Here is a 144,179-nt window from a genome sequence, read left to right on the forward strand (position 1 = left end):
ACTGCAATTGCCCAGAATGAGTGGGACAGTGCACAAATGGTTTAATTCATGTTTAACTGGAACAATCCAGGAGGTTGAAATTAACAGTACAGATGGCCTGCAAAAATCAGTAGAGTCGTCTAATTGGGGAGGTATCTAGAATGGTGTCGCACAGGGTGCAGTCTTAGATCCCTTATTGTTATTAATACATATTAGAGACTTACCTCTTGAAATTCATGAAGACTGAAAGCTTCTTATTTTTTCTGATGATACAAGTATAGAAATCATACCCAGAAAACAAGAAGTAGTTGAAGAAATTGCAAACCACGTATTTCAGAAAATTATTAAATCGTTCTCTTCAAATGGACTCTCACAAAATTTTGGAAAACACGGTATATACAGTAGTGTACAGTAAATGGGGTAACCCCATGAGAAATATAGACTCTGAACAGAAGTCTGTTGTTAAGGCAGAGTATTCAAAATGTCTGGATGTGTACTTTGATGAAATTGAATTGAAAGAAACACATTGATGGCGTGCTGAAACGTTTAGGATCAGCGACTTAACCTATTAGGGTCATTGCAAATTTTGTTGACAAACATATACGTAAATTAGTCTACTATGCCTATTTTCATTCACTGCTTTCGTGTGGCATATTTTGGGGTAATTCATCATTAAGAGAAAACGTATTCATTGCACAAAAGCTTTTAATCAGAACAAAAGCCAGAGCCCACCCAAGACCACCTGTCAGACATTTATTGAAGGAACTCGGGATATTCGCAGTACCTTCGCAATTATTGTATTCATTCATGAAATTTGTTATTAATAACGAATCCCAACTCAAAAATAATAGCAAAGTGCATAGCTACAAAATTATAAGAAAGAATGATCTTCACTATTCGGGGCTATATCTGACTTTGCCACAAAAAGGGGTGAATTATGCTGCCACAGAAATCTTTGGTCTATTACCAAATAGCATTAAAAGTCTGATAGATAGCCAATCAGAATTTAAAAATAAATTAAAAGAATTTCTGGATGACAACTCCGTCTGCCCAGTAGATCAATTTTCAGATATGAACTACCAATGGTAAAAAAAAAGAAATAAAAAAGAGGGATTATATCTTGTAAATAAAACTTATGTTAAACGGAAACGTTCCACATTATTAAGAAATGTCATATTCACGATCTATGGAACAAGGATCAATGTAAAGTAACAATACGTTTAGTCTAAAGTGGCCACTGTACGCAAAGGACAGCACCGAGACAGCAAAGCAAAACTTGATAGTATACCAGGTTACCTTCCTACTAATTAACCAGGAAAGCCTTAGGACAAGTTAAGGATCATGTGATGGGAGACACGTCTGCTTTTAACACAATCTTATTTACTCTAAAGTCGAACAAAGGTAAATCAAAGGTTTCTTTGCATTTAACATAAAATCACTTACCCTTAACCGAAGCAAAGATTAATCAAAAGCGAGCAGGAAAACAAAATTAATTTAAGCTCGAATTACGTTAACAAACAGTGAGAAAAGCACTGTGGAGGAGCACTATGGAAGGAAGACTGCTTGATGACTGTAGGTTCGAGAGCTCTGTATCTGTGCAGCTCGCTGATGCAAGACTAAAAAACACAAACTCGTAATACATGTTGTCACTTATGAAATTTGTTATTAATAAACAAAAATAATAGCAAAGTGCATAGCTACAGCACTAGAAGGAACGATGATCTTCACTTTTCTGTGTTACATCTGACTTTGGTTCAGATATGAGTAAATTATGCTGCCACAAAAATTTTTGGTCATTTGCTAAGTAGCGTTAAAAGTCTGACAGATTGCCAACCAGAATTTAAAAGAATTTCAGAATGACAACTCCTTCTACTCAATAGATGAATGTTTAGATATGAAGTAGTGACGGTAAAAAGAAAAGGATAGGGTTGTATCGTATAAATAAAACGTATGCTACACTGACACGTTCCACACCATTACGAAATGTATTTATGATCTGTGGAACAAGTATTAATGTACTGCAATGTAGTGTAATCTTCTTCAAATCAATCGCGATCAACTGTGCCCCGGTGACATGGAGCACTGTCATCCATAAACATTCCTTCGTTGATTGGGAACATGAATTCCATTAATGGATGCATATGGTTTCCAGGCAGCCGAATCTAACCATTTTCCGACAACGATTGGTTCATTTGGACCAGAGGACCCAGTCCGTTCCATGTGGACACAATCCATACCATTATGGAGCCATCACCATTTTGCACACTGCCCTGTTGGCAACTGGGGTCCATTGCTTTGTGGGGTCTGCACCACAGTCGAATCCTACCATCAGCTCCTACCAACTGAAATCGTGACTCATCTGACGAGGTCACGGTTTTCCAGGCGTTTAGGGTACAACCGATATGGTCAGGAGCGCAAGAGAGACGCTGCAGGTGATCTCGTACTTTACCAAAGTCACTCGCGTCGGTCTCGTGCTGCCATAGCCCATTAACGCCAAATTTCGCTGCACTATCCTAACTGTTACGTTCATCGTACGTCTCACACTGATTCCTGCGGGTATTTCGCGCACTGTTGCCTATCTGTTAGCACTGACAACTCTCCGCAAACGCTGCTGCTCTCGGTCGTCAAGTGACAGCTGTCGGCCACTGCCTGGTGATCTCGGTGCACACGTGACACTGTGGATCTCGGAATACAAAATTCCCTAACTATTTTCCGAAATGGAATGTCCCATACTTCTGGCTCCAATTACCACTCTGCGTCCAAAGTCTGTTAATTCTGATAGTGCGGCCATAATCACGACGGGAAACTTTTCACATGATTTGCCTGACTGCAAATGACAGTTCCGCCAATGCAGTGCCCTTTTACATCTTGCGTACGCAATACTACCACTAATATACGCGCATATCCCTATCCCATGACTTATGTCACCACAGTGTAGCCCTACTGTTTTCTAAGTCTGTTCGATGACGTTCCTTGTTAACGGGAATCGCCTGCCTCTTCTTCCTTGTCACTAGGAACGCTTTGTTCCTTCAGTAACCTACGCTACACTGCTGCTACAAGAACAAGATTTTTTCACTGGCGTATTTCTGCATTTCGTCGTCGATAACAGATGGTCATGCAGTCGGTCCCACATAGGTTTGATTGGGTTGCTTCGGGATCAGATTATTGTACTTATATACTGTTTGGCTCATTTTGTCCTTCTCCGTCCTTTCTGAAAGTTTGCTTTTGTATAACGAAACAATTTTTATTCGACGATAACATTCAACTACGAGTGTCACTCCAAAAGAAATGCACACTATTTTTGTAAAAATACAGTTTTCATTATGCATTTGTGAAAGTTTTGTGTGTAGATACATCCTTCCAGCTTGTTTTCAAACTTAGTTCACCCTATTCCCGTGAGTGGCGCAGTCACAGCATGTCTTCAAGATGGCTACTACACTTGACGTTCATCAGAAGCAACGTGCTCTCATAGAATTCCTTTTCTGTGAAAACGATACAGTGGGAAACAACCACAAGAGGTTGAAAAAGGTGTGTGGAGATGCTGCTGTAGATCGCAATACAGTTAGTCGGTGGGCAAGCAGGTTACGTGATGAAAGCAGGAACGGAAATATTGAGGATTGTCCTCGCAGCGGCAGGCCTCATACTGCATACACTCCAAACAATGTGTAGAGAGTTAACTAATTGGTGACTGCTGACAGAAGCATTACAGTGAACCAATTGTCACGCTACGTTGGGATGGGGTAAGGAATACTGAAAGTGTTGGCGTTAAAAAAGGTTTGTGCCAGGTGGGTTTCCAGGATGTTGACAGTGGCTCACAAAGAAACAAGAAAAACGGTATGCGCCGCGCGAGATTAGCCGAGCGGTCTTAGGCGCTGCAGTCACAGACTGGCGGCCGGTCCCGGCGGAGGTTCGAGTCCTCACTCGGGCATGGGTGTGTGTGTTTGTCCTAAGGATAATTTAATTTAAGTAGTGTGTAACGTTAGGGACTGGTGACCTTAGCAGTTAAGTCCCATAAGATTTCACACACAAAAACGGTATGCAGCGTATTTTTGGAACAGTACGAGAAAGGCGGAGATGAATTTCTTGGAAGAATTGTGACAGGTGATGAAACATGGCTCCATCATTTTTCACCAGAGACAAAGAGGCAATCAATGAAGTGGCATCACGCAAATTCACCCAAGAAAAGAAATTCAAAACCACACTATCTGCTGGAAAAGTTATGGCTACGGTGTTTTCTGATTCCGAAGCACTCTTCCTTATGGACATCATGCCAAGTGGAACCACCACAAGTTCTGATGCATCTGTGACGACACTGAAGAAATTTCAAGCTCGACTGAGTCGTGTTCGACTACATCGGCAAAAGCAGGATATTCTGCTGTTGCACGACAATACACGGCCACATGTCAGTCACAAAACCATGGAATCGATCACAAAACTCGGATGGACAACACCGAAACACCCGCCTTACAGTCCTGACCTTGAGCCATGTGACTGTCATCTCAGGCACTGGTTCCAAGATGGCGTAAGGCAGTTGAGAGAGATGGAAATTATGTGGAGAAAGGAAAATATTTTTCCTGAAGTATGTATCTACACACTGTAAAACTTTTAAACATGTATAATAAAAGATGTGTTAAAAAAACAGTGTGCATTTCTTTTGGAGTGACCCTCGTCCTTTTCCATCTTCTTTTATAGCATACATAGAACGTATCGTAACGAAACGCAATGTTTCAGATTCTTCTCATTGGTGCAGACATCAGCGGCGGCTGCCATGTCGCTGGCGCTCAGTGACCTGCGGACGCTGCAGGGCTCCGGAGCGTCCATCCTGCGGCTGTTGGGCGTCTGGTGGTCGCAGGGCCGGCTGGGGCGCCTCCGCTCCGCCGCCTCCGCCATCGTCACGCTCTCTGCTTATGTCTGGCTGACCGTTTTCGCTGCCCTCAAGCTCATAATCGACCCCCCGGAACAGCTGGAGGACATCTCGCTCTGCTGCTTCGTTATTGTAATCTGTTTCGGCTACTTTATCAAGGCAAGTATTAAAAGTTCTTCACAGTGGACGTTGACAATACAGTTTCACTTCAGTTCTTCATAAAATTTATTTGCGAAAAGTAACACCTATGTTCCCCATGACACAATAACAGTTCTGAATATCTACATCCACATCTACATGGATACTCTGCAAATCACATCTATTTGCTTGGCAGAGGGTTCATCGAACCACCTTCACAATTCTCTATTATTCCAATCTCGTGTAGCACGCGAAAAGAATGAACACCTATATCTTTCCGTACGAGCTCTGATTTCCCTTATTTTATCTTGGTGATCGTTCCTCCCGATGTATGTCGGTGTCCACAAAATATTTTCGCATTCGGAGGAAAAAGTTTATGACTGGAATTTCGTGAGAAGATTCATTCGCAACGAAAAACGCCTTTCTTTTAATAATGTACAGCCCAAATCCTGTATCATTTCTGTGGCACTCTCTCCCATATTTCGCGATAATACAACAGGTGCTGCCTTTCTTTGGTCTTCTCCGATGTACTCCGTCAGTCCTATCTGGTAAGGATACCACACCGCGTAGCAGTATTGCAAAAGAGGAGGGACAATGGTAGTGTAGGCAGTCTCCTTAGTAGGTCTGTTCCATTTTCTAAGTGTTCTTTGGTTAGCCTCCCCCACAATATTTTCTGTTTGTTCCTACCAATGTAAGTTATTCGTTATTGTAATACCTACGTATTTAGTTGAATTTACGGCTTTTAGATTTGACTAATTTATCGTTTAACTGAAGTTTAACGAGTTCCTTTTACTACTCATGTGGATGACCTCACATTTTTCGCACCATTCAGATATATTTTCTAAATCGTTTTGCAGTTTTTTTTTTTTTTTTGTCTTCTGATGACTTTATTAGACGATAAACGACAGCGTCATCTGCAAACAACCGAAGACGGCTGTTCAGATTGTCTCCAAAACCCTTTATATAGATAAGGAACAGCAAAGGGCCAATAAAACTACCTTGGGGAACGGCAAAAATCACTTCTGTTTTACTCGATGACTTTCCGTCAGTTACTACCAACTGTGATCTCTCTGACAGGAAATTACAAATCCAGTCACATAACTGAGACGCTATTCCATAAGCACCCAATTGCACTACGAGCCGCTTGTGCGGTACAGGGTCAAAACCCTTCCGGAAATCCAGAAATACGGAATCGATCTGAAATCCCTTGTCAACAGCACTCAGCACTTCATATGAATAAAGAGCTAGTTGTGTTTCACAGGAACAAAGTTTTCTAAACCCACGCTAACTGTGTGTCAATAGACCGTTTCTTCGAGGTAATTCATTATGTTCGAACACAATATATGTTCTAAAATCCTGCTGCATATCGACGTTAACGATATGAGCCTGTAATTTAGTCGATTACTCCTACTACCATTCTTGAATATTGGTGTGACCTATGCAACTTTCCAGTTTTTGGGCACGTACCTTCGAAGAGCGAACGGTTGTATATGATTGTTAAGTATGGATATAATGCATCAGCATACTCCAAAAGTAATCTAACTGGTATACAGTCTGGACCAGAAGACTTGCTTTTGTTAAGTGATTTAAGTTGCTTCACTACTCCGAGGATATTTACTTCTACGTTACTCATGTTGGCAGCTGTTCTCAATTCGAATTCTGGAACATTTACTTCGTCTTCTTTTATGAAGGCATTTCGGAAGGCTGTGTTTAATAACTCTGCTTTGGCAACACTCTCTTCGACAGTATGTCCATTGCTATCGTGCAGAGAGAGAAGGCATTTATTGTTTCTTGCCTTTAACATACTTCACATACGACCAGAATCTTGTGGATTTACAGTGGCACGTAAAGTACGCTCCGCCACACACCGTTGGGTGGCTTGCGGAGTATGAATGTAAATGTAGATGTAGATGTAAAATCTCTTTAGATTTCCTGTCAGGTTTCGAGACGAAGTTTTGTTGTGGAAACTCTTATAGGCATCTCGCATTGAAGTCCGCGCTAAATTTCTAGCTTCTGTAGAAGATCGCCAATCTTGTGGATTTTGCGTCTGTTTAAATTTGGCATGTTTGTTTCGTTGTTTCTGCAACAGTGTTCTAACCCGTTTTGTGTACCAAGGAGGATCAGCTCCGTCGTTTGTTAATTTATTTGGTATACATCTCTCAATTGCTGCCGATACTATTTCTTTGAATTTAAGCCACATCTGATCTGCACTTATATTATTAATTTGGAATGAGTGGAGATTGTCACTCAGGAAGGTGTCAAGTGCATTTTTATCTGCTTTATTGAATAGGTATGTTTTCGCTTATTTTTCAAGGATTTGGTGATTACAGTATTCAGTCTCGCTACGACAAAGCTGTGTTCACTAATTTCTGAATCGGTTCTGATGCTCGTTATTAACTGAGGATGATTTGCTGCTGAGAGGTCAAGTGTGTTTTCACAACCTTTTACTATTCACGTGGGCTCATGAACTAACTGCTCGAAATAATTTTCAAAGGATGCGTTTAGCACAAGTTCGGATGATATTTTATGCGTACCTCCGGAATTGAACATGTACTTTCGCCAGCATATCGAGGGTAATTTAAAGTCACTCCCAACTATTATCGTATGATAATCAGACTCAAGTTTTCTTTGAACCTTTCAGTAACTGTATCATCTGAAATGGGAGGTCGGTAAAAGGACCCAATTATTATTTTATTCCGGTTGCTAACAATGACCTCTGCCCATACTAACTCACAGGAAGCATCTACTTCAATTTTGCGAAGAGTAAAACTACTTCTGACAGCAACAATCACGCCACCGCCATCGTGTTTAGCTTATCCTTTCGGAACACCGTTAGGTTCTTCGCAAAAATTTTGGCTGAGCTTATATCCGGCTTTAGCCAATGTTCAGTGACTATAACGATTTGAGCATCAGTGCTTTCTGTTAGCGCTTGGAGCTCTGGTACTTTCCCAACACAGCTACGACAATTTACAACTGTTATACCAGTGGTTCCTGTATCTACGTTTTTACTCTATCTACGTTTTTCCTGTGTTCAGCCTGCACCCTTTGTGACTGAAGCCCTTCTTGTGTTTTTCCGAGGCTCTCTAACCTAAAAAACCGCCCAGTCCACGCCACACAGCCCCTGCTACCCATGTAGCCGCCTCCTGCGTATAGTGGACACCTAACCTATTCAGCGGAGCCCGAAACACAACCACCCTACATCTACATCTACATCTACATGACTACTCTGCAATTCACATTTAAGTGCTTGGCAGAGGGTTCATCGAACCACAACCATATTATCTCTCTACTATTCCACTCCCGAACAGCGAGCAGGAAAAACGAACACCTAAACCTTTCTGTTCGAGCTCTGATTTCTCTTATTTTATTTTGATGATCATTCCTACCTATGTAGGTTGGGCTCAACAAAATATTTTCGCATTCGGAAGAGAAAGTTGGTGACTGAAATTTCGTAAAAACGTCTCGCCGCGACGAAAAACGTCTATGCTGTAATGACTTCCATTCCAACTCGTGTATCATATCTGCCACACTCTCTCCCCTATAATGTGATAATACAAAACGAGCTGCCCTTTTTTGCACCCTTTCGATGTCCTCCGTCAATCCCACTTGGTAAGGATCCCACACCGCGCAGCAATATTCTAACAGAGGACGAACGAGTGTAGTGTAAGCTGTCTCTTTAGTGGACTTGTTGCATCTTCTAAGTGTCCTGCCAATGAAACGCAACCTTTGGCTCGCCTTCCCGACAATATTATCTATGTAGTCCTTCCAACTGAAGTTGTTCGTAATTTTAACACCCAGGTACTTAGTTGAATTGACAGCCTTGAGAGTTGCACTATTTATCGAGTAATCAAATTCCAACGGATTTCTTTTGGAACTCATGTGGATCATCTCACACTTTTCGTTACTTAGCGTCAACTGCCACCTGACACACCATACAGCAATCTTTTCTAAATCGCTTTGCAACTGATACTGGTCTTCGGATGACCTTACTAGACGGTAAATTAAAGCATCATCTGCGAACAATCTAAGAGAACTGCTCAGATTGTCACCCAGATCATTTATATAGATCAGGAACAGCACAGGTCCCAGGATGCTTCCCTGGGGAACACCTGATATCACTTCAGTTTTACTCGATGATTTGCCGTCTATTACTACGAACTGCGACCTTCCTGACAGGAAATCACGAATCCAGTCGCACAACTGAGACGATACCCCATAGCTCCGCTGCTTGATTAGAAGTCGCTTGTGAGGAACGGTGTCAAAAGCTTTCCGGAAATCTAGAAATACGGAATCAACTTGAGATCCCCTGTCGATAGCGGCCATTACTTCCTTGCGAATAAAGAGCTAGCTGCGTTGCACAAGAGCGATGTTTTCTGAAGCCATGCTGATTACGTGTCAATAGATCGTTCCCTTCGAGGTGATTCATAATGTTTGAATACAGTATATGCTCCAAAACCCTACTGCAAACCGACGTCAATGATATAGGTCTGTAGTTAAATGGATTACTCCTACTACCCTTCTTGAACACTGGTGCGACCTGCGCAATTTTCCAATCTGTAGGTACAGATCTATCGGTGAGCGAGCGGTTGTATATGAGTGTTAAGTAGGGAGCTATAGTATCAGCGTAATCTGAAAGGAAACTAATCGGTATACAATCTGGACCTGAGGACTTGCCCGTCTCAAGCGATTTGAGTTGCTTCGCAGCCCCTAAGGTATCTACTTCTAAGAAACTCATGCTCGCGATGATCGTTTGCTCAGCCGCCACTTTCGTCATGCTTGGCCTCCCAGGAGCCCAGACCTCAGTCCGTGCTATTATTGGCTTTGGGGTTACCTGAAGTCGGAAGTGTATCGTGATCGACCGACAGCTCTAGGGATGCTGGAAGACAACATCCGACGCCAATGCCTCACCATTACTCCAGACATACTTTACAATGTGTTCACAACATTATTCCTCAACTACAGCTATTGTTGAGGAATGATGGTGGACATATTGAGCATTTCCTGTAAAGAACAACATCTTTGCTTTGTCCTACTTTGTTATGCTAATTATTGCTATTCTGAGCAGATGAAGCGCTATCTGTCGGACATTTTTTGAACGTTTGTATTTTTTTGGTTCTAATAAAACCCCATGTAATTCCAAGCATGTGTGTCAATTTGTACCTCTCTGTCTACATTATTCCGTGATTTATTCAGTTTTCAAATTTATACTGATTTTTTTTTCTTTTTGATCACCCGGTAAATTTAAGTATCCGGTATTCTGGGAGTAGTTGTCTGAAGTCTAGACGTATGCAGAAGTGAAACATGAACAATAAACAGTTAAGACAACAATACAATAGAAGCTTCTGATATGTGGTATTACAGCAGAATATTCAATAACAGACGAAGAAGAACTGAATCTAACTAAAAAATAGGAATTTATGGGACATCCTGAATAAAAGAGAGGATCGGTTGATAAGGCACATGGTGAAGCGTCAATAAATCCCCAGTCTGGTAAGGAAGGGAAGTGTTGGGAGTAAAAAATGCAGAGGTAGACCAAACTATGAAAACAGTAATCAGCTTCAGATGGACGTAGATTGCCAGTGGCTATACAAAGATGAAAATACCTGCACAGGGCAGACTAGCCTGTACAGCTGTGTCAAATAAGTCTTAGCAGTGGAAACAGCAATGGAAACAGCAACAGTGGGGGATGCTGAATTGAGGTCGAACGTTGACCAGCGTTTCGAGCGCTTGCGATCAAACAAGTCGGAGGAAATGATAACACACCTTCAGAATTTTTAAACTGTTGAGGGAATAACAACCAACCCACTATTCAAGGTTGTGTGTAAACTGTATGACAAAGCAGATGTATCATCGGACTTTCGAGAGATTGTAATTCACACAATACCACAAAAACGCAGAAAAATGCGAGAACAATCGCCCATCAGTCCGAGAGTTCATCCGCCAGTGTTACTGATCTGCTATATAAAGCTGAGCGTCTCTTACACGACTGTGCTTGGCTTTACAAAAAATTACCGCAGAGGCCTTTCTGGCATTGCGATTGGTAATACACAAGACTTTCATAGGATTTGTCGAACTATAATGACTGTAGATTTAAACTGATTCAAGATGTTTGATATTATCAGAAAATTTCGTATAAGCTGCAGCGAAAACGGGAAATGTAAAATCAGTACAAGAATCAAGACGTAAAAATAAGAACTGAAGGCCAATAAGAAGTGTTCGAATTAGGAAGAGCATAAAAGAAGCACGCAGTTCTTCTCCTGTAATGCTCAAAATAAAGGAATTTGGGGTGGAAAGATTTCAATGTTAATATTCGTTCGTGACATTGCTATCCTTAGCGAAAATGTGCCAGAAATACGGAAACTCTTGGATGGAATGGAGAGTCTAATGAGCACAAAATATAAGCTGAGAGTAAATCAACTAAGCAGAGAAGTAATGAGTAGAAGATGAAATGAGATTGGTGAGAAATATCAAAAGGAGCGACAATATAGTAGAGAAAGTAAAAAAGAAAAAAAAAACAAAATAACATATGACAGTCGGAGCAAGGATGAAATAAGAAGCATACTAGCACAATAAGCACATTACTCTGAAGAAAATGTTCTGAGACCGAACGTTTGGAGCACAGCCATGTATGGAAGAAAACCGGAAAACAAGATAATCAAAGCGTTTGAGATGCAGTGTCACTGAACGATGGTAAAAATTAAGTGAACTATAGGACAAGAAATGCAGCTGTTCTCCGTTGAATCCGTAAGAAAAGAAATACGAGGAAGACAACGTCTAGAAGAAGGGACATGATTAAATGACATGAACTGAGACCAGGTGAAAACTGTTGTGGATCTGAGTGGAGCCATAGAGGGCCAAAACTATATGAGATGTTGCAGATTGGAATATACGCAACAGGTAATGGACCACGTGTGGTGCAATTCCTACTCTGAGACGGAGACGCTGTACATACGAGAGCAATTAGTCAGGAGGCCGATGAGCAAACTAAAAAGAAAAAAAAGAGAAATAATAATTCCAAAAGTTTATGTTCTGTGATGTTTAGGGCCTTCGCGACACAGTAAATACTGTTAACGCTCCAACGGGTTCCATCGTGTGGTAAATAAAGACATGAGGTTTAGGCTATTATATGTTTTACACTGATGACCTGGATACTGAATGGATAAAGGACAGATTATACCTCAGGGTATAAGAACTGATACAAAGTCTCTAAATACGATGCTTCTTGCCGACGACCAGGCATTCGAAAAGGACAGTGAAGTCCAATTACAAATAGCGGTACACAGACTAATCAATAAAAGCCTAAATTATAGTCCGAAGGTGTCAATAAGAAAAACAAAAAAATGACATTTCTAGGAAAACACACAAATGTGGTATGTGACGTTACTTTGGAAGAAGAGAAAGACATGAACAAGAAACTTAATAGCTAGCAACATATACATTTAAGAGCCAAATAAATTGGCACACCTGTCTAATATCGTGTAGGGCCCCTGCGAGCACACACAAGTGCCGCAACACGACGTAGCATGGACTCGACTAATGTCTGAAGTAGTGAGTAGTGCTGGAGGGAACTGACACTGTGAATCCCGCAGGGCTGTTCTTAAACCCATTAGAGTACGAGAGGGTGGAGATCCCTTCTACAGCACGTTGCAAAGCATCTCAGGTACGCTCAATAATGTTCATGTATGGGGTGTTTGGTGGCCAGCGGAAGTGTTTAAACTCAGAAGAGTGTTCCTGGAGCCACTCTGTAGCAATTCTGGACGTGTTGGGGGTTGCATTTTCCTTTTGGAACTGCCCAAGTCCGTCTGAATGCACAATGGACATTAATGGATGCAGGTGATCAGACAGGATGGTTATAAAAATGTCTGACTCGTATGTAGACGCATCAGGGGTCCCATATCACTCCAACTGCTCACGCACTACACCATTAGCGGACTTCCACCACCTATGGACATGCAGGTTCCATTGCCTCCATAACCGTACACGTCCATTCGCTCGCTACAATTTGAAACGAGACTCGCTCGACCAAGCAACATGTTTCCAGTCATCAACAGTCCAATCTCGGTGTTGACGGGCCCAGGTGAGGAATATAGTTTTGTGTCGTGCAGTCATGGAGGATACACGAGTGGGCCTTCGGCTCCGAAAGCCCATATCGATGATGTTTCGCAGTTGATGGCCCAGCATTGAAATCGGCAGCAATTTGCGGAAGGGTTGCACTTCTGTCAAGTTGAACGACTCTCTTCAGCCGTCGCTGGTCACGTTCTTCCTGGATTTTTTTTCCAGCCGCAGCGATGTCGGAGGTTTGATTTCTCGGAATCCTGATTTCACAGTACACTCGTGAAATGGTCGTACGGGAAAATCCCCACTTCATCGCTAGCTCGGAGATGCTGTATCCCACCGCTCGTGCGCTGACTATAACACCACGTTCAAACTCATTTACATCTTGATAAACTGATATCGAAGCAGCAGTAACCGATCTAACAACTGCGCCAGACACTTGTTGTGTTATACAGGCGCTGACGACCGCAGCGCTGTATTCTGCCTGTTTACATATCTCTGTTTTTGAATACATATGCCTATACCAGTTTCTTTGGCACTTCAGTGTACGCGGCACGATGAGGACTCTATTAACGGATAAGATGTGTAGAAATTCGAAATGAAATTTTATAAAATCATGGCACTACTCGCAGTATTAAAAGGTGGAGAAAGTTGCATATTAAGATAAAAAGGCCTGAGACGAAACATCAGAAATGAATTTCCTTAGGTCAGTGAAAGTCTGCACAAGAGATGATAGAACAAGATATGAAGAAAGAAGGAAAGAACTTGGAGTACAGCCTTTATCTGAAAAAGTAATCCAACGAAATCGGGATTGGAAAGAGAATATGTTACGTATGTTGTCTTAGAGAATCCCTCGAGAACAGATTGAATACAAACCCGTAGGAAGAAGGTGTGTGGAGGGGCCGAGGAAGAGATGTCGAGGCCTGAACAGGCAATAAGATCTACCCCCTGATTGGCAGAAGAATAATAATAAGAAGAATCTATCTCAAGAGACAAATGTTAGATGAACCATGTCCTCTCAGCCGAAAATGAATTCAGCCATGTCTTACATCTTTGTCAATACTTCATGTATATGATACATACGAAATTGCATTGTAATTCAAATTTAGAGCGAAATCAAATGGTCGTCCTTTCTGACTAAGTTTATCCACAAGGTGGAAAAAAGCGAAGACGCAGAAAGACACAACAGCGTTTGAAACAACTTTCGCCCTCATGGCTCATTTACCATAAATGCTTACTGTAGCGTCGGTAACAACAAACAGGATATCTCGTTACCGGTTTCCTAAATCGCCTGTACTACCATCGCCACATAAGCTGTGTACGACTAGCCCATCTGTCTGTGCTTTAAAAAGCAGTGCTGTTGGACTTTTCGTATTACAGTCAGTTTGCATCTATTTGTTTCACAGGGGCAGACTTAAATGAGATGTGTTCAAACAAAATTTTCAAATGTGTACGAATCCCTAAGGGACCAAACTACTGAGGTCACCGGTCCCTAGACTTACACCCAATTTAAACTACTTTATTCTAAGCACAACACACACACCCGTGCCCGAGGGAGGACACGAACATCCGGCGGGAGGGGCCGGGCGAGACGTGTTTATGCTCCACACATGTTATCTAGTTGCAGTCCACTTCCCAATGTGACAGTTAAATTATGTGGTCAGTCTGATACTTCAGCAGCTATATACGTTAAAAATTACTAGAACAGGATTGAAGTGTCAAGGCACTGCCCGGCAAAAGCGCATCTGAGTTTGTTAACTGGTTCTGGATTTACTGGGGAGGTAGGCATTAGCGGTCCCACTCCGTATTGTGTTCTTTGACGCCGATGCACCATGCGGTCCTTTATTTTCATGTTTACAGTTCGCCTGAGAGCTCTTCACTGCCTTCATTCAAGATAGGTCTGTGTTGTCTTTACGCCGTGCATCTGCACACTGAAGTACGTATTGCTGACAAACGGTTTCAGACATTCTCCGAGCTTGGATCTAATCGGCCAGTTTTCTTACAGTTTCTGTTTTCGGTAACTTTGGCTTACATGGTGCACTTTCATAAAGAAGGATTCTACACATTATTGTAATTTGCGACTGTGGCTTTATTATTCGCAGGCAATTAACACCGGGTATGCTCCTGCAAAAGCAGAAAAATTTCTTTCACAGTTCCGTATGACAGGTTATATTCGTCATGTTTTTTCTTAACACCGTCTTCTGTGTTTTAAGAGAGAAGTCGTAGCTCACTTAACAGCATTCCTCATTGTAAGCCAGACACGTTTGTAATTATAGAATATCCTGTAAAACCCCGGGAATGAAGATCTGCTTCAAACGGATGTTTACAATGACTCAAGAAATGCTTACGGAAATCTTGGGTTCGACAGATCTGCCACCCAGTGCTGACAATGCGAACAAACGTCTTGCATGGGACCGACTGACGACTTCCGCACTAAAACTGCAAAAAGTATTAATTATCCTCTTTGCTATACCTTTACCTTTCTATAAACTCTCGGGTAACTCTTCTTTAGTAAACGACAGTTCTCGAAGAAACTGCTTCTTCAGAAACCTCTAGACAGGGAAAATAGTTCTTATGCATTAGCTCAATGTATAAACCAAAGTTGACCATATTCTATTACTTTTCTAAACACAGAAATTTGATGAAATCCAACATGTATAGGATCACCAACTCTCTGTTGTAGCACATCTTACTCTTTTAAACACATAGACTCTATACAAATGATGCACATGCATTTATTCTAACACATCTTAAGTACAATGTATGAACTTTCTATAAACTTTAATCACGTGGTAGCACAAATGAAGTGCACATGACGTGCACATTCATTCAAACATGCCACAAGAGCATAGCATAAATTTATGGTAACATTTTATCTTAAGGGAACACATGCATCAGATGTAGCTATAAAATGACAAACTGTTGAGTCTGGAGTTAATGGTTTGTGAAGTATTAAGATAACAGAAATTGCAAATTATTCTGATTTACTAAGACGCACACTGTATTGTCAAATTTAGACTGTAAGAGAAAATACTAGCTTTGATTTCTAATAACCGAATGTGAATGTATGAAAGAGGTGCTATTAGCAACTCTCAAGATTCTTCTTAACATATCTGAATTTAATCAGAGTTTTGCCGAGGTTTAACAAAGTTTCTCCTGCGAAACGGCTTTCTATTGTAATTGTATGAGACTAAACGTTATGGGCACTTTAAGTTTCAGTACCTTTCACTGTTAAATCTGACTTTAAGAGCATAGCCTATTATGTTTACATATTTCTTGTTGCAAATAAATTCCAAATTTCCAACAGTTTAATAGCAGCTCTTATTAACGTAACCAGAAACAGTGATTTTGAATGAATTGAGACGATTCGCTCTTCGTACGTGATGCATTTGCATAATTTTTCTTCTGTCACCGAAGCTGTGCTTATAATCATTTACCACATTGTTCACGTCAATGGTACTGCGGTGTGATCCCTACTCCTTTCGTAGTCGTTCCTCGTTGTTAACCTGAATAAGCGACCCTCGGGAATCATTTAAACAAATTTAACTGGAAGCTGAAACTTCCTGGCAGATTAAAACTTTGTACCGGACCGAGACTCGAACTCGGGACCTTTGCCTTTCGCGGGCAAGTGCTCTACCAACTGAGATACCCAAGCACGACTCACGTCCCGTCCTCACAGTTTTACTTCTGACAGTACATCGTCTCCTACATTCCTTTCTTTCAGGAGTGCTAGTCCTGCAACGTTCGCTAGGAGACGAGCATTTAAAAAACATTAAAAACATTTGGAATGTCAGCGCCTACCCAATAGATGAATTTTAAGATATGAAGTAGTAATTATATAAAAAATTGGATTATATCGTGTAAAGATAACTGACACTTTCCACGTCATTACGAGATGTCTTATTCATGATCTGTGGAATTAATGTAATGCTATGTTAGTATTACAAAAAGCCGGTCTGTAGTAACGATACTAAGCTTCTTGCAACGTTAACTGAAACTTTGTCAATATACAGAAGTTTACACTATCTTTAGCTACTGACTACTGCTGTTCGTCAGCGTACAGAAGTGGTTTTAACTTCATGCATTTTCTTTTTTCATAATGTATTGCCAATCAGGCCAGTGCCACAGCAGTTGTTGGAAGTGACATGATTAATGGTCTGTACGTCTGTTGAAAAGTCTGATTCAGATAATGTAAAACGCTTGAGGTGATGCACAAGCGAATATGAAATTGCTCGTTTATTGCTCTGTGGATGCTGGTAGCTTTCGATTACCATATCTGTGGCTACGTTTTTTCTCTGTAAATACTAAATACGTGTCTTTTTGTTCTAATGTCTGCACCAAGATCCAGGATGGTTGTAGAAGTGTCCCCCAGCTCCATTGTAAGCCGAATATATTTATGTTGCACCTTCAGATGTTGTAATAACGTATATATGTGTCTAGTGGTACTGGTTCACAATCAAAGCATGTCATCCAAATATCTGAACCAGTACATTGTTTTGCAGTCCGTGGGTCTTTCTCTAAGAAAATTTGTTCTAAATTTACCACGAAAATTTAAGGTAATATAGGACCATGAGGTGAAAGCATAGCTAGGCCACCAGACCGACAACAGTACTTGCCCTGAAACTGGAAGTAATTCTCTTTTACACACTTTTGAGTATCAACGATTACATCATGATATATGTATGTGTATATTGATCAATAAGAAACCATTCATATGATGTAGATTGTTAAGTTATACAACCTGTTAGGATAAATATCACCCCACTTTAATTAAACGGCAGATATATATATAAATTTCATCAAATGTATGTAAGGTGTAACCATTATGCAACGACACCACAGCTATTTTCAACGTGTGACACTATCATTGGAATTCAATTTCACTGTTTACTGTATCCTCAGGCACTTCGTTTAACATTTCTTTTTACAAGACAAGGTCTAAGCTACAGCTCCTCCGTATTTGCATGTTACCGAATGTCGCGAACACTAGTGTCCAACCATTGGAACTCATTCTCAACTGTTAGCCTCCTCTTTCGCTTCCAACACAGATTGCATTTAAACATAACTGGTCGGAGCACGTGTATCGATTTACGATACATTATTATATCTCACAAATTTTTGTAACAGGAACATTTTCACAAAAAACAATTGTACATAATGAAATACGTTTGTGGTATGTGGAAGAATTGAACATTTATTTTAACATAAAACACATCTATACAGAGTAGGTTGTAAGCGTGGAAGGCTGAACAATTAACTGTTAACACAGGCATGGAATTGTCTATATCACTCACGTCAAAGAGTGACTATAATAACAAACACTACCCATATGGAATGTTTATATACCACTGTACACTCGCGTTTGCGGGGACAGAATGCGATGCTACACGACTTCCCTCCTAGTGTTAACGATATCGGAGATTAAATTTCACACATCACCCTGCAGGCGTCACCGCTGCTTTCTTGAAACCTGGCATTGTGCCACTGGAGGCACTGATTCCAACAGGATGTGAGGTATCAGTCTTCGGCGTCGTTTTCTTCTCCGAAACGCCTGTCTTCGGTAGTGACTCGCGGTGGCTGTTGGTTACTGGGGCGTTTTCCGGTGCTATATTCGTATCTACTCGTTCACCTCCTGCAGTCCTCGCTGTATCCAGTGCTTCGAAAAATGCGGGCTTGAGTCGGTCTAGTGCGACGGTGATAGGCATACCATTTACTCTAATCTGGAATGTGTGGTCTCCTCTGCTAGTCACGGGATATGGTCCGTCGTACGATGGCTGCAACGGCTAGCGTCGTGCATCATTGCTTAAGAAAACGTGTGTGCAGTTCTCAAGATCTGAGAACATAAACGAGTGTTTCCCAGCCTGACCCCTGGGCGCCGTTCGTCTACGCCGGCGTATGTGCTCCCGTAATTTAGCAGCAAAGTCTGATGCATAGACTGTATCGTCTGCCATGATTTGTTGAAACAACCGAGACGACTGAAGTTACAACGTGTCGTGATGCCTGGAGCGAATGTTGAATTGTATTTCGACCTATCTGGAGTGAGAGCACGCCCATTTGTGCCGCAACACTTTCGAGCACAAACTGTTGAATTGGAACACAATCTGGCATATCCAGGAGTACAAGCCACTATTAGTTTTGTCTGGTCTTCATTGCACGCCTTCTGCAAAACATTTGTTAAGTAATGCATTGCAGGTCAGAGGAACAAGATTACACGGCATGTCAGAGCACCTCTAGGAGCATTTGCAACTCATTATCACGCCGCAGGGCCTGTACGAGGGCATCAAAATCAATGGTGGCCGTTACAGCTTCAACAAGTGAACATGTGACTGCTGTCGCGTTCACAGCCTCTGCACGTGATAGCGCATCTGCTGGTATGTTCAGCTTCCCTTGTGTATACACAGTGCAGGTGGAGAACTGTCTAATGGCGTAATTCCCTCGGCGAGGGTTTCTCTGTTTTACAGCAAAGGCGTACGTAAGCATGATATGATCTGTTTAAAAAGTGAACTGCCGGCACTCTAGTAAATGCCTGAATTTCTTGACTGCGGCGTAAGCTGCATACTGTTCGCGGTCATATGTTGCACAGCATTGCTGTGAAGGTGACAGCCCCTGACTGAAGAATTCTATGGGCTGCCAACAATGTTAGAGCTGTTGCTGCAGAGCAGCGCAACGGCTGTAGACGAGGCATCAACCATAACTGCCAGTGGAGCCTGTGCCACGGAATGTGCAGCTTCTGCAACTGATGTTTTTCAAAAATGGTTCAAATGGCTCTGAGCTCTATGGAACTTAACAGCTGTGGTCATCAGTCCCCTAGAACTTAGAACTACTTAAACCTAACTAACCTAAGGACATCACACAGCTGCATACTGTTCGCGGTCATATGTTGCCCAGCATTGCTGTGAAGGTGACAGCCCCTGACTGAAGAATTCTATGGGCTGCCAACAATGTTAGAGCTGTTGCTGCAGAGCAGCGCAACGGCAGTAGACGAGGCATCAACCATAACTGCCAGTGGAGCCTGTGCCACGGGATGTGCAGCTTCTGCAACTGATGTTTTTCAAAAATGGTTCAAATGGCTCTGAGCTCTATGGGACTTAACAGCTGTGGTCATCAGTCCCCTAGAACTTAGAACTACTTAAACCTAACTAACCTAAGGACATCACACACAACCATGCCCGAGGCAGGATTCGAACCTGCGACCGTAGCAGTCGCACGGTTAACTGCTGTTTTTACGGCTTGCAAAGCGTCATCTGCTTCGCTTGTCCAATGAAACTTGTCGTTTAGCTTTGGTGTGCCCTTATGAAATTCATTCAGGTGCGCCGTTATCGTTGCGTAATTGTATACAAATCTTTGGTAAAAATTTATGACCCTAAAACCAGGCGTAGCGCTCTGATTTTAATGGGGCGAGGGTATTTGTTTATGGCTTCCACTTTATCTTTCTGCGGTCGAATACCATGGACGTCGACTGTATAACCCATAAGCTGCACTTCCCTCGTTCCAAAAGTACACTTTGAAGGATTAATTACTAAGCTTTGTGACCGTACACACCAAAATATCACTAAAATATCTAAGCCACTAGTTATATCATCCATGATACGTTGAAACGTCTGTGCTGTGTTGCACAGACCAAAAGGCAAACTAGTGAACTCGAATAGACCGAAACGTGTTGTCACCGCTGTCTTGGGAATATCTTCTAAGGTAAGGGGATCTGATAATACTCCCGGACTAGATCAATAGTGGAAAATATAATCTTACCATGACCACAGGCAGAGAACTCTTCTACATGTGACACGGGGTACCGATCCGAGATGGTCCTCGCATTGAGCTGTCGCTAATCACCACATGGACGTCATTCGTTCTTCTTCTTTGGTACTACATGCATTGGGGCTGCCCAACTGTTGTTAGAAACTCTGGAAATGCCCATATATAGCATGGTGTGGAATTCCTGCTTCACCACTCGCAAATTCTCTGGCGTTAAACGTCTAGACCTAGCGTGAGATGACAGGCCTGGCGTGGTCAAAATGTGATGTACTGTTGTGTGTTATGTGTATAACCGGAGGAAGAGTAGGCGACTGCTGCACCATTTCGGGACATTCTTTTAGTAATCGTGTGTACGTTGTATCTCTTGCTACCGTACGTACCGACACCGGAGTGATGCAACACACCTTCTCTGGAGCACGCAGGTTTGTAGTGGAATCAATCAGCTGCTTCGGTCGGAGGTCAAATATCAGATCATAAGACGATAAAAAATGCACTCGTATGATAGTTTGCGATAATAGGCTACAGTGAAGCGCCACTCAAACATGCGGCGTAGTCCTAGGGTTAAGCAACAACGTGACCGTACCGTACGTTTTAATCTTAGAGCCGGCCGGGGTGACCGAGCGGTTCTGGACGCTACACTCTGGAACCGCGCGACCCCTACGGTCGCAGGTTCGAATCCTGCCTGGGGCATGGATGTGTGTGATGTCCTTCGGTTAATTAGGTTTAAGTAGTTCTAAGTTCTAGGAGACTGATGACCTGAGATGTTAAGTCCCATAGTGCTCAAAGCCATTTGAACCATCTTCTGTTAGGGCTGCGACTACATAGTTATACTTCGTTTCGTCTGCTGATATGTGTGCAAGGACGAACTGGCTTACAAGCCGGGCAAACCACAAAACCGGGTCATGTTGTCAGAACGGCGGGCGTTCAGTTGTAACTGTGCTAATTGTAGCTGGCTCTGTGGTGACCGGCGGATTGTCCATTTTCGAGCGAGAACGAGCACGGCGAGGCTGACGCGGAAGTAAGGAACGTTCACGTTACGATGCGTGGTGTAACGATGAAGCTGATGCGGTCTTGTTGTTGTGTTATCGTCGGAGTCAGAAAATATGTGATATCTGGTGCAACTGAACATTTATTTCCACATAAAACACATCTACGCAGAGTAGCTTGCAAGCATGGAAGGCTGTAAAGACAAACATGGAATCGTTTATATCTCTCACGCCAAAGAGTAATTCTAAAAGCAAACAGGAGCCACATGGAATGTTCGTAAACCGCTGTACACTCGCATTTGTGGGGACAGAATTCCATGCTATACATTGTTTCATAATTCACATCTGTATTAAACAAAAACAGGCCAAAAAGTACAAGAAAAATAAACGTTGCAAACGAATAATATACTTCCTATGTCAGAAAAGTTCCAGGACAGGTTTATTATTCCTGACTTTGGAATGCGCATTAAGCCCATAGTGAAATATGGGCATTGGTTGAGGAAGCATTTTCAGGCGAGGCACTTTCAAGAAGTTGTGTTTTCGAGTAGCATTAAAGCTTAGTCGTATTCTCAGGATTGGTTTTTAGTACATGACCTTGCCAGACCCCATACTGCTTTATCTGTTACTGAGTATATGGCCAGACGTCTTGGCACTGCAGCTGAAAATTTCCCTACTTGCTTCCAAGACCTCCGGAACCGTTGGCAGCTGTGTATAGAGAGCCAAGGGGACTACTTCGGTAGGAGCTAGGATCATCACTTGGTAAGTATAATTGCAATATATTGCAATATTCTCTTTAAAAAAACTGTGCTGGAACTTTTCTGACAAAGACAGTTCAAACAACAACTTCCTACTAGAAAAGATAATTGCATGTTAACAAAATTTTCAATTTGTCGCTCCAGTCTACATATATACATCATAGATGTTTGAGACTTGAAAATATCTGTGCAGCCATATAGTTTCATTTGAATGAAATTTCCGTGTATCTGCCTCCAACGTTTTCATAAAGTGAAAGAGTCTTAATGCAAAAAACAAAACCTGAAGTACTCAGAAGACATAGTTGGGTGTCATTGTTAGTTAGCTAGTTACTTTCAAGTTGCATGGATCGTTTGAGCTATAAACCATAATGAAGTGGCACGACTCATTTTACATTCATATTGCTAGCAGGTTGGGCGACACGATTTGCTGAGACTTCAGGAGAAATAAGGGGAAGGCGTAATTGATACCAAATCAATTTACTGGAAAAGTGGAAGCTATACATAGGGGGAGGCATGAAGGAAAACTTCAGTCTCTCGAAGAACTGTCCGTCCCGTGTCGAGGCCTGGAACAGAGCGAGTCAGGGGCCTCCCAGGCCCGCTATTGTTAAAAAAACATCCCACCTGGTTGGGGAAAGTGTACTGGTCACCTGCGAAGCGCATTATGATCAGCGCTGGAGGTAAAGCACGTGGGCCCCTACTTCCCCGCCACGCCCTTAGTGGAAGGATCGAGAATATCGAGGCTGTCTTAACAGTTGGTAATAGTTACAAACCGTACACTCCTCTCTCATTACAATGGTCGATATGAGTGGAGTATTTCTCTCAGATCTGGGGGCTTATAGCTAATGAAAGGTGGATTTCAGAAAAAAGAAACATTTGATGGTGTTTCATGCAACTGGTGAAGATAATGAAAACAACAATAACAACGGCATTTATGTGACTGGCCTTATGATGATCGGTGACACGGTGGAGGCAGCAGACACGACAGGCTTGCTTCTCGGCTGATACTGGAGTGTAAGTGAAGATGAGCAGAAAATTGAACAATTCGTACGAGTACTGTAACTGTGGAATTGCTACTTTGTTCCCACAGGTATGGCCTAAAGCTTTCTAGTTGTTAAAGTTAATTTGGAAGTTAATTGGAACTACTATAATTTCTACTTATTAGCTTTCATTATGACATAACAAATACTACTGCGTTAAGAATAAGAATGACAAAACCAAAATTAAACTCTGAAGAAAAACTTCAAAGAGCCAAGATCGCTAGTAAAATATTTATTTAGCTAACTGGTTTCGATACATAAGATTACTTCATCGTGTTCGGAACTGCAATGGATAGGACTAATCTGACAGGTATTAGACTTACAAGTCAGGTATAACAATGGACAAAATTAGTTTTCCATACGCTTGGAAAAGTGATGTACCTTACGCTCTAAAACTTCACATAATCTTTTCCATATGGCTATGTAACGTGACATATGGATGTGAAGATCATGAACTTCATTGGCTATCGGCATGTCAAATTTAAAACGAATAATTTGTATAAATATAAGGACAGAGTGCCAAATGCACGTGCTCAAGTTCGCTTAACAGCTGACTACAGACTGAGATGCACAGTAAGAACAACAATTAGTCCGTAAGCCAAATTTGGAAATTTGTGGTATGGGACCAAACTGCATAGGTCATCGGACCCTAAACTTACACACTACTTAAGCTAACTTAAACTAACTTACACTAAGGGCAACACACACACACACCCATGTCCGAGGGAGGAGTCGAACCTCCGACGGGAGGAACAGCACGAACAGTGACAAGACGCCCCCCCCCCCCCCAACCGCGCGGCACAGAAGTTAAACATGTGCCACTGTAGTAGTACAATTTGGAATCGTTCTGTGTAGAATGTATACTGCCAAGTAATTATTAATATGATAATTAAAAAAGGAGCTTTCAAAAAGGCATTATATATACGAAAATTAGAAACTATCAGTCCATTAACATGTAAAACTGGTTTATATAATGAATTTACGATGTAATCCAGTAAGTAATGAAGACAAATATTGTTTACACTCTATAAAATGCATCAATAAAACCGGCTTCAAACAGTCCAATTTTGTGTTTGGAACAACAAACTCAGAAACTAAATATGTTAAATATTCCGATTCTGTACCAAGAAATGGCAAAATGCACACTTATTGTGGTGTTTTACGTATTACATAACTATCTATAGAGTAAGAAGTCTAGATAATTCATAACGTTTCACTCAGTGTCTACGTGAATTTATGTTATAGTTTGACATTGAATGGTGGGTTGATCTTTTAAATTTACATTACACATACAGTGTATGTTCATAGGATGTGAATAAGTCCACGTCAGCAGAGAGCCAGTACCATACAAATTAATTGCATTACATGTAACATTTGTTGCTCGATGTCTAGATATAATTCGACAATTTGGAGCCTGTTTCATCCATGTATTTTATAATGAAGAATGTTTGACTGGATTACTTCATGCATTACGTCATAAATTGATTTCATAAACCAAATTTACATGTTAATAGAATGGAGTCTTTGAATTTCTCAAATCTCTTGTAAAAAATATTTTATTAACATCAGTACAGTTTCTGCTTTGAATTATGTTTTGTATATAAATAATGGTTTTTCGACAGCTGCTTTTCCAGTTAGCATATTAATGCATATATGCCCTTATTTTACACAGAACAATTTCAATTTTTACTAATGCCACATGGTGAGAGCATGGAATAGCTATTGTGTTTCACTCTACATCTCAGTCTGTGTGAGGCTGAGTATTTGAACTCGGCGCACTAGCTTTATGTTTGTACATATGGCTTATTTTGAATTTGACATCCCGACAGATCTCCACATGCATATTCCTGCTGTGACATAATGCGTTACACAGATGGTGGGAATTATCTGAATTTGTAGAGCATAAGGTATGTCAGTTTTCTAAGTGTATGGATAATTGATTTCGTATATTGTTGGACTTGTATACCTATTACCCCGTTAACTTTGTCCTATCCATTGCAGATCTAAAGATGGTAATATAGTATTACTGAAACCAGTTATCAAAGTAAATGCTTTACTGGCGGCCTTGGCTTTTGAAGATTTTTTTCTGAGCTTACCACACTGCATATGGTCCCCATTCTGCGCCGCCAGAAATATATAAAATGTAAATTATATACCTTTCTGGAATTGTGAAAAATGGCTTAAACTTAAATCAGTAACTTCACAATAATGTGACACATTAAGTCACTTAACTAGCCACATATTGCGAGAGTCCTACTGTGTTCTCAATAAATTAATTAGACTAAGAAATTAAGTAGGATCTAGACTGATCTCTTTTACATAACTAAGAACAGGTTCAGCACAGCATAAATCATTAGTATCTTTAAGGCTTATTTGATAAAATGGGAGGGAGGTCTCTTCCACAGATATAGTATTGGCTATAATATCCTCCTCTAGTTACTAATACTCACAAGACTCAATGATAGGGCAAAATGAGAAATGCATGGGTATGGTCCATTCTGCAGTGAGGTGTTGTACAGAAACATATGGATGCAGAAATAAAGTTTACAGTTAGAGACATGTCAATGTGAATATGAAACTAGTAGAATATTTCTTGGTAGCTACATATAAGCATTACAGTCACCAACATCCCAAAAGGCAAACATAAAACGCTAGGAAAAAGATAAATTCTGATTAGTAAGGTAGAACAGGTATAAGTAGGTAAGATAATGGTAACATCGACTTCTTGCATAACATGTACGTCGGTTTAAGTATACCAATCTCTAAAATAGGTAGGCCAGCAACGCGACAAAAGGTTTCGGGAAAGTATTCTGTTCCTTAACAGAAATGAAGAGACATGAGGAAATAAGATCCCTAAACAAAATATTCTGTAGGAAAGTACTTTTCGAGTATGGCATCTAACAATAGGGAACAAACTGAAATCTGGCTCCACAAATCTGTTGCTTACCTGAAATGGACACATATGACATGTATAATTATTTGGAAATATATAAAAATATACAATACTGGATTGCTGAAATACAGTTGAACAGCAGTATCTGCCCATCTTCCTTGTGTATGTTAATTAGGAAGGTCAGTATTAGGATAGGGGCTATATTTCTTTTTACTTTAGCCCTTTGTATGCAAACAATATCCAAAGTTTCCTATCATTAATAAAATTCCAATTGTAAATTATATAAACGGGTTTGAAGAATTTATTGCGTTATTGCAAGTCCAGGCTACAGGCAGCTGCCGTTTCCAACGAAATTTGCTCTTTTTCTTCATATAATAAATGATCCAAAGTAGTAATTAATCATTTGTAGAATTAGTCATTCCTGGCAACAAGTCGTCATATTTTAAACTGAAATGAAAGTGCAGACATGTATTAAGTATGGTTCCTGAGAAATCATTGTCAGAAGGGAAATAAAATATTCGTTAGAACACTTAACGTTTTCTTGTACAAGACACAGCAATTAACGGCTGCTACTCAAAAGAGTGAAGTAAACATCAGTTACAAATAATCTGGCGAATTTTATCCATACTGAATCGACAGGAAGACTGTTTCTGCACCAAAAATTCTAAGTATAACGCAATTCGTAAACACAAGCAGTGATTAAACACTTTTAAGAATATATATCAGTACTTATTACAATAATATCTCAAAATAACTAATTAGTGGCATGCTAACATGAGAAACTACGTATTCATTCAGGATCAGAGATTCGAAATTAAAATTCTCCAAGTGATAAGAAGAAGTTTTGAGAATCTTAGTATAGTCGGTTTATGAAAAGATCTGCGTTAGCAGCCTTGCACCTAAGCGATCATTTCTTCTGCTCTCCGTTACTAGTTAGTATTTTCCTGCGACAACAAAGGAAGAATGTTGTTAGGGTAGCTAAAGAAGGTTGAATGACAGAAAAGAAATACGAAAAGTGAAATACAAGTTGATGGCTGTTAGTGGTAGCAGAACAGAGCGTTTTGACGAGCGAAGGACTGAGGTGGGACGACGTGCAGTAGTGCGACGACGACACAAGACACTTGTGTGCACCGCGGGGGGCCTTCGCAGTTAGCTACGAATAGTTTGCGAGACCGCGCCGAGCGGGAAAGCTCGCATGCAGAAACGACATACATGCAGGAAATTCAGCTTTGAATATTCCAGTGAGAAACAGGTACCGCATATTATTAGAGATTTCAGCCATCTGATGCTCCTGTTTTTACTCTTCTGTGTAAAACAAGGAACTATACTGCACTACAAATATTAATAGTTATCGGTGAACATTTTAACCCTATTCACCTAGCTAGACAACATAAAATTATGATGTTTATTGCAAAACTCGTTCTAACTGTGAAACGATTTGGCTAACTGTTCATTAACAGCAACAATATCCGAAGCCAAAAGGTAACAAATTATAATCTATATCTAAATACGTCAGAAAGTTGCAAACAATTATTTGAACACATTATCTTGTTTCACAATGTCTACTACACTTTCTTTTTGGTTTGGCACAGTCATCTGGAGGTATGAATTGTTAATACACTCCTGGAAATGGAAAAAAGAACACATTGACACCGGTGTGTCAGACCCACCATACTTTCTCCGGACACTGCGAGAGGGCTGTACAAGCAATGATCACACGCACGGCACAGCGGACACACCAGGAACCGCGGTGTTGGCCGTCGAATGGCGCTAGCTGCGCAGCATTTGTGACCCGCCGCCGTCAGTGTCAGCCAGTTTGCCGTGGCATACGGAGCTCCATCGCAGTCTTTAACACTGGTAGCATGCCGCGACAGCGTGGACGTGAACCGTATGTGCAGTTGACGGACTTTGAGCGAGGGTGTATAGTGGGCATGCGGGAGGCCGGGTGGACGTACCGCCGAATTGCTCAACACGTGGGGCGTGAGGTCTCCACAGTACATCGATGTTGTCGCTAGTGGTCGGCGGAAGGTGCACGTGCCCGTCGACCTGGGACCGGACCGCAGCGACGCACGGATGCACGCCAAGACCGTAGGATCCTACGCAGTGCCGTAGGGGACCGCACCGCCACTTCCCAGCAAATTATGGACACTATTGCTCCTGGGGTATCGGCGAGGACCATTCGCAACCGTCTCCATGAAGCTGGGCTACGGTCCCGCACACCGTTAGGCCGTCTTCCGCTCACGCCCCAAACATCGAGCAGCCCGCCTCCAGTGGCGTCGCGACAGGCGTGAATGGAGGGACGAATGGAGACGTGTCGTCTTCAGCGATGAGAGTCGCTTCTTCCTTGGTGCCAATGATGGTCGTATGCATGTTTGGCGCCGTGCAGGTGAGCGCCACAATCAGGACTGCATACGACCGAGGCACACAGGGCCAACACCTGGCATCTTGGTGTGGGGAGCGATCTCCTACACTGGCCGTACACCTCTGGTGATCGTCGAGGGGACACTGAATAGTGCACGGTACATCCAAACCGTCATCGAACCCATCGTTTTACCATTCCTAGACCGGCAAGGGAACTTGCTGTTCCAACAGGACAATGCACGTCCGCATGTATCCCGTGCCACCCAACGTGCTCTAGAAGGTGTAAGTCAACTACCCTGGCCAGCAAGATCTCCGGATCTGTCCCCCATTGAGCATGTTTGGGACTGTATGAAGCGTCGTCTCACGCGGTCTGCACGTCCAGCACGAACGCTGGTCCAACTGAGGCGCCAGGTGGAAATGGCATTGCAAGCCGTTCCACAGGACTACAACCAGCATCTCTAGGATCGTCTCCATGGGAGAATAGCAGCCTGCATTGCTGCGAAAGGTGGATATACACTGTACTAGTGCTGACATTGTGCATGCTCTGTTGCCTGTGTCTATGTGCCTGTGGTTCTGTCAGTGTGAGCATGTGATGTATCTGACCCCAGGAATGTGTCAATAAAGTTTCCCCTTCCTGGGACAATGAATTCACGGTGTTCTTATTTCAATTTCCAGGAGTGTACATGATGCAGCAGTCTCTTTTTTATTTGTTCCATTGGTTCTTTGTATTTATATTAACAATAAAAATGCAGAAGAGTGTACTCATTGCGTATCAAATTTATTGAACTCTTCTAAATCATGTAATTCAAGCAAAACAATCACATTAACAGTGCAACATCTGCATCACGAAAGCACAATGTTTTACGTCTAGACCACAACCACCGACTTCTGATCAGGTGAAAAAGGTACTCTACAGAAACTAGCGATGCTCAACACACAATCCAAAGATATTTATAACTACATATCAATCTTTACAACCAAAGTTAAAACTTACGTGTCGGTAATACCTTATAAAAGTTACGTTACAAATGTTTTCAAATTAATCCACAACTTATGCAAATAATAATGATAGACATAATAATATCATAATTGTAATAATTTCAAATTTTTGCCCAATATTAAATCAAAATATATTCAACATAACTTTACCGGTTTCATTTCAGTTCTGAAATACTTATGAAAAACGAAGTATTTTAGTGACAGCAGCACACACAAGACTGAATTTATTACTTTTCTTGCATGCACATTTGTTAGAAAGTAATAATTTCCCGGACACCAATAATAATTCAGTCTCAAGCATTTACGAAATTCTCGAAACATAAAATATATGTTGTCCGTCATTAACATTCCCACTAACCTCAGCTCTTTTTTTTTCTTGATGGTGAATCTTCACTATGGAAGTACTTCCGTCCACGCTCCAATTTCTGTGACCTCTACCCTCGCTTCCTGTAGTATATCCACGGTCCTCGTTTACTCGTGAACTTTAACTAAACAGCACCTCGGAATAAAGTCAATCAAATAGTTCTAGAACGTCACCATTATGAACAGTGACCAAGAAACTTTTGAATACGCAACGGTACCTCTCGAAACCCAGTTCATCTTTTACTGTGTCGATAGGCACATCATGTAACACTCCTTTTTGCGAGACACATTCCAACTTCATGTTCCTTCACTTTTCCGCGTTACCGAATTTCATAAGACCGCGAGCACTGTAGTGTGTACACTGCAGGTCACTCTCAGCTGTCAAGAAGTCGTCATTTCTTCTTCCACTATCAACACAGGTTACTTTTTTCCCTAACTGGGCCTGGCACTAGAAGCGATTTACAATAAACTATTACACCGTAGTAATTTTTATAACAAGAATGTATTTACAAGCAGCTACTTTACATGTCAAAATACATTCATAGATATTTCACATCTTTAGAAGTAGGTCAAGAACCATGAAAACAACATACATTTGTAACAAAGAACAATTAATGAATCAGAAAATAACGCCTGGTCAGAATAGGCAATTACTTATTAATAAAATGTCTGTCTCATTATCTCATCCATTAATCACAGTACAAGGCAGCCATTATGTGACAGGAAAGATGCAGTCGTATTAGAGGTCCACAACAAAGACAACGGGCTCTCCTGATCAGGTAACTACGTGCTAGCGCCTTAGCGTCTAGGAAAGTAGAACGACGTTTCCCTGTAGACATAGTAAGTGACTGTATTCCAGTGTGATCTACACACAACATACCTTCTAGTAAGATGCATTGTTGAGTAATGTCCTATTTACATTCACTGGCATAGTTGTTCTACCATTTTTCGAGTCGTTATTGCACGCTTTGGTAAAAGTACTAGCAAAGTGTATTGTAACCTCACTATTAGCTAGCAGTATCGTTTTAGACTTTGTAGGCCTATATGAGTTACCCCTTCGTCGCTGAGACTGTAACCAAGTGTCACTGTGGCAAACGTTGCTACCTGTTTGTAGGTTGCGTTCTTCATCTACAAACGTGACGCCCTGCGAGAGCTGCTGCAGATTCTGTCCGACGTCAGGGGAAGTTATGGTAACGGCAAAAGCAGTCACAGGATCCGGAGCCGAAACCAAAAGCTGTCACGCCGCCTGTACATATTCATGCAGGTACTGAACAACACTCAGTGTAAATGTTATAGATATCCAAAAACAACGTTTAAAAATATGATTCGTGCGATAATGTTTACATTTTTAATGTGATGCGAAACAGAAAAGACTGCATGAGGGAGATCCGTTCATCAGCAAAACTTTTAGTTTTAGGATGTGGCGACAAGAAGGGCACTGGCTTTACGTAAAGACGCTATCTCAAGTTTACCTAATTTCTACCATTAAATCATCTGTGCTTTCATAAGTATCTACTGAGGTTTCATATAATAATATGGACACCCACCCAATATGTCGAACGAATAGCTTTGCTCCCCGAAACAGGCGTAACTTACCTGAGGATAACATGTGAATCCTGAATTGTGATCCCTGGGATTTTATATCAGTTCTTACAAAAAGGTGTTGAAATTCTTGAGAGATGCTTCAATATCCCAATACACCTTTAATTATTTTTCAGTAGACACTTTAGTGTCTCACTCATATCTAGATACGAACGTTTCGACCCTGGGGAGTACGAACAACATTCATCATCATTTACAGCGGAAAAATTACAACACAAATTGTATGGTGTTCTCCACATTTAAATACGAACTTGTCGTAGAAAAAGTGTGACCGTTGACTAGTTCGATCTCATTGTATATCTCCATTGGTCTAAAGTGAAGCTCAGCAGTCCGTTTCCTGGTAAAGATCTAATTATAAGTAATAAATACTTTAATATCCCTTGTGAGTCTGTCAGTAAGCTAAGCGCTGATTTAACTGTTCAGCTTTTCAGATGAATTGTCATTTGAGCTATGCGTATTTTCATTAAATTTGATACATAAGCACATAAGCTCTGGCGCGCCTAAGTAGTTACATATACACTCTAAGATACAAAAAAATATTAAAGAAAATGACGCAACACGAAAAAATTATTCGAATGGGACCAAAATCGGTGGGAGTTATGTATATGTGCAAACAAACAAATGATTATGATTTCAGAAAAAATTGATAATTTATTCTAGAGAAAGTGCTTCACAAATTGAGCAAGTCAGTAATGCGTTAGTGTCCCTGTCGCCACAGTGCAAACAGTTATTCAACTTGACATTGATTGTTGGAGTTGTTGAATATCCTCCTGATGGATATCGTACCAAATCTGTCCAGTTGGCACGTTAGATCGTCAAAGTGTGGAGCTGGTTGCAGGAACCTGCCCACAGTTCTACAGACGTTCTCAGTTGGGGAGGGATCTGGCGAACTTGCCGACGAAGACAGAATTTGGCAAGCACGAAGGCAAGCATTAGAAATACTCACCATTTGAGGACGTGCTTTATATTGCTGATATGTAAGCCCGAATGATTTGACATGAAGGGCAACCAAACGGGGCGGCGGATATCGTCGACTTACCGCTGAGCTGTAAGGGTACCGCAGATGACGACCCAAGGGATCCTGCTACGAGAGGAAATGGCACCGCAAACCATCACTCCAGGTTGTCGGACCATATGGCCGACAAAATACAGATTGATGTCTCAACATTGCCTTTGACGTCTCCAGACACATCTTCACTGGTTGTGGGGGCTCATTTCCAAGCGCGACTCATCGCTGAAGACAATTCTACTCCAGTCAATAAGATTTCAGACCGCCGAACTGTCGGGAGACTTCCCGGAGAGCGGTGGGATTTCAAACTGACTGTCACCCGCCATACGTCCCGACAACCAGGAGTGATGCTCTGGGATGCCATTTCATAGCATAGCAGAACCCCTTTGGTTGACCCTTACAACACAGCGGCACGACAGCGATATTCTACGACTCATTTCGTTGAACTTCGTAACAAACCATCCTGGGATTACGCTTGAACAAGATAATGCCCACCCGCACACTGCCAGAGTTTCTCATGCTTGTTTTCGTGCTTGCCAAACAATACCTTCGCCAGCAAGGTGGCCAGCCAGAGCACTTCTCAACAGAGAACAGTTGGAGCATTAGGATCAGAGCGATCTACCTCGCCAGTTGGACAGAATTTGGCACGATGTCCCTCAGGAGTACAGCCAGAAACTTTACTTATAAATTCGAAGCCGAATAACTTGTTGCATGAGGACCAGAGGTGGAAGAACCCGTTGTTGACTGGCTCAGTACGTGAAACTTCTTCTCTTGAATAAATCATCTGATTTTTTCTCAAACTGCAATCATTTGTTCGTCAGTACATATGCATAACATTTACCCATTTCTATCTGTCCCATTTGGATAACTTCTTCGTGGTGTTTTTTTGCCTCCTAGAGTGTAGTGGCCAATGAGGACTATCTATCTGCTAAATGTGGCATGACGTTATATGTACACAGAAACTCAAAGCTTACATATACATTTCGCCAGCCGGGTTGGCCGAGAGGTTCTAGGCGCTACAGTCTGGAACCGCGCGACCGCTACGGTCGTAGGTTCGAATCCTGCCTCGGGCATGGATATGTGTGATGTCCTTAGGTTGGTTAGGTTTAAGTAGTACTAAGTTCTAGGGTACTGATGACCTCAGAAGTTAAGTCCCATAGTGCTCAGAGCCATTTCAACCATTTACATATATATTTGCACTTGAGAGGACTTGCTGAAATATTAAAAGACAACACAGAATACGTAAATTATTTTACATGTAATTGAGAAACTGCTTCAGAAAATGAGACAGACGGATTTTGAAAAGAAACTTCGATTTCACAACACTATGTCTGCTACATGAATAGAGATAGAAAGTTTCGGTGCATTTCAATTTATTCATCGAATCAGGAAGTTCATTATATGATGAAAACTCCATTTCTCAACGAATCGTAGCATCACAGAACTGACAGCTGCACTACGAACATTTTGCCCACAATGAGCTGCCTCAAGGAATGATGCACCATTGGCCTCCAATTTCATCTCTCCTAGTCGTATGAAATTTTTCATTGTGGGTGTCTGTGAAATATTTCATTTACGAGTCTTCGCTTCCAACAACTTTGGGAAAACTACGACGCCTCATAATAACGGTAGTGAACTCAGTAACCACAGATGCGCTCGCTAAAAATATGTAACGAGTTTAACTGTTGTTCTCCAATGAGAGTGGCCGCATGTTCCAATACTGCGTGAATCATAGCTGTGTGCTGCGCGCCGGAACGCTAGAGATCGGCCAAATTTGTACGACCTTGTTGCGATGAGGGAAGACACCTCCCCTTTCGATTCACCTAGCTTGTGTTCTCTGGCGGCTTTCTTGAAACATTCCACAAGCCGCCTATGAATATCTGCGATGTTCTAGTTTCCCGCCAAAAGAAACACAATGACAGCTATTTGCTTGGAACGCACCTCCGCTCCAAAAAATAAATAAATAAATAAATAAAATAAAATAAAATAAAATAAAATAAAATAAAATAAAATAAAATAAAATAAAATAAAATAAAATAAAATAAAATAAAATAAAATAAAATAAAATAAAATAAAATAAAATAAAATAAAAATCTTTGGTAATCAGTCCCCTAGAACTTAGAACTACTTAAACCTAACTAACCCAAGGACATTACACACATCCATGCCCGAGGCAGGATTCGAACCTTCGAACCTGCGACCGTAGCGGTCACGCATCTCTCCTACCGAAACTGGTTGAGAAAACAATGTGTTGCATTATTTATAGAATGCCCCTCGTATGTGCGTAGATATGAAATATACAGAGTGGTCCATTATTAGTGACCGGGCCAAATATCTCACGAAATAAGCGTCAAACGAAAAACTACAAAGAACGAAATTTGTCTAGCTTGAAGGTGTAAACCAGATGGCGCTATGGTTGGTCCGCTAGATGGCGTTGCCATAGGTCATACGGATATCAACTGCGTTTTTTTAAATAGGAACCCCCATTTTTACGACATATTCGTGTAGTACGCAAAGAAATGTAACTGTTTTAGTTGGACCACTTTTTTCGCTTTGTGATAGATGGTGCTGCAATAGTCATAAACGTATAAGTACGTGGTATCACGTAACATTCCGCCAGTGCGGACGGTATTTGTTTCGTGATACATTACCCGTGTTAAAATCAACCGTTTACCAATTGTGGGAAAGGTCGATATCGTATTGATGTATGGCTATTGTTATCAAAATGCCCGACGGGCGTGTGCTATTTATGCTGCTCGATATCCTGGACGACATCATCCAAGTGTCCGGATCGTTCGCCCGATAGTTACGTTATTTAAGGAAACACGAAGTGTTCAGCCACATTTGAAACGTCAACCACGACCTTCAACAAATGATGATGCCCAAGCAGGTGTTTTAGCTGCTGTCGCGGCTGATCCGCACATCAGTAGCAGACAAATTACGCGAGATCCGGGAATCTCAAAAACTTCGGTGTTGAGAATGCTACATCAATATCGATTCCACCCGTACCACATTTCTATGCACCAGGAATTGCATGGCGACGACTTTGAACGTGGTGTAGAGTTGTGCCACTGGACACAATAGAAAATCCGGGACCCTGACATATTTTTTGCACGCGTTCTATTTAGCGACGAAGCGTCGTTCACTATTGGGCAACTGAAAATCCACGATGGGTACGACAAGTGAAACATCAGCGACTTTAATGTATGGTGCGGCACAATGGGATAAAGGATAATTGGCCCCCATTTTATCGATGGCAATCTAAATGGAGAAATGTATGGTGATTTCCTACGTAATGTTCTACCGATGTTACTACAAGATGTTTCACTGCATGACAGAATGGCCATGTAATTCCAACTTGATGGATGTCCGGCAGATAGATTGCGTGCGGTTGAAGCGGTATTGAATAGCATATTTCATGACAGGTGGATTGGTCGTCGACTCACCACACCATGGCCCGCACGTTCACCGAATCTGACGTCCCCGGTTTTCTTTCTGTGGGGAAAGTTGCAGGATATTTGCTTTCGTGATCCACCGACAACGTCTTACAACATGCGTCAGCGCATTGTCAATGCATGTGCGAACATTACGGAAGCCGAACTACTCGCTGTTGAGAGGAATGTCGTTACACGCATTGCCAAATGCATTGAGGTTGACTGACATCTATTTGAGCATTTATTGCATTAATATGGTATTTACACGTAATCACGCTGTAACAGCATGCGTTCTCAGATATGATAAGTTCACAAAGGCACATGTATCACATTTGAACAACCGAAATAAAATATGTTCTGTACTTTGATTTAAAAAACCTACTTGTTACCAACTGTTGGTCTAAAATTGTGAGCCATATGTTTGTGACTATACAGCGCCATCAATCACAAAGTGAAAAAAGTGGTCCAACTAAAACATTCATATTTCTTTACGTATAACACGAGTATGCAATTTGGGTTCGTATCTAAAAACCGCAGTTGATATCCGTTTGACCTTTGGCATCGCCATCTAAAGGGCCAACCATAGCGCCATCTGGTTTCCCCCTTCAAGCTAGATAAGTTTCGTTCTTTGTAGTTTTTTCGTTATTATTAGTTATTTCTTGAGATATTTCGCCCGGTCACGATCAATGGACTACCCTGTATACTCTTGTAAAATCGATTTCTTAGTCTGAAAAAAAAAGCTTTCTACGTCTAGGCTTATGATAAAATCCACCCTACACTTTAATCTTTGTTCGTCTAGAAGACCTAGTCTTGTGAAATCGGAAGAACGTTATGAATCACCCTGTATTTATTGCAGAACTTTGTTGTTACTGAGGCCAGGCTCCCAGTGTCTGGCTGCAACACAGCTCAGCCAGAGACGTACAAAGCTTGCTTCTTTCCGCAGGTGGCTCTCATCCAGGGTCTCGTCGCGTGGCTTTCCACTCCGCTGCTGGCTCGCGTTTTCCTCGCCTCGGACCAGGAGTCACCTGAATCTGCTCGCCAGTTCCCCGTACCCCTCTGGTTCCCTGAGTATATGTATCAGTCACCCTCGTATGAACTACTCTATGTTGTTCAAGCTTTCTGCCTGCTAGTAGGGACGCAGTCTGCTACTTGCGTGGACGCCTTCTTTATTCACATAATGCTGGTGGTGGCAGCTGAGCTAGAAGTTCTGAACGGAAACATTACAGCCATGCAGAAGGATCGCCTTACGGTTCAAGGAACGGAATATCAACAGAGGAGTCATCTGACTGTACCTAAACGCGACGGGTGGACCGTTGAAAGCAATGATTATCTTCAAAGTACTGAGCACGTGTCATTCGAGAGCATCGCAAACGATATGTATCTGCAACTGGTAAAGAACATTCACCATCATCATGAAATTCTCAGGTAAGCAAGATCACTTCCAGGGATACTGACACGCAACGTATTTTATAAACTTAATCAGATTAATTTACTGTTATTGTTGTTGCTTTAATGTTGTCGCAATTCATGGTATGGTTAGAAAAATCTTCATTTCTATTAATAACATTGAGTGTACGTTGAATACGACGAGCGTAATCTGATCTTGCTCATTTCACATACATGGTCCAGTAAGTACCTCGTTTCAGCTGCCATTATCAACTTTCGCGACGAGCTAAATTGTGACAATAAGAGCAGCAGTTGAATACCGTGGATTGCAGCAGCGGGTAAACAGGGCACAAAACAACTTTTAATGCTCATTGACAACAGCTCCGGAGTCCATCCATATAAATAATCCAGAACCATCTTCTAGAAAAGATTTAAGTGAATCCTTCCCCGCCGCCCCTTTCCCCACACATCATCACTGCTACACGCGTGTCTCCGTGTTCGAAGCTCTAGGACAAGGTACGTGTTGATACATCGTAACATGATGCTGTTCGTGTTGGCTCCCACGTTAGCTGATCGTGATTCTAATGAGTATGTTCCGGAAAACACTGAACGAGCGACGCAGCTGTGACCATCTCATACAGAGGATAGCAATGAGTAAGCGGCAGAGGGTAAGGCCGGATTACGGGAGATTTCAGTCGGCTCGATGACCGACAGAGGCGGATCTGTACCCGAAAGTTTGTCCCCGTCCGTATCCGCCCATTTTCATACAAAATATCCAATTCAGAGTCATATTATTCTGTAACCGTTTTCTTGGGTCCCATAGTACTTCCCGCAATTTTTCCTTCTGTCGACACATCTGTGCCGGCTGAACATCCACTTTGTCTGATTGCTGCAATAATTTCCTGAAGGATGGTCATTCTTGCAGTTTATGCATTGTTGGAGAGTGCTCAAGCAAGGGTGAGGTACAAGTTAATTGCCAAATACCATTCCGAAAGTTGCCCCCACGGTGACAGAATCCTGGATGGTTTTAATTAAACCTCGTCTCTCCACAGCTTGGAATTTACGCACATCTAGTTGCACATATTGTGCTTTGGCTTTCTTGAAACGATCGCTCTTGGTTAATGGTACAGATACAAAACTGCAAAAGCAGTGAAGGGTTCAGAATTCTACCGATAATATTCACCGATAAAGTCTCCAACGAAACGCAGCAACATCATAAAAAATAACATGAAGTCTAAGGCAGTATTTATAAATGTTATACATGCTTTCTTTACCTGTTTCTAACATGTTATTATTTTGTTCCTACACGCTTGTTTTAGCGGAATTTTGTGTCCATCCGCATAACCAAATTCCTGTTGTCCGATGATGACTTTTGTGATAACATGTGTTTGCATTTCACAAACTCAACACATCCAGGAATAATAGCACTGACTTTATTATTCACTACGTAAAAATTGTGCCAAACTTTGCTTTTTGCTCTTGGATTTGGTATTAACTCCCACTTCTTAATCTTTGTTTGTTAACGTGGCAGCATTTTATGTAAGTGAGGTCCAGTGGATCCCCATGATGTATTAATGTTGATGTATACATAGAATATTAATAACTAGGTTATTTAATACAAAATAATGTTGAAGAAACCTTGTAAATTATTAAATTGAATAAATTAATGCTTGTTTGGAGAATATCGTATTTCATTAGATTAGGAAACAGGTAATACTTGCAGTTACGTTCACACAATATAAACTAAACATTCAGTGATTCAACAGTTGCTACTGATGACTCTTTACTACTAACATTAATACACTGATCACACACAGTAAGGAAACGTTTCGTGCATATGGATGTAAATCCGGGTTTTACATCCTTATTTCTAGGGTAGATGATGCACCTCCTTTTCGCAGATGACATTTCTTGTCAGCACATGTTGATCCACTCATTTTTGCTGTCCTTTGGTGACTTTCTCTGAGTAAGTGATTCATTATTGCCCTCTACTGTAGCCGGTCTTGCACCAAGCCGAATCCAGTTTTCCAAAGAAAATCTTTCCTTGGCATTTTGTTTTCGGGGTTATTGCTGCTAAAAACTGCAGTGATAAAGAATATCATAATAGGCCATCCACTGCACTTCCTTGCAGTTGATTATGTGGCAGACAACTTGCCATCAACCCCGCCCCCCTTACCCCCTTATCTTCTCTGTCGTTGTAGAATGTGATTATGTTTGGTTTCTTGTTAACACCGGAGGTAGGGTCTATTGACGTGTCTTCAAGATGCATAAAAGGAATTAAAATTACATTTGTATTCTTCTTTAGGGCATAGGAGTAAGAAGAGAAGTCGTTTTGAAAGCCAAACATTGTGGATTTCACATCTCTCCTCTGAGCCGCATGTTGGGGAGGAACCTCTCGCTTGATCTTCAGCGTACCGACATACAAGATGACAATTATTGAACTATATGAAAACAACGTAACATAGTTAGAAACTACGCATTGCACATACCTTTTTGAACATGTAAATATCGCTACAGGTATTCCAATTAAGGTTATGATATGTTCGATATGCTACCATCATCGGCGATGGTGTGGCGCAGAAAAATCGCGAATTCTTAATGACCCGTTGAAGTGTCGGAAAATGGCGGTCTGCGAAGTGCTCCACCAGGGCATCAAAAACTCTTTACTTCGATGGGGTCGAGCTCCGTCTTGTATGAACCGCATCTTATCGAAATCGGGGTCACTTTGGGTAATGAAGTGAAAATCATCATCCAAAACCATCACATACTTTTCGGAAGTCACCATGCCAGGAATATCACACAGATTATTCCGTGACTGGACATTGCGCACCACACAGTCACCAGTTGAGGGTGAAGACACTTTTACATCGCGCAATGCGGATTCTCAGTCCCCAAGATGCGGTAATTTTGCGTACTGACGAACCCACTGAAATGAAAGGGACCGACAAGAAGGCGAGCGAGCATGTGCATACTAATTCCCATCACGCCCTGCGGCCAACCGTGCGGTTTGAACCTCCTGAAGAAACCGTTCAGAAGTTCTGACGATTTTATTTCATGTAGTTCATGTCAGGCTATCCTCCAACAATCTTAGGACAAGAGGAACACCAGAAAACCAGTTATCTCCAGTTGTGTTACTACCTGTGCCACTCAGTGGTTTTACCAGTCTCATAACCACATCAGCTGCAGAGGTGGACGCCTCGAATGGGCCATTATGTTGATGGAAATAGTATACCAAGTTTTCGCATCTATTAGAGAGAAGACTTAGAGACCACACTTAGCTGATTTAGACGGCAAATACTGTCGAAAGCTATAGCGACTTCTGAAAGGTACAACTTGCCCATCTACTGTCAGATATTCAGTAGGTATGTAATTGACTCTGCAGTTGCGTATGAAATGTTCAAATGTAAACCGAACAGGTGCCAGTTTGTCTTGTTATTTACCGTTGTGGTGGGGTGTCCGTCATCGAACCGCATGTGCTTCAGAAGAAACTGGAAACAACTCAAGGTGATTGTTGATGGAAAACCTTGAATTCCTATTCATTGTATATTCCACAAGTCGCCGTAGTTTCAGTGACCTGAGCGAATAGATCCTGCTAAAATCAGAAATCCAATGATGGGTTTTACCGCAGTATCATCAGTCAAACAAGCAGTCCTGTCATTTTTATTCTTTTGCTTGTCTTCATCAATTTTTATGTTTGTACTGATTGTACTAACACTGAGGAGCGTGGTTTCCATTAGCTCAGAGAAACAATCATTGGGAGATATACAAGTCTTTGCCGATCCCTTACTCCAGGAACATGAGTTATGATATTTCTCATTCTAGCTTTTACTCTCTGATTGGCAGGTATCTTCCTCCATTGCGTACTCTTGTCTTTACCTATGAAAAACTTAGACAGGTCTGAGTCTACACCATCTGAACCACCAGAATACTCACCAGCGGTATTACGCTCATACTCATACAGTAACCTGACACAGAATGAGGAGACCATCCATCTACAGAGTTATCTTCATCTGAAACCTGCCCAGTGAAGCAATTGGAAACGTCTTCTTCCATCGTCTGTTACAAGAAAGAAATCAATTAATGAGAATTCCAAATGCAGACTGACAGGAAAGCGTGAGTATGCTAATTTACGCCTACTTGTTCGGCACTATGTTGTAACGGAAGTCTTGACGTGAAGGGCTAGGAACTTCCCAGCCATTAAATACCTGTCAAACACTACCAGCACTGAGCAATACAACAGTGAAAAACTGGTGACGGGGAGTAAAAAGATGTGAGACAGGGCTGCTAGACGGTAGGCAGTGTTGATAACTTCGGTCATATAAATTTAGCTAAACTAAATGTCAGATCCCACGCTAAGAGTTAAAGGTTAATGTTTTTCCTTGTTTCCTCAGCCACTGCTTCTCAGTAGAGTCAACAGTAAAAGCATTCAGAATACAAAATTCCAGTTCACGGCAAATAATTAAGGAATCACCACGAGCAGTATCAAACGACATAGGAATTGTCAACTGCTGAACAATGCGTGAAATGCGTCATAAAGCCACTACGGAGCCTGTGTCCTTTAAAGATACTCTCAGATCCGCAAATGCCGGAGATACCCGAATAGTGAAGCGGCATGCACAGTTGTTCGAAAAACTGCACTGCGCGGCGGTCGAAGTAACAGTCGCCCGACCGTGTCCGCTCAGACCCGCCTGTACCCGAGAGACGCGACTCGGCGACACAGCAGGCCGCACTGTTGTCTCACAACACAGAGACGGACGTGGCGGTCTGCGTAACTAGCGGTGCACCCGACCGTACCGGCCCGATGTAGACCACTGACAAGCGGTCCCAGGCAAAATTGGTTCCCCAAACCTTTCTTCGTTTCGCGGAATTCTTGCCTTGATGTGTCATTTTAGCAAAAGAGGTTGCTACGCTATGCTAGATGTGTAAGCTTGTCATCAAACAGTAAGATCTACATCTATATGGATACTCTGCAAATCACACTTAAGTGCTCGGCAGAGTGTCCATCGAACCACCTTCACAATGATTCTTTGTTAATCCACTGTCAAACGGCGTACACAGAAAAACGAACACGGATACTTTTCCGTACGAGTTGTGATTTCCCAAGCAAGCGAGGTCGAGCAGTGGTTAGGACACTGTACTCTCATTCACGAGGACGACGATTCAAATATGTGCCTCGCCATCTTGATTTTTTTCGTGGTTTTTCTGAATGGCTTCAAACAAATGTCGGGATGGTTCATTTTCAAGGACACAATCGACTTCCTTCCCCATCCTTTTGTAATACGAGGTTGTGCACCGTCGTAAGGACCTCGTTGTCGACAGGACCTTAAACACTAATCTCTTCCTCCCTTCCCATTTCCCTTACTTTATTATGATGATTGTTTTTCCATATGTGGGTCGGCGTCAAATAATATTTTCGCATTCGGCGGAGAAAGTGGACGACTGAAATTTCGTGAGAAGATCCCACCGCAACGAGGAACTCTTTTGTTTTGATGCTGTCGACCCCAAATCCTGTATCACGTCCGTGATACTCTCTTTCCTATTTCTCGATAATACAAAATGTGCTGCCCGTCTCTGAAGTTTCTCGATGTACTCCGTGAATCCTATCTGGTAAGGACCTCACGCCGAGCGGCAGTAGTCTAAAAGAGGACGGACAAGCTTAGTATAGGCAGTCTGTTGAGGAGATCTGTTCTTCTAAGTGTTCTGCCAATAAAACATAGTCTTGGTTCGCTTTCCCCACAACTTTTTGTATGTGTTTTGGAAATTTGTGGTAAGTTCAAGTGGTTCATCGGTCCCGAGGCTTACACACTACTTAATCTAACTTAAACTAACTTACGCTACGGACAACACGCACAGCCATGCCCGAGGGAGGAGTCGAACCTCCGGCGGGGGTAGCCTCACAAACTGTGGCAAGGCGTCTCAGACCACAGACCAAGCAGCTACCCCGCGCTGCTTTCTATGTGTTCCTTCCAATTTAAGTTGATTCCTAGCTATCTAGTTGAATTTACGGCCTCTGTATATCACTGATTTATAGTGAAACCGAAGTTACTTTCATGCTGAAAATAATAGAAATGTCTCTACAACGTTTTTTTACCTGTAACTATCAGGTTCACTATCTCTAGGCCTCCCTGCACAACAGCACCCCAGAACAAATTGTACACTACATAGTGGAGGAAATATTGTGTATTAATGTCATTTTTCTCCCTCTTCTTTTTAGTTCATGGATGCTCCATGGCAAGAATAATTGGTACTTCTGTGCTTTTGTACTTTTACCGTCATTATCATTATAAGAGACACATTTTGAGCAAAAAATGTTTTTGCTGACTCTTATTCGTTCTTGGGCTCCCAACAACTTTGAGAACAATTTCTGCTCGACGTACATCTTCCGTTTGGTATTTCCTATCGCAGTTTATTGGACATTTAAGCGAAACTTTCACTGTAACTAAACCAACAAGTGACAAACAGTCAATCTTTTCTTTGTTCAGCCTTAGCTCTTCCGTTAACGCAGTAGTTGAATGATGTAGATACAATCAAACACACGACATTCTGTTTTGGTGGAAGATTATTTCCGCACCCGATAAAAGTTTAAAATATAAGCGACTCACCACTTACCTACTCTGAAAAATATTTTTGCGTGGTTCCCTCCAACCAACTAAATTTCAACTGTATCTATACATGAGTTAGAGTAAAATATTTATTGTTATTTACGTAAATTTTCGCTACTCATCAATAATTATCCATCCACCGACTGTCTGATAAACAATAAGGAAATTCTCTGGAGGAGTTAATTGGATTCTTGAGGACAGAAATGTTGAGACACTAACATACTGAGCTGTCCACCGCTCAGTTTCATTTCAGATCAACGAACATAAATTCCGGATGAATACGCAGAGTAATGTACGTAATACGTCACCCATTCGCTAGTTGCTAAACCCATCGGGAAATCGTCTTTCACTTTCGAACACAAAACTTTTTTTCGATTATGTGATCTCTCCGATAGTGCGTTTCTAATCCTTCAGAATGTGATATTTCAAAGCAAATGATGATCCACCGTATCGTATTCCCTAAAGCCGCAGTACAACTGGGCATAATATCCTCGTGAAAAACGAAAAACTGAATTCCTGCATATTTCTTTAAACAACAAATTTTCGTCGGAAACATGCGTATCTTAGAACGTGACCAAACCCATTTGCAAGTTTAAGCGAAAGTACCTTCCTGAAAATTCTTTCACATTACATCTACATATGCATACATACTCTGAAATCCACCATACGGTGCGTGGCGGAGGGTACCTTTACCACAACTAGCATCTTCTCTCCCTGTTCCACTCCCAAACAGAATGCGGGAAAAATGACTGCCTATACGCCTCTGTACGAGACCTAATCTCTCTTATCTTATCCTTGTGGTCTTTCTGCGGAATATAAGTTGGCGGCAGTAAAATTGTGCTGCAATCAGCCTCAAGTGCTCGTTCTCTAAATTTCCTCAGTAGCGATTCACGAAAAGAACGCCTCCTTTCCTCTAGAGACTCCTACCAGAGTTCCTGAAGTATTGCCGTAACACTCGCGTGATGATCAAACCTACCAGTAACAAATCTAGCAGCCCGCTTCTGAATTGCTTCTATGTCCTCCCTCAATCCGACCTCATACGGATCCCAAACTCTCGAGCAGTACTCAAGAATAGGTCGTATTAGTGTTTTATAAGCGGTCTCCTTTACAGACGAACCACATCTTCCCAAAATTCTACCAATGAACCGAAGACGACCATCCGCCCTGCCCACGACTGTCATTACATGCTTGTCCCACTTCATATCGCTCTGAAATGTAACGCCCAAAAATTTAATTGACGTGACTGTGTCAAGCGAGTATTTAAACATTACGGGATTCTTTTTCCTATTCATCTGCATTAATTTACGTTTTCTATATTTAGAATTAGCTGCCATTCTTTACACCAATCACAAATCCTGTCCAAGTCATCTTGTATCCTCCTACAGTCACTCAAGGAAGACACCTTCCCGTACACCACAGCATCATCAGCAAACAGCCGCACATTGCTGTTCACTCTATCCAAAAGATCATTTATGTAGATAGAAAATAACAGCGGACCTACCACACTTCCCTGGGGCACTCCAGATGATACCTTCACCTTCGGTGAACACTCACCATCGAGGACAACGTACTGCGTTCTATTACTTAAGAAACCTTCGAGCCACTCACTTATTTGAGAACCAATCCCATATGCTCGTACCTTAGTTAGGAGTCTGCAGTGGGGCACCGAGTCAAACGCTTTCCGGAAGTCTAGGAAAATGGCATCCGTCTGATACTCTTCATACATGGTTCGCAAGATATCATGTGCAAAAAGGGCGAGTTACGTTTCGCAGGAGCGATGCTTTCTAAAGCCGTGCTGATACATAGACAGTAACTTCTCTGTCTCAAGGAAATTCATTATATTCGAACTGAGAATATGTTCGAGAATCCTGCGACAAACCGATGTCAAGGATATTGGTCTGTAATTCTGAGGATCCGTCCTTCTACCCTTCTTATATACAGGCGTCACCTGCGCTTTTTTCCAGTTGCTCGGGGCTTTACGTTGGGCAAGAGATTCGCGATAAATGAAAGCTAAGTAAGGAGCCAATGCAGTAGAGTACTCACTGTAAAACCGAATTGGAATCCCATCAGGACCTGGCGATTTATTTATTTTCAACCCATTCAGCTGCTTCACAACCCCAGGGATGTCTATCACTATGTCCTCTATAAGGGAATCTGTACGAGACTCGAACGGCGGTATGTTTGTACGATCCTCCCGCGTAAAAGATTTCTCAAATGCTAAATTTAAAATTTCAGCTTTCGTTTTGCTGTCTTCCGTTGCCAGACCAGACTGATCAGTATTGACTGAATGGAAGCCTTCGACCCGCTTACCGATTTTACGTAAGACCAGAATTTCCTTGGGTTTTCTGCAAGATCTTTTGCTAAGGTATGACGGTGGTAGTGGTTGTATGCTTCATGCATCGCTCTTTTTACAGGAGCACGAATCTCTACTAACTTTTGTCTGTCCTCTGTGCCACATCTTTCTTGAATCGCGAGTGCAACTGTCCTTGCTTCCTGAGCATTCTCCGAATTGCGCTGTTAAACCACGGTGGGTCTTTTCCGTCCGTCTTTTTTGGTACATACTTGTCCAATGCGTGATTTACAATGTGTTTAAAATTTGCCCATAATTCTTCCACATCCATCGTACCGGAAATAAATGAAGTCGAGTCATTTACTAAGTAAGATGCTAGCAACTGCTTATCTGCTCTTTCTAGTAAGAATACTCTATTAGCATTCTTGACCCACTTTTTAACTTTCGTAACCATAGTCGTAATGAAAACATCATGATCACTAATCCCTGTCTCAACACTGACACCGTCGATGACGTAGGGTCTGTTCGTGGCTACCAGATCCAAAATATTTGCATTACGCGTTGGCTGTCGATTTAGCTCCTCAAGACAGTATTCGGATAAAGTGTTCAAAAGTAATTCACAGGACGGCTTGTCTATAGGACCTTTAATGAATCCATAGACATCCCAGACTATACTAGTTAGTTTGAAGTCGCGTCCGTTTAGCATTATTTCAGTCTTCAATCCACAGCAGTTCATTTATTTACGAATCAAATTACTTCAGTTCGAATAGCACCACTAGTGACTGGTGCAAATGCGCTACCGCATAACTCGCCTGTATTTTGAAAACTTCTGTTGCAATGATATAACATCTTATACAGAGTATTTCACAATTCCAGATTGATAATGGTAAATTTCTACCGATGTTATAAAATGCAATTCACATATGATGATCTCTCCTGTTTCCTCACAATAATTCGCTTCTCGTTTAATAAAAGTGAGTTAACTGAAAATCCAGTATACAAAACGAAAGTAAATCTACCCCATCAACTCAAGTTTTCTTGCATTCCGATTACTTTGGTCCAGTCCTGTAGTTTCACAAGACTGTTTATTCGTGTTGTGACTCAAGAAACAATTTTTAATCTATCTGCCACAAGTAGATTCCACAATGTAATAAAAGCGGGAAAAGTAGGGACATTGTAAGAAGACGTACATTAACGACAATATATAGACTAATCACAGGCGCAGAAGTCGATTTCTGGATGTTCCTCGGGCTAAAGTTTAAAACTGGCAGAGTTTATCTGAGTATAATGCACGTGACATTTATGTCACTTATTTTGTAATTACTATTATGCAGTGCGTTAACTCTTTTTCCAGTTTTAACATCGGTAATATGTGCCACTTCCAATAAATCCGAAATGCTAAAATATTTTAATTCATAAATAACGACAGTGTTTTTTGTTATTTCTTGTAACTTTTTATTTTTATTTATTTATTTATTTATTTACAGATCTGTCTCCTTCTTGCAGAGAGTAATGAATGTATCAATCTTCATTCTTCTTTTCGTCAACATGGCGGACTTGTGTTCCTGTATCTTTGTTTCCGCTGTGGTGAGTAATTTCGTACATCTTGTTCCATAAAAGCATATCAGTTAACATATCTCAAACTTTTTTCTGTAAAATTTATTTCTTGATCCGCCTTCTAAACTGTAGTAGTACGTCATTCCAATAATTATTATAAACGTTGTACTGCGGTTTGTGTATTACAAAATCAGGTTATAATACTTATGTAGGGCTGAAGACCTAATGAAACTTTAAAACCTGAATATAACTACGTAACTACTCTGCATATAAATATTTTTTTTAATTAAAGAAGGTAAAGAAAGAGATGCCACACACAACGATCCAAACGCACTCTTGTTAGTCTCTGCTGTAACAATGTATAATGCCAACTGAATGTGTCCAGGCAGCTAATGTTTCTTCTACTTGTACACGTACATGTAAGTATTCTATATTTATTATTCTATGGTCGAAATCGGTGGGTGCGAAACATGTCACACAAGAACTACAATTGTCTCCGCCTGCGCCCGGGTTCCCGGGTTCGATTGCCGGCGGGGTCAGGGATTTTCTCTGCCTCGTGATGGCTGGGTGTTGTGTGTTGTCCTTAGGTTAGTTAGGTTTAAGTAGTTCTAAGTCCTAGGGGACCGATGACCATAGCTGTTAAGTCCATAGTTCTCAGAGCCATTTGACTCCGCCTAAAGAAAGGATAGGTTTTATCCAACTGATAACACTGTAACACAGCGGAATCACACTTCGCGCCGTATTTGAACCACGACACCTAACATTTTTACTTTTTTTTCTGTTCGGATACTGGTTTCGGTGTTGCGCCAATGTTCCATTTCAGGATAGTAACACAAGATTTTCACCTGTTGGAGAGTCATAAAGATTGTCATCGAAAGTACTTATACATAGGAAGTTATGTGATAAGGGATTCCGTGTTATATAAAACAACACGCTCCACGACATCAGAGAGCAAACGTCATAAATAAACTGGAAAGAGTTGTTGACTTGTGGAATAATGGCTCCCACAACTACATCTGCGTCCACAAATATGTACATAATCCCTTTTTAACAGTTTACCGGTATGTGAAAAGAGGTCAAACACTCAGCGACCTTCATCTCATGAGGTTTCGTTTCCCAGTTCACAAGTGTCCGATTTACAACGTTTTAGCTGGTGTTTCATGCTTATCTTATCGTTATTCCTCATCTATATCTTGTCTAGATGTTGTCTGCGATGACACTGCGGGCCATGTGAATTATGACCAGGATTTGGCCGTCAGATAGGCTTCACCGACAATAGGACATACGAGACGTGTTAAAAAAAAAACATTAAATTTTGTATTTTGGAAACAATCGTATTTACTCCCCCGTATCCATAGCATCCACTTCAAAATAGTTCCCATTACATTTTATATAATTACATACCACTGCTTTTTCCAGACCCCGAAACACTCCTGGAACTCGATCTTTTGAGATAACTTTTATCTATCTCAGCTTTACTTTGTTATCTCTTCTACGCTTGTTTTAAAACTATGATTCTTTGCGGTTTTCTTTACAACATGGAGTCATGGTTGGCGAATATGGAGACTGAGGCATCATTACATTACAGCTTTTGGACATAAATTCACGAACAAGCAAGGAAGTGTGAGCGGGTGTTTATTGTGGTGCCCTGTTTCTTGACTTCCGCAAGGCGTTTGATACAGTTCCCCACAGTCGTTTAATGAACAAAGTAAGACCATATGGACTATCAGACCAATTGTGTGATTGGATTGAAGAGTTCCTAGATAACAGAACGCAGGATGTCATTCTCAATGGAGAGAAGTCTTCCGAAGTAAGAGTGATTTCAGGCGTTCCGCAGAGGAGTGTCGTAGGACAGTTGCTATTCACAATATATGTAAATGACGTTGTGGGTAACATTGGACGTTCACTGAGGCTTTTTGCGGATGTTGCTGTAGTATATCGAGAGGTTGTAACAGTGGAAAATTGTACTGAAATGCAGGAGGATCTGCAACGAATTGACGCATGGTGCAGCGAATGGCAATTGAATATCAATGTAGATAAGTGTAATGTGCTGCGAATACATAGAAAGAAAGATCCTTTATCATTTGGCTACATTATAGCAGGTTAGAAACTGGAAGTAGTTAATTCCATAAATTATCTGTGAGTAGGCATTAGGAGTAATTTAAAATGGAATGACCATATGAAATTAATCGTCGGTAAAGCAGATGCCAGACTGAGATTCTTTGGAAGAATCCTAAGGAAATGCAGTCCGAAAACAAAGGAAGTAGGTTACAGTACACTTGTTCAGCCACTGCTTGAATATTGCCCACCGGTGTGGGATCCGTACCAGATAGGGTTGATAGAAGAGATAGAGAAGGTCCAACGGAGATCAGCGCTCTTCGTTACAGGATCATTTAGTAATCGCGAAAGTGTTACGGAGATGACAGATAAACTCCAGTGGAAGACTGTGCAAGAGAGACGCTCAGCAGATCGGTAGGGGCTTTTGTTGAAGTTTCGAGAACATACCTTCACCGAGGAGTCAAGCAGTGTATTGCTCCCTTTTCTTCTTTTTTAATCTGTTGTTCATAACCAATGAACTGTGGAAGTGTCTTACAATTTAAAACCTTTTTCCTAAATCTCTGCCGGCCGCGGTGGTCTAGCGGTTCTAGGCGCACAGTCAGGAACCGCGCGACTGCTACGGTCGTAGGTTCGAATCCTGCCTCGGGCATGGATGTGTGTGATGTCCTTAGGTTAGTTAGGTTTAAGTAGTTCTGAGTTGTAGGGGACTGATGACCACAGATGTTAAATCCCATAGTCCTCAGAGCCGTTTGAACCTAAATCTCTGTCTTGCCATTATATATCCTATATGGAACCTACCACTGTCTCCAGGCCGCTTCCAAGTATATAACCTTCTTTCATGGTTATTAAACCAGGTGTTAGATATGATAAGTTATGCTTTGTGCAGGATTCTACCAGGCGGCTTCCTCTTTCATTCCTTACCCCCAATCCACATCCACCTACTGCTTTTCCTTGTCTTCCTTTTCCCACTGTCGAATTCCAGTCCCTCATGACTAATAAATTTTCATCTCCCTTGACTATCTGAATAATTTCTTTTATCGCATTATACACTTATTTAATGTCTTTACCATCTGAGGAGGTACTTGGCATATAAACTTCTACTACTGTGGTAGACGTGGACTTCGTGTCTATTGTGGCTACAATAATGCATTCACTATGCTGTTCGTAGATGCTTATCAGCGTTCCTATTTTTCTATTCATTGTTAAACCTAATCCTGCCTTACCCTTATTTTATTTTGTTTTTATAGCCCTGTATTCACCTGACCAGAAGTCTTGATCCTCCTGCCTTCACTAATTCCCACTACATCAAAACATAACCTACCCATTTCCCTTTCTAAATTTTCTAATCTACCTGCCAGATTAAAGGATTGGACATTCCACGCTCCGATCCGCAGAAAGCCAGTTGTCTTTCTCCTGATAACGACGTCCTCCTGAGTAGTCCCCGCCCAGAAATCCGAATGATGGACAATTTTACTCCCTCAATATTTTATCCAAGAGAACACCATCATCATTTAAGCGTACAGTAAAACTGGATATTACAGTAACGTAATACATAGCTTGTTTTTCCCTTCACGCTTTCATCAGGATGGGAATGGGAAATGTTTTCTGGAACTCGGTGTTCTGGACACAGCAGCAAGTCATTGTGTTTATCACGCAAACTGACAGCGTACGTTAGATCCACTTCTAGAACGTGTCGTATTTCAGAATCTGCCGACGCATGTTTGGCTTTTTTGCCTAGTCTAATGCTTATGGTATTGGACAGCCGCCAAAACCCGTCAACAGGTACAGGTTGTTGCATGGCTTGCCTATAGAAGTTGTTTACATTCAAGTACGTGATGTAACTTAAATCACCAGATGCACTGAACTGTTCGTAAATTTGCAGGTTGTTTGCCTTGACGAGCATATGTACATGCTGACAAATCCTGCTGCAAATACCTCATTTGAAAAACAACAATATTTCAACATCGATGGGTTGTTCAGTGTTGACACATGTTTTGTTCAACATAGCATCCCACGAATACCCTTGCATGGTGTCAAAGTTGTCAGGAGCCTGTTCGATTATGTCCAGATCTACATTCTGGTCTTGTTCGAGAGGATCTGCAAGTAAATGCTAATCTGCGTCCATATAAAGTTTTGCATATGCTTTAAATTTAAGGATGTAGAACCCACGTCAAGCACTCACCAGTACCAAAAGTCTGCATCCGATATGGAAGTGGTTTAATGTTGGCTGGAGAATGCAGTTATATCAGTAGTGTGGTTTCGTTGGGTCTCTCTTACGAATCGAGATATTGATATGAGAAATCGCACTCCTTCGTTACGAGAAATGCAGCTCGAGTGAACTGTAAGTCTTCCGAACTCATCATTTCAGCAAGTTTCTGTAGTGGTGCCTGCTTGAACATCAGTGAGTCGATGCATCTCAGTGTAACTTCACTGGTAATTCTCTTTGAAAACAAAATGTTTTCTCATTGGTAAGAAGTAGAACGCTAACCTAATCTCTGTTCTTTCCGTAATCACGGAAAGGCTCGAGTAAGAAGTGAGCACAGCTCACACTAAATCTGTAGTTGAAAACAGGTATGTGCTATGTGGTGTTTCTGCTTCTGTATGCGGATCTCATCACTGTTCTCAGACGTTGTTGAAGCTAAAAGGTTGCGTGAGAAGTATTCCAGATAAATGGGTCATTCATTGTCCTCAACTGTGGCACTTATGTTGAGTAATGACATTGTTGTTTCACTTTTCAAGGCTAAAGATTTAAGGAATTGACGGTTCTTGGGGGTTAATGCATTGTGTTTTGATTGTAAAGTGAAGCGCTGCTGGCTGTGTGTGCCGGTTTCATACAAGATGTCGATCCTAACACAATGAATGCGTATCACGATATGTTCGTCATCTAAACCAGTGATACTGTTGCTCTAGTCCACAACCTTTACTGAAGATGATCTAATGACCGAGCAGTCATTGTGCGTAAATCACACTGCTTCCCATCTCCACAATTTTTTATCCTGGACGTAGTGAAGGATAGAATCCGTAAATAGTATGAATCTGTTTGTTGTTCAGAAATGAATTCGTTGCAATATTGTACTCGACTCGAGTTGTACTAACGGGCAGTTAAATGAGCTGACATGTAAATTTAAATTATATTTGGGTCTTTTTGCATTATTCGATCCTTTGAGAAACCTGTAAGTGAGCCTACTGAATTTTTCTGTATAATATCTACTACATTCTCGGTTGTTCTTTTTTCTGTTTTAAATGTGTTGACATTCACACGTGACTCCAAATCTGGTACACCCCAGTTTAAACAATCGTTTAGATTATCGTCAGTGTCACTTGCGGCATGAGGAAGATGCAAAAGTTCACCATTTCGCAGTTGTGTATTGCAGTTTCATGGAATCATATTTGGAATTATGTTCTGTATTTCTAAGCCTGTCAGTACAATACTCCAACCTCCTTTGCTCATGTCAATTGGTGAGAAGTAAACCGTGCTTAAGAGCAGCGCTCGACCATTTAAAGTCAAAGTGGCTAACCTCACTCCTCAAGCTCAATTGAGGAACTGGAGCTGTCAGGATGAACATGAGACATAGATCTTGGCAGAGGTATGTACTGAATTTTTGGTAGTACTGAAAATTGTGAAAAATATGCTTACCAGCAAAGTAGCTGTGTAATTATTCTGAAAGTAGTAAATTGCCAAACGAATCACGATGATAACACTGTTTCGTGTTCTTCTTCTAACATTAGCCATCCTCTGCATTCCGGGTCCTCCCACAACTTCTAAATAAGGAACTGTTATTCATTAGATTTCCATACATTATCTAGTAGAGTATTCCACAAGAACACTCCATGAAATCTTAGGACAGAAAACGTTTTGACAAATTTAACCAGGCCGACGTTTGTAAGTGGTACCTCAAGCAGTATAGCTAATAGTTTATTTTTTAATAAACAGTCGAAGCCGTAGCCTGCAAGGTTTTAAAATAGTCCTTTCCCAGTAGCTATATATTCCTGGAGTGTATCATGACTTTTATCTTTGTTAAGCCGCTACTGTGCGTTTTCCGCATTTTTCACTGTTGTAGCTACTTATGCCACACTTTCTGCTGGGAACCAACCGTTGAAAGTCCAATCAACGTTTGAATTATGTACAGAAGGATTCCATCCGATGCGCTTGGCAATGGTAGGGCCTTGGGCGTTTGAATCAGTTTTCCTTTTGATGTTCTTTCCTCTGCACCCAGTGAGAAACTTATTCTTGAATACAATGGCTCTTATTCTTATTATTCTTCAGCAGTGTTACCTGTGATTAAACAGTTATTGATAACAAAATATTACTGTCAAATTATACTATCCACGAAACAAGTATGCGCCATTAAAAAGTTGCCCCTTACAGGATCTGAGGCGCGAGCAACTTGGTGCAAACTTTGTGACTTAGAAAAAATCATGCTACTAGATTTGAGACTATAGGAGAAGCAGACAGGGCGCATGTCACGCACATATCACTCGCCTTCTTAAACAAAAATTTTTACACGACCGAGCAGTAAATTTGCAACATGCCTAGCTCAGAAAAGATCATAATTGTTTTGATGTGTATGGAGAGGCAGAAACCTACTGCAATATGTGCCTACAAACAACGTTCACAGGCTTCGTATTCTCTGCAAATGGTTGGAGATTTGTGCTCTCTGTACACATGAGCAGCCAGTGTAGAGTTACCAGTGGAAAAACCTGGCGTGCCTGGATAGATACCTGCCACTTTCAAGTTTTGTTCTTGAATCTTATTTACAGAGATCGAGAAGGCCCCTTTCAAAAAAAACTGGAACCGCTTGAACTGGAAAGGCCACGTTCGTGGGATGATTTGAATTCATGTTATCAACACCGTCTATCCTTTGGCTCCGGTGGTGATAATCGTAGCCAGCATGACACTCCTCCTCAGCTCTGCGATGCATAACCTGGTGCCACAGAACAGTCTTGATGCATACAGGTTGCGCATCAGTTTTCGGAATAAAAGGTAGCATTTGTATTAATTCAGGTTGTTAGTTAATACACTTCCAAATTTCTTCCAAATTCATCCAGCTGTTTCATCAAAAACAAGACACATACCCACACACACAATTTCGCATCTGTGATGTATATAGTAATGTCAAGTGATTTATCTAACATGTAAAACGTGTTTTTGTAATAAAAAACAAATAAATGTCTTCCTGAAATCATAGTCATATTTTTCTTTAATTCTAACCTATCATATAGACAAATAAAATTGTTTCTAATGTGCAGTTGCATCTCCATTGCACGAATCTTTTTCTATAACAATGGGTGTTTTTACACTTTATTTTTTGTCGTTGTACACAGGTGTGTACACATCTGAATAAAGTCTTCCTCTTTTTTACAATAGACGCAGACTTCTTCATTGCCTAAACTTTTCTGTCTCGAGGGGGGCATTTACACTACACTAGAAGTGCGTTGAAGTATGGACTTCTGCACTTGAACATCAAATGCACACTGCACTTGAATCGGCTGTAGCCACAATGACTATTGCCTGAAGAGGTGTGCTGCAGCAGCAACGACAGCCAATGTTGCCTCACATCACCAGCAACCCAGCCCTGCCCTCCTGTATGGTGCAGAGAGGCATGGACGCTCATAGGGGTGGTGTGATGCGAGGGGGGGGGGGGGGTGAGGGTAGTGGCATGGAGGGACCTCTTCCTCCCAGTGTGATGTGAAAGACAGAGTGCAAGTGGAAAGATTACAGATTACAGGAACTGGAGTTTGGAGAAGCAGTAAACAGGAATTCTAGAAGTGACCATAAACTATCTATCCATCTCTGAGTGAATAATAACTTGGAGAAAAAAAATGTTAAATGTGGGATGAGACTGCCATCTCTTGTGTCATGGATAGGGTTGGATCTCAAGGAAGAACAAAGACATTCTTTTCTTAAGACTAATAAAGGGAGAGAGAGGTGACCTTGTCCTTTGTCCCAGAACCATAGGCTTGGAACAATAGGGGTAACAAACATCCTTTGTCTCAGGAGGAACACCAGGAAGTGTGGCAACAATGCAGGCTGCACTAGTATTGCAGGTCAGCAATCTTGAAATCTAGCATGGCAATGTGCCATCTCGGATTTTTTCCCTGGCAGTTTATACTTAGAATAATAGACAGTAACAACATAGGTTTGGGAGGAAAATCCTGTAGAGGAATTGGGATAATACTGAATTTCCAACAATTTTTTTAGTTATCCACCAAAATATAATTTTCCCGCCATTTTAACATAGCACAATTGGTCTTTGTCATACGGGCGACCTTGGGAAAGAATATCCGTTGTTCCAGAGCTGAGAAGCACAGGAGGCTGGGGAGATATATGTTGTGAAAAACCACTTAACTGAACAATGAGGGTATTATACAGCAATAGATCTGTGTTTCAGAACAAAGATGAGGAGGTCATGGAAAAACTCATTACAGAACACAGAGGAATTACAGAACAATGTCCCTTTGTTCCGAAACAATAAAAGGGACAGCAGTGAGACATGAACAAACACTTAACATAACTATAGAGATGAGGGAGGATTTGCATCAGCTGTCCTAGAACTGACCTTGTGCACCTACTGTCTTCTCGTTCTAACTGGGAAAAAGAAAACTCATTTAATGTGCTATTGGCAGATCAGGTTTTAATTTTTAGACATATTTCACTTATATGCTTTAAGTGGATGAACTGGGAATTATAGGTCCAGTAAGGGGCACAGTAAGAAATTTCAGTAGTGCACTGTTGTGTCACAGCGAACGATGCGCCGTACGAACACTGCTGGCACACCAGCTGAAATTAACTTACCTGATAGATACACTACATACAGTTGTATGTGCTATTGTGCTGGGTACGGTCTTGATACCAAAACAACCACGGTGTGCTCCATAAAAGTCTAGTACCTACGTGTATCCTCATTTGCCTATGACAAAGTGCTCGGCGTGTAATATATGCTCCTTGTACAAATGCAGATCAACTCCAAAGATACGAGGCTTACAGCAAGTGTTCGTAGGAATAATTTTTCTTCCCGTGATTCATGTTACATCCTCTGTAAATATTGGAACCTTTTTCCCGGACACCCTGAATATTTCCGCTCTATATTTGCATTTTAGACAAGTCTAAATCGAGTATGTCTTTTATAACTTTACTTACATAGTACAGAGCTTTGATCTAAACAAAGTAACTACAATGTAACAAAGATACAGCTATCCAACAGTAAAAATTACTTTATTGACACAACGGATATTGCAATGATCAGCTAAGTGACTCTTATTTATCTTGCTAATACTTTAACGTTCCAGGCATCTCAGTGCTCCAGGTACATCAGAGTAATGTGAAATAAATTTAGAACAGATGGATGCTCCGAATTCGTCATCTGTACTGCAGCTAGAACACTGCAGTGTATGTGTGTGTGCTGGTACGCATTTTATGGTGGAACATTGGCAGCGATGGACAGTCTGCCCCTGTCGACTTCCCTCTCGCTGGAGTATAATTTTATTAAAACCATACTAGGGGAGAGTTTTGTACCTAGAAGATAGTGTAACTAGGAACACATAATGTTTTTAATCGGTACTTCAGTCTAGTGACTCATTTCATAACCATATGAGGAAGTGCGCCCAAGAAACCGCCCTAAGCTTTTTTCACCATTTTCTACAAATTTTTTTGTTGCTAGACTTGAGGTTGTCCTTTGCGCAGTATATATAAATGTTTCTGGTTCTACATAATGAAGTGCTGTAAAAAATATCAAAATCATTGGGAATACAGCGTTAATTCTTCAGTTACAGAATATCATTGCAAGTAAAATTCTACAGCATATATTTCTAAAACTAGATATATAACCTGGCGACAACTAAGTCATAGTTTCTCGGTCATGCATCGTCCTGAACCCTGAAACGGAAGAAGGTATTCTACACTGGAAAAAGTGATATTTTCTCATTTTAACGTGTGTCATAACATCTTAACAATCTACCTGTCTTGAAAATGGAAATTTGTGTTGGTTCCCAATGGCTTCACTTTGAAAATGGATTTAATTTGTAATTCATTTTTGCTAATACTTCCGCTTACTTCGATTTCACTTACTAATTACTACTAACCACATAACAGATAGATGACTCAATACAGTACTGACAAGATTATCTTGATTGCAACGCTTTTAATTAGAAGTCGCATATTTGTTGCTAAGTACTTGATCGTGTTGTATCTCGGCTATTTTTTTTTTAATTTGCAGAAGCCTTAGTTTTCTGGTGTGACTTTTTTAATTTCAGAAACGAATGCGGCAAATAAAATATGAATGCATTCATTTGAAAATGGAGTAAGAAAATACATTGAACTTTTGTTAGGTGTCTGGCTAGAGGCGAAAGTTAACTGATGGAGGATCTTTTTTCATTAATCTACTGTTTTATTCAGTCAATATTTTATTTAGTCAGTATCCTTGTAGTATCATTTACTGCTTTGCTAGAAATTTTAATATTATCAGCCCTGTAGGTGTTGCAGAGAGACGGGCATATAACAAAGGCGCTGAAGCCACTGATGACGATCCCTCCTATACTGTATGAAACCGGCCTGTACTGCATTGCCGGGCAGATGTTAACTGATCAGGTGAGTGCAACTACTGCATGGACTCTGTGTAATGCACACGTTATACAAATCAAAATTGACTTATACATTTCCATTAGTAATATCATTACTCTGAAGATGACATGGCAATTGTTGATGGCAATCTGAGTATTCACCACCATCGTCATCATCATCATCATCATCAGCCGTTAGACAATCGAAGGCCTCCTCCACACTCTTCTACATGGTCTTCAGCTATGCTCATCCATGTTTCTCCCACACGTTTTCTACTGTCATCCATGCACCTTCCATTAGCGTTAGTATTACGAACTGTTAATTAAAAGCTAAACCAAGTTTCCCAAAATTCAGTACTTGAGGTATAGCTTTTAGCTCCAGAACAACAAAAAGTCACCTACAAAATACAAGGTTTGTCCAGGAAGTAAGTTCCGATCAGTCGTGAAATGGGAACTACAGTGAAAATCAGAAATGTTTTATTTGCGACAGTTGGCTTCACCTTCCAGATACTTCTCTACATAGTCGTCGCTCTAGCTAGGACATCTGTCGCACCGTTATACCAACTTTCCAATACGCTCGTCATAGAAGGCAGCCGCCTGTGCTTCCCACCAATTCTCTGCGCTCATCTATAGCTCGTTTTCTGTGCGAAAACGTTGTCTTCACAGCCAGTAGTTAATGTGAGCAGAGATGAAACACGGAGGTAGCCAATTACCGGCTGTAGTGCGGGTGATCAAACACTTCCCATCTAAAACACTGCAGGAGCATTTTCACAGCTTCTGCCGATCGCGCCCTAGAATAGTCACGAAGTAGGAACCGTATGACAGTTCTGTAATGTGGGCTGCATAACATCAGGCGAAATCTCTGACCAGGACCTCATTCGTGGAGCCAGTCACCATTTTCCACGCGTCTTTATGTGTTCACTAGGCGCTCAGAACAGAAAAGAGCGAAGAGACACAACCGACAGGGATACTGGAGACACTGTCCAACACATATGTGCAAAGCTTTATTAGATTTTCACAGTGGTTTCCATTCCTTGACCGATGAGAACTTACTTTCCGAATATCCCTCGAATGTATGAAGACAGGACTCAGAATTTACAGAAACGTTTGAAATCGATGAACAAGCAATAAACATACTGCCATTTTTGAAAACAGTCAAAAACTTCGTGGAACTCATTCATTTAAACACTTTAGTTTCTGCATAGTGTGATGAGAAGTTCTGACTCCAACTCAAACTCTTGCAGGGATTTTTGTCATTAGAGGACTAGAGAAATCTGCATTAAATGTGTCAGTAAGATTTTTCGATATCATTAGTCTGAATCAGTTTACAAGGAATGATCATCATGATTAAAAATTGCATTTTGTTTGAGTACAGTGTCTGCAATTTCAGCTATTGAGACTAGAGGAGATCAGCATTCTAGTTATTAAGAAACATGTGAGAAATAATTTAATGCTTTGTGGCAACCTGTCATCAAGTGTCCTACCTTAGAAGACAAACCGTAATTGATCCTTTCAAAGCAGTTCTGTTTCAAAACACATTGAAATTGAGTGCGGCATACTAGATACTGATATTTATTAGTGATAAACTAAGCTGAATTCAGGTATACACGCAAAAATTGACTGCTACACGCTGTGAAGGAGGGTTACATCAAATAGTAAATCAAATTTACAGCATAAAAAAGATCTAACCGAAAATTTTTACAAATCATAAAAAGAATTCACTAAACTGAATGTTGTCAGTTAAGAAGGTGTATGGTAACGAAAATTACGTGAGGACCTTACAGTACTAATAGATCAGCACAGAAAGAAAGAATGACAGAAGCAGCTGTTTTGTGCTTCGACATTAGGAGAAAACCAGCGTGTGCAACTGTTTATAGCGAAAATACCCGTACATTTTGGATATGGAAAGATTGCACTGCATGCATTTCATTTGAATACTTGTTTCCACTTAGACGCCGTGATGACTCAACCAAGTATGACTACACACTTAAGACTATCAATAAAATACGGCGAAATTTGATACTTCCGTCAATGACACGTGCTTTCACCAGAATTTGCTTCCAAGTAACAATGATATATTCACCGCAAATGTACTGTTTTTAGTTATTAGTACGTACTTTCTTCTTTAGTGCTGCGCTTAAATTACGATAATATCAAATTTTATACTAATAATAATTCATAGTTTTTAGTTTTATTATATTTATACATCAAATTTTGAACGGAATTTTATGTTCTTTTATTTAGTTTACGCACTTTGCGTACTACTGCTCCCGTCTATCTCGTTAGTTATTCTTAGTTGAAACAAACACTCGTAAACAAAATAAAACATTTAATGGGCACATCTGCTGCTTTTAAATAAAATACGTAATGAAACTTCCTGGCAGATTAAAACTGTGTGCCCGACCGAGACTCGAACTCGGGATCTTTGCCTTTCGCGGGCAAGTGCTCTACCATCTGAGCTACCGATGCACGACTCACGCCCGGTACTCACAGTTTAACTTCTGCCAGTATCTCGTCTCCTACCTTCCAAACTTTACAGAAGCTCTCCTGCGAACCTTGCAGAACTAGCACTCCTGAAAGAAAGGATATTGCGGAGACATGGCTTAGCCACAGCCTGGGGGAGGTTTCCAGAATGAGATTTTTACTCTGCAGCGGAGTGTGCGCTGATATGATCCTTTCTTTCAGGAGTGCTAGTTCTGCAAGGTTCGCAGGAGAGTTTCTGTAAAGTTTGGAAGGTAGGAGACGAGATACTGGAGGAAGTAAAGCTGTGAGTAGCTGCTGTGAGTCATGCTTCGGTGGCTCATATGGTAGAGCACTTGCCCGCGAAAGGCAAAGGTCCCGAGTTCGAGTCTCGGTCGAGCACACAGTTTTAATCTGCCAGGAAGTTTCATATCAGCGCACACTCCGCTGCAGAGTGAAAATCTCATTCTGAAAATACGTAATGGTGAATACATAGTAGTGTCATCACCATTACGAAAAAAAGCGTGTGTTCTAATGGAATAACTCGTGATGTAGTAGCTCCCAGCACAAAATACTGATTACGTGACATTTTTAAATCATCCGCACACTCCTTTTCTTTTTCATGACAGTACGTAACTTCGTGAATTAGTTGACTGCAAGTAGCAGCGAAACTTACATGAATTGACATGAAACTAATATACAGTGCGACAATAGTTTTGCTTACTATGTAATTGTTAGTCAGACAAGCAACTTTGGAGTGCCCTTTATAAAGATGTGTGTGTTCCAGAGTGAGAAGCTGGTCAACTCGGCCGCCAGCTGTGACTGGGCAGACTGCGACGCCCGCTTCAAGAGGAGCCTCCTGGTCTTCATAACGGTGGCTGCGAGACCTCTCGAGATCACTGTAGGCAAGACGTGCAAGCTGTCCAAGCAGATGCTGGTGCAGGTCAGTGGTCAAGAGTCTCACTCACTCTTGCGCAGAAGTAAGCTTGTCAGGCGACTTTACATGCGTGGCACTTAAGATTTCCGTTCCTTGCACAACTGAATAGTTTGATGGTCAATCATTCCTTTACCTTTACACCGTACGTTCCATAAATTCCACCATAAAGGCGAACCTTCGGAGATGTGTACCAAGTCTCCTTACATATTAGAAGGTCAGGCTCTAACAATAAATCAGAATGAATGTTGCCTACTCACTTCTTATGGGAATAATACAGGTCGTAACGGGTATACCAGCATATATTTTTATATCTGGTACCTTAATATGTACACACGTGAGTGTGTTGGTTGTTTTTTCTCTGCATCAACATCTACATGATTACTCTGCAATTCACATTCAAGTGCTTGGCAGAGGGTTCATCGAACCAAAATCATACTATCTCTCTTGCATTCCACTCCCGAACAGCGCGCGGGAAAAGCGAACATCTAAACCTCTCTGATCGAACTCTGATTTCTCTTATATTTTGATGATCATCCCTACCTATGTAGGTTGGGCTCAACAAAATATTTTCGCATTCGGAAGAGAAAGTTGATTGAAATTTCGTAAATACATCTCGCCGCGACGAAAAACGTCTTTGCTGTAATGACTTCCATTCCAACTCGCGTATCATATCTGCTACACTCTCTCCCCTATTACGTGAAAACACAAAACGAGCTGCTCTTTTTTGCACCCTTTCGATGTCCTCCGTCAATCCCACCTGGTAAGGATCCCACACCGCGCAGCAATATTCTAACAGAGGACGAACGAGTGTAGTACAAGCTGTTTCTTTAGTGGACTTGTTGCATCTTCTAAGTCGTAGTTGGGAGCTCCAATGTTAGGCGCGTAATGGGGCCCCTTAGGGATACGGCGGCTAAGGAGGGGAAGAAATCCAGTGTGCACTCCGTGTGATTCCGGGAGGAGGCATTCCTGATGTGGAAAGGGTCCTTCCGGATGCCATGAAGAGCACAGGGTGCAGCCAGCTGCAGGTGGTGGCACATGTCGGCACTAATGACGTGTGTCGCTTTGGATCTGAGGAATTCTCTCTGGATTCCAGCGGCTATCTGATTTGGTGAAGGCTGCCGGTATTGCTTACGAGATGAAGGCAGAGCTCACCATCTGCAGCATCGTTGACAGAACCGACTGCGGACCTTTGCTGCAGAGCCGGGTGGAGGGTCTGAATCAGAGGCTCAGACGGTTTTGCGACCGTATTGGCTGCAGATTCCTTGACTTGCGCCATAGGGTGGTGGGGTTTCGGGTTCCGCTTAATAGGTCAGGAGTTCACTACACTCAGCTGGCGGCTACACGGGTAGCGGAGGCTATGTGGCGTGGACTGGGCGGTTTTTTAGGTTAGAAGGCCTCGGGAAAGTGCGGGATGGGCTGCAATGTCAAAGGGTGCTTGGCAATTACAGGACGTGCTTGGATCAAGGAACAGTCGGAATTATAGTTGTAAATTGTTGTAGTTGCGCTGGAAAAGTCCCTGAGCTTCAAGCGCTAATAGAAAGCACACAAGCTGAAATCGTTATAGGTACAGAAAGCTGGCTAAAGCCTGAAATAAGTTCTGCAGAAATTTTTACGAAGTCTCAGACGGTCTTCAGGAAAGATAGATTAGGCAGAATTGGTGGTGGAGTGTTTGTGTCTGTCAGTAGTGGTTTACTTTGTAGTGAAGTCGAAGTAGATACTCCGTGCGAATTGGTGTGGGTGGAGGTTATACTTAACAGCCGAATTAAGTTAATAATTGGCTCCTTCTACCGACCCCAAGACTCCGATGATACAGTTGCGGAACAGTTCAGAGAAAGTTTGAGTCTCGTAACAAATAAATACCCCACTCATACGGTTATAGTTGGTGGGGACTTCAACCTACCCTCGGTATGTTGGCAAAAATACTTGTTCAAAACCGGTGGTAGGCAGAAAACGTCTTCCGAGATTGTCCTAAATGCATTCTTCGAAAATTATTTCCAGCAGTTAGTCCACGAACCCACGCGAATTGTAAATGGCTGCGAAAACACACTTGACCTCTTGGCCACAAACAATCCAGAGCTGATAGAGAGCATCATGACTGATACAGGGATTAGTGATCACAAGGTCATTGTAGCTAGGCTCAATACCATTTCTTCCAAATCCATCAGAAACAAAGGCAAAATAATTTTATTTAAAAAAGCGGATAAAGTGCCACTAGAAGCCTTCCTAAAAGACAATTTCCATTCCTTCCGAACTGACTATGCGAATGTAGACGAGATGTGGCTCAAATTCAAAGATATAGTAGCAAGAGCAATTGAGATATTCATACCTCATAAATTGGTAAGAGATGGAACGGATCCCCCGTGGTACACAAAAAAGGTCCGAACGCTGTTGCAGAGGCAACGGAAAAAGCATGCGAATTTCAGAAGAACGCGAAATCCCGAAGATGGGCTAAAATTTACAGACGCGCGAAATTTGGCACGTACTTCGATGCGAGATGCCTTTAATAGGTTCCACAACGAAACATTGTCTTGTCTCGAAATTTCGTAGAAAATCCGAAGAAATTCTGGTCGTATGTAAAGTACACAAGCGGCAAGACGCAGTCAATACCTTCGCTGCGCAGTGACGATGCTACTGTTATCGACGACTTTGCCGCTAAAGCGGAGTTATTGAACGCAGTTTTCCGAAATACCTTCACCAGGGAAGACGAATGGAATATTCCAGAATTTGAAACACGAACATCTGCTAGCATGAGTTTCTTAGAAGTAGATACCTTAGGGGTTGCGAAGCAACTCAAATCGCTTGATACGGGAAATTCTTCAGGTCCAGATTGTATACCGATTAGGTTCCTTTCAGATTACGCCGATACTATAGCTCCCTACTTAGCACTCATATACAACCGCTCGCTCACCGATAGATCTGTACCTACAGATTGGAAAATTGCGCTGGTCGCACCAGTGTTCAAGAAGGGTAGTAGGAGTAATCCATTTAACTACAGAAATATATCATTGACGTCGGTTTGCAGTAGGGGTTTGGAGCATATATTGTATTCAAACATTATGAATCACCTCGAAGGGAACGATCTATTGACACGTAATCAGCATGGCTTCAGAAAACATCGCTCTTGTGCAACGCAGCTAGCTCTTTATTCGCACTAAGTAATGGCCGCTATCGACAGGGGATCTCAAGTTGATTCCGTATTTCTAGATTTCCGGAAAGCTTTTGACACCGTTCCTCACAAGCGACTTCTAATCAAGCTGCGGAGCTATGGGGTATCGTCTCAGTTGTGCGACTAGATTTGTGATTTCCTGTCAGGAAGGTCGTAGTTCGTAGTAATAGACGGCAAATCATCGAGTAAAACAGAAGTGATATCAGGTGTTCCCCAGGGAAGCGTCCTAGGACCTCTACTGTTCCTGATCTATATAAATGACCTGGGTGACAATCTGAGCAGTTCTCTTAGACTGTTCGCAGATGATGCTGTAATTTACCGTCTAGTAAGGTCATCCGAAGACCAGTATCAGCTCCAAAGCGATTTAGAAAAGATTGCTGTATGGTGTGTCAGGTGGCAGTTGACGCTAAATAACGAAAAGTGTGAGATGATCCACATGAGTTCCAATCTGTAGGTACAGATCTAACGGTGAACGAGCGGTTGTATATGTTTGCTAAGTAGGGAGCTATAGTACCAGCGTAATCTGTAAGGAACCTAATCGGTATACAATCTGGACCTGAGGAATTTCCCGTATCAAGCGATTTGAGTTGCTTCGCAACCCCTAAGGTATCTACTTCTAAGAAACTCAGGCTAACAGCTGTTCATGTATCAAATTCTGGAATATTCCATTCGTCTTCCCTAGTGAAGAACTTTCGGAAGACTGCGTTCAATAACTCCGTTTTAGCGGCACAGTCGTCGGTAACAGTACCATAGGCAGTGCGCAGCGAAAGTATTGACTGCGTTTTGCCGCTTGTGTACTTTACATACGACCAGAATTTCTTCGGATTTTCTACGAAATTTCGAGACAATGTTTCGTTGTGGAACCTACCAAAGGCATCTCGCATTGAAGTCCGTGCCAAATTTCGCGCGTCTCTAAATTTTAGCCAATCTTCAGGATTTCGATTTCTTCTGAACTTCGCATGCTTTTTCCGTTGCCTTTGCAACAGGGTTCGGACCTGTTTTGTGTACCACGGGGGATCCGTTCCATCTCTTACCAATTTATGTAGTTTGAATCTCTCTGTTGCTCTTGCTGCTGTATCTTTGAATTTGAGCCACATCTCGTCTACATTCGCATAGTCAGTTCGGAAGGAATGTAGATTGTCTCTTAGGAAGGCTTCTTGTGACACTTTATCCGCTTTTTTAAATAAAATTATTTTGCCTTTGTTTCTGGTGGATTTGGAAGAAACGGCATTTAGCCTAGCTACAATGACCTTGTGATCACTAATGCCTGTATCAGTCATGATGCTCTCTATCAGCTATGGATTGTTTGTGGCCAAGAGGTCAAGTGTGTTTTCGCCACCATTAACAATTCCCGTGGGTTCGTGGACTAACTGCTCGAAATAATTTTCGGAGAAAGCATTTAGGACAATCTCGGAAGACGTTTCCTGCCTACCACCGGTTTTGAACAAGTATTTTTGCCAACATACCGAGGGTAGGTTGAAGTCCCCACCAACTATAACCGTATGAGTGGGGTATTTATTTGTTACGAGACTCAAACTTTCTCTAAACTGTTCAGCAACTATATCATCGGAGTCTGGGGGGTCGGTAGAAGGAGCCAATTATTAACTTAGTTCGGCTGTTAAGTATAACCCCCACCCATACCGATTCGCACGGAGTATCTACTTCGACTTCACTATAAGATAAACCACTACTGACAGACACAAACACTCCACCACCAATTCTGCCTAATCTATCTTTCCTGAACACCGTCTGCGACTTCGTAAAAATTTCTGCAGAACTTATTTCAGGCTTTAGCCAGCTTTCTGTACCTATAACGATTTCAGCTTGTGTGCTTTCTATTAGAGCTTGAAGCTCAGGGAGTTTCCCAGCACAACTACAACAGTTTACAACTACAATTCCGACTGTTCCTTGATCCAAGCACGTCCTGTATTTGCCATGCACCCTTTGAGATTGCAGCCCACCCCGTACTTTCCCGAGGCCTTCTAACCTAAAAAACCGCCCAGTCCACGACACACAGCCTCCGCTACCCGTGTAGCCGCCAGCTGAGTGTAGTGCACCAAACAGGGTTCCCATGTAATTTACTAACTGATGTTTTGTCCATGGGCATGGCTACAACACAAAGTGAACTAAGCCTTTAGCATAGGTCAACCTTTTCCTTTCATGTGACCACAATTCTGCACCTGACATGTTGGAAAAGGGAAAATAAGCATTAACGGCTTCCTCGTGCCACAGGTTTGTAATGGTACTAACCAACCTAAAACCATACTACTCCTAATAAATATACTTATTCTTCTGCAAATGACGTAAATACTGCTATAATATTGTACAGTACATCATCCTCAGTCTCCAATAGAAATATCTACACTTATACCTATTGGAGCCTATGTACAGAATGATTGTAATTAAACTTTACCTTCTTGAGCCAGTGTAAATGGAAAACTATTTACTGTACGGGTACCCAAATTTATAGGAATGATGTTCAGACTGTGCGCTGTAGAATTTGTATTGTTGGTAGTCTTAGTGTCATGACCTGCAGTCAGGGGCAGGTACCGGCTGAGCGAAGCGGAAGAAACTCGGACCGCAAGGACCAAGGGCATACAACGTGAATGGCATACGTCTCTGTTATCTGCTTCGCCAACATGTGATCCCTGCTGTACGTGGTTTTGACCGATTTGTTTTGATGCACGATGGGGCTCACATTGCTCGTGAAGTTACTGGGTTACTCCGTAGCACGTTTGAAGAAAACTGAATCATTGGCCAATCGTTCCAAACAGTGTGGCCAACAAGATCACCACATTTGAAATAGTGTGATTTATGACTGTAGGCTAACCCGAATTACAGAGTTTATCAGCGGGACACTAATACATTTTGGAGGTTGAAGATGAGTGTAGCGAGGGAAGTAGCCAACAACACACATGACATGTTTCGGATGGCAGTAGAGCAATGTCTCATTCAGTTTCATGTTGTCGTTAATGCAAATGGTTGTTATGAACAACGCTTCCATACTCGAACGTAAACATGGTGCGCTATTAGCAAATGTTAAACTCTTATGTGGAAAGTGAACAGTGTTTCTCTCAATGATTTATTCGTTGTTTCTCATTTGCGTGTTCTTATACTCGTAAATGTTTTCACAAAATTTCATTTCCTCTGATCACTCGTTTTTCATGGGGCCTTTTTAAGAAGCAAAAGTTTATTTATAAGACCCTATACTCGTATATATGAGGTAGTACGCTGACCTGAATGAGTTGCATGCCTGTGTAAAGTTTTGTTGTTTTGAACTTGAAATGAACACAGGAGACACGCACCAAAAGTTGGAGCAAGTGCTTGAACTTAGTACTTTAGCTCACACGCTGTGTCACGACTGGTATAATCACTTCAAAATCGGGCCAACAGTGACTGGCGATGAGAGCCCGTCAGCTGTCGTCAGACGCAGTAATGCACAGAAAGCGAGGGATTTGATTCTGCAAGACCAAAGACAGATCATCCAAGACGTCTGAAGCATCTTGCCAATAAGTTACGAAATATGCTCATCGAGTTCTAGTGGCAGACGCTACAAGCGAGGTGTTGTGCACCGCTGTGCGGTTTACTATCTGTTTCTGAGAGTGCGAGTTCCCAGAAAAGTAAACAAATATACTCCCTCCTGCTACGTGCATCTAGCGAAAAAACCACTAAATTAAAATTAGAGAGATTTGAGCTCATACAGAGGCTTGCCAACAAACTTTCGTGCCGGCCGCGGTGGTCTCGCGGTTCTAGGCGCGCAGTCCGGAACCGTGCGACTGCTACGGTCGCAGGTTCGAATTTTGCCTCGGGCATGGATGTGTGTGATGTCCTTAGGTTAGTTAAGTTTAAGTAGTTCTAAGTTCTAGGGGACTAATAACCACAGCAGTTGAGTCCCATAGTGCTCAGAGCCATTTTTTGAACAAACTTTCGTCTAGACTATTTGCGACTGGAACACAAAAACAGGGAGAAGGAAATGATTTGTAGACATCGGACGTAGATACAGTCACAGAAACTAAACATGGGAGGGACTGTGTCGAAATATGTGTCACGACTCTGCAGGGAACTTGAAGAACTGCCTCATGATGATCCAAATTTTTATAATATCTTAGGCTTCCGTGGACAGAGTCACTTGATATGAAAGTTTTCTGGGTACGGTAAAGCGGTATATTGTAAGTAACTATCACTGATGATACCATTTTTACTGTGGACTTTTTACACTACGACACAGTACCATAACCAGAAAATTGTAATGCTAACCACTCCAACTTTATTTCAAATGTTATGGAAGGTGACGATCATTGCATTTGTGGCTATGACTCTAGAACTATGCTCCCATCGTCACAATGGGAAATCCTTCTTCGCTTAGCTAAAGAAATCTCAACGTGTCGGACCAATAACATTGCCAAATCCATTTTACCAGTCATATCCCATTAAGACATAGAATAAGGCCAGGAAATATATGATTGTGCGTGTGTGCGGGTGTGTGGGTGGGTGTGTGGGTTTGTGGGTGTGCGCGCATGTATGTGTGTGTGTGTGTGTGTGTGTGTGTGTGTGTGTGTGTGTGTGTGTATTTTTGTGATTACAGTTGTGTAGGAGAGTTGGTGTCAGTCTGTGGGTATGCGGGTGAGTGTGCAAGGAACTGCTTTTAAAAAAAAGCCACTGCTCTTACTCTTACACGACACTCATATACTGTTTTCATCCATAAAGAGAAAATCAAAAACTTTCCGTACGAAGGCCGTACAGTCGAGCATCGGTATGGAAATCTGGCAAAGTGGCCGTCGGCCTTGAGGCAATCATCCCACCGACGCACCGGTTTCAAGATACCGTATCCTGATTTGAGCAGAAGTCCGTAATTACCTGCTGCACAGGTATCGCTGACCCTTCAATGGCTTTTTTGTAGGGCTGAAGGCGAGAAAATTGTATGGGGAGAGAGCAGCACTCTCTCGACTACCTCATACTTGAGTTGGCGTAACTTCTGCTTGCAACATCTGCGATGAGGGTACGTCCGTTATCATGAACCACCAGCACTCCTGGTCGAAGTTGTTTTGCTACAGACAAACTGTCCAGTACACATCCCTCACTCTGCGATGGATGTATACCGGTGTTTGTCCTTCGTCAGCCCAGAAGAGTGGCAGTACGTTGGTCCTGTCTCGACCTATTTGGTAATAATGTCGACAAGTTCTCATTTCCGAATGTACAACAAGCACGTCGTAAAGACAGAAATTCCAGACTAATCCCTTGCCTAGATGTAGGAGCGTATACAACCGCTTCGGAGTCTCGTTGCGGTGCATATAAGCTGCAGGAACACCCTGATATCGAAACGTTTTGATTGCCCCCTGTATTATTTCTTAATAATCGTTTAAGGGGCAGCGATCTTGATTAGTATTCAAAACGTCCTATGTCCCGAGTTTGAAACCCGCCACCGCTTAAATTTTGGTTAATAATCAGCACTGACGGCCGAAGGCTTCGACATAAGAAGTCACCCTCATTCTGCCAACGGTCTTATCAACGACGGCGGAAGAGCAGACAGTGGCTCAGGGCACTTCTTGTCCTTCGGGTGGGAAAATTCACCTAAAGGAAGAAGAATCAGCAATAATCAACGGCAGGAGGATGCGGAAGGCACACAACATGTATCTACACGACATGTTCATCCGCAGAACATAGAGTTGTTTTTATCGGAATCGACCTCAAACCAACACCGACAAAAATAGTTCAGGTATACATGCCGACGTCGCAAGCTGATGATAAAGAGATAAAGAAAGTGTATGAGGATACTGAAAGGGTAATATAGTACGTAAAGGGAGATGAAAATGTAGTAGTCATGGGGGACTGGAATGCAGCTGTGGGGGAGGGAGTAGAAGAAAAGGTTACACGAGATTATTGGCCTGTGACAAGAAATGAGGGAGTAGAAAGACTAATTGAGTTCTGTAATAAATTTCAGCTAGTAACAGCTAATACTTTGTTCAAGAATCACAAGACGAGGAGGTATACATGGAAAAGACCGGGTGATACCGGAAGATTTCAGGTAGATCACATCATCGTCTGATAGAGATTCCGAAATCAGATGTTGGATTGTAAGGAGTACCCAGGAGAAGATACAGACTCAGATCACAATACAGTAGTGATGAAAAATAGGCTGAATTTTAAGTGATTAGTCAGGAAGAATCAATACGCAAAGAAGTGGGATACGCGAGTACTAAAGAATGAAGAGATACGCTTCAAGTGCTCTAAGACTAGACACAGTAATAACGAACAGCTCAGTAGGCATAACACTTGAAGAGGAATGGACATATACTAAAAGGAAATTTGAGAAGCTGAAAAGAAAAACATTGGTACGAAGATGGTAACTGCGAAGAAACCGTGGTTAACAGAATAAATACTTCAGTTAACTGATGAAAGACGAACGTACAAAAATGTTCTGAGAAATTCAGGAATACAGAAATACAAGTCGTTGAAGAATGAAACGAATAGGAAGTGCAGGCAGCAAGCCCAAAGTGGCTGCATGAAAAATGTGAAGAAATCGACAAAGAAATGATTGTCGTAAGGACTGACTCAACATGTAGGAAAGTCAAAACGACCGTCAATGAAATTAAAGGCACGGGTGGTAAAATTAAGAGTGCAAAGGAAATTCCATTGTTAAATGTGGAGGAGAGAGCGGATAGGTGGAAATAGTACATTGAAGGCCTTTGTGAGGGAGAATATTAGTCTAATGTGATGGAAGAAGGAACAAGAATCGATTTAGAAGAGGTATGGGATCTAGTATTACAATCAGATTTTAAAAGAGCTTTGGAGACTTAAGAAAAAATAAAGCAGAAGGGATTGATAACACTACATCAGAATTCATTAAGTCATTGGGGGATGTGGCAATAAAACGACTATTCATGTTAGTGTGTAGAATGTATGATTCCGGCGACATAACATCTAACTTTCGGAAACATATCATCCACACAATTCCGGAGACTGCAGGATTGACTAGTGCGACAATTATCGCACAATCGGCTTCACAGCTCATGCATCCAAGTCGATTACAAGGGTAATATATAGAAGAATGGAAAAGGAAATTGATAATATGTTACATGACGATCAATTTGGCTTTAGGGAAGGTAAAGGCACGAGAGAAGCAATTCTGACGAAGCAGTTGATAATGGTAGGAAGACTAAAGTAAAATCAAGACACGGTCATACGATTTGTCGACGTGGAAAAAGAGTTCGACAACGTAAAATTCGCAAGTTGTTCGAAATTCTGAAAAAAATTGGGGTAAGCAATTGGGAGAGACGGGTAATACACAATACGTACAATATAAAAGAGGGAATAATATGAGTGGACAGCCAAGAACGAAGTGCTCAGATTAAAAAGGGAGTAAGTCAGGGATGTAGTCTTTCGCTCCTATTGTTGCATCTGTACACTGAAGAAGCAATGATGGAAATAAAAGAAAGTTTCAGGAGTAGAATCAAAATTCAAGGTAAAAGGATATCAATTACACGATTCACTTATGACATTGCTGTCCTGAGTGAAAGTGAAGAAGAATTACGAATATGCTGAATGGAATGAAGAATCTGATAGAGTACAGAAAATGGATTGAGAGTAAGTCGAAGAAAGACGAAAGGAATGAGATGTAGCAGAAGTGAGAACAAAGAGAACCTTAACACCAGCATTCATGATCACGAAGTAGATGAAGCTAAGGAATTCTGCTACCTAGGCAGCAGAAAATCAGCAATGGGCTAAGCAAGGCAAAAGCAGACTAGCACTACCAAAAAGAGCATTACTGGCCAAGAGAAGACTATTACTATCAAACATAGGCCTTAATCTGAGAAAGAAATTACTGATAATATACGTTTGGAGCATAGTATTGTATGGTAGTGAAACATGGAGTGTGGGAAACCAGAACAGAGGAGAATCGAAGAATTTGAGATGTGGCATTACAGCGAATGTTGAAAATTAGATGGACTGGTAAGGTAAGGAGTGAGGAGGTTCTGCGCAGAATCGGAGAGGAGAGGAATATGTGGAAAACACTGACAAGGAGAAGGGCAGGATGATAAGACCTCTGTTAAGACGTCAGGGAATAACTTCCATGGTACTAAAGGGAGCTGTAGAGGGCAAAAACTATAGCGGAAGGCAGAGATTATAATACATCCAGTAAATAATTGAAGACGTAGATTGCAAGTACTACTCTGAGATGAGGAGGCACAGGAGAGGAATTTGTGGTGTGTGGTGGACTGCATCAAACCAGTCAGAAGAATGATAACTCAAAAAGCAATTAAGAATTTACATTAGCTTACTCATTTCACAGATCATTATCAGCTATCTAGATACTGAGTGAGTTACAAATCTGCATAATAATAACTTCACTCCTAAATGATATTTTCCAATTAGTCTGATATATTATTGATAGAATGGTAAGGCCACATTAGGTTAGCCTTTCTAGGAATTTCCAGTTTAAACCCTACGTCTGCCGTCAACTTCTAAGGCTACTCCGCCATAATATAAAACTCTACCCCGAATCCTAGACAAGAATCCTTAGTATTAATCTGGTACACAAAAAGTTCGGCAGTAGAATCTCCAATGGTACCTTGCACCGTTTATGCTTTGCAGTTGTTTTTATTGACACTTTGTACTCTAGTTGCGTATTAAATTCACTATTTACCTCACGGTATAGTTTTAATGCCCTACCTTCTGAACGTTTCTCTTCCCCTATTACTGTTAGTATGTGAAATTTTCCCATGAGTTTCCTTGAGGCGCAGTACAACGGTAGATCAAGATTTGGGGTGATTGCTGTACCTGAAGGATAGTGCACCGGGTCGGTGATTCAATCCGGTCACTGCTTTTAGAATCACATGAAGTAATGCACACTAGAAACAGTTATAACCAATTTCCGAATTTTCTACTTTTTGTTGGTGTGAGATAGAAGGTTGATCTGTGTGAAGTGTTTGTAAATATAATGAGTTCTATTTAAGTGCTGGATAACCTTTCACAGTTTCTTGGATGCTGTCGTTAATTCTTCAGTTACAGAGGTTTGTGGTAACTAAAACTATGTATACTTGTAAAACTAGATACACAACGTATGAACGAGTGACCTTTACTTCCACGCTCGTATACCATCTTATATCATGAAACGGAACATCTTCCACAATGGAACACGTGAGTCTTTCAAATGAACAAAGTTTCTTAAATGTCTTAAAATCTTTTTTCTGTCTTGAAAATGGAAATCTTTATTATATGCCATTGCTTCTAGTTCAAAACGATTTTAACTTCTGTCTTTTGATAATACTTCCTGTTAATGTGGTTTCTTTTGTTGATTATTGGTATGAAGTAGAGTAATTTTCTGTATTGCGACAGTTTTAAACGTGATAAAAACAATAGTTCTTAGGTACATAACCATGTTGTGCTGTGGAACAGTTTTTCAATTCATTTGCAAATCTCACATGTTCCCTTTCAGAAGACGATACTTTTAAAAATACGCGATGAAGCATGACCTACAAAGTATGGCTCAATGTCCCACACGTTATGTGCAGCTAGCTGGGCACCACACCACTCTCTCCCGAGACGACATCTAACGAATGTATTATCACCTCTTACCCAGCTACACTATTGTGGTGTAGCTCTGTCATTCTATAGAATAATCAGTAATTTTTATTTAAGGCTGTTTTTTTCTTATGTTAGATTTATGTCCCAGTGATCAAGACTGTATACACTGAACAATATGTGTGACATGTAAATATGTCTTCATTCACGCCGGACTATATCTTCAAGGAGTGTTTCCCATTTGTGCCCTTACTATTTGTCCAAATCCTACAAGTAACCCGCGTCCTTCGTTCCTCAGAAATTCTCATGCAGACAACCGTATTTATTATTTCTAGTGAGAAGCCCCACATCTTTATTTTAGTGTACTGGTGTACTGAAATCGATTAATTACATCTTTGTCGATGAACACTTCCTTGTCTCTGTGACTGACTTCTCTTTTATCTCTGCTTTGAACCTCTAAGTGTGACATATTCATTTCCAGGAACGATACTGTGAAAGCTTGCATTAAATTTGTATAAGAAGGACGCTACTAAACAAAGAATTCATAATCTAATTTTGCTGAACTTAAAGTTTTATTTCCCAATTAATTATTTAAGTTTTGTTACGCATTACTTTGATTCCTCGGGCAGCACGTAGGAAATGAAAGTGCAGATTTTTAAAAACATTGTGTTAATTTTCTATTTCAGTGAACCGCTGAAATGAAGCGTAACTGAAGCTTTCCTAAAGTAAGAAATGTGAAAAAGTTCAAGTTTAGTTATAGTAGGAAAAGTAACGACAGTCTCTAGCAAAATAATGTTCTGTTCCTTTTAATTATAGTGGCTTCCTTGCAAATCCATACACAGATTATTAGAATTTTTAAACAACACTGTTTGGATATTGGTCACACATCGATAATAAAAATAAATATGAAATAGTCCAACTCAATGAAATGTTACTTTGAGTCTCTAAAGTAGAATCTTGTACCTAACATCAATTTAAGCAGAAATAGATTTATGAATGTCAATAAACATATTCATTGTCGTGTCTGACACTGCACTCTTTTCGTATTAACTAACGTATGTACTCCCGTTTACGAGAAAGAATAGCACTATCAAATCTTCGCTAACATTTCCTTACCAAGTACTCTCTTTCTGTACTGATGCGATAAATGAGACAAACTTACCTGCTATTTCTAACTTTTCTTCATAAGTGTTATAAGTTACAAAAACTGATGCTCATTACACCAAGTGAGATACACCAGTCAGGTTGTTTCGACGACTACTTCCTTACCACAAGCGTTTGTCTCAGATGAATATGTGCATTCGTCACACGCACTATAAAAGTATACACTACAATATCTTTAAGAATAATAGAAAAATACAAAAGGATATTGCTACTAATGTGTCCTTTTTTCACCACAGGTGCTGAATGGAACATACGGCCTGTTGAACTTACTGTATCATTTTCATGGTACTCAGTGAAATGACATAACACGGACAAGATATGAAATCCACACCACTGTAGAAACGCCATGCATGAAATGTAATTTCATGTCACCAAAGCTTTGATATATCGACGGAAATCAGATAGGCAGAGCCAAAACCAAATTTGCAAAATCAAATGTAGAAAAATTCCGTATCTTTTCTGTAATAAAACAGCAGCATAACATTCAGGAAAAAGTGTGTATATCTGAGAATAAATTTCGTTGAAAGGCAAAGTGTATCTTAAGATTATTTCTCATCTATATCTCTTACCTTGTATGTGAATTCTTAGTACACATGAGACAAAAAATAAGACCTTAAACTAAGAAACAGCACATGATTCCCTAGAGCTTGGCCGAAGTATATGTGAACTAAAAAAAAGTATCTTGATAATGTAAGTTTACAACATCATATGTAAAATCTAGTTTTAATCTGAAAGTGTGTAAAAACACTGTAGCTTTCCAGTAAATAGCTGAGTATGATGAACAGAAATCACTTATACAAAACTAAAAAAGTATTACTGGTTTACATAAGGTATTAAGAGGCGATAAACAAGCAAGTCGACTCAGCACAACGGAGTTGTGTTGCAATGTCAGATCTGTCTATCAGATCAGGACCAGGAGGATTCTTCGAATGGTGTGAACATCGTTGTTGTAACCGAAGCAGACAGATACAAACAATCACTTTTTTTAAGTCAGTTTGCATACAGTTAATCACAATACAAGACTTAGTTCAGACACAAGTCCACATAACTAAAACTGATTCACTTAGTAGATAAATATTCTCACGCAGAGTTCAAAAGCAGAAACAAACCTGTACATATCAGTTAAGTACGAATGTATATTTAATTAAACACTGTCACATTAAGTCAAGTACAAAATTTATCACCAATGCAAAGTTCAGGAAGGGCTTTATGGAAAGGCTAAGTCCACTTAAAAGTTGAGTGTCCGTCACAGGAGGAATCCAATAATGAATTGGTAAATGGAGGGAGCAACAGCTGCAACTTTGTTATTCATTGAACACACTGTAGTCGAGAGTATTCAGTACTGCTCCGCAACTGGCACTGGCTGGGTAGGTGTGGTACAGCCTCTTAAACATTCACTGCACGGAAGGTCACTTGGCCCATTGCCAGGCGAGCACAATACCTCTCTCTCACAGGACCTGTAGACCACGCTCTGCATCAACGATCTGCTTCCACCGCCTTCTATCTCTAGCAGCCTCTCTCCACCCCGTGGAAATTCATAATGATGCGATATCCTTCTCTACGTCATCTTTCCACCTTATACGGAGTCGCGCCATTGGTCTTGTTGCCTGGAGAGTTCCTTCAAATGCTTTCTTGGTGATTCTGTTGTTTTCCATTCTAGCCACATGTCCAGTACACTGCAGTTTCATACTTTTTTAATTTCTGGATGATATTGGATTGCTTCATTAACTGACAAATTTTATTGTTCTTTCGAATTCCCCATATAGCATTTTCCACCGAGCGAGGTGGCGCAGTGGTTAGACACTGGACTCGCATTCGGGAGGACGACGGTTCAATCCCGCGTCCGGCCATTCTGATTTAGGTTTTCCGTGATTTCCCTAAATCACTCCAGGCAAATGCCGGGATGGTTCCTCTGAAAGGGCACGGCCGACTTCTTTCCCCGTCCTTCCCTAATCCGATGAGACCGATGACCACGCTGTCTGGTCTCCTTCCCCAAACCAACCAACCAACCATTCTCCAACACAGATCCCCGGATTTTTCTCATTACTTTTCTTTCGGCAACATTCAGTTTTTCTCTTTCATTCTTTGCAGGCGACCAGTGTTCTGAACTTTACAGTACTATGGGGCAAGTAATAGTGTCGTAGATCTTCATCTTTGTGGTGATAGAGCAAGCTGTACTTTTCAGTGGGTTGCTTAGTGAGTACAGACATCTGAGGCTATTCTTTCATTTTTATCCATTTTTATTATATTTTTACTGTTGAAACGTGATCCAACGTATTTAAACTGGAGAACTTTTCTGAATTTAGAATTCTGGTCAATTTCAGAGTAAGAATTTGGGTTTATGCCCATACCTATTTCCATATATTCGGTTTTCTCTTGGTTAATCAAAACCCCCTTTTGTTGGCACTGTGCCTGAGAGATCTGCACATGTCTTTCAGTTCTTCAGTTTCACTGAGCAACACTATATCATCTGTAAAAGCCAGGAGTTTTACTTCACTGTGTTCGTATCGGAGGCCATTGTATAGATGTAAATTACTCTCCCGAACCACTTTCTCTAATGCAAGGTTGAAGAGGACACATGAAAGAGCGTCTCCCTGCCATAAGCCTGTTTTAAATGTAATTGTGGGGATGTGGATCCTCTGAACTTCACTACTGCCTGGGAGCCATCCATGCACAGTTGTATCGTCCTAACAATTTTGCTGGATATAGTAAATTCTCGTAAAGGGTTGTAGAGTCAATGAAGAAACACTGGATGTTTTTATTCAATACCCAGTATTTTCTGTCGTATAGTGAACAGATTATTAGTTGTGGAACGATTTGTTCGAAATTCAGCCTGGTAATCCGGTTTAGTGAAATAGTCAACTGCCTGTAGTCCCACCAGTCGCAACGCACGCAATGGTGAAGAGACGCTGGCACTGCGAGTTTGTGCAGCTCTCCTCTCAGCGTAGCAGCGCAGCCATTAAGCATGTTGTACATACCAGTGGTGGACGCCGAGCAGTGTTATTGCAATAGGTGCCAGCCAGTGTTATTATTCATAGGGAGATGTGGCTGTGTTGTGATGCAGCTGAACTCCTATGACACTGTAACCACAGACGCCACCTGTTGCTTACTTTAAGCGGTCACATTTACGTGATCACCAACTACATTCAATGTCAACCTGCAATAACTACTTAATGCACAAAATGGGGCGAAATCGTGCTATACGGGACTGGTGCCGAAACAACTGTGGTACTCCAAAGGCCATAGATGACAGGGATCAATGCGTCCGGGCGAATAAATTTGCAACAAATGAGCAACTGACCGCCCAGATGAACCAAATGGTTCAAATGGCTCTGAGCACTATGAGACTTAACATCTGAGGTCATCAGTTCCCTAGAACGTAGAACTACAGAAACCTAACTAACCTAAGGACATCACACACATCCACGCCCGAGGCAGGATTCGAACCTGCGACCGTAGCGGTCGCGCGGTTCCAGACTGAAGCACCTAGAACCACCTGGCCACACCGGCCGGGCAGATGAATCAAGGTCAGTGGTTCGTTACAAGTCTGCATCTACCTTGGGGATCTTGTCCTTCCCTACATGCAGTTTGTTTTCCCTCAGCACAATCGCATCTACCAGCAGACAGTGAAGCGTGTCAAACAGCTCGCACTTTTCGTGTGTGATTCGAATAGCACCAGGATGAGTTTACCGTACTTCCTTGGCCATCAGACGCCCCAAGTTTAAACCCAGTCCAGTATCTGTGAGACAAACTCGGATGAGCTGTACTCGCCGTTCTTCAGCGGAGAAAAGTAGAGCAGCTGGCCGCGGCCCTGGAGTCCCTGTCAATACCCTCCAGAACTTCACTGACTCTCTTCCTATAGGTCTCGCAACGGTCCGTGCCAAAAAGGAGGTTATTCCGCCTTTGACAGGATATCACATTAGTGAGACTGGAGGGTTTGCATTCACATATACGCTACTACTTAGTGAAATGGAATGATTCATCAGTGTGTAAGGAGTCTCTCATACGTTAAACCGAATGTGCAGCAATTGTTAAATCATCGTTATTATCCATTACGAACAACAGCAGGATAAGAGCCTCATTTATGGTTCTCCACACAAGATGGTCTTTATCTATGCGCATCCATTCTGTTCCCGGATCTTGCCTAATGCATTCTGTCCACGTAATACCGTGTCATGCTCGTGCTGATTCCTCGTATCTTGGAATCCAGCAAAGAACTTCGTTTGTTCATTTACCACCCATTCGGCTGATCACAAGTCCTGCCCAACTGAAAAACATTTTCATTACAGTTATTGTTACATCTTCCACTCAGTCAGTTTCCATGGTCCATTTGTGTGCCTTCGTGTCTCTCTTAGTTATTCCCAAGGCGCAGATCTCCATTCGAAGATGTGTAAACCACAGTTCTCTATCTCCGTGGCATACATCATAATTGGTAAAAAGATACTGTGTATTAATGGTACTTCCGCTCCTTTTGTTGAAACAAAAACACTTATTGGCCTACATACAACTTCAGTAGAGGTTAATAGTTAGGTACACAACACAAACTTCTGTTGCCTGCAGTTTTGCAAAGAGTAACACTGTAAAATACAGTAAGTCTGTGAATAAAACAGCAGTCCGTAGTACTCCTATGCAAATTCTCAGCCACAGTCAAGCACCAAACATAGTCCAAGCACAAAGCTCAGTTCGTCAACAAGAGGCCAGTCAACACGAATCTTGTAAGCATGTAGATCATTGTCCGTCAAACTGCTGCTCGTGAATCAATTATTTGTGCAGCAGCCCGCGTTTGTCAGCTGTATTTTATAATAATATGTATACAGCAACTAGCAGCACAATCCAAAATCCTTCAGAACTTCTTGAGAGTGTTCAGTAACAAAGAAAATATGCACAGAGACATTAATACATAAAAATGTGCTGCTTATTTATAACGGACGTTGGTGAATTTCGCCATGAGCTAAGTAAAGTTGGCCACTTGCCTCAGGAGCAGAGAGGTAAGAACTGCGGCCCTAGTTGAGTTAGAGGATGAGAACAGGTCGAAAGGTATATTGTTTGTCCTCCAGTACTGCCAACTCACCGATTATGTGCCTCGTACCCATCAGGTGCTACAGTAAAAGTTTCAAATAGAAATAACATAAAAAGCACGTTATACCTTCGGTGATCATCAAATGCGGTATATAGTTATACCAAGGAATATTAAATTAAATTAACGCTGTTCTAATTGAATGAAATGACTAGAAGTTAAATGACATTCAGATCATTTATTAAACACTTGTCATGGTGTCTCATATTTATATCCATTATACAATACAAATACAAATACTGGTATTAGCCAGTTAATCATCCGGTCAATCAGACAACGCAAAAACACTTAGTTAGGCAACTACGGTCTCAAAACTTTTGAATTGCTGAGGATGGTAGCAATCTGAAATGGAGAGCAATCAAAACGAAGTCTTCCGAAGGGTGCTGACTTCTAATGATTAGTACTTGGGGCCGGCAGCCAGGTCTTCCCACCCTTGTTGCAGGTACTCTATTAGTGGCTCACAACGTGGTAGTATATGTGGGTAACCAACTAATGATAAGATCGGTAGGTACGCAGCACGGGGTAGGTACAGTCTCAGTACTGGCTCCTGAACAAAAATTTTCGATGACTGTAAATGTAGACGGAGTACGACTGTGAGTTGTGGTCGCAGAGTGGACAGCTTCATGCAGCCGAGGAGACCTTGGATTCTCCGCCTGCTGAATCTATGTGGCTCCTCCAGTTGTGGGAGCGAGCAAATAGTCTTGCTCTCTGAGCCACAGGCAGCGTGACACGGCCTGCAAACTTTCTGTTGGAGGCATGTCGATAACTGAGTTTCGGAAAACCTTTCCAGATTAAGAAAAGTGTATCTAATCATCTTTACTTGTTTGTGAATTTATCTCCCTCTCCTTACAGTCTTTGACTTCAACTGTCCTAAATACAAAAAATATCGACTGCTTTGTGACACAATATTTAATTAGTATCAACTTACTTTCGATTAGTCAGTTTTACTTACTCTAGTCTTGTTCGAATCACTTTCAGACCCACATGAAAACTTGCTTTGCTTTTGTTGACACTTATTACAGTCAAACAGCACAATGTGTTTCCATTTAAGGATCTGGAATCTCTGGTAGTTAAGAAATGTTTTGGTGACGACTTCTGTCAATATCCTGATGAACTCTAATGTAAGCATATACGTACATGTTCCACATTCTAGTCACGTAAGTTTCTTTCGCTTGTTTTCTAGGTCTCTTAGTAGAGATTTAATTTGTGAATTCTAGGCAAAGAGATCATTTACACATGTAACGATTTAGAGTTTCGTTCATAATATGTAAGTGGACTCTTACGCTACATCCACTTTTAAATTGTGACTGTTTCTAGGCTTTATTAAATTCCAGTCTTTGTTATATGCAGGTGATGAGAATTTTAGTCACAGTCTTGTATATTACGGAAATTTTGTTCATAGGTCAGTAGGTTTCTTGTGAATTTAAATTTTAAATAACTAAAGAATTGCAAAAGATCATTACTAAAGTGTAGCTTATGTAATATCTCAGTTATAATTAGTCTTTTTTTTTGCTTTGAATATATCATTTATTTCTATTAAGAATCTATAATGTGTCTCCCAGTGCACTGAATTACATTCTCAGGCTTCTCCCGTCTTGCACTGGTGACTAAAAAAGCCCTTGGACGTTCACAAGCAGGAATGTTGAAGCCAAGAATGCAGTTGGTACCCTTTCCAGATCCGAGGCGCATCGACTGCATAGATTTCTTTTAACATAATTTCTCAAAGCAAAATAATAGCTTGAATTATCCTAAATTTTGTTCTGTATGTTTTTACGACACTGTGCGTTAACGAAGTAGCTCAGCTAAAGCACAGTAATGTTAAGAAGAGTGAGACATAGAAATTATCACGGAGACAGCACACCCGTCGCTTCGTTGACTATAAGAGTTTATTGTAGGAAATTCGCTAACAGTAACTGTACAGTTAATCACTACGACATCATTGAGACCTGTCACAAGGCACACCGTGCCGAAGTGGCACGATTTTACTCTGAAACTCTAGACCTGGACCACTCGTGACAAACAGATAGATCAGGGATGCCCTAAAAGCTGTTCTGAATGATCTCAGCAGTTTTTCATGCGAGTTACCAGTAGCAGGGTTAACATACGTTCAGACAGCGTCTAGCAATAGCTTTCCGAAGACTTCAGACTGCCTGCCAATTTCTGTGCGAGTTTGGCAAGGAAACTACAGCAGCTGAACCACTCCTTCAACACAATCTTTCTATCATGGATAACTGCCCAGGAAGGTATTGAAAAGGATTTCTGTCTACTGAAGAAGACCGGCTGGGAAGTTTTGACGACTGCTGATACAAAGTGGGATCCAAGAGTGGCTTAGACAGATACATACTTATACACCTGTGATGGCCACCACCAACGCCCCCGTCCATCCCTATTTCTCCCACTCCCACCCTTATAGTAATTGTCATAAATCGGATGTGGATTCTGATGTTTCAATTAGTTTACTTAGTTACGTCCGTGATTATCTAGCATAGATTAAAAGCAATACCGTAGTGTTAGTTCATCTTTCCAATACAGTTCCACTCATATTCCCGTAGCTTTCGGACCTCTTCAGAGCAAGCAGTAGAGCCACGTTATTGTCCCCTTGTAATCGAAGCCTGATCCTTTCCTCACTTAGATACCATCTTCGTTTAGTCTCTTGTTTGGATGCCGCATCGTTCGTTACCCCTGTCTCATGATCTCACGATCTGGGTGCTACCAAAATAATTTAAGAACTGAATTGTAACTAAGAAAATTACGAATTAAATTTACATAAACTATCCAGTGGTCCCTATTAAACTAAATTTATAAAATTACGTTATGGAAGGTATTCGTATTTACAAATTACAATAAGCTCTATACTCTTTTATAAACAAAAGCTATATATACAGAGGTACATTATAAAACTACTGTACGACCTCACTAGGTTGGAGGATATTCTGAATTATGGTGACGACCAGATATCATTTTCAATATTTTACATATTGAGCCTCGTTGTCAAGCATACAAGTATTGCACCATCCTTCTCTAAACTGCAGGGGGATAATACACTGCATCACACTCATCCACATGGATCGTTGCCCTCATTAATGTAACTAGCAAGAGAATTTCTTCCGTATGTAATATTGTAATGATGAATGGTATGCCAAGGAGTGCTTCAAAGTAGTGAACATAATTCCATCACTATCACTGCTCCCGCTTGTATTACTTTCGTCCTCTTTTCTGCAGCATTTTGTCATTAGAATTTTACATACGGAAGAAATGTTCTTTTAAGAAGGACCGTTTTGACATTAGTAACTCACCACGTTCAGGAAAACATTCGAGGTTTGATGCAAATCGTTTAAACGGATTAATCCACAGTGATCCCCGAATGAGTACTTGAGAATTGAAAATGTGATGAAATGTGATCATATCACAGTCGTGCGACATCTGCATGAAATTGCGAAGGTTCAAACATCTATTGTATAGGTACTGCTCGCTCTAAAGCAAAACCACAAAAATCAGCGTGTGGTTATATATACATCATTGCTTGACCGTCGCCAACTGGCTCGTCAAGAATACCGACCATTCCTATCCTCTGTCGTTATATGGTGTCTTAACGCTAACGTAAGGAAAAGAAAGGAGTGACTGAAGCCAATCAAAACAACAACTTGCCGGACAAAGGCCTTAGCCCAATCGCGAAAGATAATGTTATGCATCTGGTGACACAACGATACGAATTGCTTTCCCGAGCTGTGACCATCACTGGTGACATTACTTTACTGTCGGCAACAGAGGCTTCTTGCAAACGAAGTTCAGGAACAACGACCAGAAAAACTGCATGAAGTGATGCTACTCCACGATAACGTCCTCCCACATTCTAATAGACCAACAGAAAACGCTGTAGAGGGATTGGGTTCAGAAGTCATTCCACCCCCCCCCCCCCCCACACACATCCCCGCCCCCTCATTCACCTAAACTCGTTCTCACAGTTTTTCATGTTTTCCGCTTCTCCTTTCCGGGTGAAAATGTGAACGTGGTTCGACAAGTTCTTCGCCTCGAAACCACGTGATTTCTAGTGTAGAACACTCTAAAACTGCCGCAGGTTTGGCAGATTGATGTAAATTCTGAAGGAAAATATGTTAAATATTTTACTTATGACATAAGTCTGTGTCGTAGTTGTGTTTGTTAAGCTTACGGGAAAGCGGCATGAACATATGCACCAACCCAACGTAAGTTGATCCTGACGTAATAAATAACCGTTTTACATATACTCATAAGGTCACATACTTCTATTCTGCCATTACCAACCTTAAAAATGGTTCAAATGGCTCTAAGCACTATGGGACTTAACATCTGAGGTCATCAGTCCCCTAGACTTGGAATTACTTAAACCTGTCTAACCTAAGGACATCACACATATCCATGACCGAGGCATGATTCAAACCTGCGACCGTAACAGCCGCATGGTTCCGGACTGAAGCGCTTAGAACCGCTCGGCCACTTACCGATCTTAAGAAAGAGGTCATCAATGGTCATTTAAATCATTGATTTTCTTGTTGGTGAGTTCCTCAGCTGTCTCACCTTCAAGTTCTGGTATTTCGTTACGATCTGGACTTGCTTTATTCGTATTGCATCAAACAATATCTCCAGTTACTAACGGATATTCTTTTACACTTTGTAACACCATAGCCCTAATGCCCCAATGATTTATTTTGGCTTTTGTTTCATTTAATATTACTTCGTTAAGCTTCTGTAAATGTGTTTGTTTGAATCGATAACATAAAATTGTATACTCCTTTCTTTGTTTAAAACTTTGACGTTGTGGCTTGATTCTATGCAAAGTAGTGTATCTGTTAATTAAATTCTTTGTCCCATTTGGAGGGAACAGAACTAACTGTATTTAACTGAACTTCTGTGTGAATAATTTTTTATAGGAATGTCAATATGTGCAAATGTTCTGTTTTATTTAAAATGTTTGGATGCTGTTATGTAAACTGCTGACCTTCACTTAGGGTTATTAGTTGGTTTGTATGTAAAAGGTGTAGTGGTTCCCCTTGGGAACGGAACTGAGTAGCGCGCGCAAATTGTGGTTGGCCTAGGTGGAAAAGGTGGAACAAGAGTCAGTTGGGAACGAGCTACGAGTCAGGGACGAACTACCAAACTGTGCACTGCCATGTAAATCTTGCATATTGTGCTGGTCCCGAGAGAGGCTTTTTCTGCTACTTTCCAATGCCTCGTATGGATTGATAAATAGCTGGAACTATTCTGGAATTTGTATCTATCATCGCCACCAAGAAATGACAGAGTCCAGCAATTCTACCTGCAATTCCACCTACCGACATGCAATCGCCACCACAATGCGCAATCACTATAATGGAGCACTATAGTAATGTAAAGTGATGGATCAGCTTAATGGATGTGTTAGTGTGCTCAAATATAAAGTAATTTACAACTGAATTTATGTACCTACCTTAATTTTTCTCCTTATCATAACACCTCTCAGGTTGCTCTCCGTTTGAACTAAAGTGATTTCCGAGTGTACCTACTGAAATAACATTAATGACCAGTGTTTTTGCTAATTAATGCCTCTTGAACATAGTAAAAAGAAAGTTAAAGTTAATGTGGCAAGAGAGTGAGTTAAAGTTAATGATGCTTGCTAAAAATAATTTTCCTAGTAAAACTGCTTATTAATGTGTTGTTCCCAACTTTAAATTAAGAGTTCGTAAGACTGAGGCTTAGTAAATGATCACATTACTGCCTGTTGTAAATCGCAGAAGGTGAGTCAGTATCTTACATATATGTTAATTTTGTCTCTCAATGTAGTAAAAGTGGAAAACTGCAGGGCAAAAGGCGACCATTGCCACACAGCCTGACAGCACATAAAGCGTTGCCATGCTACATAACAAGACACCATGACGTAACACTATATTACTTCCACGTCCAGGTGCCACTGTAAAATCGAATGTAGGCAGAAAGATCCGAGCTCTCTGACAGAAATTAATTATTGAATTATCATAGGGAGCCAAGGAGCATGAGGGCTCTGATAAACGAAACAAGTGTGCATACATATCCAGAGCCTCTGCGTCTGAGGCAGAGGCTAAGCTATACAAATAACGAGGCTTTCAGAGCTTAGAGACGCAATCACTCATGCAGCCTTCTCTCCATGTCACTAGAACGAGAGAGAATAAATCTGATGAGTTTCAGTGAAACAACGATAAGTTGATCGATAATTGCTTACTTAAACACTGAGATGCAGCCCACCTGATGCATACCACAGCCATGGACTGTTGCTGCTGTCCAGTGGGTCATCATGGTGAGACAACAGGTGTGCAGGCAACCCTCCTCTATACCAGGTCATTGGGGATGACCTGAAAGCTGCTAATTGTACAGCCTCATAGCCGACTGTCTGCTCTAGTCTTGGTCGATCCATGGTGGATGACTAGTATCTAGTCTTCATGACAACTCACATCTTGGACCATAGTCTGTCCTCACCTGAATGTGCAACAGGCTATCTATGGGAGTGCTGAGGTGGGAACCACATTGTACCGCAGAATGTTTGGGCAGGCATCACCTCGTCCCTACAGTGCTGCCAGCGCTGTTTGTGGCCATGGCACTGACCTGCAGGATAACATTTCGACCAATGACAATGTATCAGAACTTCTTCATGGCATGCATGTTTACACCCTGCTGCCAGTTGTTATTCTGAAGTCACTTATAACTCTGTACACTCTAGGTGATAAATAATGTTATTGCAGATATCACAGTGTCACTGCCGTCTCCAGGCATGAACTGGACCACTCATCTACACTCTCATGATCGGCGTCCTGTTCACAAGCCGAGACCAGCTCCCTAGATCACAACAATATTTTTCATTTACAAGTAAAATGTTATATTTGCTATTTTTTATGAAAACTTAAATATAAAAAGAGGTATTTATGTCCACCCATTAGAGTCATTTTCACTTAACTGAAATGCATAAGGTAGAACTCTTATGCACCACATGGCAAGCATTGTGGTGCAAAGAGAAAGGAAACTCTTTCTAATTACTTACGTGAACCCACACTTCATGGCCTCCCTGCTAAGAGTGGCACATTCCATTTCTTCTCGTGACTGTTGGAATCGCTGTGTCATTGTATTTTTTGAGACGCAGGGTGTACTCTGTCTTTCCAGATACATTTCAGTGTTTCCATAACATTCATTTCCGGTTTTGGTTAGAAATGTATATCAATATACTCAATCAAATAAGTCTAGACTACTGTCAAATAAGTTTCAATAATAAAAACTAAATCCAAAGTTTGGGACCATTCTATCATTAAGGACACTTTAGTGAAGAAAACAGCTGTGAGAGAAAAACCCTAGGAACAGGGATGATAAAGATTAATCGTTTCGTTGGGGAAAAACAGCTTGAGTTGCTAGAGGGCAATGAATGAAGGTGTCCTACAGTTAGTCCTGGCAAACGACGCAGCCAGCATATTGTGCTCTCATTGCAGAACAGACTATTTACGTAACCCATTAGGTAATGAAGGCAACGAAAAAAGATAGTTAACTTTTGGATATTTCGGTATGAAAGACACCTGTGAGATAAAAAGTGAAGACAAATCCAGTAAGTAATTTTAATTAAGCCTAGAATTATTCAAGTTATGCAAAAAGTAGAATTCTCATGTCAAAGAGAAACATGTTGCCAACACTACCTGATCCGTGCAGGTGAATGTATACAGTCAAACACACATACCTAATTTAATAACACAGCACAAAAGTAAATATGGTTGCGTAGCTTATGCTTGAATATGGCAGACAGAGCACTAATTCATAAAGAACTGTAAATACGATAATTTGCAATAGCTGTTTTGCTTATAACACATAACGGAGATGGATTTCTAAGCCATCTTACTCAAAAGTAATTCAGGAGTGTCGCTTTTATGTAGTATAAAAATAATGTGTTAGAAATCTATCTGCAAGACAAACAATTAAAAAGCAAGTGGCAGAACAGCTACCATTATTCTAGATAGACTATATCTGAAACCTAACAGCACTCAAATAAAAATCGGTTACTATCAATGTTTTGTGAGTTCAGAATTCAGTAATTGGTTTCTGATACATCCTAACTGATTATGGCTCTCAAATTGTGCCGCAAGGTTTACCAAGATAGTGCCTGTGCAACAGGTCGCACGAGAGCAGCCTTAAACAAAGAATGATACAGTATGTTTCGCAATAAAAAAAAAGTGGATTGAGGAACAGTTTATTCTGACGGAACAGAAGCAAATGATTTTACAACCCAACAGCGATACTCAAAGCAACGGGCACAAGAATTATAGATAGGACAAGCATTAACTCCATCACGTTCTCATCTCACAGTTCTTGAAATAAATAAACACTACTTTATACTTATAGGAGATGTGACATCTTTGAATTTACATCTCAGGGGACAGAAATAACAATATATATGAGACTTTAATCCGCTTGTTCAACTAAGTATAAGTAGTCTATAAGCTTACATTTTTCAATGTGCAATCATGTCTCTCCATTTCTACTCGGCGAGTGATCGGAACCAGGTAAAATCAGTGTAATCTCATCATAATAACTAAGCTTCGCTACAGCAATTAAACTGAAATGGTCTCACCCAGTTCATCATTTACTGGACAGTCCCCACAACAGCATGGACCTCCACAAGAAGAAGGCAGACTTCTCTCGTAACACAACTCCGCCAACCAGCATTCTACCAAAGCCAGAACAGCATGCAGTCTAGAATGTAAAGCCCCACAAAGTATTTCCATAGCTCAAAGCAAAGTGACGCTTCAAACATGTAAAATTATTTCAGTGAGGAAGCAAACAATTTGTTACAGTGCTTCACAGCTGATTGTAATAGACTCGTGTTAAGTACAACAAGGGTAAATATCACAATCTACCAGTAACAGAGTATAACGAAAAAGAAGACAATACAAGTGAACAGGCAGCTTTCAAGATGAAAATAAATTTTCTTGTATTTTGATATGTTATTCAGCAAACGAGCAACAAGGTGTTGGGAGATAACAAAAAGCAATGTTGAAAACTTACAGTTAATGTTGTAACACACACAATGTTATTTTGTGAGAGAACTTTCCTAAACACTAGCGTGTGCTGAAAAGTAATGCATCTGAATTTTTTATCTGAAAAGTCTTAAATCCTTAAGAAAATACTTTATTCTCATTCTACATGTCTACAAACAAATATTTGCAGCCCTCTGCTGCCAGAGTGCTCTGAATTGTAGCACGTAGCATGGTAGTGTCTACGCAACTATGTGAATGTGTGAGAAACAGTGTGCTGCAATCGAGTTTGCAATTCGAAGAGTTCGTCCACTCATTGAATACTTTCTCCTTCAACATGACAATGCCAGACCATACACAAGCGCTCAGACAAGTAAAACAAAACAAAAACTTTGAGTGCATTGATCACTGTCTATACAGTTCTTACTTGGGTCCATTCAACTTCCGTCTGCTTCTAAAACTTAAAGAACACCTTCGAGAACATCACATTGTTAGTCATGAAGTGGTGTGAGCAAAGGTGAGAGCATTCTACAGTGATGGTATCAACAACCTGATCTCTTATTGGGAGAAATGTGTTAGTTGCTGGGGCGTCTATGTTGATAAATGAAAAGGTAGATATGAAGAATAAATATGTATAATGTTTATAACTTTTGTTTCTTTAAAGAGCCTTAAAAGTTTCCACAAAAATTTAGAGGTTTTACTTTCCAGCAATCGGTAAACACAGTACAAACACAATTGGTCATTTTCGTATGTAGAGACCCAGGGTAACTTAGTCCATGCTTTTTTATCTGGAGCTCAAGAAATGATGCAATGTCAACTGTAGTTTGAGCTGAGTACCTGACAGCTAACGTCAGGTGCTATCACTTTCTGCCATTCAGCCATGCTTTTGCCCAGTACTTCGATTTTCCTCCTTAAAGTACACACATTCGTATGCTTCCTACATCATTTATGCACAACTTCATAGACTAGTTCACTCACTTCTAAAGGCCATCTTGTCCGCCTGCCAGACGGTCCTTTTAATTGTAACAAACGTTGTAGTGATACATGATCTGTTACTGACGTAACGTTCTGACCATAGAAATAGCATAAAAAGCAGCTGATCCCAAAACTAATGGCTATCATCTCCTTTTATGTAGTGGGTAGTTACATTCTCCTCACGTCTATTGACTTAAAGTATAGCCATCCACTACATTGCTGGTATCACACAATAAGATGAACTCTTTCTCTAAGTCAGGAAATACCAGTACAGGATCTGAAAACAATGCTTTTTCGGCACTTCAAATTCTGGTTGGCTCTCTGTCGACGACTCAAATTTTTCACCTTTGCTTAATAAACGGTTCATTGACTTTGCCACTTCTGCAAAATGTATGACACTTCATCTCTTTTAGTAGTTACAAAGACTAGAAATGATGGTAACTGCTTCATTGTTCGTGGTGTCAAGTTCAAATACTGCTGACGTTAATCAGGATTGGTTTTTACATCTTTTCCACTAAATTACATGTCTACGAAAGTTCACTTCTGTCTGTGCAAAATGGGATTAATTAACGACGAGCACTAGCTGCACTGTTTATACTGTAACAACTAACTCTGATACATATGTTGTGTGTTCTTGCATATCTTTCGAGATGTCAGCCAAGAATACCATACACATCTTTGGCTTTAATCAAGGAAGTACTCCATATAAAAGTCTCTGAAATGTGACTGTTGCATTCTTGAGTGCAAATGGCATTCTGCCATACTTATAGTAGCCCCATGATATTGTGGAAGCTGCTTCTAATCTACATTCCGGGACTACTTTTAGTTGATGATATCTGCTCCTTAGGTCGATCAGTTAAAAACAACTAAATTGGCCTAAGTTGTCTCGATTCTCGGTATTATTAACGATGAGATATACATCAGTGACAGGTTTTTCGTTCAGATATAGGTAGTCACAACAGAATCTGTATTTTGCAGTACTGCTCATTTTTTGGGAATGTTAACGATTACCACTGCACTCTACAGAGTATCACTATGTTTTGTTATTCCCTCTGCTCGTTGCTTATTAATGAATTTCTCCATTAATATATGCAGATGCCATTTGTAATAAACAAATCCATGAATCATAGTAGTAAAACTTCGATCGTTTGTTGACCACAACCTTGTAAGCGATTCATATTTTTACATAACAAAACTGCACTAATAGTTGGCTTGCACCTTTGATCATCACTTGATCGACAGGTATTTGCTCCATCCAGAACATCTAAAGAGGCAGTCATTAAGCTCCTTGGTAGACTAACCTCGCCCATGCCAAAATTATGTAGGCTAACAGGAAAAATGAATTCACCATCTATACTGCTAATGCACACTAGTGAAGTGGTCGGGGGGGGGGGGGGGGGGCGGCAGAAAATGGTGGTGACAGGCCGTGGGACCCAGGGCAAACACTGTTCGCAAATACATAGACATTTTATTGATTTAGATCATAGCAGAGAGAAGCATGCATTCCTCTCTGTGTGTTGTTGCTGTGCTGGGGACTGGCCTGATGTAGGCCATGACCACTGACAACAGCTGCACACCCTGTTGTGCCACGATGGTGTGCCACGCAGGGGACAGACACTCAGCTGTGCATGTGGTCTTGGTGGCAATATATGGAGTCTGCTATGCACGACTTTCAGCCCACTGTCCTCAACCAAAAGTCACTCAGTGGTTGGCATTGGCGGCAGGCGTAGGTAGCAGGTTGGCAGGGTACTTACACCAGGTCTCGTGAGGGACTTAGTGTAGATAGCAGGTTCAGCATGGTCTCGAACCCATAGATGCAACTGGTAAAGTCCAGTCATCTCAATGTGCAGTGGCACCCTGGCATTGTAGTGGTACTGCAGACTTCCAGCGATAACAGTTTATCCCTGCCCTAAAATCCAGAGTTAGTCATATGCCTCCAGTGCCCAGCTGTTTCACTAAAACATGGCTCCTAGCCCTGTTGCCATAACAAGAGACTTATACTGTTGTGGTGACACATCCCCACCTGCAACAGTTACTGCTGCATGCCGCTTTTACTGCTTACCTCAGCTATCTTCATTGAGCAGTCCACTGCTGTGTCTGTTATTGTCACCCACATCTTGTCACGCGCCCGGCTACCGATCCGCCGCTGTTAACGCAATGCTCTATGGCGTTTCTGTGCTACTTCTCCTTACTTTTTTTTATTACAGATGAATAATTTTCTGACCAAAGATTGGATCACAGCACTACACTGCACTCCCGTATGGAGAAACCCTAGTCCCTTGGGTCTTAACGTGGCTCAGCCCTTTGTCGTGATTCCTTCTACCTGTAATCCATAAAACATATACCCGATACTAAATCGACTACTCTTTACCACTACACAGATTAATGCATTAGCCCCTACCTCTGTGAATCTGTCATTCATCTCTCGCTTATATTGGTTAATCTCACATTTATCAAGGGTCCCTTGCCCTATTCATTAACCCAAATACTCCGAAACCTATTTCACTGCTTAGGCCTTTCCCATACTAAAACCCAAGAAAGCTTCTAGATCTTCATTCAGCTCTTACAAACTACAAATAACATTCTTTCTTTCTTAGTAAATTATACTTAACTTTAAACAAAACCTTGTCTGGTTTCATTAAACTCTCGTGCTTGGCATCTCATATGTCCAACTGGCGGTTTCTTATCCCTTTGCTTTGGAGTAACTTTTGGAACTTTCGGAACTTATTTCTCCTCCCAACTGTAGCACTATTTTTTGCAGACTGAATTATCCGCTAAATGCCTGTACTCCTGCTCACCCAACACAACTTCCAGATGACTGGTGGCACTGCATCATGAAAATAACGCCATAATGTATCTGATTACGGTTTATCTAGTTCGTCTTGTATACTACACTCAACTCATGATAGCTCTACATGAGCAATATCTTTCTCTCGGCGAAGGTTAACTTTGGCTCGATATCCAGTCAGAACGTTTACTTCTGGCACTTAGCCCTTTGCTCATTTCATACTCGTTGTGTACATTAGATTTCGTCGTGCTGTAAACAGCTCGCTGCGCCTGTCAGTTCTTTGCCCTGCAAGATTGTGACCCAGTACTTGCATTCGCTCTAAATTCTGAACCTCTGGCGTACTCTCTTCAACAGTTTCAGCTCTCTCTCGACTTGAGTAACCACTTGCCGAACTCGCCTCCTCTTCCTTTTCCTCTGTTCCTCCTGCTTCCCAGAATGCATGAATGCCTGTACCGATTCATCCACAACATCTGAAATACAGCATTCAACAACTTCTTCTAAATTCTCTCTAGTACCTAAACCCAACAAACCGTCTGTAGTGCCACCTTGCACGACGCAAAAACCACCAACACTTGCACTTCCCTATGCATCCAGCGCAGACGCCGTGGCCTCCACAGAACAACCACTGTCACCAAATGAGGCAGGTACTATGTTGCAACCACCACACTGAATAGCTATGGTACCACCCACACTCAATCTGTTCGGCACTACAGTCATTTTGGACCCAACAGTTCCATGGTATTCAAGCTGGTACTTCTAAACAACTCTCCGTAATTTCTATAACGTAATTATTCTGTGTCTCAACTGAAGTATCCGGAACTCATACTTCAACACTAGCTACCGTCAATTTAATTTTCCCATTGAAAAAAAGTCGTCAACTAAATGGGACATTCTGTCCTACTCCTCCCAGGTTCTGCAGGTTTAACTACATCAACAGTAGTAGGATGTTCTGCAGTAATAGGTAATCCATCCACAGCTCCTCTTCCTTTCAGCTTCACCATTCTCCATTCTCTCTGCTTTCTTTCGTTCTTCCTTTCCTCTCCAAAATTAACCTATTCTTCACACCCAGAAGCCTACTTCCCATTACGTATTCCTTCTGATGGCATTGACGAAGACGGGTGTCTTTTGATTCATACGCCATTTTGGCGAGTTCTAGGTCCCTCCCAGATCACAGCCCACATTGTATCCTCAGGTAAACCGCAATGTCGGATGCCATGTAGCCGTGCTGAATAGTGAGCCTGGCCTGCCGGTACAGAAGGCCATCAGACCCATTTGACGATGGAACTTAGAGCGTGTACTTTAGTGGTCTTGGTACACCATCTGCGCTGGATACTGTGCTGTAATCAGTACTAGGCGCTGGATTCTGACTGCCAACTACGTCGTCCAGAGAAGAATCTGCTGAATGCAATAGAGACATCGCTGCTCCGAAAACCGCTGTGCCAGTATGGGGCGGAAGCTGATGACTCACTGCTGCAGCCACTGGCGATAAAGACCCGCCCTGACGGGAGCTCTCCTTTGGGAGATGGCAGTGACCAAGTGAAATGTGTTTTGATTCACACACCGCTTTGGGAAGTTCTCGATTCTTTCCTGGTCGCTGCTCAGGTTTGATACCTCTGGTGGACCAGAATTTCGGATGGCGGTACAGTGGACCATCAGAAGCGTGCATCTGTGTAGTTTAGGGTAGCTTCTGGCCCCGACCGGGGTGGCATTGATGGACTGTCAGTCAATTTATCTGCGCTGGCTGCCGAGCTGACGGCAGTAGAGATGCTGGACTCCAAATGCCGTAGCTTCGGTTCACTGATCGTCTAGTGGGGCAGCAAGTGCAAGATCAACACTAGAAAAATCTCACATGCAAGATGTTACCGTACCGTAACCAGAGAATCGTGTGCGAACGTATGAACTCCATCGATCGTACTGATCGGGTGCCAAAAGCTATTGGGGTGGAGTATTTATGTCGCAAGAAGACACTGCTCAATGACGGCATTTGTAACGACCAAATTGATTCTGCTCTCCGAGTCGTCATGGGTCTTCAGAACCGCTACATTTGCTTAACAAGTTTCTTACTGGGTCTTCACTACTTAAATCTTCGCTGATCGTTGTCGCGTACTACCTGGTGTTTCTTGCGTAACGTTACGGAAGTGAAGAAGGCACTTCTGTTTGCACTATTCTAACAGTCTTTTGATGAACTTCCTACAGTCTCTCTTAAGATTGGTAAGGTAGCTGTTCTGCCTGATCCAGTAACAGTGTGGAAATGTTTATGATTCTCGACTGGTGCATAGCTATAATTCCTTGTTGGTGAGTAACGCCAGTCGTTCGAAACATTTCACTCTCACGTTCCCTTACTAACTTTGTCGCGTAACAGCACTAAAAGTAACGCAAACTAATCTCTTTCTGTTGGTGTGATATCATGTGAACCAGTATTTAGCGCACATGTTCGCAGATCAGATCGCAACACTTTGATGATCAGTGCACCCTGCGCATTGTTTTGTTTGGCATTGTTACTGCCAGGAGAAACAAAGTTCCGCCGAGTTCGACTGCGTCTCGCAAAAGATAGATTTTAGCATGATATTTGTCTAGGAAGTGAAGTCTAATAATTGCAGAATACCCCCCACGAACATTTACATGTGTTCATGAAATCGCTTAGATCCAATGGTTAAGATGAGCAATGATATCCCTAGCTAGTTTATGACATTGGCACCTGTAATTTGGAGACCTGTGTCTCTGCCTACCTAATAGGTGCAGACTAATCACCAACACGTGCACACCTGTGTCTGCTAAATATTTATGTTGCTTAACCTGTACAAAGACTAAGAAACGTATATCTGTGCAGGATCGTGTGTTACTGAGATGCATTTTCACGGGCGACGCGTTCCTGCTTGTGTGTAACGGACACTTCCGCCGATGCTGTTTTTCCTATTTCTTATATCTATACTGCCGTGCTTCATGTTTCACTTGTCCAGAGTCGTAATACTCTGGCAGTGCTTCTATATATGGCACATACGTCAAAATCGGTAACATTTCACTCCAGAGACGGGAATTGACAGCCACTATACCCTTTAGAACCAATAACAATTCCCTCTAACTGTGTGGAATTCTAATAGCGGCAAATACATCAGAAGGATTCCCCATTCTGATTCTGAATGCCATGTCAGCAGGGATTGCCCATAGAAAGACATCAAGAGCCCTAATTTCAGATCCATGCAGGATGACTCTGTTAGCCTCTGCACTCTGCGTCAGTGCATACTTTTGTGCATTAGTGTTCCGGATTCTATCCGAGAACGACTACACTGATCATTGTGCTAATGCGTTCCACGTGTTTCATTATTTACTAACGTAACATTACTTACTGACTAAAGTTATTCAGAAGTTATCTACTCTCTTACTACTGACTAAGATTTAGGTGGTTGTTAACTGCACTTACTTGAGAAACAGACAATGTAATATTTAGCACCCCCAGCCCTAGCGTAGTGTTTCTGGAATCCATAAGGTCAGTACCGGACTGAGTAGCTGAAACTGGTAACTTATGGAGTTCTCTAAAAGTTTCCACTGACAGGTGTACCTCTTTGTGCAGCTACAACGTCATGCTCTGAATTTGCCCGTGACTCCAGTAAGAGCGCACGCTACAAAAACGAAGACTACCGAGTATTTTAATTTACTTTGGTCGCAGTACAGCGACATGTCACGAACGTCTAACCCGTGGCCACAGAAATAACTCCTGGGGATCCCCAGTTGTTATTACACACCTACATGTAACCCAACACATGTCTACGTATTGATGTTCACTAAAATTTAGTTCTTTATGGGGAAACATTGATGTGCGTGGTCTTGGAATATACATCTCCCGCTACTTTCTGGCTAACTTCTCTGCTGTTTTGTTGTGCCACTTCGTTTCATCTCATATTGTGTGTGTCGTTTCATCCCCTATCGTAGCTCTTTCGTACAGGGTAATGTCTCTGAAACGAATGTGGTGCTGATCGATATGGTCAGGCGTTCCAATTTGTCACAATCACAGGTACGGGGGTTAAGTTCCTCGCCCTATAATTCACCAAAAGGTTAGAGCTTTTACTTGTTACAACTTTTTATATTATCAAAATGAAACACTAGTGCCAAGTGGCAAAGGAACAACTTTATTTTTAGGAGGTGTGCAACAGACGTACACCAGAATAGTATATTACAAGCAAAGATCAATATCAAATTTGGTGTGTGGGGGGGAGGGGGGGGGGGAGCCGAAGAGGTAGGAGGGTGGAGAGCAAATCACTTTTCTGAATGGTTCAATCAGCCCGGCAAAGTTTCTTCCCTCATATCAATCTGTTCATCTTAAAGAAGCACTTACACTCTACATTCTCAGTTATTTTCCGTATATTTTCCAGTGTCTCCCTTTAATTTTGACGTCTACAGAGTCCTGAGGGAAGTTATTTCCTGATGTCTAAACATACATTCTGTGGTGAACATCCTCATTTCTTATCGTATCAATGTACTTAATTTTCAGCGTGCATCATCACCGTCATGTCACTTACTCTTAGATGATCTCCTTTTCTGGTTTTCGGAGTAAATAAATACGGAATATTTAAACTAAAACTGCTGAGATACTAAATACTGCTTACATATAAATAAGACAATGTATATTCTCCATTACTCGGCAAAATATACATCACTTTTCTTGAGCTCTTGATGAAACGTTGTAAATTTTTAGTAAAAACATAACTGTGTCAGTATTTCAAAACACCGTTTCCTAAAACGCATAACATTTTGAAGGTAACAAATTATTGTGTGGGCCACTATACTACAGAGTGTGAAGTCAAGAATTCTTTTGTTTATAAATGTATACGGTTACCAGTACACGTATAGGGTGTACGTAATATCGCTGGAAGTGCACCACAGACATTAAAACAAGGTTAGCAATAGCAAAAGAGGCATTTTATAAGGAAAGAGTTTTCTGCAGCGGTCTGGACAGAGAACTCAGGAAGAGACTCATAAAATTTGTATGGAGTGTTCTTCTGTCTGGCGCTGAAACATGGACTTTGAGGAAGAAAGACAGAGAAAGTCTGGAGGCTTTTGAGATATGGACATGGCGGACGATGGAAAGAATAAGTCGGATGGACAGAGTAAAAACTGAAGGGATACTGAGAAGAGTGGGAGAGAAAACACAGTTACTAGATGTAATAAAAATAAGAAAAAGAAATCGGATTGGGAATATTTTAAGAAACAATGATGGACTGATAAAAATAGTTTTAGGAGGTTATGTAGAACGGAAAAGGAAGTGAGGAAGGAAGAGATTTCAGATACTGGATGACGTGATGGACGTACAACATGCAGCAGCCTTAAGAAGGAAGCAATGGATCGCAGAAAATGGAGAGGCAAAGGACCTGCTAATATAGCAGAAAACTGATGGTGATTAATGATACCACTATTTATTTTTTAGTGCCTGAATGAAACAGGTAACACCCATTGTATACAATGCTTACAGCAGTGTAAAAGCAGAAAATGTGTTTGGCAACGAAATATATACAGAATGAAATAGGCATGTGTGAAACATCGGCAAAAGTATGTTCTTTTGTGAAATACTTCTCGGGTTCTATACTCAGGAAACTATCTACTGGGTCAATAATGCACGTCCCTTTTTTTCCATTACTTACTACTGCTGTCTTTACATCTGAACCTATCTGGGTAATTAAAGATAATTTGCTTTCATTTCATTCGTTTAACACTATATAATGAATTCCACAAAATTTCGATAATGTGAGAGAGTATCTGTGGGCTCTGATCATGCATCTCTTTTGATAACAATATAGCATTGCTGACGAACTCAGCTACCGAACCAAAATTGTTCTGCAGAGAAATACCAGTAACTGTGAAACCCCACACTGCGAAAATCGCATCGGCAGACCTCGTCGCGATATCTGTCTTATATTTCTAACATTCTTTCTTTTATACGGCAATTTCTCGTACCAAATCTTACCTATTCCGTAATTTCATACATTACAAAAGCTGTCGCTTGCGCATTAAACGGCACGCTTCTGATCCACAGCCGCTCTGCATGATACATGTACTAAACAAGCATTACGCAACCGTTTAGTACACTTTGGATGGCATTATTGACGATCAACAGGGCGGAATTCCCGATACGCCATTGTCGTCCTTTTCAACTGCCAATCAAGCATCAATAACAGCCCATCGAGTGGAAAAAATACAGTTTGCCTCGTAAACGACTCCAGGACATGTAACGAGTCACGTGCCATGACACTAAATTGTTTATCTGATATTTCTAATACGGCTTTTGTTTACTAGGTTAACGAACTATATGTAGGCGCCAGTATGAATAATTCAAATGTTTCGAAAGCCTTGTATCAGGCGATACAGAGAGCACTTCGGAAAACGCTGGGTATTTTTAAGAGTATGAAATGATGGCCTGAGAAAGCTGGGGCATCCTTCTCTTCAAATAGCATCCAGCACGTGACTGAAGACTAATCCTTTAAACGAAGAAGGCAAGACCACACTCTCCTCCATTGCCACGTGAGGTCCGGAGACAGCAGCTGGTAGAGCAGTGATACGGACTGACTCAAGGTCTGCACACATCGAATGTTCACATTTCTTATTCTTATTCACTTCTGTATTGGGCCGGTTCTTTTCACTCCTAAATAAGACTAAAGTATTCCAGCTAATCAGACGGTCAGGAACGATTTGATAAATTTACAGATTTCTATTTCTTTATTTGAGATAACCATATCAGTTATAGCAAGTCTTTCAAAACCAGGACAAGGATCAGTGTTATTTTTAAGATAATTTTTTGCAGAAATTTTATTTTCAGCCTTCTCCCTTTACCACGTCAAAAAAAGTCCTATCGATGCCTTGCCTCCCCTTCTTCACATGTCACTACACTTTAATGTTTACTTCTGATGTATGGGAGCACGTTCTTACACACCATTAATTATTCTAGTCATGTCAAGCTACTGTTTTTTGTTAGCAAGAAACGTGTCAGGGCTAGAGAGTTCAAGTGCCTCAATAAATATGTCATTATCGTTCATTTAGTGCTCTTTTAGTGATAAGTAACAGTGATTTAAATCTGAGCTTGAAGTGCACAGTCGGTCGCACATGCTAGTCGTTTACTGAAAAAATAAGGTGCTAACAACCAAACCTCGAGATGTCAGACACTCAGATCGATAGCAAATGCTGTACGTCGCTACAGTATCAACCAGAACACCGATTTAGTTCGTGCTGTGTCCTGCTGTCCAGTAGAACACGCGTGAAATGTAAGTAGAAGTATCACCAGAACTATGGAAAACAGGAAAAGGTTGTCTGTGGGTGTTTGTTTTCTATATATCTCGCTGGTGAGTTGGAAGAGCCTGAAGTCATCGCACTAAAGGTCCTCCGTTCAAACCCCACTGATAAAAATGCTTTTTTAATTGTTTAGGCCTGGAACTGTTATATGGGAGAACATTTTACTGACATTTAAAAGGAATTTTCGGAATTTGTAGCAATTTTCTTTTGGCCGTCTGCTTGCGCTACGTTAGTTGAAAGTAGCAAACCTATAATAATTTCTGTATAGATAGGGGGGGGGGGTGTTGAGTCGTATTTGTTCGTCAGAACTCCACACCTATCTATACATACTCTACAGGTTTGCTACTTTCAACTGACGAAGCGAAATCAGACTGCCAAAAGAACATTGCTAAAAAATCAGAAAAGTCCTTTTAAATGTCAGGAAGATGTTCTCATATATAACAGTTTCACGCGTAAACGTTTAAATAAGTACGGGGGGTTGAACTCGGGACCCTGGCCACGAAGGCCTCACGCTCAGTCAGTTCACCCACGCGAGATCTTGCCTCAAAGATACATCTTCCCTATGCTCCGTAGTTCTGGTGTTACGTTTAATTACGGTTTATGCACCTTCTACTGGACGACAGCACATAGCACAAACTAAATCGGTGTTTTCTTTGATATTCTTTCAATATACAACGATTGGTAGCGCTCTGATTGCCTGACAACTGGAATTTTGGCTATTTGTGTCAACAGATCGTCCTGAAATTCTCCTTCCCGTGTCAAATATGTCAGGGAACTGTCTTCTCCAAACGTATTTTCAAACGCCTGTATCTTAATTTCACGGCATATTCCAAATTTTACTGTCAGTTCCTCTTTTTCTGTGAAGCGCTTAACATTGAAGCAGGAATAATAAATTCAAAGCCACTGGCCCAAAATGTAAGTCAGAACATTATAGAGCTTCTCATGTAATGAACTTTCACTGATTTCTAAATTCAATTACTGATCTTACGTAATCCTCTTAGACATCTCCTAAAAATTTCCTAGGGTTTACCACATTAATAACGGCATCTCTTGAATGAGCTGCTGAACAGACTAATGTAGCATCAAATTTATTTTCAGAAACATCGTTCAGTATACATACATCATCGACACTCATTATTTGCAACAGCTTTCGTCATAAACGTCAATTAACCATTTCCATTTGACAGAAATAACACACAACTTTTTTGTGTTCTCGAAAACTACCTAAGGAATCGAGCTCGTAACGTCACTGTAAAATAAAGGACGCTGCACGACGAACCTGTACCGCCTGAGCCAATATGGCTATTTGCACTCTTTCAGTTAATCCCTGCAGAGAGATAGATAATATTTTATTTGAAACTCGTCCACCTATTTTCAATTGCAGAACATTATCTATTACCTGAGAAAGCAATGCCGTTTCCTGAAATTTAGGGAAGTAATCATGTGTAAGTAACATTACCTGAAAGCCAAATTAAGTACAGAAATAAGTAAATACAATTTGCTTTAATTCTAAGAACTGTAATTTCTTATACCAGTACCGTGACAGTATTATTATTGTCCAACAATCCATACAAGAAAAGATCTTACTCTTGAGGACTGATGTTATCGGTTAGTATTGTTATTATATCTTACGTTTTAAAGAAAGAAATGAAGTTACAGTAGTTTTCTAATGTTGAGGGAGACAGTGAGGGAAACATAACTTTTCTCGTGGGTACTGAAATTCAAAATAAATACTTCATTTGTCTGAGAATTAATGGCACCACTGTTTTCATTTTGCCTTTAGAACGATACTCACTTTTACTTTCTCGTAATTAGTAGTCTTCAGTATATTTTTAATTATAAAACAATTTGTTTCATACTATGGTATTAACAGTAAGGGTGTTGATAGCTGCAGTCATATTCCGAAAATTTTTTGTTTCATTATATGATTATCTATGTTACGAATCTTCGGTAAACCTGTTAGTTGAGAGCATTTAGTCATTCGTTGATGGATATTGGGAAAATATATATCACAGGTTTGTTTAGTTATTGCATTTTTACATTTTAGAAAAGAATTCAGTATCTCGACGGTAGGGGAATTAAGACGAGATGTAACTGTAAAACGTCCTAACTGACTTGGTTCTTGTACCGCTATTTTGTTGTCTGACAACTACCTATACGTATTGTATTCGTTAATACTTTCACAAATTTTAATTAAGCTTTCAGATTGTTCACATAAAACACAAATCTCCTGCTACAGCTGATGAGTATACCGTGATCCAGTACTCGGCAACTCGTCCCTTATAATGCAGCGATAGTAACCGTTCGCTAAATCGTCACATGATCGTAGCACCTTACCGCACAACGTGTCCACAAGTAAACTTTCGTGATCAAAATTGATTCGCCGTACCACGCCCCTTTCACAGATTCAGCTTAACCAGATAATGTTTTAAATCATAATGTATAAGCCTGTGAAATCGTCGCGTGGCAAGCTTTCCTCATACTTCTGTCGGCTACTGGCAAAGCAACTCTCTCACGCACTTTTTGCATTATTAAAAATAACGAATGCATATAAATCCATACACATATATCAGAAAGTCTATTCAGTTGATAATTACTAAATCGCGAACTGATTGATATTGAAACAGACTATGTGGTAAAGTTTATTAGTCTTGTTTGACGTGGTGTCATCCAAACAGCAAGTGAATAGATGTTAACTACTGATATGTATTGGCTGATTAGTATTGCGTGAGATACTGATACTGAGTGTGAATAACAGGATACTGACAACTGAAAATGTTGCCTGTATATGAATGCGCAATACTTGACATGAGATAGAGTATTGTATTATGGAATGACACTTAACACACCGAATGCCAAACGACTTCCGATAAACTCTTGAAATCAAAGGTGCTGGAAAGTGGAGTTTATAAGTCTATGAAAACTTCTGTAATATTTCCCGGTAAAACCTGTATTAAGTCTAGTTTTGTTAAGCAGAATTATTGTCAATCCTTTCTGTTGACAACTCACAAATATATGAGTACAATACGATAATTCATACACAAGTCACAATGTTTACACAGTTCCGATTACATGGTATGACTCCAAAGCCAAACTGTGTGAGCGGGAGCTCTATGTTGCTAATGTAACCGATATGAAAAGAAATTACATCTCTTTGGGGATGCTAACAATGTTTTTCTACCTTTGAGCAAGTATACTTAATAGTTGGTCGTACTTTTGTTTTCACTCGATACAAAACAAAGACCACGGCATTGTGATGGTAGCTGAAGCACTCATAGTCTCACAGTGACGAAGGTCTTTGCTGTCGTTGTGCCACTGTTGTTTTTAAAAATCGCTGGACCACTGCAAGACCACAATATGTGGGATTTCAATGTGACGGTAAAGATAGGAAACGCAGCTTTGGACTCTTTACGATTAGTGCTACATAGCTATGGGTTCATTATTATTATCTCCCAAAATACTGTATGCTTTACCCATTACACTGCTCAGTTTAACTTTTGAAATGGGAATTCCGTTCAACACACGAAACAATATGTATCAATCCCAACACGCAACTCAGTCTCTTTTCCATCTATTGATCCGGCCTTATGGCTGAGCGGTTCTAGGCGCTTCAGTCCGCTGCTGCTACGGTCGCAGGTTCGAATCCTGCCTCGGGCATGGATGTCTGTGATGTCCTTAGGTTAGTTAGGTTTAAGTAGTTCTAAGCCTAGGGGACTGATGGCCTCTGATGTTAAGCCCCACAGTGCTTAGAGCCATCTGAACCATTTCAACCGTCCATTGAACCACGGAGCTAATTTGGTATATTGCTTGAGGAAATCACAAGCTTCTTCAACTACTGAGAAATCTTCTTCTGTGTTAAGCTTCAGCATATATCTTCTTCTCTAAATGTTAGTAAGCTACTGCAAAAATGGCGAACCATTTGTGTTCTAGAAATTTCTGAAATCTTATTGTCTCTTCACACTATAATTGCATCTTCCGTCTCTGTACAATGTGCTTGTGATGTTAAATTCTTTTACTTCAACCGCTACGAAAACTGTTCTAACTTCACAAAATAATTAATTCTCCATTAATTAAATCCATGCTTGCTCCCATCTGTTAACATACATCTGAATCACTCTGTGCACTAGGCTTCACTTCACCACATTTCATCTTCCACTCGTTACTACAAAGAAACCAACTCCTTCATATAAAATTAACTGATATTCCACCAGCAATCACACAAGCCATATCCGTCCATTCTCGCACACACTACTTCGTACTTCCCACACTGCACGGAAAACACCTTCCTGTTACTTTTTATAACGAATTTTCCACTGATAATTCAACATGCCATTTTCATCCATCCCATCACTTCCAAGTCCCACCATAAACTGATTCCACTTCATCTGTTCCTTCTAGGCTGACATATTTTACATAGGTAACCTGTTCTTTGCCGGACCAAAGTTTCAGAATACAAACGGATAATTAATAAATATAATGCCAGAATAATATTAAAATTCATGTAATATTTTTTTCTTTTTAGCTTAATATGTGCATTTATATAACCGATGTATAAAAGGATAGCAAAACCCGAACGTACATTACGTTCCTGCTAGGTATAAACTGGTGAGGCGCTCTTGTGTAGCCACAGAAGAGGGCTGAAAATATGCCTATTATAGTTTTTACTACTGAATACACCTTAGTTGCTGAATGAATCCCGCTAACCTTTGGATTGATCCGATTTCAGAATTTGTCATTTTAGTGGTGCAATGACCTAGTTTAGTATTTCGCCTTGTAAATGTCCATTGAGTGAATAAATAAGTAGAGAAGAATCTTCAGTTTCAAGAAGTGTCATAAAGCGGGAATATAAAATGCCTTCAAAAATTATGATACATTGTGACATCAGCAATACATACCTATTGCTTGGCCGTCTATTCGGCTTTGAAAATGGTAATGCGGTTTTCTTTCGAATCACTAGGATTCGCTCCTCGCGCGGTCTACGGTACACCGCTGCGGGGAAAGGAGAAACTTCTTTCACATGGAAGCAATTGGCCGTCGACAGAAATTACTAATGCTGACTGCCGGCTATTGTTTTGTCTGGTCACTTCGGGATCAGATTACCTTATACTAAACACCTTTCCGAAAGTTTGTTCCTTTATCAGGAAACAATCTGTATGCGACAATAACGCCCAATTATTCATCAGAATCATCTACGTTCACGGATTTGGTTGGAGGGTGTTCCGGATTCAGTTTCTTAGCTCCATCGTTTCCTGCGCTGATCTGCGTTTCTTGCAGCTTTAGGTATATATTGAACAGCTGTTTTAGGATATCTACCTTCTGTTTATATGTTACTTCTGTTTATATGTGTCGATTTTTTATTACATTTACTACTCATACACTGACAGGAAAAAGTCGCAACACCAGAAAACAATTAAAGTAGAGTATTGAAGTTTTGGGAATACATTTTTCTAGGTAACATACTGAAGTGACTAACAGTAAAGTGTCACAGGTTAATGTAAGCTCGAAGTTATCCATTGGACTTGTGAAATGCTGGTAGGTGTAACAGCAGAATGGTGAATGCAAGCATGTAATGAGCGTGCATTGTGTTGTATTGGTGACGGATGTTAGTTGGTGGGATGGAGTTCCACGTCTGTTACACTTGATTGGTCGATGCAGGGACAATTAATGCTGTTTGTGGATGACGCTGGAGTTCTCGTCCGATGATGCCAAATGTGTGCTCGGTTGGAGACAGATCTGGTAATCGAGCAGGCCAAGGCAACATGTTGACTCTCTGTAGAGCATGTTGGATTACAACAGCGGTTTGGGGCCGAGCGTTAACGTGTTGGAAAACTCCCCTGGAGTGATGTTCATGAACGGCAGCACAACAGGTCGAATTACCAGTCTGACGTACAAATTTTCAGTCAGGGTGAGTGGAATAACCACGAGAGTGCTCCTGCAGTCACACGAAATCGCACCCCAGGTCATAACACGGGGTGTACGTCAAGTGTGACTCGGACGAAGATAGGTTGGTTGCCGGTTCTCGACTGACTAATCAACACACCGCCATCACTGGCGCCAAGTCAGAACCACCTTTAATTAGAAAATAAATTAGTGAGCTCTCGCTTGACACCACTGAAGTCGCAAATAGCAGTGAGTTAGAGTCAGTGGAAGGCATGCTGGCTCGTTGCAGTCCTTGAAGTAAGCGATTTATAACAGTTCATTGTGCCACTGCCATTCCAACTGCTGCTGAGATTGCTGCTGCAGATACAGTACGTTGCGCCAGGGTCATACGCCGAACACAATGGTCTTGCCACACCGGTAGTGCAACATGTACGTCTGGAGTTTGGTCTTCCTGCGACCGAACCTTTCTTAACCACTACAGCTAGCTATCATGTACAGCGACTATACTCCGGCCAAGCGTATTTACAGAATCGCAGTAGGAACATACAGTTTCTCGTAGCTCTATTGCGTGACCACGTTCAAACCCAGGTGTTGATAAAGGCGTCTCTGTCGCTTTAAAGGCATTCTTGACTCACATCAACTCAGCACGTCCAATCAGAAGGTACCTAATGCTCACGACCGTTACAGTGTGTACTTAAAGCAAACGCCCTCATATTGGCGTTACTAATGCCATTCTTATGCAACTGGCGCAAAATCTGAACCTACGTTCATGGATTTGGTCCGAGGAACCTGTTCCGGATTCAGTTTATTAGCTCCATTGTTTCCTGCGCTAATCTACGTTTCTTACAACTTTGGCTATATATCGTGCAGCTGTTTTAGGATATCTGCCTTCTGTTAATATGTTACTTCAGTCTTATGTGTGTCGATTTTTTATTACAAATACTGCAGGAGCCCACCTATAAACTTTCGTTTATGACGCACAACTCCTTCTAGGTGTTGCCGTTTTTTCCGTCAGTGTATTTTAAGCTCATTTTAACACTTTTTTTTCTTAATCTGCTATCTGAAGGATTACATTTCTGATGCCACTAGTCGATTCTTGTTTGCTATCCACGCTCATATCCGTAAAGTAGCAAAGGAACGGATGGTATTTTATACGATTCCTGTTGCGTCTCTTTAGTTGTCGTTTTGTTTAATGTTCTTTTTTTTTATTGCTCCACGGATACCCAGAAATTTTGCGGCCTTATTCTCCATCTACATCTACATGATTTGTCTACAATTCACAGTTAGGTGCCCGGCATAGGGTTCATACCTTGAAGGCATTTCTCTATCGTTATACTCTCACGGAAAAAACCAGCAATAAAATATTTCAGAACTAGCTCTCATTTCTCTTATTTCAATATGATTATTTCTCCCTATGTAGGAGGTCACCAATAACATAGCTTCGCATTGGGAGGAAGAAATGTAAACGGGCGTTTGGCATCAGGTCCGGCCGCCTTCGTGCATGTCTTATCACATTCGACGCCACATTGGGCGACCTGCGCACCGAATGGAGATGAAATAATGATTAAGACAACACAACACCCAGTCCCTGAGCTGAGAATCCGACCCAGCAGGGAGGGAATCGAACCCGGGCCCATAGGACCGCAATCCGTCACGCTGACAGCTATCGGGGCGGACGCAACAGGGGGAGAGGGTTGGTGAGTGAAATCCTGCAGCAGCCATAAATGCCTTTGTTGTCACCTTATTTCACGTTACATATCCATGGCCCTTTCTGCCCTATTTCGCGCTAATACAAAACAAGCTTCTTTGAACCTTTTCGTTCGTCTTCCGTCACTCCCACCTTATGCGGGTCCCACAACACACACATTACTCGATAAGAGGGCTGACTAGTGTGGTGTAAGGATTCTCATTACTAGATCTGGTGCACTTTCAAAGAGTTCTGTCAAAGTTCTGCCAATAAATAAGTTATTTGTTATTTTAATCGTAAGTATTTGCTTGAATCTACAGACTTCACATTTGTGTGGTTTATTGTGTAACCGATACTTTTGTTATAAAATAGCCAGGACGTATCACAACCAGACGCCAGACGACGTTGCAGACTTTTCTGCCTGGTGTAGCCGCCAGCAACGACTGCCATGGAACGGGCGGACAGCGACCTGCAGGCGCTTCTGGGTCCCGGAGCGTCCATACGGCGTCTGATGGGCGTCTGGTGGTCCCAGGGCCGATACGGCCGTGTCTGCTCCGCCGCCTCAGCCTCCGTTACGGTCAGCTCTTTTGTCTGGCTGTCCACATTCACTGGACTCAAGCTCGTATTGGATCCACCGCAACAGCTCGAGGACATCGCACTCTGCTGTTTCGTTATTGTTCTCTGTTCCGGATTTCTTGCCAAGGCAAGTATTAACAGTTGTCCATAGTGGCAGGTGATATTACTTTAGACGCCCCCGTCCTCCCCCATCCCATGCTTCAGAATAGTTACTTGCCAAATGAAGAAAATCTATGCTCCTCATGCTCATGACACGATAAATAGACAGATACTTTTTTGATCCCACAGCTATTATGAATCAAGATATAAAGAAATGGCTGACATTAGCTGCCAGTGGCCGTTGATTTAAGTCATTGGGTAAACTTGAAAATTTGTACTGGACCAGGATTCGAGCCTGGGTCTCCTGCTTGCTACGCAGATTCTCTGACCTCTGTGCCATCTGGACAGTGGTCATCGCACCTGCACAGATTTTCCTAGCATGCCTCCCATTAGACCCAAATTCTCAACTACTGATGTAGAGCCTTTGTCCGTTATCCACATTACTCACGGCAATTCGCCGATTTCCATAAAGGTTCGAGCGTGGTGTGAATCTGCACTGAAGTAATCAACTGATCACGTTAATTTAATTGTGTATGTATGCATGTATTACAAGGATCACATCAGTGATATTTGGATAAGTTGAGAACTTTGGTCTGGTGGGAGACGAGCTTGGGAAGTCAACGCAGTTGTAATGCGTCCAGAAGGTACAGTGGCCAGTACATCTGCCTGACAAGCGATAGACCTGGGCTCGCATCTTTGTCCGATATAAATTTTCAACTTTCCCAATTGATTTAAATCAATGCCCACTAGTAGCTAATGTCAGTCATTTCTTTGTGTCTTGATTCACAATGGGTGTGGGATCAAAGATGTGTCTGTATTTTCAAAAAAGTCCAAAAGTACAGACATCACATACAATTTTATTTTTTTCTACAAGGTGGAAAGGCACGTCAACAACATCTCTTGTAGCACGTTGTACGCAGGCAATTTAACATTCCATACTCCCATTATCTTCTGCCATTCGTGGAACTTTCTGTTTGCTTTTTCTTTTTGGCACCATACTGTCTTTAAGGTGTTCACAAAGTTTCGGAGTGACATACCGTTCCCCCCACCCCCACCCTCCACCCCCCGAACTTTCCCTATCTCAAATGTTGATGGCATCGTCTGTCCATACACTACGTTGTAAGGTAATAATGCCATACTTAGGTGAAATTTTCAATTGTAGTTTGCCGCAAAATAAGTTGTCTATCCAAGTCATTGTCGTGACTGTTGACTTAGTGACTCAACATTCTCCCTGTCATCCAGTGAATCTGTTCCAGTCTGCATTTTGCTTACGGCTGTAATATGCTTCTTCTTAATTTAGGAATTAGTAACAGCTTACAGAGTCTCTTTATCAGTTCTGATACGAATTTAGTACCTTAGTCCATAATCAGTATTTCTGACGTTTTAAGTGCCAAACATAAATGATCTTGGCTTGTGCAATTGTTTTAGCTTGTTGACTTGGGTTAGCTATAAACTGAGGTGACAAAAGTTATGGGATACCTCCTAATATCGTTTCGGACCTCCTTTTGCCTGGTATAGTGCAGCAGCTCGACGTGGCATGGACTCAACAACTCGTTGCAAGTCCCTGCAGAAATACTGAGAAATATTAAGGAATGCTGTCCTCTATAGCCGTTCATAATTACAAAAGTGTTACTAGTGCAGGATGTTATGCCCGAACCAACCTCTCAGTTATACCCCATGAATGTTTGATGGAATTCGTTTTGAGCAATATAGGTGGCAAAAACGTGCCCTCGAATTGTCCATAATGTCCTACAAACAAATAATTTACCACTGTGGCCAGGTGGCATGACATCATTGTTTGGAAACATGAAGCCCATGAATGGCTGTAAATGGTTTCCAAGCAGCCTGGGGTTTGCGCCACACTCGAACCCTGCAGTCAGCTCTTACCAACGGAAATCGGTACTCGTCTGACAAGGCCACGGTTTTCCAATTGCCTAGAGTCCAACCGATATGGTCACAAGCCCAGGAGAGTCGCTGCACGTGGTCTCGTGCTATTAGCAAAGTTAATCGTGTCAGTCGTCTGCTGCCATAGCCCACTAGCGCAACATTTCGTCACACTAATCCTAATAGATACGCTTCTCGTACGTCTCGCATTGATTTCCGTGATTGTTTCACTCAGTGTTTGCTTGTCTTTTGGCACTGACAACTGTACGCAAACGCCGCTGCTCTCCGTCGTCAAATGATGACAGTCGGCCACTGAGTCGTCCATGTTGAGAGGTAATACCTGAAATTTGGTATTCTCAGCATGCTCTTGACACTTTGGACCTCGGAATATTGAATTCCCTAACGATCCCATGTGTCTAGCTCCAGTTACCACTCATCGTTCAAAGTCAGTTAATTCCTCTCGTGCTGCCATAAACACGTCTAAAACATTCTCACATAAATCACCTGAGTACAAATGACAGCTCCGCCAATGCTCTGACCTCTTATGTCTTGTGTCTTGTCTATGTGATACTACCGCCATTTGTGTATGTGCATGTCGCTATATCACAAATTTGGTCATATGAGTTTATTTCTATAGACTTCATAAAGTGACCTACTATCATTAGCCTGTAACTATTCCCTGTTAAAATGACTTAAGATGTCCAAATCGATGATCTCAATTGGTTTTCTGGCCTCCAGTAAACTCTGGTTTGGAATACGCTTATGATTTAATTTGTCTGCTTGTGTGGATAGTGGACAGTACTTTACATATTGTTCTCAAATGGTTCAAATGGCTCTGAGCACTATGGAACTTACATCTGAGATCATCAGTCCCCTAGACTTAGACCTACTTAAACCTAACTAACCTAAGGACATAACACACTGCCGGCCGGTGTGGCCCAGCGGTTCTAGGAGCTACAGTCTGCAACGGCACGACCGCTACGTTTGCAGGTTCGAATCCTGCCTCGGGCATGGATGTGTGTGATGCCCTTAGTTTAGTTAGGTTTGAGTAGTTCTGAGTTCAGGAGACTGATGACCTCAGAAGTTACGTCCCATAGTGTTCAGAGTCATTTGAACATCACGCACATCCATGCCCGAAGCAGGATTCGAACCTGCGACCGTAGCAGCAGCGCGGTTCCCGACTGAAGTGCCTAGAACCGCTCGGCCACATCGGTCGGAATATTGTTTTCTGCCCTCTTACGTGTTCGCCACCAACGTTGTCCTGCTACAGGTCATTCTGTTGATCTACAATCTCCAAGTTCTGCTAATACATAATCATGTAACTGTTTTAACGCTTCATGTCAACTACTAGCTGGTACCACAATATGAGGTCCAAGATTAGTTTTTTACAATACACTTTGTCGTGAACAAGAACTGTGGATGCATCGCATATATCTTACAATCTTTGTCTCCAGCTTGCACATTCCTTGACTTTACAGAGGTCAAACCTGCTCAATGTAAAACACACGTTTTTGACTCAGGCTGTCGGCATTTCTGTGTTTAGTAACAGATCGATGAATCACCTCAAAAAGAATTCACAACATGTTAATTGCTTGATGGTTCTTTTAAACCTGATAGCCATCTCAGATCTTCATGATCTGTTACGACGTAGAATGTTCTTCCATACAAATAACACCAAAAATCAGTGTTCTCTCCTGTCAGCTTGCTAATTTCATATGCAACAGAAGGCACGATTGCTTGTGATGCATTACATCACAAATTCCTTATCAGAATCGATATAACTTACATCGGTCCATTTTTTTACAATTCTTTCAACTGACTGTACGCATCTTCACGCTCCACTGACCAGTGGAACGTCACTCCTTTCTTCAATAGATGAGCGAGTAGCCGTAACATTGGCTCAAATTGTAGTGCGAAATTTGTCTAAGCCGCGTCCCTGGACAGTTAGTCGCATATTGCTGACAAACCATTGTAGACATTCTCTGAGTTTCAACTTAATCTGTCACTTTTCTTGAAGTTTCTATTTTCGATAAATTTGGTTTAAGTCTGACTTTGATGCTAACGAATTCTACACAGCACTCTCATTTGCGACTGTAGTTTTACTTTTCACAGGCAGTTAACACAGAGTACGTTCCTATGAAAGACGCAGAAGACTTTCTTCCTCACTTCCATAGAACGTGCATTATTCATCATGTTTTCTTAGCACTGTCTTCTGGTTTTCAAAGACAGAAATCGTAGACCATTTAAGAATATTTCTCACTGACATTGAGACACATTTATAAATATAAAATGTCCAGCAAAACCCCAAAGTAGAGTAACTGCCTCATACAAATGTGTAAAGTGAACTCTCATGGGAATGATTAATGACTTCCATACCTCATCCACTAATCACAATACCAGGTCGTCATTCCGGGACTGGAAATATTATCAATGATCCAAAACAGACACATGGAGCTCAAATATTCAAGAAACTACGTCATGGTGACGTCATGTCACATCTGAAACTGAGACACTATGTTTTCCTGGAGATCCGATGAGCGATTATACTTCAGTCTGATACAGACACAATATTCTCTGCAGGAAGAGTCGTTATAAGTTGACTCATACCTTAAATGTACTCTCTAAATCTACATCATACTCCGCAAGCCACCTAATGGTGTGTGGCGGAGAGTACTTTCGGCACCACTGTCTGATCCCTCCAACCCTGTTCCACTCGCGAATAGTGCATGGGAAGAATGATTGTCGGTAAGCCTCTGTACTGGCTTTAATTTCTAGGATTTCTCCTCGTGGTCAGTACGCGAGATGTATGTGAGGATAATTAATATGTTGTCTGATTCCTCCTGAAAATTGCTGTCCCGAAATTTCAATAGTAAATCTCTCGCTGATATAGAACGACTGTCTTGTAACGTCTGCCAGTGGAGTTTGTTTAGCATCTCCGTAACGCTCTCTCACCATCTAAAAGATCCCGTGACGAAGTACGACGTTCTTCGTTGGATCTTCTCTATCTCCTCTATCAGTCCTACCTGATAGGAATTCCAGATAGGTGAACAATACTAAAGTATCGGGCTAACAAGTGCCTTATAAGCCACTTCTTTCGTGAATTTCCTTAAGCTTCTTCCTGTGAATCTGAGTCTTGTGTCTGCTTTTCCCACTATCTGTTTCATGTGGTCATTCCACTTACGGTCGCTCTGGATAGTTAAGCCTAGATATATTACGGCAGACGCTGTCTCCAGCTATTTGTCATCAATATTGCAGCTGTACGGTGGTGGATTTCTGTTCCTATGTATGCGCAATATGTTAGATTTATTAATGTTCAGGGTCAACTGCCAGAATCTGCACCATTCATCAATTCTCTGTAGTTGGTTCCGCACATTCCTACTATCTTCTGGCGTTGCTACGTTGGTACAAACAACTGCATCATCTGCGAATAGCCTTAAAAAGCAACCGAAGCTTTCTGCTAGATCATTTATATATATTGTGAGCAGCAACGGTCCTAACACCCTTCCCTGTGGTACACCGGATATTACTTTTACCTCAGTCGATTTAGTTCCGTTAAGAGCGACATACTGAGTTCTGTCTGTAAGAAAGCCTTCAGTCCAGTAGCTCGTATTTTTTTCATTAAACGGCAATGAGGTACGGTATCAAATGCCTTACTGAAGTCAAGCAACAGGGCATCAGCCTGAGCGCCGTTGTCCACGGCGCTGCGGATGAGGAGCAGAGCGAGCTGAGTTTGGCAAGATCTCTGTTTGCGCAATCCATGTTGATTTTTATAGAGGAGCTGTTCATTTTCCAAAAATGTCATAGTTCTTGAGCGTAAAACACGTTCCATGATTCAACAACAGATTGACGCCAACGATCTAGGTCTATAATTGTGTGTCTTACAGCCTTCCTTAAAAACGGGAATGACCTGCGATTTTTTCCAGTCATTAGATACCTTTCGTTGCTCAAGTGATCTGCCATAAATTACTGCTAGAAAGGGAGCAACTTCTTTTACGCAAGTTCTCTATAGCATCTTATAGGTATCTCACCTGGTCCTAAAGCCTTTCCACTACTAAGCGATCGTAGCTGCTTTTCAGCTCCGCGATCAGTTATTTCAATATCTGCCATTTTGACGTTCGCACGACGATTGAAAGGAGGAACAGTGTTACGATCATCCGCGGTGAAACCATTTCGGAAGACCGAATTCAGTATTTCGGCCTTCTCTCTGTTGACTTCCATTTCGGTGCCGGTGTGGTCGCTGAGAGAATGAATAGATGAGTTTGACCCACTTACTGATTTTACGTACGACCAAAATCTCTTAGGCTTTTTACTCAGGTCGGTTGACAACGTCTTACTTTCGAGATCAATGAACGCTTCTGTCATTGTGTAAGTAGGATGTTTAGGTTTTTTTTTTTTTAATTGGTAACGCCGCTTAGCGCTCGGTATGAAAAATCACTGGCTGTGCTGTGCGCAGTCTGTGTTTAGTTTGCATTGTTGTCTGCCATTGTAGTGTTGAGCAGCGGCAGCTGGATGCTAACAGCGCGTAGCGTTGCGCAGTTGGAGGTGAGCCGCCAGCAGTGGTGGACGTGGGTAGAGAGATGGCGGAGTTTTGAAATTTGTAAGAATTGGTGTCATGAAGTGATATATATATTATGACTACTGAGATAAATGCATTGTTTGTTCTCTATTAAAATCTTTCATTTGCTAACTATACCTATTAGTAGTTAGTGCCTTCCGTAGTTTGAATCTTTTATTTAGCTGGCAGTAGTGGCGCTCGCTATATTGCAGTAGTTCGAGTAACGAAGATTTTTTGTGAGGTAAGTGATTTGTGAAAGGTATAGGTTAATGTTAGTCAGGGCCATTCTTTTGTAGGGATTATTGAAAGTCAGATTGCGTTGCGCTAAAAACTATTGTGTATCAGTTTAAGCTACGCTCATTTTCGCTTCATCCTTACGATAAACATTCCAGTCTGAACTTAGGATTTCGTTGTCATTGACGTCTGGCTTAAACCAGTTTTCTGTTCCCTATACTATCTGTGCATCATAACCTTAAATAAGCGATACTAATTCTGGGACCTTTCCTTGGTGGCTCCTGCAGTTTACTAAAATCATATTAATCTTTTCTATCTCTGATCTGCGAGGGCCAAGATTCTCTGAGGTCGCTGTGGCTGGTTTAACAGACTACTCGTCTTTGCTCCCAAGGGTGGGGTCCCCTAACCTAAAAAAAGCCCCATGTGCACGCCACACGTACCCTAGTAGCCGCTTCCTGCGTGTGGTGCACGCCTGATCTATTAAGGGGAACCCTACAATTCTGCACACTATAGCGGAGGTCGAGAAATTTGCATCCGATAGCATCGCGTAGCCGTCTGAGCCTCTGGTTTAAATCTTCCACTCTCCTCCAAGCCAAAGGACAGCGATCAAACCTGGCTACAATGCTACAAATAGACACTTTAGCCTGTACCCCGCGTGCGTTGCTATTTGCCTTCACCAAATCAGCCGGCCGCCGAAAGGAGCTGAGGATGGCCTCAGAACCTCAGCGGCAGGCGTCATTCCTGCAGACATGTGCCACTACATGCAGCCAGTTGCACCCAGTGCGCTCGATAGCCGCCGGCAGGGCCTCCTCCACATCACGGATGAGACCTCCCGGCGAACATGCACACTGAAATGTTTTCTCGCCTTTCCTGCTATCTCCCTGAGGAACTCCATCACCCGCCTAACATTCGGTCTCTGAATGACTAGCATACCCACCCTCTGTACTTGAAAATCGACCGCTGGCCCAACAGAAGAGGTATCCCGAGCTGGCTCACGGTTATCACAACACTGGCAAGCACCTCGTAGCTGTTGCTAAGACGTAGGGAGCCAGCCGCACGGCCTGCTCCCTCTTTCATCTTCCGCTCAATGACACGCGAACGCACCACTGTCTGAGACCCACTCTGGACTGAGGACAGATCGGTCAGACGTTGCGTATCGGAAGCCGCAGTGACGTCCGGGTCACCAGGGAATTCCAGTGACACCGAAGGCGCCCCGACGTCACCGCAACTTCGAGCATTAGCTAGAAGCTTGTCGACGGTAGCCAACGCAGCTTCCAGCAGTTTACGGACATCAGCCAACTCTCTCTGTGTCCGCTCACAAGCACAGTCCCTATCCATATCTTACTGAGTATAAAACAGATATAAGATCTCAAATGGCACTACTAAGTTAGAAAATATATAAAAGGAGAAGAAAGGAACACTAAAAGTAGGTGTGCAGATTTCTCACTGAACTCCGAGACTGCAAGCTATTAAACAGAAATAAGTTTCTCTACACGGAAAATTTAAACTTGGAAGCCGACCTACACAAGGATATTCTCAAGATTTACACAAAAAACAAAAACTACGATTAATTTTCTAAACACTAGTCTGCACAGTAAAACACACGTACAGCTCACTTCTTTGCAGAAGCACGTGAACAAAAAACAAAGACTAAATTAATTTACAGTTTATCACACAAGTGCTGCTGAAGCTCTGCTGCGAATCCTCTCGGCTCGGCGACTGCATAGTTGTTCTAACATTTATTCGCGTCATTATTGCCCCCTTTCGTTAAGAGTAAGTAATCTGTACTATAAGCTGGCTTTTAGTTTTCAGTTTAGTTTTACATTGTGTATGGCTGCGAGTCCCTTGATCTCTCCGAATGTAAGTAAGGTTTATTGTGACAAGTGGTGTTATATATTTGTAGGTCGCGTTCTTCATCTATAAAAGTGACGCCCTGCGAGAGCTGTTGCAGCTGCTGTCCGACGCCAGGAGAAACTACGGGGACGGCAAAAGCAGTCGGAGCATCCGGCGCCGATACCAGAAGCTGTCACGCCGCCTATACCTCTGCATGCAGGTAGTCGCCTACACTCAACGAAAACTCCACGCATATCCAAAAGTAATATTTTAAAATTATGTTTCATGTAATAATGTTCAAATTTGTTAACACGATAAAAACCAGAATTATTCAACGAGAGAGATCCGTACTCCAGCAAAATTGTTATCTTTAGGCTACTGTGATAAGTAGAGCTCAGATGTTGAACAATAACTCATTCTCAAGCGTACCAAATCCTTTCAATAAACCAGCCATGTTGTTTTCTGTAACTGTGTACTAGGGTTACGCAGAATATTATGAACATGTACCTCGAATATGGCAGAAACATCTTTGTTACCCAAAACAGCCTAAATTCTTGTGGCGATCACATTACATATATCCCAAACTGTGGTCCATGGAATCTTGTATCTTTTCTTAAAGTTCAAATGGTTCAAATGGCTTTTAGCACTATGGGACTTAACATCTGAGTTCATCAGTCCCCTAGAACTTAGTACTACTTAAACCTAACTGACCTAAGGACATCACACATATCCATGCCCGAGGCAGGTTTCGAACCTGCGACCGTAGCAGTCGCGCGGTTCCGGACTGAAGCGCCTAGAACCGCCGGCCACCGAGGCCGGCTTTCTTAAAGTAAAACTGTCAAAATTCTTGAGAGAGGCTTTACTATCGTAAGAGGCCTTTAATTATCTTGTTAATACGCGTTAAAGTGCCTCACTCATATCTACATAGACCTTGTGAAGGGCAGTAATGACATCTTATTTCATTCATATGCTCAGTAAGCCCATCTTGCACGGTCATAGTCATCTGACGCAGACCATTTCGCCTCATGAGGTGCAAACACTTGCTACTTTCAGTTCGTGTTCCCGATTAGTTACCGACATCTAATTGTGATTTCCTTGTCCTTACACCTGTTTTCAATGTCTTCAGTCTTCTTTCACAGGTCGCACTGTAAACTACGATATGATTGGTTACATCGGTAAAGAGCATTTCACACTGACGTTTTCATCATTAGTGTACCTAGAGGAAAGTCGCTGGTCAAAAAGTAGGATTACTTCACTACAGGACGCCACTCTACAACGAGAAAACTTTCATATAAGTGATTTAGACCATGGAAGAGTACGCACTTACAACCTTCACCTTCATTTACATTTGAGAGGACACAACTCCATATTTAAATACAAACCTACGATAGAGAAAAGCGAAGACGCTGACTCGTTCGATCATATTACATAAACCTTCTGTGCGGTAGTGGAATTGTAAACTTTTTCTCCAGATTGTTCTTCCAGATAATGGATAAACGCGCCAGCTTCCCGAACATACTTCTCGATGAAACTTAGTTTGCAAATGGAACGTTATGCTCTTCAGTCTGTTTTCGAGGCAATATTCTAATTATAGATAACAAATGCCTGCAAATCCCTCGTGATTCTGTCAGTAAGTTTAGTGTTGCTTAAACTGTTCTGTCTATCAGATGATTTCTTCGCTTGTACTATGCGTGTTTTGATGACATGCGACATATAAACTCTGACTGCTATAATTAGAAACATTTATTTACTGGTCGATGTCAATTTGGTCCCGTTACGTGTCTTCCGAATGTGACCTGACGGTATAACAACAAAGCAGCTCAAACCTGGCACATACATTAACATCTCAAATGACTTTCAGAAATGTTACAAACCAATGTAATTTATTTACTGCTAAGTAAAAAAACATATTAAAAAATCAAATATACACTATTTGTTAAAAGTTCATTCGATTTCAATATTCTTACATGAATAAAGATAGAAACTGCAGGTGAATTTTAACTAATGCAAGGAAGGTAAAAATTACCTTGGCACCAGTTGCAAATTTCAGCTTCACGTGGTTATCAATAGATGTCTCCTGGTGTACTCGGCCGCTGGCTATATTAATCACTTTACTGGACACGTTGGAGACTGAAAATATCATTCCTCAACGGGGGCGAAACATCACAGAACTTACAGCCGCACTACTAGCATTTTGCTCACAATGAGCCGCCTCAACGAAGGGTCTGCGGTGAGGAGAGTAGGGATCTCGTACTGCATCGCTGGTGTCGAAGGTCGCCTCAGCATCTCGCGGCATGCGATTTTTTTTTTTCATTTGTGGTAATTTGTGAAAGATTTAGTCAATGTGCCTCCCCTTCCAACATCTCTGGGTAAATTGCAACGCCCCTTAGCGGCAGCAGTGAAGTCAATAGCTCCAGACAATTTTGCAAAAGTATGTGTTCTTTGTCTTGCTTACTATGGAGTGCACATTGACACTCGTGAATTGTAAATGAAAACATTGATTCCAAACTTTATTCTATAAAGTACCCCAATATTGTTGTACGTCCTCGCATGTAAAATACATACTCTTGTAAAATCGCTTTGTTCCTGAGAAAATAAAAGCTTCCAAATTCCAAGGAGTGTGTTTAAGTTCACGCTAAGTATTTATCTTCAATCCGTGTACAAGAACTAGTCTTGTGAAATCGGATGAATTTTTTGAATCACCCTGTATTTATCCCCGATTTTTGTCATTATTTCGCCCAGACTCTTAATGTCAGGCTACAGCATAGTCCAGCTGTAGACGTACAACACTCATTTTTTTTCCACAGGTGGCTGTGCTGCAAGGACTCGCCGCGTGGGTTTCCACCCCTGTGTTGGTGCGCGTCTTCCTCGCCTCTGAGCAGAACTCGCTTGAATCTGCTCGCCAGTTCCCCGTACCACTGTGGTTCCCTGGAAATATGTACGCATCACCAACGTATGAAATACTCTATATTCTTCAGGCTTTCAGTCAGCTGGCAGCGACTCAGTCTTCGCTTTGCGTAGACGCCTTTTTCATCCACATGATTCTGATGGTAGCAGCCGAACTAGAAGTTCTGAACGAAAATATCTCAACTATGCAAAAGATTCATCTTAAGTTTCAAGGAACGGAACATCAACACCATAGGACTATAACTAAATATGAAGAACCGACCATAGAAAATGGTTACCTTCATACAACTGCGAACGTATCATCAGAGGACTTCTCAGGCGAAATGTACCTACAGTTGGTCAAGAACGTTCAGCATCATCACGTAATTCTCAGGTAAGCAACTGCAGTTCCTGGGATGCCGACGTACGTTATATTTGATAGTTTTCATCCGACCAATTGAATTTCAATATTCAATCAAATATATATCATTAGGCATTATATAAATGTAGCTATAACACTTTCATTACTGTGAATGACGTTGCTGAGTTTTGGATTTCAGACCCATCATCAGGCTATGTAATCTCATGATGGTATGTGAGCTGAAAATCGGTTAACTAGTTGCATTAACACTGTGGGACATCCACAGTTCTGAGCATTTTTTCAGATGTTAGTTGAGACTCCATATTTCTGTATCTTTCACCAGAAAACAGTTGTGTATTCACACCTCACATCAGTCAGTACCATTATGGATACCCATCGATGCTCCAAATCAGTGATAAATTATGGGTATATATACACTCCTGGAAATGGAAAAAAGAACAAATTCACACCGGCGTGTCAGACCCACCATACTTGCTCCGGACACTGCGAGAGGGCTATACAAGCAATGATCACACGCACGGCACAGCGGACACACCAGGAACCGTGGTGTTGGCCGTCGAATGGCGCTAGCTGCGCAGCATTTGTGCACCGCCGCCGTCAGTGTCAGCCAGTTTGCCGTGGCATACGGAGCTCCATCGCAATCTTTAACACTGGTAGCATGCCGCGACAGCGTGGACGTGAACCGTATGTCCAGTTGACGGACTTTGAGCGAGGGCGTATAGTGGGCATGCGGGAGGCCGGGTGGACGTACCGCCGAATTGCTCAACACGTGGGGCGTGAGGTCTCCACAGTACATCGATGTTGTCGCCAGTGGTCGGCGGAAGGTGCACGTGCCCGTCAACCTGGGACCGGACCGCAGCGACGCACGGATGCACGCCAAGACCGTAGGATCCTACGCAGTGCCGTAGGGGACCGCACCGCCATTTCCCAGCAAATTAGGGACACTGTTGCTCCTGGGGTATAGGTGAGGACCATTCGCATTAGTGCACGGTACATCCAAACCGTCATCGAACCCATCGTTCTACCATTTCTAGACTGGCAAGGGAACTTGCTGTTCCAACAGGACAATGCACGTCCGCATGTATCCCGTGCCACCCAACGTGCTCTTGAAGGTGTAAGTCAACTACCCTGGCCAGCAAGATCTCCGGATCTGTCCCCCATTGAGCATGTTTGGGACTGGATGAAGCATCGTCTCACGCGGTCTGCACGTCCAGCACGAACGCTGGTCCAACTGAGGCGCCAGGTGGAAATGGCATGGCAAGCCGTTCCACAGGACTACATCCAGCATCTCTACGATCGTCTCCATGGGAGAATAGCAGCCTGCATTGCTGCGAAAGGTGGATATACACTGTACTAGTGCCGACATTGTGCATGCTCTGTTGCCTGTGTCTATGTGCCTGTGGGTCTGTCAGTGTGATCATGTAATGTATCTGACCCCAGGAATGTGTCAATAAAGTTTCCCCTTCCTGGGACAATGAATTCACGGTGTTCTTATTTCAATTTCCAGGAGTGTATGTCATATAATGAAATTGATTTATAAACCTGTATTGTAATGAGACACTGAATTAGTTGCTGTGTTGCAGAGCAGGCGTTGGAGGCTGGGGGGTTGCCTTCCACTGTCGGTGAGGTTCCATTTTACTAACACACACACACAAGTAGGTAAAAAGACGAGGGCTGGTAGAAATCCTTGGGTAACAGAAGAAATGTTGAATTTAATTGATGGAAGGAGAAAATATAAAAACGCAGTAAATGAAGGAGGCAAAAAGGAATACAAACGTCTCAGAAATGAGATAGTCAGTAAGTGCAAAATGGCTAAGCAGGGATAGATAGAGGTCAAATGTAAGGATGTAGAGGCTTTTCTCACTAGGGGTAAGATAGATACTGCCTACAGGAAAATTAAAGAGACCTTTGGAGAAAAGAGAACCACTTGCATGAATATCAAGAGCTCAGATGGAAACCCATTTCTAAGCAAAGAAGGGCAAGCAGAAAGGTAGAAGGAGTATATAGAGGGTCTACACAATGGCGATGTACTTGAGGACAATATTATGGAAATGGACGAGGATGTAGATGAAGATAAAATGGGAGATACGATACTGCGTGAAGAGTTTGACAGAGCACTGAAAGACCTGAGTCGAAACAAGGCCCTGGGAGTGGACAACATTCCATTAGAACTACTGACGGCCTTAGGAGAGTCAGTCCTGACAAAACTCTACCATCTGGTGAGCAAAATGTATGAGACAGGCGAAATACCCTCAGACTTCAAGAAAAATATAAGAATTACAATCCCAAAGAAAGCAGGTGGTGACAAATGTGAAAATTACCGAACTATCAGTTTAATAAGTCACGGCTGCAAAATACTAACGCGAATTCTTTACAGACGAATGGAAAAACTGGTAGAAGCCGACCGCGGGGAAGATCAGTTTGGATTCCACGGAAATATTGGAACACGTTAGGCAATACTGACTCTACGACCTACCTTAGAAGAAAGATTAAGGAAAGGCAAAACTACATTTCTAGCATTTGTAGACTTAGAGAAAGCTTTTGACAATGTTGACTGGAATACTCTCTTTCAAATTCTAAAGGTGGCAGTGGTAGAATACATGGACCGAAAGGCTGTTTACTATTTGTACAGAAACCAGATGGCGTTATAAGAATCCAGGGGCATGAAAAGGAAGCAATGGTTGGGAAGGGAGTGGGAAAGAGTTGTAGCCTCTCTCCGATGTTATTCAATCTGTATATTGAGCAAGCAGTAAAGGAAACAAAAGAAAAATTCGGGGTAGGCATTAAAATTCAAGGAGAAGAAATAAAAACTTTGAGGTTTGCCAATGACGTTGTAATTCTGTCGGAGACAGCAAGGGACTTGGAAGAGCAGTTGAACAGAATGGACAGTGTCTTGAAAAAAGGATATAAAATGAACATCAACAAAAGCAAACTGAGGATAATGAAATGTAGTCAAATTAAGTCGGGTGATGCTGAGGGAATTAGATGAGTTTTGCTATTTGGTGAGCAAAATAACTGATGATGGTCGAAGCAGAGAGGATATAAAATGTAGACTGGCAATGGCAAGGAAACCCTTTCTGAAGAAGAGATATTTGTTAACATCGAGAATAGATTTAAGTGTCAGGAAGTCGTTTTTGAAAGTATTTGTAGGGAGTGTAGACATGTATAGAAGTGAAACATGGATGATAAATAGTAGAGAATAGAAGATTTCGAAATTTGGTGCTACAGAAGAATTCTAAAGATTATATGGGTATATCACATAACTAATGAGGAGGTATTGAATATAATTGGGGAGGAGAGGAGTTTGTGGCACAACTTGACAAGGCGAAGGAACCGGTTGGTAGGACATGTTCTGAGGCATCAAGGGATCACAAATTTAGCATTGGAGGGCAGCGTGGGCGTTAAAAATCGTAGAGGGAGACCAAGAGATGAATACACTAAACAGATTCAGAAGGATGTAGGTTGCAGTAAGTACTGGGAGATGAAGAAGCTTGCACAGGATAGAGTAGCATGGAGAGCTGCATCAAACCAGTCTCAGGACTGAAGACCACAAGAACAACATAGGTAAATAACTATTCTCTTTCGAAGACTTAACTTTTTTATGTGCTCTTCCCTCTAAGGCCTTTCCAAGCCTGTAAAATGTGATGTTTCAGCGTGAATGAAGGATACGTACATATTACTTGAACAGTACTGTCGTGAGAGGCAGTGTTATCATTTTCCCTAAGTACACATTGTAACTCGATCTACGTGCATAAAACAAAAGCGGATACCTCTTCAAACAAGGGAGTTTTATTGTAAGATGCATACTGCAGAGAAATATACCACAACAATTGTTAAGTTTAAGTGAAAGAGCTTTCCTGAGTACTGTCTCACTTTATTTTAATCTTTAATAGACACACGTTTAGTGATTTACGAATCAGGTTACTTCCATTCAGATAACACCACCAATGCTAATTGACTTACTCGTCCAAATGCACATCTATTTTGTATTTCAAAATTTTCTGTTGTAACTGTAATTGCTTATACAGGCACACACAGCTCAAGACTTTTACCACAGAAAGTTAAGGCAGTTACTACCTATTGTACAAAATTTAATTCAAAAGTAATTCACTCGTCTGATTCTGCGATGTAACTCAGTCCCTGTTTAACAAATACGGGTTAATTTAATATCCTGTATTCATCATGGCAGTTCCTTCGCGCAGTTTCTTTACGCTCTTATTACTTTGGCCCATATTCCTGCATTTTCACCCGACTATATTGGGTGTAAATTTTTTGTTGACAAACCACAATAACTCGAAAAATAAGCTTCACACAAAAAAGTGTAGAAACCAAAGTTGATTATTTTCGAGGGGGACATATGTTGGTGCTAAAATAACCCCTCCACCCCAGCCGCCTAGAGGTTGGGCGGGAGGTAACTTTAAAATTTCAAACGGGAACCCCCATTTTTATTGCAGAATCAGAGTCTACATAAAAAAATACGTACATTTTGTCTTAAGCATTTGTTTTGATTCTTGTTAGTTGGCGCTATAATTAAAAAAATCTACGCTATCATTTTGGCGTGGAAAATGGTTAAGATAAAAAATACTTATTTAGTTAGTAAATTTTGATTTGCTAAAACTAAAACTCTCCCTCTCTCCCCATAGGGTGGGGTTTGAGAGAGAGGAATTAGAATTTTAGAAATGTTGACCAAAATATTAATTTTTTCCGCAGATTCGGATAAGTCAACTTTTTGTAAAATTTTAATTCCTCTCTCTCAAATCCCACGATTGCAATTGCAGAGTTCCACTGGTGGACGTTTCTAGAGCAAGGGCTTGAAACTGGTCGAACTGATTTGAATACAACGCAGTTGACATTTATATCATTTAGCCAGTAAAAAAGTATTATTATTCAACGCTTCAATTTAGTTACCAATTTTTAACGTACTAATATGTGCAATTTTTGCGATATTTCAGTTCATGACTAATGGTAGTGTTGTATATTTTGTTACAGATCTGTCTCCCTTTTGCAGAGAGTAATGACTATATCAATCTTCATCCTTCTTTTCGTCAACATGGCGGACTTGTGTTCGTGTATATTTGTTACCGCTGTGGTGAGTGATTCTTCATTTCCTTCTCCTATGGAGAAATACAAGTAACCAGTGACTGCTGTTGTACATGATCTGTCACAAACCTCTCTCTAACCCTCTCTTTTTCCTTACTGAAAAATTTACTTGCTTCTTAGCCCCCAAGATTATAATAGCATATCATACAAATAATTATTGAAAATATTGTACTAAGTTCCGTGTACTAAGGAACAAAGTTAAAACACTTATCTATTGGTGTAAATTGATTTGAGGCTAAAATAGCTGAATATAACTACAAAACTACCCTCCGTGTAAATACAATTTTAAGAAAGCTTTGGAGAAATGAAACGTCAAAAATTAAAAAATTTAAGAAGTGGAAGACACGATGGTCCAAACAAATCGCAGTGTTTCTCTGCTTGATTCTATTTGTACTGCTGGTATTTGTATTATACCATGTTCAATTACTTCCGTACTTTAATTCCAAATGCATATCCTCAGGTAGTTAACGTTTCCTCTGACTGTACACATGTAAACATTGTACAAAATGAGGTCGAAAGTAATATTTCAGTGACATCACACATTGTCCACTCACTATTTGATTCACGACATGCAACGGTTTTTTTTTTTTCTTTTTTTTTTCAGACACTCATATGGGTCACTTCAAGTTACTTAACTGAGCGTCCTTGTCTTGTTTCTCTTTTGTGGCACCTATCAACGTAAGTATGTCGCCCAGTACTGCAGAAACACACACACATTTCCCGGTTAATTTGCGGGGTCTGAATAACTTCCGAGCCACGCTGGGGCATGCCACTGAGAGCCTGTGCCATATAACGTTTTAGGACAATGTATGGCTGAGTTTTATTTAGTGACAGGTGGTTGAGGTGAATATTCCTTCTGTTTTAGACTTCAATGGTAAGCTAGTCGGCTTATGTCTTCTGGGCGTCTGTTTCTTGCCTCCTGGCTGTTGTTGGTCAGTAATGGTGCTACTGCAGAGGTGGAAAGCAACCAGACACGAGAAACAGATCTCTCCGAAACAGATATCAGTATAAATAACATGGCCTTTCTAATGGGCGCACTTCTTACGGCAGGGGCGCAGCTTTGGCGGGTGGCAAAAACTTAAATATCAAATAGCCCCATAAAACATAAATCCCTCATGTATTAACGTTCGGGTAACTTCAACATCAACAACGTTTTGCTACACTACTACGCAAATACTATTTGTTCTATAGCGCACTTAACATACTTCTTAGCTTAACACTAAGTATCGCTAAACAGACACTACCAACCTTTAACACTAAATTTCACTCGGACTACTGGCCATTAACCTTTTTATTGTAAGGTGGCACTAGCCTGCCATACAACTGTTGGGATCAGCCTCACTCTTCCCACACTTATATTAGTGTAGGCCAGCTAATTCCTAAAGCACAAAAACAGTTGAAACTAGCCGGTGGTCAGCATACTAACACTTTTTGGCACTGACAAATCGTTTGTGCTACAGCGCCTGTTGCTTAAGATCCAATAGAAAGTAAGCTCGAAAAGTATACTGCTCTAAAAGACATATTCTGCACGTAACAACCAACCTACACATATTGATAAAATTTCAACGAAGGAGTGAATGAGTGCAATAAACCAAGCAGTCGCATCCGCACAACTACAACATTTTTTTTCCGAACACAGATGTGCAGTCACTCCTAATATTCCCCATCACAAAGAAATGCAAACAAAACAAATCGAGGCAACAAATCAAAATACATGGAACGAAATATGAACAACTTCACGTGCCTCAGACGTAGCATTCGCAGTTAATATTACACCAGGCCACTACTTGCTTACTTCAATTCCCTCTATACATCAAGACAAGATATATATACACTGGTGAGCAAAAGGTAAGGACGAAAGTAGCTTTCGCATGATGAATCACTGTCAAGTAACATAGCTTGATGAAAACTGGGAATGAAAGTAAAATAGTATCTGAAAGAAACAGCCAGACCGAGATTCATTATGGTCTCCTGGGCGTCACAAACGGAAGGAAACGGATCTTAATAGAGTGTCTGATCACCATGAATGGCAGTGCGTGCTCTGCAATTTGCTACCACTCTGGTCATAAGGTTGGTAAAGACTTCTTGTGGAAAGACATTCCCTTGCTCCACCAACGCGGTTACAAACTCTTTGGTGGTCGTTTGTGCTTGTGGACATGCTGCAATCCATCTTCACAACGCATACCACGTGGTGTCGATGGAATTAAAGTCGCAGGAATGGACAGACCAGTCCATGTGTCTAACATCCTCCATCAGCGCTGTTCGATGCGGTCGGGCTTCGGCATCCATAAAAATGAAGTCAGGGTCGAATGTGTAGTATGGTTCGTTATCGATACTGCCACAGCTGGCGCGTCGAAAGTCCTTGCAGATGGCGCGAGCGGCGCTTTGGACTTCACCGCCAATGAAGACCATCCAGGCTGCTGACCAATGATGACCACCGGGACGGTGTTATAAGCTGCAGCCGCCTGGGAACCAGTCTTCTACTTCTACTTGTGGCTCCGTGCTTCTAGTGAGAGTTCCGTGTTGCTAGTTGGAGCCGAATATTACTCCAAGCTGTTGGCAGGCAGCTCTAACAGCAAACATCAAGTATACAGACGCACTCCCGAGTCAGGCCTCGGCTTATAGCTAGCCACGACTGTAAAAAGTTGTCAACATGGAAGCAGTTCTTCCGAATAAGTTGAGATCAATGTATGTATTCAAACCGCATTTGAGTCAACTAATCTTTTGCCAGATTCCTACGGCGACGGATCCTTTGGCCACAGTCTACCCATCTGTCATCAGCAACGAGGGTATAACAGTTGCCGACAGCAGAATGCACCGCAGAGAAAACGCACGTGAACCAGGAGTATAGTGTTGCATTTAAGTTGACCGATGAGTGTACCTTGTTTAAAAATTTGTTGGTCAGTACATCCAGGTAAAATTATGCTTCCCCACAGCATAAAACCTAGAAATTCATGCGAAAGTTACTGTCATCCCTACGTTTTGCACATCAGTGTATGTAGAACACAGAACTCTAACAAAACTAAACAAAATAGCTTATGTATAACATAGCTATAACTATCAAACATCAAAAATTTTCTTCATAAGCGCTGAATGAAAACAGAAAATTGCTATGATTAGCTAACCGACGCATATATTTGCTGACAAAGATTTAAAACAATGTGTAGGCTGTGGCGCCCCAGGTATTCCAGTATTATGTGAAGTAAACTGAAACTGACGCTCGATCTGATTCCGTCAGCGGCAGTGCAACTCGAATACGACAGTAATACGAGTGAGCTGGTGAACCAGGGTCTTTTTAATGCCCAAGCAACAGAAGCTTGGTGTGCAAAGCTGAGAATGGCGCGAATTACGGGTGCCAAATTGAGAGGGGCGTCGGGGTCGTGCAATTGCAAGATTTGTATACAGCGCGTATCACAGTTAAAGCGAAAGACGACACGGGTAAAACGTACGACAGTAATGGGAAAAGGCGGTTGGCACGCTAAATCATAAGTCACTTGTGTGGAAAAAATGTTTTCGAACAGACCCTTAACACTGGCAGCGACGTACAATCTCCGTATGTCACCTTCAGTCTGAACGGAGGATCTCGGAAGTTGGAATAAACAGATTTATCACACTATAGTACTCTAGCAAGCTGCAGACGGAGGGAGGTACCGTTTTTTCGTAAATCTATAGCGTTTATTCATTCAGTACTTTATTTTGTCAGTATTTTTATAGTATCATTTAGTGATTTGCTAGAAACTTTAACACTATCAACTCCATAGGTGTTGCAGAGAGACGGGAATATTACAAAGGCGTTGAAGCCATTGTTGACGATTCCACCACTCCTGTACGAAACAGGCATGTACTGCATTTTTGGGCAGATCTTAACTGATCAGGTAAGTGCCACTATAGTACGGATTCTGGGTAATGTGTATATTACATTCAAAAAAAATCCCTGGTAAATTTCGCTTAATAATATGTTTACTGCGAAAATGACATAATAACAATTGAAGGGTTATGATGATAAAGGATGCAGGCGCATCTTTTGCATAAATTTAGTTTTTTACTTCGTTAGATTTTGTATGACCAGGGCTTTTACATACCAAAAGGGCTATCTCCAATGAAGTCTGATGTAGGTGTTACGAAAGCCAGAAGATAGCACGACAGGCAATTCCTATGAGTTTTCCGTGCTAAATGCAGTAAGTGTAGATTGTGTTACAGGAGTTGGCTGCACTGAACGTAGAGACTGTGCACTTGCGCTTTCTCCTCCCGTTTCGTAGCCTGTCACTTGCATGTTTCATTCGCAGTACAATGGATAGTGAAAATCATATGAACAGAAAAGCAGATAACTCTAAAAGAAATCGTGATGACGTACTGGTGACCAGTAGACCCAGAAGAAGGCCACTGCAACCGTGGCCGAAACGTTGGTTTTTCTCCAGCAGCAGTAGTCTTATACTTTATGACGCGGTACCACCCACAGAAAACTTTTATGTCGACTGACTCTGACCACGGAAGCCTATACAATTACATTAGCAACCTGTATGGGCAGGAATCACGTAGTAACATCGCAAACTCGAGACGTTCAGGAAGAAGAAAGGATAACTTCTCAACGATATTATCCACTTGAAGAGGTGTATGGATAATGACATTCTACCTAAATTTATTCAGTTTAAATATAACATTGACACTCACAAAGCAAGAAGCATGTACAGGCGAGCAAGTAAATCTCTTCTGAAAGAGCTTATTCAGCAGGTGCGAAGAGAACTTGACTTCACCAACAAACAGTTGCTGCAAATACATCTTCTGCTATCATCTACGCTATTACCTACCGACTGGAAAAACGTACGTCTACAGAATCACTCACCTGCAGGCGTATGCAACTAGTGAAACCGCCACCATTCGCCAGAAGAAGAAACTTGAGCAGCTAGGAAAAACGACACGGAACACTACGCCTTGACTGGATACATTTCAAACAGTGGTAAACCTACCATCTCATGCCATCAGCAACGCCGCCACAGAAGCACTAGCTAAAGGCCTCAGCTTTGTAGTCACACGTTAGCGGATTCTCACGGAAGAAACTATCGAATCCATGGGAACAGCACTCCGGCACACACCTGCGATAGAAGCTGGGAAAATTAGGCAGGAGACCGTTAGAGATCTACTACGTGCCAAGCCACCGAAACAACCTTAGCCGAGAGGAAAGGACAGCTATCAAGGAACTGAAGAACAACGACGAAACTGTGATATTAACAGCAGACAAAGGCAATGCTAATATCATCTTAGACACCGTTCAGCACGAAGACAAGATGAAAGAATTATTAAATTATCCCATCTATAAAGAACTAAGGGTGGATCCTACGGCAAAGATAATTCGAAAGACGCAGGCCTCGATTAAGGAGAATTGACGCTGACACAGCCAAGGGTCTTATTCCCAGAGTACCAGTCTCTCCTAGAAATTATGGTGTTCCAAAGATACATAAGGAAAGGTATACTTTAAGGTTAACAATGAATGGAATTAATTCGCCTATTTACAGCCTGAAAATTAAGACGTCTAGTTGGCAAGACGTATTCTTATGTGAAGAACTCGACGCAAAACACCTAAAGGGAGAAACAGGTTTACCTACGGTCATTATGGTCAGCTTTCACGTGACGTCACTGTTTACGTACGTGCCAGTATATGAATAAATCCGCATCCTTCAGGACCATGTCCCGCCAGACATATGCGACCTGCTAGAATTGTGTCTGACTTCAACGTACTTCAAATGGCAAGGAAAATACTACGAGCAGACAGACGGCGTAGCAATGGCGTCTCCCCTATACCCGCTGGCAGCCGACATATTCATGGAAGCCTTTGAAGCAACGGCCCTTGTTTCAGCTCCTTTACGCCCACGTTGCTGGTTTAGATGCATGGATGACACGTTCGCTATATGGCCACATGGTGAAAGAGAGCTACATAAGTTTCACGAATATATAAACAACATGCACGGGAAGATACATTCATTCTCGAAGTAGAGGGAATGGTGAAATTCCATTTCTAGACGTCGAAGTATACAGGACAATGGAGCGCACACTGGGGCACAGAGTATACCGCAAGCCTACACATACAGACAGGTATCTGCATACCCAATCCTATCACCATCCAGCGCACAAGAACTCGGCCATCCGTTCTTTGGCAGTCCATGTGCAGCGCCTAAGTGATGCTCAAAACATAACACGTGAGCTTCAAAAGTTAGACACAACGTTCCTGGCCAATGGCCACAGCCGTAAGTCGATTCACATAGCCTTGTCGACGAACACAAGTAAGAAAGATAAACAAGAAATAGACAAACTGCAGCCAACAGTGCGCTTACGCTACATGAAAAATATTACTGACCGAACAGACAAACACCTACGCCGTGTTGGGATGCTGCCTGTGTTCTGTAGTGGTCGCAGGATCCAGGATGTGCTAGACTCCACTAAGGACAAGTTGGATGCATTACGCACTACAGGCGTGTGCAAGCTGAAATGCGAATATGGAGAGGCATACATCTGCGAGACTGGCAGGCCAGTAGCAACACGCATTCGGGAACACAAGCGCTACATTGGTCTAGGACAAAACAACAAATGTGCATTGGCAGAACATCAGCAAGATTGCGGAAAAGAAATAAAGTTCAGTGAAGCCTGTGTATTGGCCAAGCAGCCGGTTATGATGAAACACAAAATCAGAGGGCCACCGAAATACTTAAACACCCTAATAACATGAATAGAGAGGATGTATTCAGGCTTGCCCCATATTGGCTTCCAGCAGTCAGAACCCGACAGAGGCACGAGCACTACCGGCGAGTAACTGCTGCTGCGCGGCTGACGTCCAGCATTGGGTAAACAGCAGCCAACTTCTCATTCGACTATGACCACCAGTCATGCCACATACAACAAGAGCCAATAGATAACAGAGCTTACGTTCTCCCTCCACCGCAATAACCTATTAAAATAGAGTTCCCTTTCTTTCTTCCTTAACTGACCAATGAAACTAACTATCTTTTTAAAATCATGACGTAATGGCAAGCGCAGTGAACAGTAACAGCAACATTTAAGGGACACTGCATCGCTAGAACGCACCAGTAGACCCAGAAGAACGCCGCTGCAACCGCTGGGTTTTCTCCAGCAGTAGTAATTTTATACATTATGACGCGGTACCATACCCAGAAATCCTTTATGTCGACTGACTCTGGCCGCGGAAGCCTAAGTAATTATATAAGCGTATTGGTCCTTTGGAGCAGGTGGCCAGTGTTCGAGGCTGCTTGCAAAGACAAGCTTAAATTTTTATCGCTCGTTCTGTATCTCAGAGACTATCAGCCGCAAGGAGAGGGTACTTGTGTTGTTGTTTCATAAACAGTTTGATACATTGTTTTATGTTATAACGCCTCAAATCCCTGTGTGACTACAGCTGTGTACACAGGCATAGATTTTCTACTTCTACCATGACCTCGAGGTCTGTGTCAGATGCTAAACAGACATTAACATTCTTCGATCCATTGACTCTGACTGAATGCTGGAAAGTGCATGGCATAAACAATGACGCTCCCATGATGCACAGGTGGTTGAAACAAAAGGCACGGGGGGTGTCTCTTATTGACAAAAATGCGGAAGACATCGCAACATATGGAAACTGTAAGAGTTTGCGACATTGTCGAGCGTTTCCTAACTGCTGTAAAAGGTGATGACCCCTACATTTAATCTCATCTCCCATAGTGAAGGGGTAGTAGATGTCTCAGTGTTCTATTTTCAAGGGACCAAGAGGATTGATTCCTCATACTGCAGCCATGCGCGCGATCACGGTTTCGGTGCTGGGCTTTCTTTGCAGGTGCTGCTATCACCGAGACCTTCTCTATCTCAAACAAGTGGTGTCAGTCAATCATTACGTCGTAAGTTACGATGTACCAGTGGACGGATGGGATGGAATTGACACCGTCCATATAGGACGATGTCCTGTAATAAGCACCACAGTAAATAATGCGCTGAATTTTTAGCACTTTTACCAGTTTTTCCGTAACTTCAGCCCCAATCAATGACACTGCAGCATACTCAACAATTTCTGTACCATCGCTAAATCACCCCTCCATTATTTCTTAAGTACCGTACACTAGATTGTGGATGCAGGTAGATGACTGTGAAATACGTCCATTCATTGATAATTCTCAGGTATATACACCAAAGTCTACCAGACAGCGTCCTACATCGATGCAGTTAGATTATGTACATATTTCAAGCACTTTGATCATAGTGTGGAATTTACTATTACGATTGGCTATCTTTCCATATGTGGATCGGAGTCAGACAGTATTCTCGAATTTGTGGGATAAAGTTAGAAATTTAAAATTCTCCCTCCATTGTCTTCGACCAACAATCCCTCCAACACTATCGCTGACTGAATTTCCAACTGACCAGGAGGGTACCGTACGCAATACACTCCACGTCTCGTCAAGGAACAGAGAGAGCTGCGTCTGTAACTGATGTTAAGAGAAGACTGTTCGACACCAGTCTCATTCACAGCACCCACCCAACTGCATAAGATCTCTCCAGATGCGTGCACAACGAGGAGATTAGCAACCTCTTATTGGTGTATAATAGATATGAGAGTGTTGTGGTGATATAATACACGCTTAAGACGATATGAGTGGTTTATGCACAATGAAACTCCAAATGGATGGAGTTTGAAGCATTTTACGTAAATCAACTGTGCTATCAGTTGTGAAGTATTGTTCTGCCGTCTGGGGTCGGTACCAAGAAGGTAGTGGCAAGAGAGAAATGATCGGAAAATATAAACACAATCACTCTTAAAGCTACATGGTTCTGCACTTAAACACGCTATAATGTTACAGCCATGTGCTTTCCAAAATATTTGTCATGCAGAGTGCAATTTTCTTAACACTCTAACGCAGCACATATATGTCCAACATCTGATATACATCCCCTATGCAAGTTTACTATCCCACTCACCACGGTGACAAACTTCAAGATGATAAAACTAGTTCGTTCTACACCAGTGAAAAACATGGAATCTCTGTAATACATGCAAAATGTATCTCTCCAGAGACTATAGCACACAGTGATCACTTCCAATTACAGTTCAGGAATTACGCTGTGCTTGCATCAGTCCTATAAAATGATCGCCAGTAATGGAAAATGCAGCTTATAAGGAAACGGACAAATGCATAGCAGCGGTGTTTGACATGTGAAATTACACTCTATGCTGCACTAATTCTGTAAAATGGACAACTGTAACGTTCCGATATGTGCAGGGAAAATGATTAAGTTCGGTAGTAAAGGAGATATAGATTTGACGTGGCAAATTGATGAAAGTTTTTACGTGAAAAATTATGCCCAATCGCAAGGATGGTGTAGATACTGCTATTTCCACAACCGCATTCGTCAGATAGAGGTATTTCTGATCTGTTAAATGTCAACAGATTGCCGTTGCAATAGTAATATTTAATGGAAATTACACTCATAAATATGTGGCTGGTTTACTATGACGATTCTACATGGTGTGTGGGTGCATGGCAGAAGGTAGGCAGTGACTGGAACGAAATAATATTTCCACCTTAGGAGGCAAGCTGCTGATGAGAGTCCCAAACCGATCTGGCGGGGAACGGGGATGCAGTTGACTCAACCATGTCGCCCTCTAGTCAGGTGAACAGCTAACTAATATCCACTTTGCGTTGGGTGGCCTTGGTGATCGCTTCTGTTGCGAGTAGTCTCCGATTTTTATATGGAAATTTGAAAAGATTCAATATGGAGCTGTTCACCCAAGGCATATTGAGAGCATCTGAATTCCAACCAATCTAGTCAGTCATGACCAGGTGGTCCTCTCCAATGGGCCGATTTTAAGCTGCAGATTGAGCACTCATATTCACGTACATGGCGTGAACTAGCGGCGCACAACATGTGGCCTGACGGAGGGGTCCCCATCAACTAGCCATGACAATTACTACTAGAGACTGGTTCATGGTTTAAGCATGTCTTGTTTAGTGCTTCGCACTACATCAAAGTGGACTCTGTCTTGCAGTGGTATTTTTGCTATCTCTATCATATCACAGAATAGATTCTTCCTGCTTTTTATGAATGTACTGGAGAGAACCAACTTAAGAATTCAATGGTTTAAAAACCCAACTGCAACATCAAATTCCTGCGTGATCAATTTATTGTTTCTGATAGTGGTATTTTGAGTACATATCTGTCCAGTCCCTCCTGAAAATTGTTTAAGGACTTTCCATGCAACTGAGCTGAAATTTGAAATTTTCAGAAACCTCCAACGTAATGGACTTTCATCCAAATGACCTAACTGTGTCAGTATCCACCCACAGGAGGCAAGAGAGAAATAATCTGGAAGGAGAAGAGTGGGATTTGGAAACTGGGTAGTTGTGTAATCAAATCCCACCAAATACCCATTCCTAGTATCCATCAATAGAATGCAAGGAAAAACAGGCTGCATACAAAGGGTATCAATTTAATTAATTGGTCAATCAGATAGATTGAGGGAGTATTTCCAAGACATCTGCAGCTGGGGCTTACCAGGTATTGCTAATTTGTTTGGGCAAAGCAGTGGTTAGTGTGGCACATGACAGATGTTCTCTGGTCAGGAAGTAGTCTTCTGAGAGAGAGAGAGAGAGAGAGAGCATATGTTTCAAAGGGAAATCTCAAGCATCAGTATGAAAGTTTTGCCACGGCTTGTATCGAAGAGTTGCCACCAACTGATACTTTGTCCAACTGGAAGTAACTGGAGGGTTGAGGGGGAGGAGAGGAGGAAATTGGAAGGAGGAGAGCTGGGGGTGGGGGCTGCTTCTCGCAGTATCCTCAGCCAGTGGTATACAGAACTAACTCAATCAGAATCTGCGTGGCAGGGCGACCACATAGAGCACCTGCTTCCACAGCCCTGGTATGGATGGTGTTTGTTTGGGAAAAGATTGTGCAGGTGGTGCAAACAGAAGTAGCCACGTGAGGTGGCGAAGGACACCACGCTCAACAAAGGGGACTGCTGTTCTTGGGGTGACTTGGCTGCTTGGCTGCTGGACGGAGGCATTATCTTCAGGGGGTCATAAATCAACCCTCAGAGGGTCTTAATCACTTAGCAGAACAATAGGTTAAGGTCATAAATCAGTCAGCTGTCGCAACTTAATTAATTTGTGTATCAATTTGATATCAAAAGTGTGCTCAGACCACTACTTCTAGTACATCTATACTATTGTCTATCGTGGGGTATTATACAACCTGTGGACACAAAAGAGTACAAGGCAGCAATATTCGAAACTTTGTTGCTGTCTACATTCTTGATTCATTATCCAAGGCTGATTCCACACAGAATGCATAGTTAATATGCAACTGTATAATATAAATGTTCTTTTCGCAAGTAGTAGGATTGCTGTAGCAATAAAAGGTACTTTCTCTAGAAATGTACAGTTTTGAATTATTGGTAAGTACTTACTTGCTTTATGTTGTGTTCAGATTATGGTTATATCAAAGGTTGCAGCAACTACATTTTACAATATTGTATAATCTCATATCAAATTTTATATAGATTTTTAGGTTTGGTACACAAGATTCAGCCATTTGTTTTTCTTGTCTATGTTGTTAACTATTCTAATTTAAGACAAATACTCGTGAACAGAGAAAAATATTTATTGGTCAAATTAGGTTCTTACAAATTAAATACTTACAGTAGTACTTAATATACAACAGCATCTCCATCAGTAACAAAAAGTAGATATATATAGCATAGCTTGTGGTGTAGTAGTTCAAAGTATAAAATACTGGTAGCGCAACATTTTTGATGGTTTTGCTCATTACTTTTTTCCATGATAATGTTTAACTTAATGTACTAGTTGCTAACAAGTAGTGGCGAAACTTAAACAAATGTGTATGCTTGAATTGTAATTGTTTTCTCAGATAAGCGAGTTAGGAAAGCACTCGTAAAGAAATTGTCTGTGTTGCAGAGTGAGAAGCTGGCCTACTCTGCCGTCAACTGTGGCTGGGCCGACTGTGACGCCCGCTTCAAGAGGAGCCTCCTCGTCTTCATGACGGTGGCCGGGCGGCCTCTGGAGATCACGGTGGGCAAGATGTGCAAGCTGTCCAAGCAGATGCTGTTGCAGGTCAGTGGAAATGACCCTGACTCATTACTCAGAAGTAAGCTCGTGAAATGACTTTACTCGTTCCCATTGCTCGGTATTCAAGGCTGTGTTTGTCCCAGATATCTAGGGCAAGTGGGTAACGTTATACTGACTGAGAACTGGATGACAACCCATGGCCGTCCAGGAGTAAATGATGAGCCGTGACGGCTCTACCTAGTCGATCTTCGACCGCAAAAAGTTTATCTTGGCCCGCTTTCCGCAGCCGGTACACAGTTGGTGGAGAGAGAAAGTCCTCCTACGACGTGCAAAGAGCGGCGTTGGGCAGGAGCCTACGGCGAGCTTTGGTGTGCGGAGTTGCTCGTCAAGTGATTGGCAGCTTGGGAGGCGTGGTAGCCCTGCTGTTGGCGTTGTCTCTCGTCGACGAGGACGAGGTGAAGAACCGTTCGCGTTGGGCTTCCCCAATGGTGGAAAGTTCACCTTCTTGCTGCTTCGGTGGTGTGGATGATACACTCCTGGAAATTGAAATAAGAACACCGTGAATTCATTGTCCCAGGAAGGGGAAACTTTATTGACACATTCCTGGGGTCAGATACATCACATGATCACACTGACAGAACCACAGGCACATAGACACAGGCAACAGAGCATGCACAATGTCGGCACTAGCACTGTGTATATCCACCTTTCGCAGCAATGCAGGCTGCTATTCTCCCATGCAGACGATTGTAGAGATGCTGGATGTAGTCCTGTGGAACGGCTTGCCATGCCATTTCCACCTGGCGCCTCAGTTGGACCAGCGTTCGTGCTGGACGTGCAGACCGCGTGAGACGACGCTTCATCCAGTCCCAAACATGCTCAATGGGGGACAGGTCCGGAGATCTTGCTGGCCAGGGTAGTTGACTTACACCTTCTAGAGCACGTTGGGTGGCACGGGATACATGCGGACGTGCATTGTCCTGTTGGAACAGCAAGTTCCCTTGCCGGTCTAGGAATGGTAGAACGATGGGTTCGATGACGGTTTGGATGTGCCGTGCACTATTCAGTGTCCCCTCGACGATCACCAGAGGTGTACGGCCAGTGTAGGAGATCGCTCCCCACACCATGATGCCGGGTGTTGGCCCTGTGTGCCTCGGTCGTATGCAGTCCTGATTGTGGCGCTCACCTGCAAGGCACCAAACACGCATACGACCATCAATGGCACCAAGGCAGAAGCGATTCTCATCGCTGAAGACGACCCGTCTCCATTCGTCCCTCCATTCACGCCTGTAGCGACACCACTGGAGGCGGGCTGCACTATGTTGGGGCGTGAGCGGAAGACGGCCTAACGGTGTGCGGGACCGTAGCCCGGCTTCATGGAGACGGTTGCGAATGGTCCTCGCCGATACCCCAGAAGCAACAGTGTCCCTAATTTGCTGGGAAGTGACGGTGCGGTCCCCTACGGCACTGCGTAGGATCCTACGCTCTTGGCGTGCATCCGTGCGTCGCTGCGGTCCGGTCCCAGGTCGACGGGCACGTGCACCTTCCGCCGACCACTGGCGACAACATCGTTGTACTGTGGAGACCTCACGCCCCACGTGTTGAGCAATTCGGCTGTACGTCCACCCGGCCTCCCGCATGCCCACTATACGCCCTCGCTCAAAGTCCGTCAACTGCACATACGGTTCACGTACACGCTGTCGCGGCATGCTATCAGTGTTAAAGACTGCGATGGAGCTCCGTATGCCACGGCAAACTGGCTGACACTGACGGCGGCGGTGCACAAATGCTGCGCAGCTAGCGCCATTCGACGGCCAACACCGCAGTTCCTGGTGTGTCCGCTGTGCCGTGCGTGTGATCATTGCTTGTACAGCCCTCTCGCAGTGTCCGGAGCAAGTATGGTGGGTGTGACACACCGGTGTCAATGTGTTCTGTTTTCCATTTCCAGGAGTGTACTTAAAGATGAAGTTAATGGCTGTAACAGTTTGCCATCTACTAAGTTGTAATGACCTTCTTCTCAATGGTCGGTAGGCATAACAAATAACGGAATTAACATCTGAATTACCGGCGGTGTGTTCAAGCAGATTTTATGTCCAGGAACTTTGAATTTAATTGAGAGACATGTTTCATTTGTGATGTACCTTGTGCAATGTGTTGTTTTAAACTGTTTGGTTATTGTCTGTGGGCGCAGTGCGAGGCGTGATAACTTGTGTCCGTGATACTTCTTTTTCCTGCTCGCCTCCTTTGTACTCAAGTTATCTTGTGTTTCATTAACCAATACGCAGTACTGTAAATTACATTGCCTTTCCATTAGAGTCTGTTTAGTCTTTCTATTATCAGATCAGGCTTCATACCCGAGTGACGTAATTAAACACTGTTTGTGTTTTAGAATTTTCTTCTTTCAGCAGTGAAGGTTTAGCTGTTTTGAACTGCCCTGGTGAAGCTCCAGTTTATACAGCGGATTTACTAAGGTGAAGCACTTGGGTGGGTCACCGTTTGATCCTGCCGAGTACTTTTTGCAAGCGAGCTGCACTGAGCTCGTGTGAGGCCAGTCGAGAAGTAGTGACACCGGTGACGAAAACTGACAACGGTAGAGAGAGCCGTGTGCTGACCAGATGCCCCTTCGTGTCCGTCTCCGGTGACGCTGAGGGACTGAGTGAGGATGACACGGTGGCCGGTCGGTATCGTTGGGCCTTCAAGTTCAACGTTGAAGGCCTCTGTGGCTGATAATTCAGTTCTGAAATTTTACGACCCTGATATCAATGCATTTTACTCGGCTTACAGAGATTTTTTCTGGAAATTTACATTAAAAGTACAACCTGTAAATTCTTAATACTTAATATTAATTGGGCTGATTACTCAATATCTTCAAATTTCCTTGAAACTGACGTTAACAGGCTTGAATTGTGTAAAGGACTTTGTGCTGAAAATTTAATCTGGAGGTCTGCTCCACAGATTTCACAGTTTGATAATTGCTCTGGCTGCTTATTCGTTATTTTAATATTTCTGGAAATTTGAATTTAACAAGTTTGGACTTGTGTACAGAGCTTCGTGCGAAAATTTAATCTGGACGACCACTCCATATGTTCTGCAGTTTAATTGTTCTTTGGGATGATTATTCAGTTTTCGAATTTTTGTAAAAATGAATTTAACAAATTAAGATATAGGAAACGAATTTCATCTTTTTGAAAATTTAACCGAAAATCCCGTTTTACGGATCCCTTGGTTTTATATTAACTGGGCTTATTGTGTGTTTCGTATGTTTAAAATCTTAAGATTGTTTGAATAAACTGTATGTACCTTGAGAGACTGAAGATGTGAAAGTTATGGTAAATAAAGTACAATTTGGGACCCAATCCTTCCACCTCGGTTTTCCTTAAATTTGTTTAAGGGGCTGTTGTGGCATCTCAGGTGCTAATAAAGGTCCAAGATCAGAAAGGAAACAAGAAAGAGATTCTTTTGTGACATTTACTGAAAGTAATGAGTGCACATGGTGTACGACAAAAATATAGTTTTAATGTTACAGCAGACGCTGAATGTTTGCACCATCAGAGGTCACGTACGCCTGACACCGACGTAGCATTGACACTCGAACACGCCGGGTGTTTCTTTCATTGCAACAACTGCGTAGACGGTTCTTGTGACGAGATCTATTTCAGACTCCATGGGATCGCGATACATGAGAGATTTAATTGCTCCTTTCAAAGTGATGTCGTTTTCCTGTCAATTTTGAATTGTTCTAAAGTGTGGATTAATTTTTACCTATCTAATGAATCTTAAGTCTTTTTAAAGAAGTCAAAAGTTACCACAGTATTTCTACACCTTCTCATTTGCAAGATTGTCTTTAGGTCCCATATCTGTTCAATCCAAGATCGACCTTTGCAAAACCCTGATGGATACTCTCCAATTAAAAGGTTCTCCTGTTCTTCAAGGGAACTTAATGGGGCTTTTGAAAGAATCTGTATACTACAGAGAGCGGTGAAATTCCCCTGTAATTATTTGAATCAATTTTCGTTCCCTTTTTGGATAGAATGCATTGTTGCACATTTCCATTCTGCGGATATTTTTTCAGTTTCCCAAACGTTTCATATAATTCTGTGTGTTGCTTGTATGTGATTACTACCATTTAATTTCCGTATTTCTGCTATTATTCCGTCTTCCCTGGGAGACTTGTTGTTCTGTAGAGAGTTGATTATGTCCTTCACTTCTTTAAGAGATGGTGGTTTTGAATAAGGATTGGATGGGCCTTTTTCAAAACCTAGTTGTTCTGTCGGAAGCTAACATTTGAGAAATGAGTGAAAATATTTATCTAAAATTTGAGTTATTTCTTGTGCTGGTTTCCAGTGAGCTGTCAAGCCGGCGAAAGCACAGACTAGATGGTTAATATCCTGTCAGGTTTTCTCGGAAAATTTTGTAAAAATTTCTGGTGTTATTCTTGACAAACTCTTGTTCAGTTTCTTTACGCTGGTTAATACCATATCTACGTTTTTCTCTTCGTATTGCCTGAGTTGAACTTCTTTGTATTATTAAAAATTTCTGCCATTTAATCTGGAGTTTTGTTGCTACTAAAAGTTGTCCATGCTAGTAATCTCTCTTCTATTACTTGCACTGTTCCATCACCTGTGCTTATCTTTTTTGCGGGTTTCCCTAATCTCATACTGTTTTTCAGTAAATCTGCAAGTTCCTTCCAATTCGTTGTGTTTGATGGCCTTATTTGCTAAATAATTTCCGTCTTGTTGAGTTTCAGGTATTCTGGATCAATTGGTCGTGCGGTAGCGCTCTCGCTTCCCACGCCCAGGTTCCCGGGTTCGATTCCCGGCGGGGTCAGGGATTTTCTCTGCCTCGTGATGGCTGGGTGTTGTGTGATGTCCTTAGGTTAGTTAGGTTTAAGTAGTTCTAGGTTCTAGGGGACTGATGACCTAAGATGTTAAGTCCCATAGTGCTCAGAGCCATTTGAACCATTCTGGATCAATTCTGAAAGTTTTATTCGTTTGTGGTTTTTTCTGTTAGGCTGAAATCGGCAGTTATCGGTGGTCTGACTCAAAAAATCCCTTTCTTTCTCGTACGTTGAGTATTTATTTGGTATTATTATTGGCCATAGCAACATGGTCTACCTGAAGCTCACCCAAAGTCGAGTTTGGTGAGTTACATGTTGTAAATTTGACTGCAGGTTTAAGGAAATGTGTGGACACGATTTCAAGATCAGAATTTTCACAGACGTTGATTAGTCTCTCTCCGTTTCCATTTGTCTTTTTGTAAACAGTGTGAATTCATGTTGTTTTCCTAATTTTTTCCTCTCCACCGAGTTGTCCACTGAAATCTCCTAACAGAATTTTCAGATAATGCATAGGGATTTTATTTGAAGTTTCCTCCAGTAGCTCCTAGACGTCATCTGTTACTTGTGTACCTGTTCTGTTACAGTAATTTGGGGGAGAATGTGCATTTGTTTCCAGATGTTACTCAGATTGTGAAAATTCTCTATAATGTTTAGTGGAAGTTAATTACGGAATCTATAATTGATTTGCACACCACAAAAGCTATGCCAAATTGTCTGCGTCCCTTGTTTAGCTGAACTGCAGGTTTTCCTTTGTAGAGTCTAATATTTTCTGAATCGCATTGATTGTCATTGGTAAATTTTGTTTCTTGAATCGCATGGATTTTTATGTGGTATTTTTCCGTCCAGTTTGTGAGCTGATTGAATTTACCTGCTTTCGAGAGAGTATTTTTATTGACAGTTCCTATGAAGTTTTTCGATTTGGCCTTAGAGGTTTTGATAATCTCCAACTCTGCTGAGCATAATGTTCCTTGTCCCCCTCAACTGTCGTTGAGGTCTTCATTGTTACCCTGGCAAGGAGCCCTCACGAGGTACTACAATCTGGACCTGATAAACCAAGATATTTTTAACGAGTTGTTACTATTCCCCCTCCTCTTTTCTTAACCGTGCTTGGGATAG

The 144,179-nt window shown here is 41.6% G+C and overlaps 2 protein-coding genes across 2 annotated transcripts in view; both read left to right on the forward strand.

Annotated features, from left to right (window-relative positions):
- Positions 1 to 4,735: 4,735 nt before the first annotated feature.
- Positions 4,736 to 76,292, forward strand: LOC126279320 (odorant receptor 2a-like). The gene is made up of 7 exons (XM_049979671.1): positions 4,736 to 5,002; positions 31,300 to 31,449; positions 37,174 to 37,655; positions 47,996 to 48,095; positions 58,597 to 58,710; positions 61,930 to 62,085; positions 76,168 to 76,292. Exons 1-7 carry the CDS (start codon positions 4,748 to 4,750, stop codon positions 76,225 to 76,227), a joined length of 1,317 nt encoding a protein of 438 aa, XP_049835628.1. The 5' UTR covers positions 4,736 to 4,747; the 3' UTR covers positions 76,228 to 76,292.
- Positions 76,293 to 109,063: 32,771 nt separating this feature from the next.
- Positions 109,064 to 144,179, forward strand: part of LOC126279632 (odorant receptor 43a-like) — a 37,161-nt gene continuing 2,045 nt past the window's right edge. Inside the window, exons 1-6 of the mRNA XM_049979698.1 lie at positions 109,064 to 109,318; positions 117,867 to 118,016; positions 120,604 to 121,076; positions 126,054 to 126,153; positions 129,926 to 130,039; positions 138,116 to 138,271. Of these exons, the coding sequence (XP_049835655.1) occupies positions 109,064 to 109,318; positions 117,867 to 118,016; positions 120,604 to 121,076; positions 126,054 to 126,153; positions 129,926 to 130,039; positions 138,116 to 138,271 (1,248 nt within the window). The remainder of the gene's footprint in view (positions 109,319 to 117,866; positions 118,017 to 120,603; positions 121,077 to 126,053; positions 126,154 to 129,925; positions 130,040 to 138,115; positions 138,272 to 144,179) is intronic.

The sequence above is a fragment of the Schistocerca gregaria genome, chromosome 1 (assembly GCF_023897955.1).
Source record: "Schistocerca gregaria isolate iqSchGreg1 chromosome 1, iqSchGreg1.2, whole genome shotgun sequence".
Taxonomy (NCBI): domain Eukaryota; kingdom Metazoa; phylum Arthropoda; class Insecta; order Orthoptera; family Acrididae; genus Schistocerca; species Schistocerca gregaria.

Bases quoted from the DNA above. Each gene is read 5' to 3' on its own strand.
- LOC126279320 (XM_049979671.1), top strand. From the start codon at position 4,748: ATGTCGCTGGCGCTCAGTGACCTGCGGACGCTGCAGGGCTCCGGAGCG. The intron at 48,096-58,596 runs GTGAGTAATTTC...TCAGCCCTGTAG, and splicing joins GTATCTTTGTTTCCGCTGTG to GTGTTGCAGAGAGACGGGCA. The intron at 62,086-76,167 runs GTCAGTGGTCAA...TTTTCACCACAG, and splicing joins CCAAGCAGATGCTGGTGCAG to GTGCTGAATGGAACATACGG.